At 44.6% G+C, this 144,179-nt stretch overlaps 3 protein-coding genes across 10 annotated transcripts; 2 read left to right on the plus strand and 1 right to left on the minus strand.

Moving 5' to 3' along the window:
* Positions 1-5,685: 5,685 nt before the first annotated feature.
* Positions 5,686-11,160, minus strand: FAM43A (family with sequence similarity 43 member A). Its single transcript, XM_081078626.1, has one exon. It carries the CDS (start codon positions 10,193-10,195, stop codon positions 8,918-8,920), a length of 1,278 nt encoding a protein of 425 aa, XP_080934752.1. The 5' UTR covers positions 10,196-11,160; the 3' UTR covers positions 5,686-8,917.
* Positions 11,161-23,509: 12,349 nt separating this feature from the next.
* Positions 23,510-52,184, plus strand: LSG1 (large 60S subunit nuclear export GTPase 1). 2 transcript variants are annotated; one of them, XM_081074202.1, is made up of 14 exons: positions 23,510-23,673; positions 25,211-25,337; positions 31,037-31,157; positions 31,337-31,423; positions 31,956-32,042; positions 35,060-35,120; positions 35,951-36,127; positions 39,534-39,938; positions 42,666-42,767; positions 42,910-43,053; positions 44,600-44,723; positions 47,257-47,336; positions 48,653-48,826; positions 51,637-52,184. In XM_081074202.1, exons 1-14 carry the CDS (start codon positions 23,575-23,577, stop codon positions 51,814-51,816), a joined length of 1,968 nt encoding a protein of 655 aa, XP_080930328.1. In that variant the 5' UTR covers positions 23,510-23,574; the 3' UTR covers positions 51,817-52,184. The 2 variants fall into 2 exon arrangements, with proteins under 2 accessions (XP_080930328.1, XP_080930329.1); XM_081074203.1 differs by lacking the exon at positions 51,637-52,184 and adding an exon at positions 49,098-49,280.
* A 6,167-nt stretch (positions 52,185-58,351) lies between these two features.
* On the plus strand, positions 58,352-91,958 carry TMEM44 (transmembrane protein 44). Of its 7 annotated transcripts, none has more exons than XM_081074224.1 (11): positions 58,352-58,575; positions 61,069-61,195; positions 62,738-62,831; positions 63,870-64,036; positions 64,250-64,336; positions 68,184-68,354; positions 69,731-69,868; positions 71,085-71,189; positions 76,472-76,630; positions 87,039-87,071; positions 89,994-91,958. In XM_081074224.1, exons 1-11 carry the CDS (start codon positions 58,433-58,435, stop codon positions 90,102-90,104), a joined length of 1,335 nt encoding a protein of 444 aa, XP_080930350.1. In that variant the 5' UTR covers positions 58,352-58,432; the 3' UTR covers positions 90,105-91,958. The 7 variants fall into 7 exon arrangements, with proteins under 7 accessions (XP_080930350.1, XP_080930352.1, XP_080930353.1 ...); XM_081074226.1 differs by having other exon boundaries at positions 58,360-58,533; XM_081074227.1 differs by having other exon boundaries at positions 58,360-58,575; positions 76,476-76,630; positions 89,994-91,945.
* Positions 91,959-144,179: the final 52,221 nt, after the last annotated feature.

Here is a 144,179-nt window from a genome sequence, read left to right on the forward strand (position 1 = left end):
TGTGCGCGCGCACGCGTGCACGCACCTGAGTATAGAACACTAATCACACTACAAATGTTGATCTGGGCTGATAATCAAATGCTGACAAAATGAATCCCATTACAGGGAACAAATGAAAACCCAGCCCAAGAACACAGGTGGCTGCCATGCCCTCCTGTCACTACTGATGGAAAAGACTGGGCTGGAGTTGGAGCCACAATGTACATGTGGATATCTAGAGCTTTAGACAGAAAATTGGCCCGTAATATTTTCATGTAAAGCCTGCCATTTAAATACCTACCTACTGTTTCCTGTACTTAATAAATTACTTCCTCTTTTTTGCCTGTTTTCCTTCCTTGGGCCCTGGAATTTATTTCATGGAAAATATCCCTTCCCATGTACACATTCTCCCTCTGGGGGAGCCCCACTGAGGTTCACTCATTCCAACTGTGTTATTTCAATCTGAATATTCCCGGAGCAACCACTCCTTTCCTGTGCTGTACTTTACAAGGCACTTAGTCACCCAATATTTAGATTTTGAGCCTGAAAACGACCAGAGAGATGGTTTTGTTAGATATTACTATTTCCATTTCACAGAAAGAACTGGTCCCAAAGAAAACTTGCCCAAGGTGAAAGAGCTAATGTACGAGAAAACGAGGCCTGACCCAGGTCTCAAGTCCAGTTCTCTTTCAGCTATAGCTTACAGACTCTCTCACAAGAATATACTGTTCCCGACCCCGCCGTGGCACCCCTAATCCCACATTTGTCAGTTTATATTGGTCATTTGATAAGAGCTGGATCAAAGGAATGGAATGGCGGAGATATAGTGTACGACTAAAACCTGTGTTGACTAGTTATATGAATAGTTACTGCAGATATAAAAGGAAGGGCCCCACATACCTTGCTGCATCTACACATCTCATTTGGACGAGCAGCATGGGTTGGTGCAGGCACAAATAGGAGCACCTAATTATGGGGTGCTCTTATAAAGAGAGGAGCTCCTCTACTGCAAATCAGGTGGTGAGTGGTTTTCCCTGAGAATCAAGGACACTGGGGGCAAGTTGGCGTGCAAAGGCTAAGTAAGACGAGTTCATCTGCAGAGAAAGCCTTGGGGGAGGACGGGCAGCAGCTGTGGGTAAGGAACTGCTGCTGGTTTTGTAGATCTGGAGGTGGTGCCTGGAAACCATTTGCAAGCCCTGAACTGGAACATAGAACTGAGAGTGTGCTGATGCAGGACCCAGTGGCCTTACCCACCTTCCCCTCACCTTGAACTCATGTGACCTTAGAAATATCACTTTCTCTTTCTCTGTGTAAGAGATCAGTTGCAAGAGTGGGACATTTAGGAATATGACTCATGATGCTAAAACATCTGTAATGTTCAAAGAGGTACATCCTGCACCAAAATGTTTCTTCCTATCTATTCTAGCCTCTTCCTATCATGGTGCTTGAAATACCCTTATTATTTGGCCTTTTATATCTCAAAGGCTTTTAATATACAAGAGTCTCCTATTAAACTGTCAATTCCCTGAAAGTTCATTCAGTTAAGAGTTTGGGACATCCATGGTAGGCTGAGAAACAATAACTTGAGGAGGCAAAAGTGTGAATTTGACCACTTGCGGGAAGGAGCCGGGCACTTTGCACACATACAATTGGCTGAGGTCACCAAGGAAGTGCGGCTCCCTGCATTGCTGTTGAGGGTTTGTGAAAGAAGGCAGTGTGCCATCTTGGAAAGAGAGTAAGGGAAAGTAAAAGCCCGAGTTCCGATCTTGGCTCTGCTAGAAGTTTCCTATGACACCTGAATAAACCCTTTCCTTTCTCTGGGCCTGTTTCCTCATCTGTAAAAATAAGGGACTGAACTAGAGAAGTGCTGAGGTTCTGTCTGGCTCTCATGCTCTCAGAGCGAGGAAGGGTAGAAGATCTTGGAGTGAGCTTGGTGACCTCTTGAGTCATTGTTGGCTAATCCTGGAACAGAGGAAAAGGAGAATCCCTGACAGGCAGCTAAGAACAAATTCTCCTAGGAGAAAGATCCAGGACTGGAGTGGCTCCTGGAGCAGGAAGGAGCCTGCTGCAAGGGGAGGTGAGGAAGCATGCCAGGGTATCAACTCCCTCTGAGACCTAGACTTGCTGCAGGTGGATTCTGCTCTATAGTCAGGGAACAAGACACGCTGCTGCCAGGTGCCCTCCTGGCCTTTGATCAGATACTTGGGCTCTGCCAAGTTTCCTTGGATAGTGTCTGCGTTGCTTCCAAACTAACTTATCCCAACCCAAAAGATACAGGAAAAAGGATGTAGGACTTGGAGTCAGGAGACCTGAGTTCAGGCCCCAACTTAGGAAAGTCATTTTATGGACCTTAACCTGAGCTTTACCTGGCCTTTAGTTTCGGTGTCAATCCCTATTTTAAGACCCACCACAGCCTCCAAGTTTTGTAGTGAAAAGGGTAGTGAAAGGGATACCTCAAGGAGCAACTCCTGTTCTGGCTTGGCCAAGGAAACATCACCTCCAAATTAGACTCTGGTGAGGGTCCAGGCCACAGTTGGTCCTAAAGATGTGCTCTGTCCCAAGAGCCCCAGACAGTTTCTAGCCCAGGTCAGAGGTTTCTTCTATTCTGTCCCACTCTGGGATAAAAGAAGGCAGAAACACAGTTGATCTTAACCTTTGCTCCTTCTTCAATTCAAAACACTAGTGCTGAAAAGTCTTGCTATTATCTAATCCAACCCACCCCTTTTACCTTTGAGCTTCCTGAGGCTAAAGACAGGAAGTGACTTCACTGAGTCAATGCAGAAGGAATCCAGGTCACGTCAAGGCCTGGATCCCAGGCTCTTGGGGCAGGCTTTCTGCCTTTATGTGGCTTACAGAGATTTGGGTAATAACCTTGGGGCTGAAATGAGCAGGGATAGGACCCCAATGCCTTTCAATGCTAATTCAAAATAAACAATCCTTCTCCAAACCAGGATTACCCCTCCCTAAGGAAATCAGGGAGCACTCTTGCCAAGCACCATTTTGATGGTCTGAATGACTGTAGAGCTGAGGAGTCAATTGAATCCCAATCTTCTCTGCTTTCTAAACGTATATCCTTCAAACCTTGGCTCCTCCATTTGAGTGATGACCTTGAGGTTTATCAGACCTATTCTCCTAGCCTGAAGTGGAATCACTTCTTTACTTCTTCCTTAGCATTTCCTGAGCCCCTACTAAGTGCCAGGCTTTGTGGTAAGTTTGGTGACTCAGAGATGCCTAACCAGGAGGGTTACAGCCGACCAGGAAGGATACAGATGATTAATTATCATGATGCAAAGGGAAGAGCTCCCCCACCCTAAAGCTAAACCTGATCTTCTAGGGCAAAGTCTTGTTCGACCAGATCTCAGGGGTGGAAGCAAAAGGAGACCAAGTTCCTCTGAGGGCTGCCAGACACCCATAAGGAGCATTCTCCTGGGGAAGACAGATACCTAACCTCTCTACCTCCAGCAGCATGCAGCTAGTACCATGTTTCCCTGAAAATAAGACCTAGCTGAACAATCAGCTCTAATGCATCTTTTAGAGCAAAAATTAATATAAGACCTGGTCTTATATTACATCATATTATGTAAAGACCCGGTATAATATAATATAATATAATAAATATAATATAACAGGGTAGATGCTAATTCACACAGTGCTGGGAGTGGTGTGTTGATGAATGGCATCACAAATATTTATCATCAAGCATCTACCATGTATAAAATGTACAGTACTAAAGGGGGGAAAAAAAGATCTAAATATCTCATTATAAGCCATAAAAACTGGAGGAACGTGAAAAGAGCATGGGTTGATGAGTTTGAAGCCCTGGGTATTGATCCCATCTTGTGTAACCTTGGGCAGGACACATCCCTCCATGCTTCCATTTGTTCATCTCTAAGGAAGGGCAGGGCCAGAGCATGCTCTGGAATTGCAAGAGTGATGCTGCCTGATGGCTTGTGTGCTTGGTTTATTTTTTCCCTGAAGTTTGGGCTTTCTTTTCTTTTAAGTAATGTATGGTCTGAGTTAGGTGTGTGGGAAAGAGAAGTAAAGCCAGGATCAGGTGGGAAGCTGGGTAATAAAAGAAGCCAGAGGCCAATGAGGAAGTGGGATGGGAGAGAGACGACGAGACGATGCAGGAAGAGGCTGTCAGAAAGGCCCCTCTTCATGGAAGTTAAAAACAAGGATGCTTGCTGGTGCCACTGTACAGCCCTACCGTGGGAAAGTAACGAGTGCCAAGCTCCAGGGCCACCTAGTCCTTCAAACCACCAAAATGGTCCTTAGGCAAGACTGCTCAAATTGGGTCATTGCAGAGCTGGTGGTGGAGGTTTGGTCCCAGGCATATTGTGGCCTGTGAACATGAATGAGCCAGCAGGAACAGGAAAGGCCCAAGCTCACAGTAAAGCCAGATCCAGATATGGCCATGTTGCAGAAAAACATGGTGCCAAAGGTACAGCGCATCCTGCTCCTAAGGGCCTCCTGCCCGCCTGGAGCCCTGAACAGCTTCACACATGTCAGACGTGGCTCCTAGCCCCAGCAGTCCACGCACATTTCTAGCTCTGTCATGCGTCTCTTACCAGCAGATGCGCGGGCTACTGATGCATTACCACACAGAGGAAAGAGTTCTGCTTATTAAATGACTAAATCCTGTTAGAAACGAGAGCAACTTGCTCCTAATAGAATTTTTATGTTTCTCGTGATCCTTGGTGACTCCCATGAGGTTTTTTAATCTCCAGTGTGGTGCCAGGGTGGATTCCGCCAGCCAGTTCTCTCTCCTTTCACAAGCAGAACCCTTAAAAGCAACTCTGTCCCTGGGAGGCAATTGTGCTTTCTTAGTATAACGAGCCTTTCTAATTTGTTTAAAATCTACTGTTCTGCAGACTGAAGGGCAGTGAGAGGGAGGTTTTCTTTAAGGAGGAACATGTGTGTGGAGTGGGTGTCCTTTGAAACTATAATAGTTAAGAGGGTACGTAATATTAGTGTTTATTTTATACCGTCCTACTTCCCCCCCCCCCTTTTCCCTCAACACACACAACAAATTGTATAAACGAACATGGGATGTTTGTCCCGAGAAGTTGATGAGTGGATTCATGCTGCCACCCTGCAACAATCTCTCATCACTGGAAATCACTCCGTGTTTTTAAACAGCCAATGCTGCCTTGTTGACCATGGAGGATTACTTAGGCTGAGGAAGAATGTGGAAAGTGTCTCACTGCATTTAAAGTGCCATCAAGTTACGTAAAGGAGAAACACGAGTCTCACCTTGCAAGAAGGAAAAGCTAAATTTGATGAGAAAAACAGACCTCAGGTGCTTTCTGGAACGTATATTTCAGCTAACTACTGAGTTTTGCTTTTGTCACACCACTCTTTTCCCTTTTTCCCTCTGTCAGGAGCAAATAGTTTTCGGTTTTTGTTTTTTTCATTCAAAACATCTCTTCTTACGCTAGTGATATCATCCCTGGAAGACTGAGACGTAAGAAGAGTGAATCATGTATCACCTTCCCATCTCTTCTAGAATTACATTAGCCAGAGCCCTAGGGTGCAGTGGGGATAAAAGCCAAAAAGTAGAGGGGAGGAGGGAAGGGAGGGGAAGGCATCGGGAGGGAAGAAGGAAGCTGGTTCTTTTGCATTCTGCTTATTTTCTTCTTCCTCCTTCCTCAACGCCTAAGTCCCCCTTCCCAATTTATAAATCAGATAACAAGAAAGATCAGACTTTGAAAAGACAGTTGACATATTTATTGATGGTGTTGGTTTAAATGTCATTTGCCTGAACTTTTTGACCAATCATCATCCCCCCATCAGTCACCGATGAAAGCCAACCTTGGCATTCTCACTGGACACATAAATTGGATAAGAATGAAAACATGCAGACCCTGCCCCACCCAAATATTAACCATATGATCTTAACCCTGTTTAATGTTCTCATCTGTTTCTGACAGCAGAGGAACTTGGCGATGTGTGGAAATCATTTAACGTGTGAAATCTAGTCATGCAAGATAGTGATGGCCCACACAGCTGTGTACCGGTCAGGTGAGAACTGGGTAGGAGGCAGGCAACGTGGGTGTCTGGGTAAGATGGGATTTGACTTTCCTCATCTCGCTCTACCTGAAGGTTTTAAAATGTCATTCAGTGATGTGTATCTGAGGTATTCAGGGAAAGGGATAGAAACTCAGCCAAGCCAAAATACGATAGATTCAAAGGCCTGGACCTTGTCCTAATGTCCTTAACAAGTGACTCTGAATGATAACAACATCTCCAAACATCACCAAATATCCCCTAAGGGGAAAACTCACTACCATTTGCAAACAATTGCCTTGTTAGTTGTGTGACATGGCAAGTTATTAACTTTTTGATCTTTCACAAAATTAGCCTACTAATATATTACTCTCAGAGTTTTTGTGATTATTATATGTGCTCAGTGTAGCTTGGCATATTGTCTGGTAAACATTTGGGAATCCTTCGCTGTGATGAGACAAAATGTATTGTTATTTTAGTCACAATCATTATTGTCATGGGTTGAACTGTATCCCTCAAAAATTTGTATTTTGAAGTCCTAACCCCCAGTAACTCAGAATGTAACCTAGGGTCTTTACAGAGGTGATTGAGTTAAAATGAGATTAGGGTGGGCCCAAATTCAGTACGATTGGTCCTTATAAAAGAGGGAAATTTGGAGACATAACACAAACATAGGTTAAATACCACGTAAAGATGAAGGCAGCTATTGGGGAAATGCTTCTCTAAGTCAAAGAACACCAAAGATTGCCCCTCAAACCCACCAGAAACTAGATGGGAAGAATGGAACAAATTCATAGCCCTCTAAAGAAAGCGAACCTGTGGATACCTTGATTTTGGACTTCTAAACTCCCGAATGTTGAGACAATAAATTTCTGCTGTATAAGTTAAAAAAAAAAAAATAGGTGACTGAGTATTTTTAAATGATTTCCCACTCACCCACTCATCCTTTGGTTTGCTTTTCTAAAGATAATTTTATGCCTGAACCACTCCTGTTATTTAGAAGAAAATCTTTCACCCTCCATTCCTTTATGGTTCCAGTGAATTCCAGACCCATTAGGATCTCTGAGTCCAGCTGCTTAGAACATATTTATGATGAAAACAAAGCAAAGTGGCATCAGGACACCAGGGAAGGCCAGGAGTGCAATCCATTTCTGCAACACAGGAAAAGGGGCCCAAAGGGGTAAATGGAACAAATAATTTGCAGAAGGCACAGTTTTGGCAGCATCTTATTACAACTTCCAGCTGATCGGGTGTAGTCAAACTAGAGACATCTGTTTGGAGTTTACAACAGAAACAAACACAGAAAAAGCATGAAAGCTGTCACACACACGCACGCCCGCTCTCCCCAAGCTCTAACAGCTCTTCTCTACCTTGACCAACACACCATTCCCCCACTGAGTCATGCTGGGGAAGGGAAGGAAATCGTTTCCTCCACCCCCTCCCCACCCACCCCACCTGCACCAGGACTCACTCAGATCCTGACTGGAATTTATCACCTTTGTTCTCCTTGATTTTCTTCCCAGTAAAAACAAAGATGGTCCCACTCCTCAGAGAACCCCATGGGAACTTTCTTTAGGTCTCTAGTTAATCTTTAAAGCTCCTGGAGCTGTTTGTAAAAGAAAAGATTATATCATATCCTTACACTTACTTGATCATTAGTATGTAAAACAGAAGGAGGGGGTAAAACCTCAGGTGTCAAAAGTCACTCCTCCCTAAATAACCTCACAGGTCTTGGAGGGAGGAACAGAACTCACCTGGCATCTCCAAGAATTAAAGAGAGCAGAAAAAGCCGCCACTCCCACAACTCAGTGAAGCTGTACTTGAGGAAAAGCCTGGCCCCATCTGCAGCACCCAGAGTGGCAGAGGACTGTAAGGTGGGTTCTCTTCCCCTAATCACCTCTAAGTACCACAAAAGCCAAACCCTGTCCTACCACACCATCCCGTGATGGCCACACCCTCTCCCAACCCCACCGCCAAGCATTCTCAGCAGCAGTTCCAGACAGCTCCCCTGTTCTTTTCAATTTTCCTCTTTATTCTCTCCCCACTGGCATGCAAACAGAACCAGAGCAGTGCTACTCTTCAAAAATAACAAAATGTTTTATACATATTTCTGTATATACAACTGAACAACATTTTACATGTCCCTTTTGCACAGCAAAAGATATAAAACATCCAGCTCTGAGAACACAGTTATGTACAAAAAAAAAAGATGTCAAAAGTACTTCACAACAGTGCAAAAATATTTTACACAGTATCATGGAGTGAGATCTTTTGAGCAGGAAGGTGTGTTTCTAAAGGAAAACTCCTTTTTTAGATGTTAGACGTCTTTAACTGTAAACAAAATGCAACTTTCTTTCATTCCCCACCCCCAAACAATTATTTGAGGAATTTGGCAGAATTTCAAGGGTCTGAGTCTGAGGTAAACAACCCAAGCTCTCGCACCAAAAGACTGGGGGCAAGGAGGCGGCATTAAAGGTTCAAACACGGTGCGAGCAAATTCCTTTTTCTTTTACAAGTCAATGGCAATGCGAGGCTGCTTCCAGTTAGGGAATGGGAGGAGGAAGTTAACCCCTCCTCCTGAGGCCCCAGCCTCCTCACAAACAGGAAACTGGCCTGCAGGCACCTGACGCCTGCGGGACTTCGCTAACTTCAGCTGGCATTTCCCTCACCAGCGACCCCAGAGGACTGCTTCTCTCCTTCCCTGTAGGGCTTCCCCGTCTCGCACATCTCACCACATTTTCACACGCAACCCGAGCTCCACTTAAAACAGAGCCAAATGTGTTGAGGGAGAGGGGCAGGGGTAACTCTGGGCTTCATGCGTGCCATTTCCCCTTTCCTGGGAGCAAGTGGGGGCGGGGTAGGGAGGTTGTCTAGAGGACTGGTGACTGATGGCGGTGGTACTCCACGGCGCGCGCAGTAGGTTGCTGGGAACTCAGCCCGAGTGCTGCTCGTCTGGGCTGATGCGGTCTGCTGGGCCGGCCTGGTTCCCGACGGTGGCAGAGGTGGCGTCCGGGCCACCTCCTTCAATGGAGCTCTCGCTGCCGGTACTCTCGCCAGAGAGAAGGCGGGTCACCCGCAAGTCGGCCTGCAGGCTTCGCACGTCGTTGCCGAAGCTGAGCTCGCCTAAGTCGTTAATAAGCTGCGACAGCTCGGCCTTCACGTCGGAGGTGCTGCCCAGCAGCAACGGCGGCGGCCCAGCCCCGGGACCCAGCGAGACCCCACCGCCCCCCAGCGCCTCCTCGCGGCCACTCTCCAGCGTGTCCAGCAAGTCCCCGCATTCGAAGTGCATGGCCATAACCAGCGCCCGCTGCGCCTCGGCCTCTACCTCTGCCGGGTCCCCCTCCTCCGCACGGTCCTCTTCCTCCTCCAGGCAGCCTTCGGTGTGCTCTTCTTCCTCTTCCTCTTCGTCCTGCAGTTCCTGCTCCTGCTGTTCGCCGACCAGGTCCTCGGTGATGGAACCGAGCTTGGGCGCGCTGCGGCTGCGCTCCACCGGTGGCTTGTAGCAGCAGGGTCCGTGCAGGAGCAGCTTGCGCAGCGGCACTAGAGGTATGGTGTGTGCGCCCACCAGCTCCTGCTGCTGGTGGCGCGCGTCGTCCCGCCGCTTGAGCCGTTTAAATTCCGCCAGCGCGTTGGCCGAAGTCTGGTAGAGCAGCAGGGCCATAGCCTGCGCCTTCTCGGGCTTAGACACCAGCACCGCGTGGCAGCGCAGCATTACCGCCTTGTGCTTGAGCTCGTGCCGGTACACCCAGGCGAAGACCTTGGGCAGCCGCGCATCCGCCACGCAGTAAGTAACGCGGTGCAGCAGGTAGAGGTGGCCTGGGCGGCGCAGCGCGCGCTCCTCCGCGTGTACCATGCGGATGCCCTGCGCACTCACAGTCAGCTTCATCTTGGTGCCCTGACGGCCTGCCTCGCTCTTGCTCCAGATCTTGCCCACCGCTAGGTCGGTGCAGCCGTCGCCGCGCGCCTGGATGGTGGTGGCATTGCCCAGGTAGAGCACGGTGTAAGTGGGGTCCTCGCTGGTGATGTGTAGCTTCTTGCGCTTGGAGCGGAACATGCTTCCCACCCGGCTGAGCGCGCCTTCGGGACACGCCCGCGCCAGCGAGCTGAGCGCCGAGTAGTGCAGGCTTACCGCGTAGCCCTTGGGTTTGGACGCCTGCCTTGGCGGCGCCTCGGCCAGCAGCTCGAACTTGTGCTTCTTCCACGGCAGCATCTCCGGAGGGCGCCCCTGCGCGGCTGGGCGGCGGCGGCGGAGCGCAGGGTGCGAGCCCGCTGAGCCACCCGCCCCGGCCGGGCTCGGCCCCGGCAAGACCAAGACCGAAAAATAAAACTCTGCTGGGAGTGGCCCAGTGGTAGGGGGTGGGGGCGGAAGGCGGGGGGGATAGAGCTCGGGAACCCTGCAGGGGATAAGGATAGAGGTTTTTGTTTTGTTTTTTTTTTTTTTAAGAGAAGAAAATACTCAGCTTCGAGCGTGGAGAAGAAAAAAAATAAAGCTCACACACGATTTACTCCAGCCTGGGCAAGAACGGAGGCAGAGTCTTAGGCAAGTAAAATGCGAGAAAAAACAAACGAGAGTGGACCGGAAAACATCTTTAGGAAAAAAAACAGATGCGAGCCTGCAAATAAATAGAGAGACCCCAAGCAAAAGCAGCTGAGATGATGCTCCAAGGATACGCAGGAACTCCTCCGCGAATGTGAAAAGGAACCCCCTTTCACCCACACACACAATTCCCAGGGCTGGGGCCAGAAACCACGGAAACTCAACAGCGAGTGAGCCCAGGGGCCGGTGCTCCCCACTCCCAAGGGGTGCTAGAGGCAGAGAGAGACCCTCAGCTGGGCTGGTCCCAGAATCAGCTGCTTGCCCCAAGTGCGGTCAGTGGGTCCGGCTGGCCGCCGCGGGCCGCGCGCAGCAGTCCCGCCGTGGCTCACTGCATCTTCGCTCGGGCTGGACGCCGGGGACTGGGGCTCCGCGGGCTCACTGTCCTGGCGGGCTCGGCCGGGGCAGCGCGAGGCTCCAAGGGTGGGGCGCGCGCATGGTCGGTTCCGGGGACTGTCGCTACCTCATTTCTTCCTCCGGGGCTACCCAACTCTGTTCCCGGGCTCCCCTCGGCCCGCCAACCTCCTTTGCAGCGCTCCCCCTCCGGTACTGCGACCGCTGGCCAGCTTGCCAGCCTCACATCCTTGCCGTCCGGGAGGAAGATCTCGGGTAAATATAGGCCGGCGCGAACCATTTGACGCGCGGGGACAGGGGAGGAGCAGAAAAGAGGATCTGTTTCGGTCTCCGACGCCCGGCGGGTTCCTGGTCTCTTAAAGGGACCGGGTTGCAGCCACTGCTCGAGAGAATGGGCAGACCGGTCTAACCCGGCAATTACATCCCAAATTTACCAGCATTTCTTTTATCAACAGATACCGCCAAGACCTGGGGTTACCCCTAAAGAAAAGCAACTAGAATTCTGACACTCCACCCCCAGGCTGAGTTGCTACTCACTGAATAAATATATGTCTCCACCGAAACTTGTGGAGGAGGTGGTGGAAGGTGGGATTTATACTATAATTTACTATGCAAAAAGGTTGGGGGAAAATAGTGGTTCTTTCATTGTGTGACAGCTCTCTGACAATGACTGGGTGCTGGGTTTTTGCTTTTGTTTTTGTGTGTTTCTTTTTCCAGAATTTTATACTATTAAAGAACATAGAACCCGGCAAATACCAAGAATTATTTTTCACTATCTTGGAGCCTTTCTTCACTGGTAAAAATGAGATGAGTGGTAATAAGATGATTAGAGTGAACAATATGCTATATAATCCATAATAAGGTGGTACCTGCCCCTAGCCTTCCGCAGTACCCCCTGCTACTGTCAGGCCTCAGAGTATCTCAGTTTTCTGAGATGTATACAATTTCTGAGTAATGCTTATGTGTAATCAGAACTCAGTTTACTTTGACAGGCCAGTCATTCGGTTTTATTACATAATTAACACATTTTGGATGAGAATTCCTAGTAAAAATTTAAATGATTTGTTTTATTTGAGTGTCAAATAATACCCTACCACCCTCCACTGGGAATGATAATCACATTAATTATTATCTTATGTGCCAACCGGACAGTGTAGCTTTAATCATCTGACCAGCTTGACCTTTGGCTAGTAACTTATTTCTGGGACCTTGAAACAACCTGCTTGCCTCTATAGTCTGCTCAGTCAAAGCAAAAAAAGTTCCTAAATGGAATGTGTGATAAATGCCCAAATAATCCTGTGTCAAATTCCCAAGCTTGTCCCGGAGGAAGACTGTGCGCCTTCCACTCCACGGACCCAGTCCACTGGCGGATTGTGGTTGTCTCTGGCTTCCATGCCAGATTTCATGTAATCCTTCCTGGAAATTCCCTGGCCCTCTTATTTTGCTAACTTTAAACCTTTTTTTAAAACTCTAACCCAATTTTCTCCGTCAGGTACTGAGTTTCAATTTAACTAACTTCTGAGTACCTTTTGGTGCTAGTCCCCGAGCTGGAAGCAGACCCAATTCTTGTCTCCAAGAAGCTCCCAGCCCAATGAAGGATGTGAACTCCACTCAGCTCTGGGTTTGCACTGGAATGTAGGTTTCATGAGAGCACCCTGTATTCCCAAGTCCTGATACAAATAGGCACTGCTTAATTGTTGAATTAATGAATGAGATATGCATATGAATAAGAAGACAGAGTGGGCTAAATGACCCCAAGAAAGACCCAAAGTACCATAAGAAGCTGGAAGAAGAAAAGTTTCATTGTGACTAGGAAAATCAGAGAAGCCTCCACAGAGGTGATGAGGTTTGAAAGATAAACAGGATTTCTCCAAGCAGGGAAGAATTAAATGGCTTTCTGTATATAGAGGACAGAAAAACTACAGAACATAAAAATGCATGCACATGTGCAGATTAGGATGGAGTTTAACGACTGTAACAATGAAAGAAGAAAATTTCCTGATTAAAGAAGTCTCCTGATTATGCTTTTTGGGCCCTCCTGGTCTCTGAGAGAAGAAATGGCTTTTTCATGGCTGACTAGCCTCAGGGTGTCATTAGACCAGAGCTGTATGCCTTACTCCTCAGCTGCCCTGTTAATGGAGGGGTACCAGGCGCAGTGTTGGAATGAGCTAGTTAGAACTATAATAAGCCATTTAAGGTTAATTCTTCTTCGCTTAAATTTCCAGAATGTCATGCAGTGGTAATGAAGCAGACAGTACGTGCTCTAAACAAAAAAATTTCAGTAAAAACACACCAAATTAATCTGTGCTAAGCAACCTTTAACAGGTACATAATCTCAAAGTGTAAACTCTGCGAAAGCATGTTCCAGCAGTAATTTCCAAATTACTTGGAGGTCCAAGGGTCAGAAGGGTTTGGGGAGGAGGAGGTGGGACGAATGGCAGGAGCTAAGGTTGGTCTTAGCGTCTGCAGGGGACATGCAGACCTTGGGCTTCATGCAGTGGCAGGGAAACCAGTGGTGCACATGGGCAGGGAGAAGTGCACTGGCAGGCCAGGCTTTGCAGCAGAAGCCAGTGTCAGTCCCACACACAGGCCCACAGAGCTGCTTCCGCGGACTGATCTCTGCCACATCTGGACTACCTTCTTAATAAGCTTGCTTCCAACCTCGGGAGGACAGAAGGGTTCTAGGCAAATGGGAGTACTTCCGTGTGTGAGTCAGCTCTGTGCCTGTGCTCAGAGACCTAGGAGGAGAATCAGGCTATTTCCTGGCAGACTGGGCCTGGGCCAGTCTCTCGGGCCTGCCTCACCTTTTAGAGAAACTGGCCACCTTCCTGGAAAGCACAAGTCACAACTTCATGTCTTCAGCCGGGAAAGCAGGCATAACCATTTATGATCCCACACTGCAGATCTGAGACACTGGGCAGTTCCAGAGCAGCACCTCAGCAAAGTTGGTCCAGAAAGAGGTTAGACCACTGGAGAGCAGACTGCACTTTTTTTGTTATGACACTGCCCCATCTACTGGTGCCAGGCAGAAGTGCCCCTCGGTGAGATGGTTTCTTTCAGAACCGGATAAGCCAATGGTTGAATCAACACACAGCCATGTCACAGCAGGAAAGCAACCCAGCCTCTAACTTGACCTCCGAGAGTCAGCCTTTTAGTTCACAGAAAGCTTTCAGGCTGGCTTTCTCCCGCTTTATTACTTGCATAATCTCTCTCTCTCTCTCTCTCTCTCTCTCTCTCTCTCTCTCTCTCTCTCTCTCCTCTTCCCCCAACATCCTACTGAAAGAAAGTTGGCTTCAGAGATGTATCTGGAATCTTCGAAGTCATTTAAGAAATATTTGTCGAATCTCCTGAGGGTGTGACGCCATTGCTGGGGACACTGCACTGAAGAAGACAGACAGGTCTTTGCTCTCATGGGAGTTATATCTTGTGAGGAGGCAGATAATAAGAAAACAAACAACAAATAAGGCATCAGATAGCAATAAGTCTCTGAAGAAAGCAGCGATAAGAGCGGAAGGTGGCTGGTTTGAACGGCACAGCCAGGAAAGGCATCTCTGGGCAGAGACCTGAATGGGATGGGGCCAGCCACGCGAAGATATGGGGGGGAACATTCTAGCCTGTGCTGGCCCATGTGGTAGCCACACGAGGCTACTGAGCACTTGAAATGTAGTTGGTCTGAATTGAGATGTGATGCAAGTATGAAATACACACTGGACTTTGAAGACTTAGTAAAAAATAATGATGTAAGCTATCTTCATAATTTTGTAGTAATTGTACATGGAATGAAAATATTTAGTCTGTGTTAAATAGATGTTTAAAATTAATTTTCCCTATTTCTTTATACTTTAATGTGGTACTATAACATTTACAACTATGTATATACATGGGCAGTATTGTGCTAGGCAAATGGTGCAGCTTATGTGAAGGCCTTGAGGTGGGAATGAGCTCAGCAGGTTCAAAAATGAGCTCCAGCTTCAAAAATGCCACTGTGTGATCATAGTCTCTTTCTCTGCCAGCCCTCTTAGTTCCTGACTCCTATAACATGAGTTCTTTAACCTCCTCAAGACTTCCAGGATCTACCGCAGCATTCCTCAGAGGGGACTCATCCACTGGCTCTATCAGAATTCCCTGGGCCAATTTCTGGATTCCACCACTAAGTCAGAATCTCTGCTTAAACTCCTTCGTGACTGAACGAACACATACTAAAGTTTGGGGCGCCTGCCCTAGCCCACTTCATTTCTCCCACTATCAACTCCTTCCTAGCCTCTTCTCCTGCCCCTCCTCCCCATCCAAGACCTTCCGAATGAGCACCGGGTCCACAATTTCTGTACACTACATCCACCCAGCGGAGCCCCGACCCTGGACCACACTGCAGTCCATATGCTCTGCTTGTGGAGCTGGACTGCTGAGTAGAATCCTTCAGACATTCTAGTCGCAACATATTGTGACCTCTCCTATGTTGAGCAGAACAATCCCTCCCCCACCAAACATGTCTCTGTCCTAATCCCAGGAGCCTATGATTATGTTACATTACATGGCAAAGGGAAAGGAAGAGCATAGATGGAATTAAGGTTGCTAACCAACTGACCTTAAAATAGGGAGAGTACCCTCAATTATCCAGATGGGCCCAATCACCAGCCTTCTTCAAAGTGGAAATGGGAACCTCAAAAGCATTATGTAAAAGAAGCCAGATGCCAAAGATCATGTGTTGTAGGAGTCCATTTATATGAACGATCCATAACAGGTGAATCCATAATGACAGAACACAGATTGGCGGTTGCCAGGAGCTGGAACAAAGAAGGAATGGGGAGCAACCACTGAATGAATATGGGGTTGCCTTTTGGAATGAAGAAAATGTTCTGGAACTAGAGGTAGCGGTTGCACAACATTGTGAATGTACTAAATATCACTTAATTGTTCCTTTTAAGATGGTTAATTTTATGCTATATGCAGCTCATGGTGAATTTTTTGAGTGGAAAAAAGGAGGCAGAGAGAGGGTCAGAGTGACACAATATGAGAAGGTCTTAACCCTCCCTTGCTGGTTTTGAAGACGGAGGAAGGGTCTACAAGCTAGAGAATGTGGCAGCTTCTAGAAGCTGGAAAAGGCAAGGACTAATTCTGTCCTAAAGTTTCCAGAATAGAGACCCCATCACACCTGGATTCTAGCCCAATGAGACCAGTGCTGGACTCCTAATCTACAGAATTGTAAATGTCTGTTGATTTAAGCTGAGTTTATGGTAATTTGTTACAGCAGCAATACACCTCCCATCTAGCCATCTTTTCTCTTATCCTGTCTCCAATTCCTTGACCAATCTCCTTAATAAGTACCCTGAATCCTCACCACTTTTTCAAAGCTGCCCACGTGATCAGTGCCAAGCAATGGACCTGGTACCTCCTCAGGAAAACCAAGGCAGCTGGTGCAACGTTAATTGTGCCAACCCCAACTAACCCACTCACTAGGCCACATCCATACCTATTCTTACTTCTCTCCTCCAGATCACAAGTCTCTCTTACTTTGATCTGTCCCCTCAAATCCATCCTCCACACTGTACCAAACTGCAAATTTGACCTTGTACCCCTTTCTGTTATAATTATTCAGTGGCTTTCCACCAACCCCAGGTTACAGGCTCAGCTTCTCAGGAAAACACATATGAATTTTCAGGTCTGTCACCTGTCGACTTCTCCAGCCTCACTGGTCACTTCCCTGGCCTTGTCATTTCTGTTTCATCAATAAATAATGGCCTGTGCTTCTCACCACGCTCGTGAGACTTTCTTGTCTTCCTGCCAGTGCCTATGTGGTTCTGTCTAACTGGAATGACCTCCTCCTGCCACTTCTCCTGACTGACCCTTACTTGTCTTTAAGAAGCCAGCACAGGTGCCATCTCCTCCAGAAAAGTGCTCTGGCCTCCCCAACTCCTCCACACTCCTCTGTGTGATCTACCTCTGTACTTGCCTTATTATAATATTGTTATATTCTCTCCTTCCTGTAACTCTCTCCTTCCTCACTAGACTGTGAGCTCCCTGAGGACAGTGACTGTATTTAATTCCCCTTTTCTGTCCCCTGCTAGCTGCTAGCACAATGTCTGCCAAGTCAGTAGACCATAAATGTTTGCGGAAAGAATAATAACTATGTGTTTATTTTCACAGCAAGCAGACTATCAGAAACACAGACTGTCAGAACTGAAAGAGCCCTTTAAGACAACCTAGTCAACCCTCTACCCATTTTTACAGATGAGGAAACTGAGGCACTGAGAATGCATGTATATGGCCCTATAGTTATGTAGCAGCCAAAGCAATATTAGGACGTATGTGGCCTGAATCTAAATTCCTTCAGCCAAACATAAAGTCAGAGACCTTTAAACATATGTGTAGGATACATGTTCTATACTCTCTCCCCTTCTATGAAGGGCTACATTTGGGGGGCTCATGGGTTCATTGGGTGGACCGGGCAGGAGCAGCCCTCATCCACCAAATATACTTCTCCCTGTGGTGCGACTGAACCTCCACTCACTGAGCCCTTAATCAGAAGTCCCTTTGTTACCGGCTCTCACTGCCACTGAAGAGGCAACTCTCACGGGCTCTCCTTGGTGAGACTTTGGTCTCCCTAGTGGTCAAGATCATGCTCAGGTCCCCGAGAGGCTGGTGGCCCACTGGTTTCCTCTGCTGTGCCCAGTGACCCTTGACCTCTCTGCGGTCACTTCCAAAACAGTGGGAGTTGTAGCAGTTCTTATTTCTCAGGAAATAGTATAAAGAAGTACCAATGAAATTAAGCGTATCTAGTAAATACTTGGAGATTGTCCAATTGAGAGTAGAGAGGCTATTATGCAACCTGTGTCTTAGTTTGTCTTTTGTTTTTTAACTTCTCTCTGGGCATGTGGGCCTGGCACATCTTTAGTTAAGCTATTCAAACAAGCTGGCAAAGTGACAGAAATCCAGTCACAAATATTCCCTGTACTGGCCCCTCCCCACTAGGTGCTGGGGAGATGCACATGGTCTCACCCTTAGGGAGGGTAGAATCCAGTATTCACTGATTCAGAGAGGACTCGAGGTACTTTGGTGTGGTGTAGGCCATGAAACATAGGCGCAGATAAGCCTGACCTGAGATAATGAAGTCTGAGCTTAACACAAAGCACCCTGAGAGCTTAGAGGGAAAAATAACTTCTAGCCAAACAGTAAAGAGATGAGGATTCCCATCAAGGTGGCTTCATGTTTCACTGAAGGATGAGCAATTGCTATGGACAGAGTCAGAAGCAAGAAGTCCAGAGGGAGGAAATGGCTCACAGAGACAATGGCTGGTGCTGAACCTTTTTTTGTTTTTTTAAAATTGGGGAAGGGGAATAGAACTTTATTGGGGAACCATGTGTACTTCCGGGACTTTTTCCAAGTCAAGTTGTTGTCCTTTCAGTCTTAGTTGTGGAGAGCGCAGCTCAGCTCCAGGTCCAGTTGCTGTTGCTAGTTGCAGGGGGCACAGCCCACCGTCCCCTGCAGGAGTCGAACTGGCAACCTTGTGTTTGAGAGGACGCACCTCCAACTAACCGAGCCATCTGGCCACCCTAGTGCTGAACTTTTAAGACTAAAGCAAAAGCAGGGAACTCAAGCATACTGAGTACCGACTGTGTCAGACGCTGTACTAAGTGCTTCAGATCCACCCGGATATTTCATCCTTAAGAATGTTGTGAGGTCCATGGTATTCTCTTAATTTTACAGAGGGAGCAGACTGAGGCTTGGAGGAGTCAAGAATAGGACGCAAGATTGCCAAAGCCTATTCTCTTTGTGTTTGCGTCAGGTCTGGGCCTGACTCGAGGGCCTTGAATGGCAGGCGGAGGAGCCTGGTCCCAGGCTGTGGTGAGTCACTCGGCTTTGCGCAGGGACGTGCCAGCATGAGAGCCAGAGCTTAGACACTCCCCTCTCAACCCTGACTCACTGAGGGTCCCAGAGCAAGATGCTGCCCCCTCTGGGCCCTCACCCACTGTTTGTGAGCTGAGCAAATTACCTTCCGGTTCTAAGATCATAGGAGGCTGTTTGGGTTTCCTAAGACTGCCATACCAAATTACCAGAAACAGGGGAGCTTAAACAAAAAGTTTTTCTCTCACTGTTCTGGGGGCTGGAAGAAAGAAGCATGCTTCCTGGCCTCTTTCTGGCTTCTGGTGGTTGCCTGCAATCCTTGGCATTCCTTGGCTTGTAGACGTATCACTCCAATACCTTCCTCCAACCTCACATGGTGTTTTCTCCTTGTGTCTTCTCTGTTTGTGTCCAAATTTGTATCTTCTTATAAGGACACCTATCATTGCATTAGGGCCCACTCTAATCCAGTATGACCTTATCTTTGGTTGATTATATCTGCAAAGACCCTATTTCCAACTAAGGTCACATTCACAGGTACCTGGGGTAAGGGCTGGAACCTCTCTTTTTGAGAGACACCATTCAACTCAAAACAAAGGTCATGACAAGAAATTGCAGGAATGAGAGAAGACAATTGATAAGGTCACCATGTGGCCCAAGCCCCCAGAAATGTTCTCACCATGATCCTTGCTTGCCATGAAGGCCCTCCATCTGTGTGCTGCTTATTTGGAATGTTTGCCACCTGAACAAGGCCCAGGCAAAAATGCAAAGGTGTGAGAAGGGAGTCAGGAGACGTAAAACCATGAGCCTTGCAAGTGAGTCTTTCTCATCAGCATCCCCAGAAGCAATGACCAGTAAAAAGGGACCAGAGTGGTCTCTCCCTTCTGAAGAAGCAAAGAAGAGCAATCACTGTCCCTGCATGGTTAGTTTTAATACAGAAACCTTGGATCTTAACATTTCCTTTTGGAGTAATAGTATTCATAACTAGTGATGATTGAATTTGCTAGATGGTGGTTCAGTGCCCTCAACCCTCACGTGACAAAAGGGTCAACATGGCGTCTTCTCCCCGCGTTACAGGTGAAGACACCGCCTTGCTACTGCCATCATAGGCATCCTTTCTGAGACCATCATTGTTCCTGTTATTTCAGATTTAGGGTAAGGAGTCTGTTAAGCACCTTACGGGTCATCTGTTCCAACACCCACTTTGATCCTGCTTTAAAACACCCTGACACTTGGTTACTAGCCTTTGTTTGAATATCCCCTGGTGGCAGGGAGCTCGCTACCGTTCAAAGCTCTCCATTCCATTTTGAACCACTCTGACTGTAAGAAGGTTCAAACAAATTGAACTGAAAATTGTGACTCAGTAGTTTCTACCCATTTGTTCTAGCTCTGCTTCCTTGTCTCTACTCAGAACAATCTTCTCTCCCTTCCCTATGACAGTCCTTCACATAAATAGAAATTGGCCGCCACATACCCTGGGAGTCCCCTCTCCTGAGGCTAATTGTACTTTCTTCACCTTTTCCTTCCTATTCCCTCACCATCCAAGTTGGCATGCTAACACTTATTAATATATTTATTAGAGTGACTTAAGGTGAGGGGTCACATTTAAAGACAAAAAGTAAAATCCCAGTGAAGGCTCAGAAGGCTCTCCTGCTGGAGTGGGGTCTAACTGATGGTGTAGCTCATTGCTCTACCACTGACCTTGGATTTAACCTTGGATAAGTCCCTCTGTCAGGCAGGTAACCACTAAAATGTAAGTTCTTGAGGGTGGGGGGCAGGGAGTGTGTCTAACGCTGACGCCCCAGAGCCTAGTGATGAATGAGTGGAGGAATGAATAAGTGAGAGAAATCTGGTGCTTTCTATCTGCAGATTTTAGAATTGGTGATTATCAATTCTACTTCCAGCCTCCTTTATTTTGTCTTACTTTGCTTAACTTTATTTGGTCTCAGTTTTTACAACTAAAAGTTCAGAAAAATAACAGTGCCCTTTCTCTAAAAAAGTAATTGCAAAATCATCTGTGAATAAAGGTCCCTAGATATTCCAAGTATAACTACAAGAGTGGGGGATAATTCACAGGTTCAAACACAGTGTACATAGGATCTTGTAGCCTGTGTAGCTTGTGTCATCACCAAACACAGTGTACATAGGATCTTGTAGCCTGTGTAGCTTGTGTCATCACCAAAGCAAGAGGTTCTTATACTTTTCATTGTACACACAATGACTTGCACAAGCAGGCAATCAATGTTTGATTGAAATGACACAAATTAATGACTTGTAATAACCATAAAGGGCTGCTGAATTTTTGAAATTCACTCATGTATGAGAACCCGCCCATTTTTAATAGGGATAAACAGAGAATGACAGATAATCAAAGGGAGTTTCCCTCCTGATCCAGTGACTCTGCAGAGATTGCCAGATTTCTATTTTCACAACTCTCAGCCTTATGCAAACTGCTTTAATGTTCTTGTGGAAGAAGGTGGTGTAGAGAGTGGCTGAGAGGGAGGGGCATGGCTGCAAACTTGCCTTGGAACAAGGGGTGAAAAGAAAAACCAGAAACCCAAACACTGTCCCTTCTCTCTCTCCAGACAGATGAGCCCAGAGACACAACAGTGTGGAGTTGGAGAGTGGAAAGCAGAAAGCTACTCTAGGTTTGTGCCTGGGTGTGGGTTTCAGAGCTTATAACTACATTTGTTTAGCCACAGTACAAGTATTATGTAATATCATGAATGAGGAGCACTCCCTGTGTTGCCTTTTGGAAGCTGGCTATGTGGGGCTTCCTATCCCCAAATCAATGCAGCCTCCTGCAGGGGTCAGCTGTTTAGAGAACCCTGGCTTCAGTGGGAGGGGTCAGCTATGGGGGGAATTGGGAGGCTCTGACCAATCCTCCAGACACAAGCTTGCCTTGTGGATAACACTTGTGGATAAGTGTTTCCACTGTTGTGCCAAAGTGATGAGGGTGGATTGTGTTGTTTCCTGAAGTGTGTGGGTGGAATGACTTCTGCAGCTGGAAGGCAGGGACCTGGGCTGATTCATCTTTGCAACCCCTTCACTCCCGCAGCAGCCAGCATCTCGCTCCACCCTTCCCCACCACCTTCATCACTGTCCCCTCATTCTCACTTTGTTCCTCTGAATCTGGATCCCATGATCTTGTGTCATCAGCACCCTCAATTCCCTTCCTCCTTGCTCTTCTCAATGAACTAGCATCACAATCCCTCAACATGGATCAATTATACTTCTGGATTCTCATCTGCATCATCCAGCTGTTGGGGAGAAAAATTGTTCAGCTGCGAAAACTGTTATTCCACAAACTAGTAGGCAATGATCTTGCAGCATTATCTCATTTGCTGCCTCAGCAGGACAGGAATTATTATCCCCATTAACCAGAAAAGAAACTGAGGCTGTTAGTTATTTTCAATGGTACATTTGAGGAACATCTTGGGGGAAATATTAAAATTATTTGTGCCTTACTTGTCAGTTAAGAATAGTTGCTGCTATTTTAACCTTATAATTTCAGTGTTTCTTTGACTCCCCACCAACCATGATTAAATTATCACTTTATTTGGTCAAGATTTTTTGAAGAATGACTATAGAAACCCAAAGTGTTTGCTTTTTTAAAATATTTCAGGGTAACAAAAACTAAAAAGAGAAATGGGGGTGAAGCCCCAAGTTCCTGATTGAGTTCTAGGAATGAGATGGCAGGGTTTGTTTGGTTTTTAATGTCATTTCTTATTATTGTCATAAGAATGTAAAATGCATTTAATTTTACTTTATGAGTTAGTTATGTGTTTCACCACCCAGCTCAAAGAGAACGCCAAGAACTGTGTGCTTATTGTCTTCCATGGGCCTTCTCCAGATCTTACTGCTGGAGATTACGTTCATGGGTTTTAAAGATACATTGTTTCTAAGTTGAGAAATGGGAGAAACCATGTTTATTGCATTCGGTTGCTGATCTGTGAGCGCTGCCTTCGCAGAGCCTCACCAAGTGCTACAGAGCTGGTCAGCAATCCCTTGGGTGTTTCCCCACGTTCACTCGCATTCAGCAGTGGCGGGGAGCACAGACACGGGTGGGTGATGCGCTCCCAGCTCTGTGTGCTCCTCACTGACTCTCAGCGAGTCCACGTGTGTGTCTTCACCTGCATCAGCAGGGAGTGGACTCCTCTTGCTGCTCAGAATGTGGCCCACGGACCAGACCAGCAGCGTCAGCACCACCTGAGAGCTCGGCATCCTTCCATTCCGAACTCCCAACCAGGCAAGGTTTTTCTCTCCAGTTCGCAACTCTAAGTTACTTAGTTGATGGGATTGACCGGGAAGGCCGTACCTTGGGACACCGGCGGAAAAAAAGAGCCAGTCGGTAGTAACGACAGCCACCTTGCACGAGAGGCAGAAATACCCCTCCTGCGAATCTCCGCCTTCTCCCGACGGAAACCGTCGGGAGGCGGGGTTAGTACCGCGAATACGCGCGGCCACGTTTTCCAGCTCTTCTCGTTTCTCGCCGGACGCTAAAGACTGACGCACAAATCTGGAAGGTACCATTCTCTGATTCAATCACTCTATCCAAATTTGAGATAGTCTTAGAAATATCTATGGAAAGTGAAGTTACTAGGGAATATTTAGATTTATGTTCTATAATACTTGTAAGCTCGAGATATACAAAGGCAGTTTAGAGCAACTTATTCCTTTTTCCGTTCAACGCGGGCCTCCACTACTTGGGCTCGCTCTTACGCCATTTCCGGGGAGCGAGTGCTAGGATTCCGGAAAACGCGCTCGTTCGGCCCGAAGGGTCGTGTGGCGGCTGTGTCGCCATGGGCCGTAAGAGAGGTCCCGGTGCTGGGTCCCTCGGCCGGGCCCTTATCCGCCATCAGACTCAGCGGAGCCGTAACCACCGTCACACCGACTCCTGGGTAAGCTACACCTTGTCATGTTTTTCAGCCTTTCTGTGTAGTTTTAAGACGAAGTAAGTAGGGTTTTGAAGGATGAGTGTATACGTTTCTGCCAGGCCGTTAGGCAGGTGCTTCTTCTAGGAGGAACTGAGGGCACAGAGGTGGAGGCTTGAAAGGAAGGGGAGTGGGATGATACGGCTGGAGTGAGAGCTTGACATGTCAGGATAATAAGTGTGGTCTTTGCCTTGCAAGCCACGGGAGCGTTTGGAAGTTTCGGAGCAGGAAAAGACACAACAATTACTTCTTTTTGTATTAATTTGGTCAGAGCGTGGACTCTCCTGGAGTGGCTGGTTGCTACTAGAAATGGATGATAACGCTTAATTCCTGCGTCACCCTCCCTGTTCCCTAGAGGTTTTGCCCCAAGATGAACAACCCCCCCCCCCCCGGATTGTGGCGGGCCGGCCTGAGGTTTCCTTGGACCCCTCAGGACGACCGTAGTTTTAGGATCCTTGAAAACTGGACCAAGTGGATTCACTTGTGCTTGTTATTTGAGCATTCATAACCCCAGGTATTGGAGACTAACTTCTCACTAAGACTCTGTGCCCAGGTCACAAAGATGCACCCGGTGCTGACTACCTGGGCCACGGTCACTTCCTTCCATCCACACACAGTGTGCACAGTGTGCACAGTGAGCGACATTGAGGGCTCCTCGGTGTTTATCAGGTCGGTTACTCTGGACAGTAGGTTCCTGATCGTTTTAGTTGACTTTGAAGCAACTTGTTATTAACGTATACTTTAGGAAGTGGGAGGAAGATTAAATGCAAATTCTAAAGAACTGGATTCTAATCGTTACTCTGATTTTTGCTGAATCTGTGGCCTTGGGCACACCACCTGACCTTTTAACCTTCCTTGTTTACATTTACTTGGACTTGTACTGAGCGGGTAGCTAGGATGGTGTTTCGTTTCGCAAACTCTGCTTTGTATCTGGCAAACAGTTAAGTAGGTTGCAACTAGCGGGGGTTTTTAACCCAACGGAATAGGATTCAAAATACTGGCGTGTCTTGTGTAGTAAGGTAACTTTGTTTCAGGACCCTTTTGTTTCCATTTCACTCTACTGAATGGTACACAATTGTATCCCTGTGGATCACAGCACTTGGGTCACTGTCTGAAAGATATTTTAGTGTGGGTCTCCATCAAAAAATTTTGACTAACTGTGGCTGCCAGGACCAGAGTCTGGGTTCGAATTCTACCTCTAACACTTATTAGCTGCAACTATAGGCCATTGATTTTCTCTGTTTAAGCCTGTTTCCTTATCAAGTAAAATAAAGACATTAAAATTTGCTTCAAATTATTTTGAAAATGAAATGAAATAATGAATGGAAAGTGCCTATCGTGAAGTAAGAAAGTGCTCATTTAAGTGTTAACTATTATTGATATTGACTCTGATGGGGTTGATAACATGCTGCAGACCACAGAATAGTTCCTCGGGATTTTAGAGTGTGTTTTGATGTCGAAAGCAGAAGCAAGTGGCTCTATTTTCACCCGGTTTTATTCATAGTTGCACACAAGTGAACTCAATGATGGCTATGATTGGGGTCGTCTTAATCTTCAGTCGGTGACTGAACAAAGCTCCCTTGATGACTTCCTTGCAACTGCAGAACTTGCAGGAACAGAGTTCGCAGCTGGTAAGTTGTTTATTGCTGAGTGCATCTGACACTAGTCATGTTTCTGTCTTTGCTGACTAGATAAATACAAATAAATCTATGTGGGAGTGTTTTGTGGACCCTACTAAACTCATAAGTGAGCTGTCTTTAACCCAAAGGCAAATATCCCTGAAGCATTGTGGGGAGGTCCAGATGAGCTACATAGAATGTGCCATAGTTTTAAAATTCAGCTCCAAAAAGCACTTCAAATTATATATCATCATATCAAATTCAAGAAACTCGGTCTCTCATAGGAAAAAAACCACTCAACGTTATAGTGGACAATACCAGCATTTTTCAGAATGTTTTCTGATACCATTGTTAGAAACAAAGTTCTGGGCTTGCTGCTGTTACTTAGGCAATTTGAATTGTATTTTAAAGCAAGTGTCAACACATTATAGTGAATTTTTCTGTGTGTTAATTTGTTTTAGTCACTGCTCTCCTTTGCTTTTTGGGGCAGGGGAGAGGGGATAAGTTTCTAAGCACTTAGAAAAGTACCTGTCACAGAGATAGCATTATAAACTATTATTTCTGTTTTTCTTTTATTATTATAAGTGTTGTTATGTTAATTAGTAAATTCGTTTATTTGTTCAGAATGCTTTTATTGAGCCCCAGCTACTCTCAGGCATTGTACTGGCTACTGAGAGTGCAATGTTGAATAAGACAAATTTTGTTTCTTTAGAATTTTGTTTTAGGTGCAATGAAAGAAGTCTGTAGCAGACAATGGGGTCACAAAAGATGGAGTTAGTATTTATTTCTATCTGAAGGAAGAGTAGTGTTGGTTAGGGAAAGCTTTATCCTGGGCTGAGTCTCAAAAGATGAGCAGGTGTTAGAAGGATAGGTGAGATGATACAGGCAGGCAGAGGACTCAGACTAAAATGTGAGCAGCAGCCTACATTGTTCAGAAAATAGTTAGAAGTTTGGCCTTGCTCGTCTTTAAAATACATAGGGACAGGGTGGGATGAGCAAACACTGGGGAGGTGGGTAAGGGCCAGATTCTGGAGAGAATAGGGTTTTAAAGGAATCTTTGAGGGGTGTAAGCAAGTATAAAACATGCTTTCATGTTTTATTAAAGATCACTGGTGAATTTTGAGGAAGACCAATCAGGAGACTTGCTTTAGTCCAAGAAGAGAAGCAGGCCAGAACTCAAATAGCAATAGTAGAAAAATGAGGAAAAGAACAGGAAGAGTAGAGACAGGGAGCTAGAATAAATCAGACTTTGTGGAGGGGATGGAGTAAGTGAAGAAGAGTGACGAGTGGTAGAACCGTAATTGGAGTTATGAGAAAAAGGGAGTGGAAAGTAAGGAAATAGAGTTAATGAGAGAGCATTGTTTTCTTTTGAGATATTTGACTAGATATGGCAGGGAAAGAGAGAGGTGCGTGCTTTACTCGTATGTATGTGTGCATGTGTGTGTAAGATCAAGGTTAATATTAACATGTGCATGGGTTATGGGGTGAGAGCCAATAGAGGGAGAAATTGAAGACAGAACATTTGGTTTGGCAGTATATGTTAAAAATTTAAAGTGCATAGCCCGGGGCCTGCCTGGTAGCTCAGGTGGTTGTGAGCGCCGGCCTCCTAACGCCAAGGCCTCCTAACGCCAAGGTCGCGGCGGTTCGATTCCCACATGGGCCAGTGAGCTGCGCCCTCTACAGCTAAGATTGTGAACCACAGCTCTCCCTGGAGCTGGGCCGCTGTGACCAGCCCCAGGTTGGCATGAGCTGCCATGGGCTGCTGTGTGCCGCGGTGGGCTGCTGTGTGCCGCCATGAGCAGCTGGTGGCAAATAAATAAATAAATAAAGTGCATAGCCTATGACCCAGCATTTCTACTTTTTAGTATCTATGCTAGAGCAGTGGTTCTCAAATTTTAGTGAATATCACAATTATCTGGAAAACTTGTTACACAGATTCCTGGGTTCCTTTTCTGGTGATTCAGTAGATGTGGGTTGAGCCTGAGAATTTGTATTTCTAACAAGTTCACAGATGATGCTGTATTTTAACAGTGAACACTTGGAAACAACCTAAATGTTCAATAGGTGGCAGAATGGCTAAATAAACAAGTATAGACATGCTATGAAATACTATTTGTAGTTAAAAAGACATGGTAAATTTCTGGATGCTAATATGAAGAATCTCCAAAATCTATTATCAAATGAAAAGACCAAGTTGCAGTATAGTGCACATAGTATAGTACCATTTGCATTAAAAAAAATAATCTAACCTGAGTACTAGACATATATAAATGCCTACTCATTATGTTGTACACCTGAAACTAATATTATAGTTTGAAGCAATATCATAGAAACTGTAATTGAAAAATAAATTATTCAAAAAAATGTGAGTAATCCCTGTATGTATGTATATATTAGAAAAAAAACTTGGAAAGCTACACATTTAATCAATAACCTCAAGGGAAGGAACTGGATTGCAGGGGTGGGAAGAAGTTTGGGGGGGTTGGTCAGAAAATGTGTGCCTTACTGTATGGTTTAATTTTTTATAAGGAGAGTTTAATGTATTGTGTAATTCTGTAATTAAAAATTAATTTAAAAAACGAAAGAAAATAGAGATTAATGAGGAAATGGATCAAAGTTTGAGTCCCACAGGAGGTGGAAATAGAATGGGCTCAAAAACAAAATTGGAGAGATTAGCTTCATACAAAAGAAGGAGCGCAGCTTCCACTGAAGCTGAAGGAAGGAAGCCGAAGGTGAGTGCACATGTCGAGAAATGTGTATAAGATGAGAAGTTGAGAGGGTGCATATTTGATAGCTTCATTTTTTCTCTTATTAAGGTAGACGGTCATCTTCTGAAAGGACGTGGGCAGAGGAGGATTAGAGAGCTTGAGAGTATTTACAGTTTAGAGAATAGGAGAAATAAACCAAGAACATAGGAGAATGTTCTTCCTTCTATGGGAAGTCCTAAGGACTTAGGTGATGTTGGGTCCATACACTTACAGTGGCAGTGTGATAGTGTGATATGATGAGAAATAGACACACACACACACACACACACACACACACACACACACAGAGGGTGCCACAAAAATGTATACACATTTCAAGAAAGGAAAAAACTATTAAAATCATAATACTCAAGTGCATTCGGATGGCTCAGGTGGTTAGAGCACCAGCTCTCAACAACAAGGTTTCCGGTTCAGTTCCCACATGGGATGGTGAGCTGCGCCCTCTGCAACTAAAGACTGAAAACGGCAACTGGACTTGGAGCTGAGCTGCGCCCTCCACAACTAGATTGAAGGACAACGACTTGGAGCTGATGGGCGCTGGAGAAACACTGTTCCCCAATATTCCCCAATAAAATTTATTTTTTAAAAAAATTATAATACTCATATATATACCATAACAAAAGATGAATGCAAGTCATGTGTATACATTTTTTGGACACCCCCCCCCCACCAGTATATACTTGTATGTGACCTTTGGAATCTCTGGAGTTATGAATGTCTTTTTGTATGCTAATGTGACAATTGGTGACTGGGGACCCCTAGATAACTTCAGGATGAGGGTTGATCTCCATACAGACCTGGGCATAATTAGAGGGTTGGAACTTTCCGCCCACCTCTGGGGAGGGGAGAGGGACTGGAGATGTACTTAATCACTAGTGGCCAGTGATTTGATCAATCATGCCTACCTAATAAAATCTCCATAAACCTTTTGTAATCCATTAGAATTCCTTGTTTCATACCTTCTCTTCATTTTTCTTAATGTAGAGGTGATAGAAGTTTGTCTCAATTCTCTACGACGTGCAGATGTGCAAATAGCACTTGTCTGCTGGACACACAGTGTCAGGGATTCTTACCTGGAGACTACAGGTTTCAGCGGTCTGCGAGCCCCTCGGATTGCATGCACACTTGTGTACATAAGTGCATTTTGGATGGGATGATGGTCCACAGTTTTTAAGTAGGTTCTCATAGGAGTCCCTGACCTAACAAAAAAGTGCAAAATAACAAGAAATTCCACATGTTCACTGGGACCCTCCACTTTTTTAAAGATGGCACAGATGGCACTCATTTCTTATTTTTAGCAAATAAAAGGAAGGTATGACATTGTGACACAATTTTATATATTTATCCCCAGTTTTATAGCTTCATCCCCAGTTCCTGATACAAAAGCTTTTGAAATCCTTGTAATTTCTTGAGTAGTAGGGGCTAGAAGAGAATTTATGCCAATGAGGTAACCAGTGGTTCCCTAGGTTGCCACAGGAACCAACCCTGTGGTTAGAGAGTTGGAATTTTCAGACCACCCTCCAACCTTCCCCCGGTACTGGAGGTTAATTCAATCATCAGTGGCCAGTGATTTGATCAATCATGCCTTCATGTCTGAAGTAGGGCAGTCATGGTACTGTGCCCTCAAACCTACGGACTTTTTATAGCTAGTGTCAGAATAGACTTGAATTGTAGGGACACCCAGTTGGTATTTGGAGAATTGGTGGTTGGTGTGAGAAACACCACGTTTCGTGTCAGAAGTGTTGGTGGCAGACACAGTTCAGAGACAGGCGGCTGCATTACTGTGTGATTTACTCGTAGAAGCACTCACAGCGTCACTGCTGCCGTGAGAACGAGAAGGGATAGTGGGCTTTACGTGAGGTTGGACATTTGGGAGAGGGTACAGTAGAGGAAGGAATTTTGATGTTCAGTCAGACAGTGGTTGAATGTATGTACCATATGGTTTCAGCCAAAGAAGGAAAGAAGTGAAGCTACAAATTGGATGACGGACTGGGGGAAAAGAAAACAATCAAGGGGCTAGAGACGTGCACAGTGGTTGGACATTGGGTGGGAGATCACCATTGGAAGGAGGAATTAATGTGAAAGAATTATTAAATATGGGGCTTGGATGTTTGTTTTGACTGTTGGCTGAGGATGCCGTGTAAGAGAATGGTGGTTGGGTTGGCCGTACTCTAGGTTACTAGACTGTGCAGACCAAGGTCATAGATGGTATTGGGGGGTCTGAAGAGGGTTACGCACAGGCTGCAGTCTTTTCTGAAAGGTCGTTAGGAACATTGGTGAAGATGTCCTGTTATCCTTGAATAGGACCTTCCTTTAGCATTTTGGTAAGAAGCTTAGCTTGCTTTATAGGTTCTTATCTCAGTGGAGTCACCAGCCCAAGGAGACTAGGTGACTATGTGGTGAAATAGAGAAGGGTGAAGCCACTGGGGGAGGGGATGGGGATAGAGCCCTGTAACGGAGGTCTCTAGTTCGTATGTGTATTTCTCATTTATATTATTCCTTTGAATTCTTACATGGCATTAATTGTGGGTGTTCATCATAAATAAATAGTAATAATTCACAAGTTCTAGTAATTCGCAAGTTTTAATAGAAGTGAGTCTCTTCCCTGAATCTTTGCTTTCCCACCCATTCCTATTGTCTTATTCCTTCCCACTCTTACTGCATTTAGCATATGGAGTTTTATAAAATCAGTACTTGAAAAAATAGTTGACCTTTTGAAAGCTTTAGTAAAGATGTTTTCTTTCATTCCTTCCTTTCTTTTTTTTTTTTAATAGAAAACTTCTTTTGGAAATTATGGTTTATCCAAGGCTAGAGGAATCTAAATCAAGAAAGCTTAAATTCTGTTTTAGGTGCTCATATTTTTAGTTTCCAAAATAATGACCAACATTCACTGTCTACATATATTGCCTCTTAAGTAACAGTACTTTTCTTTTCCATAAACAGAGAAGCTTAATATTAAGTTTGTGCTTCCTGAGGCCAGAACTGGACTGCCTTCTTTTGAGGAGAGCCAGAGAATTAAGAAGCTGCATGAAGAAAACAAACAGTTCTTGTGTATACCCAGGAGGTAAGTCAAACAAGAATGGAGCACATTACAAGGCATAACAAGGCCACTGAGTATAACATTTTAAATTTAGTATTCAGTTTTTTCCTGCTGTCTTTTCTCAGTTGCCAATATTACATCCAAATCCTCTGTTTTATTTTGGTAACTGATGTGGAATATTTTTTCCTCTGTTATTGTTTCAGACCAAAGTGGGACAAAAAAACTAGCCCTGAAGAACTCAAACAGGCAGAGAAAGATAACTTTCTAGAATGGAGACGTCAACTTGTCCGGTGAGTGTTAAACTATCTGAAGATGTGCCTTGAAATTCTGAGTCAGGCATGTTGGTGTGCTTGCATTGCTATTTGCATTTTGAAGGCTTGATTCTTATAAAAAAGACATGGTAGATTTCTTCTTTTAAGCACAAATTGGTGTGTGTGCAAACAGCATTTGGGGGGCACACGTGAGTCCTTGCACAAAGATGGTGAGTTGGTAACTCCATTCCATTCCTGGCCTTTTCTCCTTTTCATACCCTTCTGCAGCCATTAGTCACCCTGGAATTGATCACTGCTTCCTAGCATTCTTCTAGGAAGAGATGTCTGAGACAAATGTCGCTTTGATAGATGAACTTCCAGGGCTTAAATAGATTAAGTACAAAACTTGAATTTGATTTTCATATTGACTCAGGAGAAAGTATATAAAAATAATTTGACAGTTAATATTTGTGTGCTTATTTTTTAATGTAATGAGTTTTAGTGTGTGTATTTTACTTGAAATCTTCTGTTATAATATTGCAAAGGTATAAACTGCTCATTTTAAAGCCAGGCTAGAAGAGGAACAAAAGCTGATATTGACTCCATTTGAAAGAAATTTGGACTTTTGGCGCCAGCTTTGGAGGGTGATTGAGAGAAGGTAAATTATCATTTGGGGGCAGAGGCGGAGGGGTTATGATATCATTGTGGTGGCATTATATTAGATTTGGATGTTAATATATGTTTATAGGCCCAGGGATGGGGAAGGAGGACAGGGTAGGATTAACAGCCCTATGAAAAGGGCTGTTGAGAATTATTATAAAAACAAAGTGTGATACTATATTTCTTTTAAAACATAAATATTTTGTTATTAGATGAACACATTGATAAAGTTATAAGAATAATTTATGTGTACAGTAAGATGAGTTCTAAAGCACTTGTAATTATTTCAGCTAATGTAGATTGAATTCCTATTGGTAATATTGAAAATATGGGTGTGAAAAGGGGTAAATATCTGCCTGCAAAGAGTAAATACGTTACGGGGAGGAGGCCAAAAAAAGTGCCAGGCAGCAAGCACACAGATAAATGAAATGCAGTTTTTGCACTCAGGTGACGCAATACCTAGTAAAATACAAAGCAGAGTGTGATTCCTAGTATGTTACAGGTAGGAAGGCATTGAGCCAAGTCATAGAGGAAGGAGCAGTTGATAAGAATTGGGGAAATCAAGGTGCGATTTGTTTTAATTGAAATTTGACAAGAAGAGAAGGATTTTGATAAATTGAGAATGGGAGATTTTCAGTCTTTTTTCGTGTCCTGATTGTTAGAAACTGATGAATCAGCTTTCTTCAATCTCACCTCCTTGGTATAGTGAGAAGGTTTGTGCTTGCCTCAGAGTGTTTGAGGAAACACATTGGCACTTAACAGCCTCCAGAAATGAACCTTATATTTTAAATGATGCTTTTTTTAAGAAGGAACCTTCAGGGTGTATTTTTTTTTTATTTTAAATCCATAAAGTATACCCAGTAAGAACATTAGGAAACAAGATGCTTTGGTTCTCAGGAAACAATATTAGCACGTTTAGCATTGTTACGAAGAAAACAGGACTTGGATTAAACTTGTGAATGGGTGGGGAGTAATTACCTGGCTGAGTGAACAGGTGAGCAGACCCAAGAGCCCGCTTCAGGCTGATTTCAGTCCCATACTTCACCCTTGCCTTAGAGCTAGAGCTGATGCTTCTAATCCTAAGCTTTCTCAGGACTCGTGGGCATAAACAGGCTGGCTTCTTATCGGTTTGGCATTTTAGTTGCTGTTCTATCTATCTCTTTGTCCTAATGAGTTCCAGCCTTTATTTTTGTAGGTTTCAAGAGAGACCAGAGATAACCATATGTGTTCTACCATGTTTAACAGGAAGGCTCTTTATGCCCCTGAATAGCGCTTGGTTTCCCCAGAGTGAGCCTATACTTATTGAAACTTCTAGCTTCAATTGGATTATAGTATTACGTGCTCTGTTACTTTTATTTGGTATTTCTCTTTGTAAGAGAGAACAGGTTTCTAACTCAAGGAATATAGTTTATATTACATGGAAGTGGATCTGAGTTACATAGAAATATCATCAATAAAGTGACTACTGCCACGTCTTTTAACAGGAAATATTTATTAGTGTGTTCTATACAGCATATGTCTCCTTTTTGGCAACAGGCAGCTAAGCCATCTGCCTCTTTAATTTCGAGAGTAGTTATCAGAAAAGATTTGATGTATAACGTGTCACTGGAACCCAGGAAACGGCTGCAGCACTGAGGGCAGAACACTATTCCAGTAAGATAAGGCCCTTCCGTTGTGTTGAGTCACCCTTCCCGGCACACAGTTGGCACTTTGCTCTGCATCCTAATTCAGCACACAAAACAAACTGTCTTAAGTTTGTCTTCTTACTGTTTTATTTTTAAGCTGATTATTCTTTCTGCATGTTTGGTAGGTAGATATAATGTTTGTAGACCTTGTAATTTCAGTTCATTAGGCTTTGTCTGTCTTTTGCAACCATTCCTGCATTTACTGTTCAATCCTCACAGTTTAAAAGCAGTAGCTTTTACCTTAAAGAAGAAAAAACTAGGACCTGCTTAATTTGAGAATTCAAAAAAATTCATCATAAGTTAGCAACTCTGTAACTTCCATTGAATCACACGATTATGCTGCAATTTTGGTCTTCTGAAGGAAATAACACTTTGTCAAAAGCCCTCTCCTAAATGGGAACTGATTTAACACATTCCCTTGGTGTTCAACATAGTTGCTTAAGAGTTACCTCAGAAAAGGATTTGGGGGAGACCATTGTAAGGTGGTAGTACATCTGCAACTTATCCCCCTTGCAGTGGCAGTCACAGCTGTCCCTTAAAGAATGCATCCTTCCCATGCACAGAGGCTGACAGAAGGGAGGGTCCTCTCGGAGAAGTGAAATATGTGTTCTTGCAGTGCGGGGCTGCTGTTGTCCCCACCACATTTTCGAGGGATTTGAGGGGCTTGCTATCAGCTGCAGAAAGTTTTCTTATTGCTACATCTGCTTATAAGTTGGGCCCATTGTCCTTTCTTCAGGATGGCAACTTAAATTGATGTTTTGCTGTTTTGTATTTTTGCCGTTTAAACATATTCTGGAACAGATGAATGATTATTTGCCAGATACATGCTTTCTCTTGTCAGCCCTGGGTTTAAATAAGATACAGGCTTTGATGGGGGCAGCTGTCAGCAGGTGATATATTAGTTTTTTGACGCCTTAACCATGTAGATTAGGTACTGAATATACAGCAGACTTCACCTTGGATTGAAGTATTTGGAATGCTCTTTTATCTTTCCAAGAGAGTTTACTAGAAGATACAGTTAAAGTTTTAGCAGTGAAATATCATCAGAGCCCCTCTACACCATATGAAGAGCGGGAGAATGTTTTGATTAAGAGCATGGCCCCTGGTCCAGACTGCCTGAGTTCATTCTGGCTCCATCGCGTAGTAGCTGGTGACCTTTGACAAGTTACTTAACTGTTCTAAGCTTCAGTTTCCTCATATATAAATGGGATAATTGTACCTTAAAAAGTTAAATATGCAAATGCTTAATGTATACAAAGTGTTTGCTACTCTTATATGGTCAGTGTTTACATTCACTTCACAGTATCAGAATATCACATTTGTTTTGCAGCGATATCGTGGTGCAAATAGTAGATGCTCGAAACCCACTCCTGTTTAGATGTGAGGATTTGGTAAGTACAGTGTGACAAGATGCAAACTGGAAGTCCTTAGCACAGCAGTGGGAGGACAGTGTCACTGTAGGCACACACCTTTGTTATGATTCCCTGTGGTGGTTTACAAATAAACTAAGTTGGTAAACCACAGAGAGTTATAATTAAGGTATAAGGGTCCCAGGAAATAATGTAATACAGGCTTTGAATTAATAAAACGCTGTACACACATGAAGTGTTCCTACTGAGGACCATCGCAGTAATAATACAGATTATTTTTGAATCCACTGGTGAATAACAAAACTCTTAATGGTAAAACTCTTAGGAAGTCAGCTTTTCTATTTCTGGTGTGTTTCCTAATGAAGAGCCAAACCTGGGAATTAATGTCAGTTACTGAGTCTTGGCTTTCTTTTCTACAAAAACAATTTTTACATGAAAAGCTGAGAGTGCTGTTGGCAGACATCACTTGGCTGAACACTCGTCCCTGCTGGCTGACAAATCTACTAGTTATGCGCTTCTTTAGCTTTGTTTAAAAGAAACAATTTAGTAGTATTACAGAGAGGAACTACATTGTTTAAAGAAAAAAGAACCTGTTACACATAAACAGCAGGAAAGCATTTCTTTTTAACCCTTCCAGTTTCTTACGTTAAGTAGTATTATGTGACCTAACTACTTTTCAGAGTTTACTGAGAGGATCAGTAGAATGTACCATAATTTAAGATCTTTAAATTAGGAATGATTTGAAAATGGGGGCAGTAAAAACTTTTGGTCATAGCTGGTGGTCTTCGATATAATTAGCCTAATTTTTACCTGTTTGAAGAGGCCTTCCAAAATATCTTTGTCTTGCCTAGGAATGTTATGTGAAAGAAATAGATGACGAAAAGGAAAACGTTATCCTGATAAATAAGGCAGACTTGTTGACTGCTGAGCAGCGGAGTGCCTGGGCCACATACTTTGAAAAAGAAAATGTGAAGGTTGTTTTCTGGTCAGCTTTGGCCGAAGCCATTCCACTGATTAGTGACTCCAAGGTAACCTTTCAGGTTGGGTTTCAGGAAAGAGGATTTCAGTTTCTAATTAGTGTGCTTTGTTTCTTACTGGAGATGTACGGGAATTCAATTCGGGGGTGTTGTTGTTTCTTTTTTCTCCTAAGTGCTGTGACAGTAGGATGACCTGTAGAAAAGTGAGTCACAAGGTTACTTTCCCTGGTTGTCGAATAGTTTGCTATCCCCTCCACTCTGTGTTACACACTGATATTAGCTATAATTTTTGATGTTTTAAAATGTTAGGATGTTGTATAGCAAATTTTATAATGACCTTGTCATTGCTTTTCAGAGAAGTCAGAACAAAAAGAAATCAAATACAATTGAAAGATGTAGTAACTTCCAGGAATGATTAGAATCTTTTTTTTTACTTTCTTTGTTTTGAAAACAAAGAAATGAACTAATCCTCAATTAAGACCTACCATGTTATTTTCTGTATCTTTTAACCCAAATTTCACAGAAACAGTTTGGGGTTTATTTTCTAAAAAAAAAATATTAATTACTTACTGTGAATAGAAATAAGTAATAGAGTCTTGGAGCTGGGAGAGACTTAAAGAATGTCTTTTTTCTTAACCTCCCCCTTTCCTTTTTTCTCTATCAACCATCTATATTGACTAGTATGTTGAGCTGCATGCTGTGAATACGACACCTACTCTTCGCTGAGCTCACAGGTTCATGAGCTCTTGACTCGGCGAAGTAATTCTTTCCTCCACCTCCCTGGCAAACAGTCCTATAATCTCTGATAACTTTAAGTGAGAGATCAGGCAGCTCATTCCTTTTATCTGTAAACTTAGAAACTTCTTCAGTGAAGCTGAGTCATTCCCTAACCTTCGATCTAAGGACGTTCCCTTTGTTTCCCGAGTTCTCTCTCCTACAGACTGGAGATTTGCCTGTTTTCCTGTTCCTCCCAGACATCATCTAGGGCACTCATTGTCCTGAGTGCCTGTCGCTCTGTGTCAGGATCGCTCTCAAAACCGGTGACACCTAATCGAATGTATTTCTCCAGGTGTGGTTTGCCCAGGGCACATACAGAGGGACTGTTATTTTTTGTGATCAGGATATTTCCAGTAATTCACCCCCTTTCTGAGGAACTGTATCGTGCTCGTGGCTCATTGAACCTGTGAACAACCAAATCATTCAGATAGTTTAAAGAGAAGACATATTAATCAGATCTCGTCCCATCTTTAAATTTGGAAAAAGTTTTTAATTTTGTTTTTACCTCAACTTACGACATTACTCTTCCTTTTAAATATTACATTAGTGATTTGGAGCCAAGGTAGAGTTCATTTTGGATGTGCCATTGCTTTTCTGTCCTAGCTTTGAATCATCTGCATATTTTGTGTTTGCCCATGTATATATGTTCTTTTCAGTCATTGATAACGTTGTTGAATAGATTAGGACCAAGGATAGAGCTCTGTAACCTTCTGTGGACTTAGTAAGCACTCAGTACCCAGTAATTTAATGTGACGAATACAGGTGTGTTTGTAAGGACGCAGCAATAACAATTATTCTGTTATTGGTGTTAATAAAAACTGACCCATAGAGAATTTATTCTCTGCCAGGTACCGCTATTCTAAGCATTTCATATATTCATTTAATGTTCTCAACAATAAGTATAAGTGCTTATTATTTTCAGACTTCATAGTTTGTCCTCTTAACCATCATTTCTGTTGTTTCACATCGTTCCTGAAAGTCCATGTCTTGCTGAAGCTTTTAAATAAATGTTTATCACGGTGTCGCTTAGCCCTGATGCACCAATGCAATAACCCTCTCAAAAACAGAAGAGGGATTGGTTTCTACATCTGTGGGATTCCCCGAACTGTTGACCAAGTAGTAGATTCCAAAGGGAAATAGAATTTGCTGGCATGATCTACTCTCAGGGAACCCTGTCGCCTCCTGTTGCTAACTGTCTTCTTTTCAGGGCTTGGCAGCTAACTTGTGGAATTGTTTACATATCAGATTCTGGGCTGCAGTGTGTGGTTTATGGAGGATATTCTTCCTTCCTTTTTAAAAGTTAGGCCCCATTTAATCCTCCTAGGTCTTCTGAAATCTCTGTTTTTCAGGATTTCCCAAGATAAAATACCAGCTACCGTTGTAATGTCCTATCTGTAATCACACCTGTCATTTGACTATCAAACATGAACTTATTAAAAATAGTTTGATATTCACTGTTTTGTGACTCACCTGTGTGGAGTTTGGTTCTTCCTCTATAGTTGTTTAACTCCTTATTTTAAAAAATAGAACATTTTTTTGAGTTGTACCTCAGTTTTTCTCTTGGTCATCTGTTAAATTGCACTGTGCTCCCCAAAAGATTGACTTTTTCTTTTTATTTTTAATGTAACTACCACAAAGCCCTTTTGCTGTCTTTACCATTTTTCCTGAACCTAAATTGCTTCTAGCTTTAGTATTCCTTACACACATTCATGTTCAGTTTATGTTCTTGTTTTCTGCCTCTTTTTATTTTAAAATGATTAAGAAGAGCACTTAGTGACGTCTTTACATTCATTGCTCATTTATCATAGAAAGTCCTTCCAATTCCATGTTTCTTTTTGAATTGTCAGCATTATCTGGAATTACACCTATTTTCCTGACATCTCTCTGCTAACATTGACGATACCTGTTAAACTGAGTCCCTTATGTCCCCTTCTGTGATGGTGACTCATTCTAACACTGGACCCAAACCAGTTCACCCTTACTTGGTACAAATTAGTGATACTGTAAATTGCCTTATTTCTGCTTTGTTATCAGTAGAAGTGCAGAAGAATTAACATCCATGAGTACTATTTTACATGATTTTATCTTTCTCTCTATAAATAAACTCTTTAATTAGTGAATAATTTCCATATACTGGAGTTGAGTTTTGTGGCTCCTGCATTTACACACAGGGAGCTATTTCCGCAGTACTTTGATTTATTAAAAGCAATTATAAAAGAATAGCAGTTTTCTTAAACATGCAAACCACTGTCTTTTGAAAATGTGAATGTAAAATGAAACTCAGATTACAAATTATGCCCTTCTTGCTTTGTACAGAGAATGTTTTATTTTAATGAGAAGTGCTTTGTTCTATAGCCCGGTGCAAAATAATGTACGGCCAAAGAAGTCAGCTTGACATGGGCTTTCCTAAACCCTTGCTTTCTTTAAAGATTTATCGATTACAAAAGTAATGCATATTATTTGTAGAAAGTTGAAATAATGCAGAAGTGTATAAAGTGAAGGTCCCCCACTCCTCCCCCCTCCCGAGGGCACCGCTGTTGATAGTTTGGTTGTGCCTTTGCGCTGAAAGGTGTACAGTGTCTCCTCCGTGACTTCATATAACCCATCTGAGTGTTTTCACTAGAGCAGAAAGGCAGTGGTTACACACTTTTAAACTTGTGTGGTTTTATTACTTCCTCAGGAACAAGCAAACAGACATGCTGAGGAAGCTGACACAGCTGACTTTGAAAACTCCAGTTGCAGGGAGACTGACAGTGATACTGAACATCTAGCCCGGGATCCTGTCTCCCTCAGTGAAGCTGTCACTAGTGATGAAGGGGACAGTGAGTATGAGGACTGTCAGGAGGAGGAGGAGGAGGACTGGCAGACGTGTTCAGAAGAGGACAGCAACCCTGCCGAAGAGGCCAGTGACCAGGCCTGCAAAGAAAGCTGTGCCATGGATTCTGAGGCCGACAGCAGGAAAACCCTGCAGAAGAGGCAGACGCACAATTTTAGTCATCTGGTATCAAAGCAGGAATTACTAGAGATCTTGAAGCAGCTGCACACTGGGAAGAAGGTGAAAGATCAGCACCTTACTGTTGGACTGGTAAGAAGAAATACGTCATAAAATTGTTACCACGTGAAGGTCTTTATTCCCCACCCTTTGGTAGCTGCACTGGAACCCCAGAGACGTCAGGTTTCTGGCATCATAGGGAGCAGTAATTCCCCTCGTGCTGCCCACTGGCGTTGTGGGAGTAGGCAGTGTGACAGGCAAAGCCCAGCTAGAAGAGTGAACTTTCTCAAGGCTGATATTGGTTACACCCCTGTTCCTATGATCTTCTCGTCTCCTTCCATTTCAGCCCTGCCTGTCGTGTGACTTACTAGGTTGTCTTTAGACTTCTAGTCCAGTGTTCTTACCTTTATGTAAAGTAGGCTTTTTAGGTAAGGGAGGCTTTTGGCATCTTGTGATCCTTGCCAACTTAACACTCTGAATGTTCCAGAAGTATATTAGGGAGAACCCCAGCATCTTCGGGCTGGGTAAGATATTACAAATGCTTGAGTTGCATAAACACTACAAATAAGGGAAGGAGGTCACGTCCCTAACTACAGATACCTGACTCCGAGGTGGCTGTGAAAAGTGCCCAGACCCCAAGGGATGCAGCATGATTCAAGGTGCCACATCTTTAGCTAAGGAAACGTAAAATGTTAGAAAAGGTGTTTATTTTAAAGATCTTCTATCCAGGAGAATAAAACAGTGGAGGAAAGCAAATCATAGCAGGTTTAAAGTCTTCCAGCTCATAAATTACATGCCAAGGACAGCTGATCCCAATTATTTTTGTCCTCCCTCCCCTGCCTCCAAAAAAGGAAAGCTTACTTAAGACATTTTATTTCAATGTATTGGTTAAGAAAGTTGTGTCTGAAGTGAGGCAGACCTAGGTGTCATTCCTAGTTCTGCAATGGGCTACAGTGGGACTAACTTACTTGCTATGAACCTTGGGAAAGTGACGTAATTCCTCAGCTTTTTTTTTTTTTTCAAGATTTTATTGGAGAAGGAGAACAGGACTTTATTGGGGAACAGTGTGTACTTCCAGGCCATTTTTCCAAGTCAAGTTGTTGTCCTTTCAATCTTAGTTGTGGAGGGTGCAGCTCAGCTCCAGGTCCAGTTGCCGTTGCTAGTTGCAGGGGGCGTGGCCCATCATCCCTTGCGGGAGTCGAGGAATTGAACCGGCAACCTTGTGGTTGGGAGTCCACTGGCCCATGTGGGAATCGAACCAGCAGCCTTCGGAGTTAGGAGCATGGAGCTCTAACCACCTGAGCCACTGGGCCGGCCTCCTCTCAGCTTTTAAGGCTTCATTTCTCTCTGTTATTGCTAAAATTTATTATCCACATACCCCGGAAAGTGCAACTTCCCTACACATTAATTTCTTCCTTACATTTATAGAAATGCTAAGCAGCCTCCCTCCCTTTCTGAGTTTCTTATTCTAGAAATCCTGAGCATAGGTTAGTTTCCTTATTCTACAGACATTTATTAATCACCTGTCACATGCCAGGCATCCTGCGGGGCCCTAGCAATGAATCAGTAGACAAGACAGACACAGTCCCACCCTCGTAGATCTTATAATTGCAAGTGTGATGAGAATTAGAGGGAAGTTCACTTCCCTATAGGCGTATATAATGAGGGAACCTGCTGGGAGCTTGCGGGGAGGATGACCGCAACAAAAGTCTCCAACAAATAACATTTAAACATACAATAATATATCATGTTAATCATGCTATAAACAAAACATTAAAAGAATACTGACAAAAAAAAAAAGAATACTGACATTAATAAGCAGTTACATGAAATCTTAAAGAAGGATTTTGACAAGTGACAATGGAGGGGCATTCCAGAGAGACAAAATGTAAATGTTTAAGCAAAGCCCTGGGAATGGAAAAGTGTGTTTGTGGAATGGCAAGTGATGGAATGTGGCTGAAGTTTGCTGAATGGTGAGAGGTAAGACTGGAATGCTGAATGTATGTCCATTATGAGTCTTGTAACAGAGGTGGAAAGTTGGGGATTTTATATTCAGTGCAATAGGTGTTTTATAATCTTCCAGTCACCTTCATAGAGGATTCTTGTAACCATGTAAGAGAGGAAATTGGATTTGGAGGCCTGGGGGAAAGCCTGAGAAAAAGCATGGAGCAAGTATGGTATAATTTGAGCACAAAGTTTGCTTGTCATTTTATTTGAGAACTTTTTGTCTTCCTTTATATAATCCTGCTTGATCTGAGGCAACATGACATTTCAGATTTGTTGAGGGAGAGGCAAAGGTTAAAAAATGGATGTTGTTTCACCCAGAACCCAAGAGTAGTTGAAGAATTTTAGTAGCTTGATAACACATATCAGTTCACTGTTCCTTTTAAAATTTTTTAGCTAGCAAGACAGAAACTTGCTAATGTTATTAAAAATTAACAGTAATTGTATGTTATGATGAGAATATCTATGATACTCAGCTTTACCCACAGTGTGGAAGATGCAGCAGAAACGGTGACATGCCTTTAGATGGGGAAGCAGGGAGAGCTGGGAACCAGGTGGGGAGTTTGACCATAGCAACTGCTCTTAGAGCAATACCTACAAAAATAAAATGTACTTAGCGTGACTGTTCATCCCTGGAAATGAGTCTGACTAACTACACCCACACTACAGGGTGGGAAAATGTCTGACAACAAATAGCAGCTGTTTCAAATTTTCTGAAGCAGCCAGACACTTACACTAATGTTGCCACTATTTATATAATTAGATCTCTGATACATGTTCTGTTAGACTGCTGAGTAATTTCTGAGTCTCTTGTAGGTAGGCTACCCAAATGTTGGCAAGAGTTCAACAATCAACACCATCATGGGCAACAAGAAAGTGTCTGTGTCTGCCACGCCCGGTCACACCAAGCATTTTCAGGTATTTATGTCTGCAGCCTCGGCCTCTGGATTTCCTTCTCAGCCAGTTCCTCACTTTGGGTATTTTTGAAGTTCTTGGCCACTCATGTGCTTCTCTTCTTTCCCTTCCTATGCCCAGCATAAACCTCGTACTTGTCTTTCAGACTCTCTTCGTGGAGCCTGGCCTCTGCTTATGTGACTGCCCAGGCCTGGTGATGCCATCGTTTGTCTCCACCAAGGCCGAGATGACTTGCAATGGAATCCTCCCAATTGACCAGATGAGAGATCACATCCCGCCTGTATCACTGATATCCTTTCTGCTTTGCGAGGATTCTGGTCATTATGGGTAGATTAAGGCTTCAGGTTTGTTTTAGACATGGCCCTGCATTTGATGGATTCAAGGTTGATATCTGAGAATGGAAAATTGAAGATACTTACTAGTGTCTGCCCAGGTTTAGCCAGTGTGATCACGTCAGGACTTCAGAATTCGAAAATGATGTCCTGATTGCAATGGGATAGCCTTGTATAAATGGAGGAGCCCAGGCTGGGATCTCAGCCTCAGATACAAACCTGTTTGAATCCTGACACTACCATTTGACTATTTGAGCGACCTTAGAAACCCTGCTTAACCTTTCAGAGACTTTCCTATAAAATGAGGGTGACAATAGGTACCTCACAGTCGCCTGAGAATTTCATCATTCTGGCTAACATGTATTAAACGCTTGCTCTGTACTTTGCTAAACACTTACCAACTAATGTCTCATTTAATTCTCAAAACCACCCTTGAGGTGGATACAGCTGTTGTTCCCATTTCCTCAACCTTGAGGAAACTAAGGCACATAGAAGTGAAATAATTTTCCTGAGATCTCACAGCTAGTAAGTGCAGACTAGGAACTTTGCTGCCTCTCAGCAGCGTCATGAATTAAGTGAAGTTACTAGGATGTTACCTGGTGTGAAAAACATACTCAAAGATAGATCTGTGAAGAACTGCAGGGTCTAAGATTTAACCCTACTTACAAATGAACACGTTAGTCTGTTACTGTTTCAGGGGTGCTGGAAACCGACACGAGGCGCCATGAAGCTGGCACACTAATTTGCTGGTTTATGAGTAGGGTTAGATCCCAGGCCCTGCTGATTCTTGGCACGGCCCTCACTGACCACGCATAAGGCCTCAGCTTTTTGTTTACCCCACATTGTTTTCTCTTTCTGTAAGGAATAATGAGTAAGAATCCATTTACCAGGACAAGTAAAATATAGTAAAACAGAATACAGTTGTTTAAAAGAACGCATTAAATCTCCGGATAGCAACCTGGATGAATCTCAGAACATTTATTGCAAACTAGGTTAGTTTGGGTTTTGTGGAGGATACAGGTGTGAATCAGACATGGATCCTGCCCTTTCAGGATTCAGTCTGTCGGGGATATGGAGCGTGTACATGAATACCTAGTACAAGATAGAATGTTATAATGGCTTAAGGAAAAAATGTGTGGGTAGTTAGACAAGGGAAGGAAAACAACCTCTTTTAGCATGGTCATAAGGATCAGAAACAGATTCTCTGTGCCTTGGGTCAGAATTAGGATCGTCTTACAAACTGATGTTTATTTAGGTTAAAATGTGTCATCTTTAAGGTGTATTTCAGAGATAATATTTTAAAATAATTCATTTGGAAGCGATCATTGGAGTCTGAGCCTCTGTTTAAGAGAAAAGTCTTTTTAGATGAATGACTACTTCTCTTGGAGAGGTGAAAAGGTTTTGCCATAGAAGTGTTGAAGTACCTTATTCTTACAAGCATGTGTCAGATACCATGGGAAGGAGGGGGTCAGTTCACGGGAATGGATTCCTTGACAAGATTACATTTGCCAGAATATTCCTCGACATGTATTGGAAGCTACCTATGGCATTGACATCATAAAGCCTAGAGAGGATGAAGACCCCAGTAGGCCTCCAACATCAGAAGAACTATTGGCAGCTTACGGATGTGAGTTATGATTTCTTTTAAAACTTGAACAAAAAATAATACATTTAATGACAGAAATATTCCTCTGCAAAGATAACAAATTCAGAATTTTTTGTAAGCACCTGTCGTGTCGTGTTCCAGGGTTGATATTTTTGTTTTCTCTGTTGGCCTTGCCTATGAAGTGGCCTTCAGGTAGCTGATTTGCTGGTGATTTCAGGGTCCAGCAGTAAAGGAGGGAGAGCTGCGCGCTACCTGAGTGATATTTTACTTCAGTGTGTTAAGTGCTTTTTAGAGTTAGAGAAGGAGGTGCTTTATGTTCCTTGCCTGTTCCCCAGGTCTGCCCTTCCTAACCTTCTCGGAAACCAGTCCCTGGGGAGACACGTCTTCCCATGGTCTCCTGGTCTCAGGCCCTTTCCCTGTAGGAGGCCTAGATGTGGGCAGTGGTAAAAGCTCCCCCAGGGAGCACAGGGCCTGGCATCAGCTACCATAGGCTTCTAAAGAAAAAGCCCTTAAGCCATTCACCGCTTTGATGGTACCCAAGTGTAGACGCAGGGGTTCTGATCTGATGCTGTGTTGGCTTTTTCAGAGTCTTCTCCCCAGGAGGGAAGTAAAGGGATGTTGGGAAGAAAATGAGTATGCTTATCACAGCAGGATAAGAGAGTTACGAGGAGAGTATCAGAAGGGAAGGTCCTCAGAGATTTCGACAGAGCTTGGTTAGGGTAGGGACACAAACGTCCTTCCCCTTCCATCAGTCCCTCGTAAGCCTTGCTTGACATTAAAAGGAGTCCACAGCTCTCCCACTTCTATGTTTTACCCCAATTTTACATGGGAGTTATCTTAGCCTATCATTTCTCTATTTGACTGTGATGTACTTACCTTAAATACAAACTTTAAGGTGGTCTGGGGAAACCTGTGTCTACCTAAAGAAATAGCAATGTTAGAAACATTTCTGTGCATGTGTGACTTGCCTTTAAAGGAATTGTCACCAGCGGGGAAGGAGTTCAGTTTATTTGATTATTTACTGGCAGAGAAAGGTGATTTGATACGAACCACACTTAAGTCAGACCTTGAACTTACCTTCGTTGAGAGACTTTAAAGAGGATAAATACTAAGGACTGCTGGTGAGGCTGGTATAGTCACAGAAATCATAGAGCTAGAAGAGACACTCAAGATCACTGCACCCCTCCTCCCTCTTCTTAAAACAAGTAATCTGAAATCAGGGCGTGAAATGACTTGCCCGTGGCGGTGTCTGCCCCCACGTTTCCTAATCCAGACTGCTCTCCAGTGCGCTGGCCTGAAAGGCGGGGAGAGGTGGGCTTTCTCCCAAACTTCCCCTCTGATTTGACTTCCAGATAAAACTGAAAGTAACGCTAGTCTTTCAAGATTTTTCATCTCATTCTGTCTGATAAAATCAGAGTAAGGAAAAGACTGGTTTGTAAAAATGGATGACCACACATGTACAGTTTCTAAGATCACCATCATCCATAAAGAATGCTTTCTAACAGTTCATTTTAAAAGATGTTGCTAAATAATTTTCTATTTAATTTGTATTTCTTTAAATATTAGTGAAACTGAGCATCTGTGCATACGTGTGTTAGTCATTTATATTTCTTCTAGGAATCACCTTTTTCTACACATTGTTTTGTCTTAATTTGTAGGAGGTCTTTGTTACACGTGCCACAAATGTCTTTCCCCATGTTTATGGCTTCTTTAGCCCTATAGAAGTTAACAATTTTAATAGACTTTTTGTTTCCTTTTTGACTTGATTGGGTTTCTTGTTTTACTTGGGAAGGCTTTCTCTATCCCAAAAGGATAAAACTATATTCCTGTAATACCTTTTATTTTTAAAAAAAACTTTAGCTTTTTAATCTGTCTAAATGTACTTTTGTGTATGGTGTAAACTAAGGTTCTAACTATTTTCTTCTAAATTGAAAGAGCCAACACACAGGTAGTATGTGAGGGAGCCGAGTTCTGAACCCAACCTGTCTTCCAAAGACTGGATTCTTACCCACTGTGCTCTGCCATGCCCTTCTAATTGAGTTCTATTAAAGGGATCTTTGTTGTATATTTGGGAAACTGGGAAAAGTATGGAAATACATATATATCTAGATGAAGAAAACTTGCTTTGTTGCTTTTGGTTTTGCTAATAATATTGACAACATAGCATTCTATAAGTAGCCTCCTTGAATAAATGTTTAAAACTGAAATGAAAGAAATGGAGTAGAGAGTAGTTGAATGTGTCTGTCACAACGTGGTGCTGGGATATCAGATGGAACAGTATGGTCTGTTCTCCTGGGTTATCAAATGTTTTTATAATGCTAACCAAAATATTTTCTACATGATAATTGATTTTCTACATGATAATTGGGTTATCAAATGTTTTTATAATGCTAACCAAAATATTTTCTACATGATAATTGATTTTTTTTAAAGACAGAGAGTAAGGCTGCATAGTGTAATAAGGGAAAGGACTAAATTTCCACCACTTAGGTTGTCTTTGTTGTGATGTTCTGTCTTCTAACTCAGATTTTGCAAAATTCATGTCTCCTCACAGGTATGAGAGGATTCATGACGGCACATGGGCAGCCAGACCAGCCTCGATCTGCACGCTACATCCTGAAGGATTATGTCTGTGTAAGTGAACCCTGCTTCTTGTTGCTCTGGAATAAGCAAGGCTCTTCAGGGTCTGTTCTTAGAAAATGGCAACCTGTTAGGTTGTAAGGATGTTTTCTCATTGAGATTGTGTTATAACTGGAGGTGTACTCTTGATCCAGGGGAGTTAGCATCATATAAATGCAAGTGACTGACATAATATGAAAGAGGTGAAGCTCTCCGAACACTTGTCAGTGAAAGGGATAAATTTATGTCTCTGGTTTTTCCATCTCCTGTTGCACAATCTCCCATGTGATACAGCTGTATATGTGCTTTTCTCCCTACACTTATAAAGTAACAATAATAATAGCTAACATTTACTCAGAGCTAACCCTGCTAGGAGTAGTTCTAAATGTTTTACATGTATTGTCTCATTAAAAACACATAACAAGTCTATGAGGTTATTCTCATGTTACAGATGAGGTCATGCGAAGTTTTTGGTTTTCCTCATCAATGGCATAGGAATTAAAAGTATCTATCTCATGAGATTATTATGGAAAATAAATTGGACCAATGTATGTGTGTGGAGATACACACACCACTGAGCTCAGTGCCTGGCATGTAATTAGCCCCCAATAATTTTTATGTATGAAGTTTAATTCTTTCCACAAATCCACAACTAAGCATTACAGGATCCCAGGGATGGCTGGTTTGATGATTTGGCTTTATTCCCTCCTCAATACCACATCTGCGGGGCTCTTAGAGCATAGCAGTCAAAGTGGACAGCCATATTCTCTTGCCTTCAATTCAGAAAGAAAATAGTTAATAGAATATTTATATGGATAAATTATTCACTTACAATTTATAGAACTGTGGAGGATAGGAAGATGAGTTAAAAACAATCACAGTTTTTTTTAAGTGCGTGTTGTGGAAAGAAAACAATCTGCACCCAGAGAACAATTGCAATTAGCCCAGTATCCCCATGAGTTCATTCATAATGTCTGATTATGTCCTGGTTCTGGCTTTGGAAAATAACATAAGTCACATACATGTACTGAAGAATACTTGAGTAGAAATGCAAACGAGGTAAAAAGGAGCACAGGGAAGAAAGATTTGATTCTAGTCTGGGGGCTCCAGGGAGATCGAGGCCTCTGGAAGGCTGAGGAGCATCATCTGTATGTTGGTTAGGACTCTTCAGTGGCAGTTGACCAAAACTCAGCTCAGCTAACTTAAGGGCAAAGCAGAAAGCTCCTTCGGAGTGCGTCTGGTTGGCGATGCCTTGTCTGAGGTCTCTTTCTTTCTGGGGTAACACAGGTGGCACTTCAAATGTACTGTTATTATTCATGCTATCCTTGTAGGGTAAACTTCTGTACTGTCACCCTCCTCCTGGAAGAGATCCCGTGACCTTTCAGTATCAACACCAGCGACTACGAGAGAACAAATGGAATGGTGGTGGAATGAAACTACAGTCAGGTGGAAATAAAAAAGCAAAACAGATTGAAAATGTAGTAGACAAAACTTTTTTCCATCAAGTAAGTTTTAAAGTTGTTCTTAATTTCTCATCGAACACATTTTGTATAACAGCTTTATTGGAATACAATTCACACATAAAATACACCCTTTTAAAATGTATACAATTCAGTAGTTTACATTATACTCACAGAGTTGTGTAACTGCAACCACTATCTAATTTTAGAACATTTTTTTTATCACTCCACAAAAGAACTCCATACCCATTAGCAGTCACTCCCCATTCCCCTCTGCCCAGCCCCTGCCAACCACTTTCTTTTACTTTCTCTACAGCTTTGCCTGTTGAGGACGTTTTCTGTAAGTGGAATCATACACTATGCCTGTCTTTTGTGACTGGCTTCCTTACCTTGGCTTCGTGACTTCAAGGTCCATCCATGTACCGGTGCTTTATTCCTTTCTATTGTCGGACAGTATTTCATTGAGTGGATAGACCACATTTTGTTTATTTTTCAGTTGATGGACATTTAGGTTGTTTCCACTTTTTGTCTACTATGAATAAGGCTGCTGTTTTTGTGAACACACATTTGCAGGTTTTGTGGACATACATTTTTTGTTCTTTTGGGTATATTGGTAGGAGTGGAATTTCTGGGTCATACGGTAACTCCATGTTTAACTTTTTAAAGTGGCTGCACCATTTTACATTCCCACCAGCATGTATGAGGGTTGTAATTTCTCCACATCCTTGCCAATATTTTTGTCTTTTTTATTTTAGCCAATCCTAGCATGTGCGAAGTAGTATCTCCTGATTTTTATTTGTGTTTCCCTGACTTGTGGTATTGAGCACCTTTATATGTGCTCATTGGCACATGCATATTTCTTCTTTGGAGGACTGTCTGTTGTTGAGATGTAAGAGTTTTTTAGATATTCTGGATATGAGCCTTTATCATATTTATGATTTGCAAATATGTTCTCCCATTTTGTGGATTGTTTTTTCTCTGAGCCAACACATATTTAATAACTTTAGTTGTTTACAAAGCTACAATTAAAATTTTTTTTTTCATTTCAGTTACAGTTGACATACAGTATTAGCTTCAGGTGTACAACACAGCGATTAGACATTTCTATACCTTACAATGTGATCACTCCGATACGTGTAATACCCATCTGACACATCACAGATACAATTGCATATAGCATTTTAATGAACAAATTCATGTACAGAAGAGTTAAATCATATAATTGTACTTAATATATTTTTCAAATGATTTTGTGACTATAACCAAAGGAAAGGGGAGTGTAGGGGTAGCCAGAGAATGATTTTCTGTATTTGTGTGGTGCCGTATCTGTGTGCCACACACAGTGAGCTTGGGGAGGTATTGTTATCCACGCAGATACTGTTATCCCCATTTTGCTACTGAGGACATTGAGACTCAGGGAGGCGAAGTGACTTACCTAGGGACATTTGTTTTATCAAAGCAGGGCTGGAACTTAGATTGTCGAATTATTTTCAAGTCTGCCAATATTTAGAAGAAAGTTTACCAATAGGCAGAAAATTACAGGTTCTTTCTTGGGCCTATCATACAGGGCATTTAAGTTGAAGTTTTAAGTGTATATAAAAAGTTTCTAAAGGTCATGTACAAGAAAGCTGAGAACTTATAGTTAATTATAATCTTGTATCTAAGCTTTAGGCTCTAGAGTAATGGTTTACTGTTTTAAGAAGATCATGAGATACTGCTTTATGCTTACAAGTCATATTGGATTTATTTTTCTACTAAGTAAACTTAAAATCAGTTTAGTTGTTTTGTTTTACTTAAATGAAATCACAAGTTTACAAAAAATTTTTTGAGCACTTACTATGTGCCAGCTACTGTTCCAGGACCTGGGATATCAAAATGAGTAAGTAAGACACAATTGTTGCTTTGAGAGTAAAGCACATTCTAGCCAAGGGGAGACAGGCAAGTTAACATGACATGTTAAGTCTGGAACAGAGGTATAAGTGAAGTATGTTGTGAACAGATTGTGGAGCAGTTCATCTTGGGGCTGGAAACATAGTGGGTGAGTGAAAAAGCTAGAGAGACAGTGGTATCCTCAAAGCTGGACTTTGAGGGACAAATAAAAGTGTGCCAGCTGGAAGGAGTGGTGAGCACCAGATTTCCAGGCAGAAGGAGTAGCATGAACAAAGGCATAAAGGTGTGGGTATGTGGGCTTTGTCATTAAAGAGCCCGTGTTGTAGGTGGCCTTGCAACAGAAGCTGAACTTGATTTCCCTGGTCTACAGGGAGCCATCAGAGATTTTGTGAGGACAGGAATAGAGAGAGACATGATTAGAGAACTCGTGTACAAATGTGGACACTGGGTTAGAGGAGTCCTGCAGTGGTCCCGTGACAGCGAATGAACACTAGGGGTAGAGCAGTGGGGATAGAAAGGGAAAGGAAATAGAGGAACAAAATTCTGGAGACTGGAGTCAACAGAACTTAGTGGCTAACCGTGTGTGATTACGAGGAAGGCAGAGTGCTGTCTTGGCAGCTGGGCGGATTCTTCTACCACCCACTGAAATAAAGCATGGAGAGTCAATTTCTAACTAAATTTAGATTGAAGCAGGTTGAATTTCGATATCAAAGTAGAGATTTTCAGAAATTCGCTAGTATTATGAATCTAGTTATAGATAGTATGTGAAGCTATGGAACTAAATAAAGTTGAGGAAAAAGAATGAACTGAAGACAGTGCTGAAAACTTATCATTTAAGTAATTGAGAGAAAAGAGGATCACGGAGAGATAAGTCCACCATCTTGGAGTTCTCCATAAATAATACTGTGCATATCCTCTAAAGGAGACTGCGGAGGCCTCAACTAATATTTTCTCTCATTTGCTAGGAAAATGTAAGAGCTTTGACCAAAGGAGTCCAGGCTGTGATGGGCTACAAACCTGGGAGTGGGCTGGTGACTGCAGCTACTGTTAGCTCTGAGAGTGAGACCGGGAAGCCCTGGAAAAAACATGGCAACAGAAATAAAAAAGAGAAAAGTCGTAGACTCTATAAGCACCTGGATACGTGAACTTGGGCTGCAACAGAAATGGCATCTACATCCGGAGAAGAACAGAAGCTGCTCCTCGCCTGTGGTGCTATAGCACGGACCTGGCCTGTGGACCCGGGGGCTCAGCCACACCTGGCAGTCAGTATCTAACACTGCGGGCTCCTCGGAGCACCAGTTTTGCCTAATCTTGGAGCCCCAGAAACCTCCTCCTGCAGAAGGCTGAATTTAAGAGGAAGGAATGAATGATGTCTGTGCAAACATATACACAAGTGCATTTGTAAGTTGGGAATTTTTTGACAAGATTAGATTGCCACTAACATGTTTTATTGGTTTATGTAGATTGCTATTTGGATGTTCCACGTTCATTAAACAGTTTTAATTTGCAAAAACATGAGTGGGATTTTAGATGGATTCTTTTGAATGCATTCAGATTAGTGATTCTCAACCTCACACACATACCCAACACACTCCTGATAGGGTGGAAGGCGTATCAGATCTTGGAATGGTTCCCTCTGAACCACTGCTGCAGAGGGAAGCATGTGTTTTTCTATAGCTAACCTACAGGGAGTGAGAGCAGGCAGTCTCAATAAAATCCGCTCGTTTTAGGGATCCCTGATGTCCTTAGTACTTACAACCATCAGGAGTAAGAAGGGCAGTTTACCTTTTACAGTCACATTCATCTAATACGTTGATAATACACTATGGCTGTTTCAGCTTCTCACTTTAATCTCCCTTTTTCTCTGAGACTCATTATTCCCTTAACTTGGATCATTACCTTGTTTTGTGTCAGATGTTTTTGTAAATAATGAAAGTTATGGATGCTTTCTCCAGAAAACATGCTCATACACAATTCCGTGACCTACATCAGAAGGTTTACAGACCCACTCAAAGTTCACCCATGAATTCAGAGTTAAGAAGCCTTCAAGTGTCCATAAGTATTTAAGATACATTTGAAAATGTGCTGAATCTGGGTGATAAAAAAAATTACATTTGTCCATTAATTTAATAAATATTTATTGACCACGTACCATGGCAAGAAGGGCAGTGTAGAAAATGCTGGGGACAGCAGGGCCCTGAAGCAGGAAGCAGCACTGCAGGATGGGAGTTAGCCAGAGCCAGTCCCAGGGGCTTTCGAGCCTGTGTAGGGATTCTGGAGGTTTTCTCAAAAGCAGTGGGTAAGCCAAGGAAGGATTGATACAGGAGAGGAATAGGTGTGTTCTAACTCTTCATTTAAGTATCGGATGAACGGTTATTCAGATCAACGCGGAGGTAGACCCAGATAGAGAAAGCAAAGCTGAAGATGTTCTACCATCGTGTTTCTCCGCCTATAACAATCTGCTTCCAATCATTCCTTTTTATCTGAGACTAGAGGCAGTCTAAATAAAAAGTTCCTGACAGGAGAGGAACAAGCATTGGCACACGAAAGCATACTTTGTTCCATTTATTAAACAGGCACAGGCATATGACAGAAACTCATACTGAATGGACAAAGCATGTACTGACTTAGAATAAGTTTGGCTTTATAATAGTGCCATAGCTAAAACATTAAGACTTTTTAGAAAAAAAGTGATCATATATGTTTCCATGCTCTTGGTTATTTTTATAACATACTTATTGAGATAATTCACATTCGTGCAAATTCACTGCAATTCAATGGTTTTTAGTATATTTACAGTTGTGCAACCATCACCACAATCAATGCTACATTATCACCCCAGAAAGAAACCCTGTACCTTTAATAATCAGCCCCCAATCCTCTCATCCCCCCAGCCCTAAGCAACCACTCATCTAATTTACATACAGATTTGCCTATTCTGCACATTTCATATAAATGAAGTCATACACTATGTGACCTTTGGTGACTGGCTTTCACTTAGCCTAATGTCTTCGAGGTTTATCCATGTTGTAGCATCAGTACTTCATTCCTTTTCATTGCTGAATATTCCATTGAATGGATATACCACACCATTTATCAGTTAATAGACATTTAGGTTTCCGCCTTTGGCTATTAGGAATAATGCTGCTATGAACATTTGTGCACAAGTTTTTGTGTGGACATAGGTTTTTCATTCTCCTGGGTATACATCTAGGAGTGGAATTGTTGGGCCATTGGAATTGCTATATATTTATTTAACCTTTGGAGCAGCTGCCAGATTGTTCTCCAAAGTGGCTGCACCGTTTTACATTTCCCACCCAGTGTACAACAGTTCTAATTTCTCCACATCCTTGTCAACACTTGTTACTGTCTTTTTTGTTTTAGCCATCCTAGTGGGTGTGAAGCGGTCGCTCATCATGGTTTTGATTTCCATTCCCTTGATGACCAATGATGTTGAGCATCTTTTCATGTGCTATTGGCCACTTGTATATCTTCAGAGACATGTCTACTCAGGTCCTTTGCCCATTTTTTAATTGGGTTATTTGTCTTTTTATTACTAAGTTTTAACAAAAGTTCTTTATACATTCTAGATAAAAGTCCCTTATTGGATATATAATTTGCACATATTTTTTGCCATTGAATGGATTGTCTTTTCATTTTCTTGGTAACACCTTTGGAAGCACATCTTTAATTTTGATGAAGTCCAAATTTATGTTTTGAATTTGGTTACTTGTGCTATTGGTGTTATATTTAATAAGCTGTTGCCACATCCAAGGTTACTAAGATTTACCCCTAAGATTTACTAAGATTTTCTCCTAAGAGTAGGAGAAAGGAGTAGGTCTTACATTTAGGTCTCTGGTCCATTTTGAGTTAATTTTTGTATGTTATGTATATTATATATAATTTTTGTATATTATATATAATTTTGTATACTATGTGAGGTAGGGGATGGGCAAACTTCATTCCTTTGCTTGTGGCTATCCAATAGTCCCAACGTTTTGTTGAAAAAACTAGTCTTTCCCCATTGAATTGTTTTGGCACCCTTGTCAAACATGGAACATAAATGTTAGGGCTCCTTTCTGGATGTATACCTTTGATATTTAACATTCATGAACGTGGAACAATTGTAAAGAGTATCTGACTCCATTTTCTAGCAAGTATGACTGGTGAGATGTCTGCGGAAATGCCCCATCCAACCCCACGTCCCTTAGCCTACATTGAGCTCCCCTGCTGCGCTGGTGGAGCGTTCCCGTGCAAACTGACAGCTGTCCTGCAAGCGCTGTTTTCTGCTGGCCTGCACCACAGAAGCTGGCTCGGCCTGCACGTGGGGCTGTCTACCAGGGCCAGGTGCTTAACACCCGAGAGCAACCCCCAACTGGTGAGGAGCTGGGCCTGGCTGGTAAGCACCCCAGCTTCCCTGTCACTCAGTGTGTACGTGCTACATGTTCCTCACTAGACCCTAAGTGGCACTGAGCCCTGCGTGCCCAGAGCTAAAACCATCTCATTAACTTCCCCTTCATTGCTTTTCGCCCTTCTCTGTCTCACTTGCTTCACTCCCTCACTTCTGCTTCATGGAATTGCTTCCCAAACAAACCAGCTAAACCTAAGTCCTTCACTTAGAGTCTAAGGAACCCAAACTAGGACACCCTGAAAGGGGAGTTTCTATTTTCACCTTTGCTCCTGCCCAGAATATGTCTTGTTAAGTATCCCTTACAATTTTTTTAAAGTATTCCGACCCTTGTTATAAAGGTTAGTACTTTAGACTTCACAAACTACCATCATCATTAACACTTCATTGTTTTGACATTGTTTCACACCATTTTATTGCAAGGAATATGCCTCCCTTTTAGAGTATAACCTGTTATACATCTGTCATCTGTTTACTTTTCAGGAAATTAGAAGGAAGTGGAGGTTTTTGTCAAGAAGCCAATAGCAACATATGTTTTCTTGTGGATAAAGTGGGAAATTTGGCAGCAAGCCCGATGTCTATTTTGTGCCTCCTTTTTTTCATAGCTTTTCCCTTTCTTCAGTCATTGTGGAGAAGTGAGGAAATTCATTCAAAATTTTCACACTTAATTTCCACTATTTGTTGTCTGTTGTGTTTAATTGGTGAATCCCAATTTCACCTTTTCTGTAGTTTTGAAATTTTTCAAAATAAGCAATTGGGAGTCAGAAGACACTTAAATACAAGGGCTCAGGGCCATTCAGAAGAACAGACAGAAGAATTATACTGGGAGACCAGAAACAAATCGTTACCCCATTTAACAGAAACATAAGTCTCTGATTTTACTCTGCCTTTGCTGGCTTTTGGGAAGTGAGGTTATCCGGCTCCGATATTGGCATATAGGAACTTGGCAGGATGCTTGTTTCTTTCCGAATTGTAAACTGCAGTGAGAACTTACATTTCCATTCAATAATTACTTCAATGCAAATATTCAAGTACTGCATTCTATGTAGTTGGCTCTTTAAAAGATGAGTTGCCTTGCTGTTATATTGGACAGCATTCATTGAGATTTAACTCTTTAAAAATGCAGGGCTGGGCGGGCCACGTGGCTCAGGTGGTTGGAGCTCCGTGCTCCTAAGGTGGAGATTGTGGGTTCGATTCCCACATGGGCCAGTGAGCTGCGCCCTCTACAGCTAAGATTGTGAACAACAGCTCTCCCTGGAGCTGAGCTGCACAGCCAGAGGTTGGCATAAGTTGCCGTGGGCTGCTGAGTGCTGCCACTGGCAACTGTGTGCCAGCGTGGGTGGCTGGCAGCCAGCATGAGTGGCCCGCAGCCAGCAAAGAGGTGCAGTGAGCAGCCAACCGACGACTGGCAACCAACTGCCTCAGCCGGGGGGAGCGCAAGGCTCATAATACCAGCATGGGCCAGGGAGCTGTGTCCTACACAACTAGACTGAGAGACAATGGCTTGAACTTGAGTGGGGTGGGGGGAGAGAAGGTGGAAGAAGGGGGAAAAAAAATTCAGGGCTTTCCTTGATGTAATGTTTCAACATCTGTTAGCTCCATTAGCCCGTGCCTAGCTTCTAAGCATTGTGAAGTAAATGACTTTCAGCAATCAGATGTTATTAATCAGGAACTTGAGGGGGGAAACTTCACAAGATCATAGTGTGTTGATGACAGAGTTTTAGATAGAACCCAGGACCCCAGCAGTCCTACCACCTGCTTCAATCATGACACTCCAACATGTCCACAATGGAATTGATTAAAACTTGGAAGTGCCATTATTTCAAAATGCATGCTCTTAGAATTAATTTTTCTACATTTATAGCAGGTACATCAAACGCATGTGAGCCCTTCCTCCAAATAATGCATTTTACAAGAACATTAGCAGGGGGCAACATATCCTCAGAAGAGAAAGCTGTTGAGCCTCTCTCCCCCAGGTGGCTGGGATTTATGGCCACCAGTGGCTGCCCACTCCTGCTGGACTGCCCAGGTTGCCGCAGCCCTTGCTTCTTGACAATGGCTGTGGGTGCTGTGCCTCTGCCAATAGGAAATGCCTATGAGCCGTGGAGGGAGGACATGTGTTATGACCCTCTTGTTAGTTTTTCTTTTCAGCAAACTCAGGACCTTGGCCAAAAAACATTAGCTTCTGGGTGGGGCAGCTGCCGGGCTCGGGGGAGCCTGGTAAAGGAACTGATTCACTTCCTAGGGACTGATCCTGTGCACAGCCCTGTGGAAGGTGCTGGGAGAATTTGGGAGGCAGGGAGGGAGTTGATTAGAATACATAACCCTAAGTGTTTCCTACAGGGTGAAGTCCCGACCCCTCATGACTGGGCTGCGGGCTGCCTCTCTCACCTCCTGTCCGACCCTCAGTGCAGTACCTCTGCTATTTGCCAGTGTCCACAGGCCATGCCCTTCCTGCCTCCAGAAAGGGAAAACAATGAAACGACACAGTCATGTTCTTTAAGAAACATTATGAAAATCAACAAGGAAATTTAAAAAATTATAATAGTTTGTTTTCAAGAAAAGCAGCCCTGTATACCTGAATTGTGTGGCAGAGTGGCTGGATGGAAAGGGACAGATTGCAAAACTCACCGGGCTCCTTGGCTGCTGGGGTCGCGGTCTAGGATGACTTCCAGAGCCAGGCTTGGCTGACGGAGTGGCGGAGGGTGCCGGTCCAGCTTCAGAACAGAGTGAGAAGAGGTAAGGGGATTGCCTCCCAGCGCGTTTATCTTGTCCTTCGTGGCCTCCTCACACGCCTTTGTATCGTACCCTGTGACCATCAGGACCACGCCCCGCTCACCGCGGGATCCCCGGCGCCCAAGCGCTTCGCCAGACGCAAAGTACGTTAATTGCTTGGCTCAAAAAATGTGGTGGATTGATGGGCGGACAAAGTGCCTTAAAGTGACCCGACAGGTCACTGGATTCCCCTCGGGCCACCGGGCCTGGGGAGGTGGGTGCCGACGACGCGGGCCGGCTGGGGCCGCGCCCCTGCAGCTGTCACGGGGGCGGGGGCCGGGGCTGCAGCCTTTGTGCCCAGGCAGCTCGCGGCTCCCGCCGCTGGGGGGCGGCCTCTCGCCCGCCGACCCCGACAATAGCGCGAGGGGGGGGCAGAGCGCGGTCCCGGAAACTTGAGCCTCGAGTCTCGGCCGCCGCCGCCGGCGCCCAGGCCCGCAGAGCTGGGCGCACCCACTGCCCGCCGCGTCGGGACGCTCCGCGGGGCCGGACCCGGAGAAGGGGGCGCGGGGCGGCAGCGCCCACGGCTTCTGCGGCCGCCACGCGGGGGCTCCGACGCCGGTCGCGGAGGCGAGCCCGCCATGGGGGAGGCGCCCGCCCCCGAGGCGCCGCCCGCGCTGCGGGACTGGGGCTACCTGGACCGCTGCTTCGCCCGCCACCGCGTCTGCGTGTCCTTCGGCCTGTGGGTCTGCGCCGCCTGCTGCTGGATCGCCGCCCACGCGCTGTAACGGGGACCGGGACCTGGCGGCGCCGGGGTGGGGGCGGGTCGCCGCGGGGGGTGCGAACTCCCTCCCCCGCCCGCGGACTCCCCGTGGGAAACCTGGAGGGAAGGGGCAGGAAGGGGCGGTGCAGAAGGCAGCGCAGTGGCAGGCTCGAAACTGACGTTTCGCCGTGGACTGAAGTGGATACTTTTCCCGGATCCCACGCACAGGGAGGCCGGGCCGTGGGCGCCCAGGAGGAGGCTGGGTGGTGCGGTGGACAGGGCCCTGGGTTCTGGTGTCCGCCTGTCCCGTTAGCTCGCGCGGTGAGCTGGGCAAGCTAGAAGCCTCGGCCTCATTTTGCTCACGTAAATGGGATGATAACTCATAGGATGGCAGGGAGGATTAAATGAGTACCGCTAACGGGCTTAAGAAGTGCTCATTGAACATCGTTATTCTTGCTCTAGTTCTGTCACCAACCCTTGGCAGAGGGCAAAGACCTAGGACAAGTCCCACAATGTTTCTGGTCTCTATTTCCCAAGGCCCTCTTAGCTAGGAAATGGGGAAGGGGTGATCTGACTCTGGCCACAGAATTTGCCCTGGGCCTTTCCAGCACCTGGAGCGGTTTCACAGGTGATCACCCTAACCTGGATTCTAAGGGTGAAGTCTGGCTAAAGGTGACCTCCAGGTCTTCAGCCACCCTTTCCCAAGCTTGGAAGGATGCTGCCACCCAAATATTCCCTGGCAGAGGACAAAAGACCAGCCACCCCCAGGAAGGCTGGTGCCAACTCCCCTTAGACACTTGATGGACATTCCCCTGAGGTGTTTGATAGTGTTTCAGAGATTCGGCAGCCTCAGTACCCAGTCCCTGGAATAGGAATAAAGACACTTAGAACGATTACTGTGGGCTTACTGCTGCATTCATTAACTCATTGGCTCCCTGCTACAACTCCAGGAGGTAGGGGCTGTTGTTACCCTATTTAGATCAGGAAATCGAAGTTCTGAGAGGTTAACTAACTTGCCAGAGTGAATGGCACCAAAACCCCAGATCCTATCAGAAAGGGGCAGGTTTGTGAGAATTAAACTAGCCAGACCAGAGGATGGAAAATGAGGCCCTCTACATGCATTATCTCATTTGTTCGTCACAGCTACCCTCTGAGATCTGCATTAGTAGACATTTAACTGACTTGGAACCAAGGTTTGGAGAGGATAAGTAACTCGAGAATGCCCAGCCAGTTAGTCTGGGAGCAGAGTCCTCTTTCTCACCCTGCCTTAGGTGTGGACACACCTGTTGCTTTTAAGGATTTCACCATCCCTGAATCTCATTTGTCCTTGGGGATTGTATCTCCTCCAAGCTGTGTGTAGGCTGGGTTAGGGTCAGCATGGCATCCCTGACCCCAGAGAGATGGGTAATGGCTCAGAGCAACAGGGTACAGAGCTAAGCTTCCACATATGAAGTCAGAAGGCCCACCAGTAACTCCTCTTTCACTGTAAGCCTCCGCTTTCTCCACTTTCAAGTGGGACAGTTGAGATAAATTATCTCTGATCTGGGTCCAACTCAGAGAGTCCCTCATTTAGAACCTTCACTACTTGGCTTTGAATCGGTTTCAGGAGCCCAGGGCCCAAATTAAAGGCTGATGCTTCTACTCTGAGCTTCAGGCTTCCTCTAGCAGGTCAGGGGATGTTTAGGAGAAACCCAGCAGCCTTCCATCCTCATCCGTGATGCCCAAGGGCTGATGCTCAGAACGAAAGGTCCTATCAATGTAGAGTGAGTACTACCCTGTGGGGTAAAGGAAATGAAACCACAGCTGCAACTGTATCTTGGTTTCTCCATAGAAATGTAGCAGGGAAACATCTAGAACAAAGTTCTTCCAAGATCGCTTCTGCCTTTCTGAGCTTGTTCCTGGGTATATGGAGAAGGGCTAGAAGCCAGCAAGCCATGGGGAGCGGGGCACTAGTGGAAGTCAGCCCAAAGTTCCTGGCATCTTCAAGAGTTTTGCTCTCCCTGTCTGTAAAGAACGTGTATCCAAAATGAAATCAACTTTTATATGGGCCAGTAGAAGGCTGGCCACTCCATTACACGGGTGGATTAGAAAGATTTCACTTTAATTTCAAAGAAACCATTTGCCTTTTTAAATTTAGGCAATTAATTCTGCTCTACAGTGAACTGCAGTGATTGGGTTATTTTTATAACCCTCCTGTTTCCTTTCATAAAATAAAACCTGACAGCTAGTTTGTCAGCACTGAAAGATGGTCATGAACTTGAGTGGCCCAGATTTGTAGGAGGAAAGAAATTCCTCTTCATTAGAGAGGCTGGTCTGTTTCCTGCCCCAGGCCGGGAGCCTTTTGAGCCTTTCTTTTCCTGTCTGTAAACTAAGTTCAAAAATACCTGCTGAATACCTGGGGGAGAAAGTGCTTCATCAGGACAGACAGTCACAATTGCCCTTTTCAGACACCTGCTTTGGGAGCCCAAACTCACAGCTCACATGTTCCGTCCACACCCCTTTCTGTCCCCGCAGACTTCTCTATCTGAGATGTGCAAAGAAATCTGGACAGGACCAGTCGGCGCTGTGTGCTGCGTGCTGCCTTCTGACCAGCCTGTGTGACACAGTCGGGGCGGTACTGGCCAGACAGCTTGCCATCCAGGTGCGTCCGTCTTAGTCCCTTCCCATGTAAGGCGCAGGTCGCCTCAGGGCCTGTGCCCTTGCTGGTCTTTCTGCCCCCCTCCAATGTTCTTGCCCTGACAGCTACATGTCTCACTGCTCACGTCCTTCAACTCTGCTCAGAAGCCCCCTTCTCAATAAGGCCTCCCCTGCCCATCTGTTCATCTCCATCGTGGGCTCTTGAGACCACCTCATCCTGCTCTGGTTTTTCCACAGCTTACCCTCTAACGCACCTTCCACTTTGTGTACTGAGTATATGTTTTTTGCTATTGTAGTTAACCCGTACTAGAATGCCAGCTTCACACGGACAAGAATATATATATATATATATATATATATATATTTACCATAGTAAATATGTAGTAAATATATATATATTTACTACTATATTCCCATCCCTTAAAAGAGCAGCTGGCACATATTAGATGCTCAGTAAATAGTGGTTGTTGGTATTAATTGATTTTAGCAGCGGTGTCTGAATCCTTTCCCAGGTGTTGATGAGGGCTTTCGGGTGAGTGAGAAGCAGTTTTAAGTTTTCCCAAAGTCTAGGCCCTCACACAAACCTGTGTAGGAGGGGCCTATCCTTAAACATGTATCCCAAGAAACTCTGTAGGCTCCACTGCAGGGCCACTTCATAGGGGCTGGTCCTGGCCTTGTGCCTACCCAGGCAGACAGGACGGAGTAGGAGCGCAGCCTCGTGGTCGGGACACAGCTTGGGAGAGTTGTAGACCCTGCTTGGAGTAGTCTTGCCTCAGAAAGAGATCACCTCTCATTTTGGGTGCCCATTCTCAATAGCTGATGGAATATAATGAGTCCAATAGTAATAGTTGACATTTGTTAAATACTTAACTGCCTACTTGACACTGAGGGCTTTTCATGTATTAACCCATCTAATCCCCAAGTCATCTTGTGACATGGGTGCTCTCATTATCCCTGTTTTACACATGTGGAAACTGAGGCATAGAGAGGTTAAATAACTTCTCTAAGGCTAGCCTCTACTAAGTAGTAGTGCGAGGATACAAATCCCAGAGCACATGCTCTGAACAGTAATCACACTACCCTACTAGCTCATGCATTTATAAGTGGGTGCATTTTACTTTCTTCTGGGTGCTAGTCTAAGCTTTCTCCATGTATTGGCTCATGTAATCTGCTTAATGGTGAGGGAGACACTGTTATCTGTTTTACAGATGAGGAAACTGAGGCCCAGAGAAGGTCAGTGACTGGGCCAAAGTTACACAGCAGAGATTACACCGTGCAGTGGAGAGAGTGTGAAATAGGAAGTGGAGGGCTGGGTGCCTGTGCTGTCTCTACCAATGGGCAGCTTCATTCCTCGAGATTAGTCATTTAAGCACCCCCATCTCCTCAGCAGTCAAATGGACATGATCTCAACCTTTCTTGGGGTTGGGCGTCATCCCTGGAAGCACTATTATCAGTGGGATACATGTGGTAGAGGACATCCGGGATGACAGGTGCTGTGGTTGCTGAAAAAGGTTTGAACACCAACTCTATTTCCATTTGCTCCCAGGTTTTCACTGGTGCCTACCTAGCAGCTGTTGACTTGGTGAACTTTGTGTTCATTCTCTTCCCGGTCTGTGGCTCCAACTCCAAGTCTAATTCAGGTGAGTGTGTGGCCATCTGTTCCTGTCTTCATTCACCTACTCATTCATTAGCATGCTGAGTGCCCACTCCTGGTATCCCCCGCCCCGGGCTGGGCCCCTGCCTGGCAGAGAATGAACGAGCTCCCTGACATCAGACAGAGGAGGGAGACAGGGCCCTAAACAGTCCTTGGAGCTGCTAGTGAGGAGGGCAACCAGAAGACAGAAGGGGCTGCGGGTGTCAGGAAAGGCTGTGGCATTGGAATTGGGACTGTAGCTTTGGGGATTCCAGGTGAAAAGAACAGCGTGGGCAAAGGTCAAGAAGAGGGATGGTGCCCGGCTTGGCCGCATGATGTCAGTGGGCACGTCTGGGGTGGCCGAACAAAGCCTCACAGCTTCTTGAAATGGATACCAGGAGTGGGCATGGGCAGAGCAGGAAGTGACCGAGATGGGATGAGAAGTCCGTTGTGTGGGACGGGAGCTTTCTTGAGAAGGGGCAGGAATAGGCTTGGACCTTGTCCAAACAGGAAACGCTTGCATCGGTGGGGTAATTAATAGAAGATGCCCTCAGCTGCTCAATGCTACCCCGAGGAGAATTGTTCTTATTAGGATTGTTCGGAGGAGTATGTCTTCTATTTCAAGGAGACTTTCAAAGATGCTGCTCCGTGTCCCGCTCCCGGTTTTGGCACGCTGGCGCAAACATGTTCACTCACTGATACAGTCACCAAGTTTGTGCCGGCCTCTGAGGAGATTGTAGAAACTGCTAGGGCACAGTGGCTGCCCTCAGGGCACAAGACTAGGAGAGGTGATGCTGTGTGCACGGGTACTTATGATAAGGGATAATGGCACCCTGCCTCGAAACACCAAATGCTGTGAGAGGGCTGAGATAGGAGAAGAGCGCCCGTCGTGGCAGAAGTGTGGGTGGCGCAACCACAGGGCCTTGACCGGTGGGGAGGACCTGGTCTGGCACGGGGACTGGGTCGACACCCGTTCTTCCCAGCAGCTACCTATCAAGTTCCTCCAGATCCCAGGAGCTGTGTAGGACTTTGGTGTGTGTTGCAGGTCAGGGCTCCCAGGACAGGAAGAGGAGGCGGCGGCTCAGGGCCAGCATATTTGCCCTGGCCCTGCCCCTGAGCCTGGGCCCGGGCTGGGCTCTCTGGGCTGCTGTCCCGAAGGCTTCAGGCCCCATCCAAGGGCCACAGCGGAGGCTGCTGGGAAGTGTGCTGCAGGTGAGGCTGAGCCAGCTGGGGTTGGGGGTACAACGTGGGGGAGTGCAGGTCCCTTCCCTCCTCACAGTCCCAACAAACACCTCAGGTGTGTGTGGGCGGGGCAGGGTTAGGCCTTGTCTTTGTTGGGAGGAACCTACTAAAAGCAGAAAAGGACTGGTCTGGGATGCATGGTAGTCTCCTTGGGGGTGCTGAGTGTATCACCTGTTCCCACAGGACAATACTGAAATCCTCGGCTACCTGCTGGGTGGCGTCGCGGCCTTTGGCTCCTGGGCTTCCCGGATCCCCCCACTCTCCAGAATCGTGAGGCTGGGTTTGGGGCTGGACTGTGGGGCACTGTGGCAGGTCTTAGGCCGTCTGGGGGCATTGTTGAAGCTCAGAGCGGAGGGGTGGTGTCACCCCATGGCGAGGGCGGGGTGGAGGTGGGGGGCGTGGGCACCTGGCCCAGGGGAAGTGCTAAGGCCTCTTACTGTAGAGTCCACTGCATTCTCTCCATTTTGTGTAGCAAATGAAAAGCAGGCTCTCAGGAAAAAGCCACTGGGGTTGGACCAATAAGGAGCCCATAGGGAATGAGAAGGTTTTAGAGGATAGAATCATGTAGCTGCTGGGGTTCTTTGTATTCGAGAGCATCTTATTGGGAGATACCTTCTGAGCATCTGAGGTGAGGAAAGCCCTACGTTGGCCATTCCCTGGTACGGGGGGAGGTGCGGGGACATAGACATGACTTGAGATGCCGTGCTTACCCTTGGGAAGCTCCCAGGCTCGTGGAAGACACTGGGAAAATAGAGTCAAATATTTGGGGGTTTTGAAGAGGGAGAAAAGGCTCCTACACGATTCAAATGTGTGAAGGTGAAAACTGTTCATGCTGCCTGGCAGGTGGGTGCTGGGGAGGCCTCGGGGTGGCTCTGAAGGGAAGGTGGGATTTGAGGAGGCAGAGATGAGGGAAAGAGGAGAGCACACAGGAAAAGCCACCGAGGCAGGAAAATGCCTGCAGAAGAGTAAGATACCGTGGATGTGTGAAACCTGCTCTTACAGGAGGGTCTTGCTGAAGGCATAATGGCTGCGAATAACTCCAGAAATGTAATGGGCCTATCACTGGGTCTAAAAAAAAATCACTTGCCCAAGAGTATCATTTAATAGGAGTTCCAGGAGAACAGGTTTCGGGAATGGCAGGCGCTCAGTTGATCACGTGTAGGAAACTGCGGCTTATGCTGTTATGGCCAGAAACCTCGTGGGCCATGGGGTCTCATCAACAAAGGTGCAACCTCCATATCAAGGAGGGGAGAGGAGGGAGCACTGCTCTCCATTCAGTGACCCCTGGGACAGGTCTCCAGGTGGCATGGGGGCTGGGAAGCTGGTCACATGAAGGCCTTTGAAGGAACTGCTGCAGTGCCCTGACCACCCATGTTAGTTCCTAGTGCTGCCATCACAAAGTACCATAAACTTTGAACAACAGAAATGTACTGTCTCTAAGTCCTGGAGGCCAGCAGTCTAATATCGAGGCATCAGCAGGGCCACAGTCCCTCTGAAGGTGCTCGGGGAGGATCTGTTCTAGGCCTTCCAGGCCTCTGGTAGTTCCTTGGCAGGTGGCAGCATAGCTCCAGTGTTCACGTGGCATTCTCACGTGAGCGTCCCTGTGTCCATCTTGCCCCTGTTTATAAGGACAGTCATATGGATTAGGGCCCCCCTAATGGCCTCATCTTAGCTATCATCTGCAAAGACCCTACTTCCAAATAAGGTCACATTCACAGGCTCTGGGGTTGGGACTTTAACATCTTTTGGGGGGTCACAGTTCAACCCCTAGCACCACCCCACCTAAAATAGCCCAGGCTAGCCTCATCACTGTCACTCACTCTGCTTCATTTCCTTTATAGCATTTGTCACAACCCGAAATTAGCTCCTGCATTTATTTACCAAGTTGTTATCTTGGCAACAAGATAGAGGAATGTCACCACTGAGAGAGCAGGGGCCTCGTCTGTTTTATTCCCCACTGTATTCCAGGTGCTTGGGGCCTGCCCATGGTAGGTGCCAGCAAACACCTGTTAATGAGTGACTTAAGCTGGCCTGGGCAAAAGGAAGCTCATGGATGCAGGAATCAGAAGGGCTGCCTGGGGGCAGAAAGAGCAGCCTGTTCTCTGCAGTCTCGGAGAATAGAACCAAGACCAAGACTGGGAAGAGGTGCTGGGGCAGGGGGCATTTCCCATTCATGGGTTAGGCACTTTGCACGGTGCATGGCCTGTTGAGAGCAATCAGTATTGTTATTCCTTCCTTAGGAGGTAATGGGCTTCCCAACATCAAAGGCATTCAAGCCTGATGGCCACGTGGCAGGAAGATAAGTGATTGCATTGGGATTCAGTTTGGGGGCTGCCAGGTCTGAGTATCTCTGGTCCCATGAAGAAGAGCCCAGAGCTCAGGTCCCCTTATTAGGGAGAAACCCAGCAGGGTTTGGGCTGTTCTGGGAAGCTGCTTCCAATTTACCCCTGGTGGGGGTGCTGAGGAGTGAGTGGAATGGCTGAGTGGCTTTGGAGGGAGAAGTTTCCGTTCTTCTAGGAGCATGTCCTCACATGGACAATGAAATCCAGACTGACCGTAAGGCGTTGTGCTGACAATAGTGGGAGTCGTCACTGCTGCAAGAGCCATCTGAGGCATCCCAGCCTCCAGCCCCCAGCGGGGATTTGCCAGGCAGCCACCAGGCTAGGTGTCCTCCCAGCTTCTGTCCTCACCTGCTAGACGAGGCCCTCATGTGCTGGAGAAATTCCTGCCACATCGCGAGTCACCATGCCAGTTCCATTCTTCAAGTAGTTACTGAGCACCTCCTGTGCATCCAGCACTGTAGGCAAATAGAGCCCTGTAGGCCCTGGAACTGAGCCTGCAAAGAGACTGAGTTTTGCAGTCAGTGGGCACCGTGAATGTTGGCATGTGAGTGAGCAGGGCGCTCCCCCAGCTTGGGCTGATCGGCAACAGTGCCAAGAGGCAGAAGGGCCTACGTCCTAGCCCAGCTCTGCAAGTCACCTCCCATCTCTGGCCACCAGTGTCCTCTGTGAAATGGGGGCAGGCAGGCTTGAGGACCCTCCCAGGGGCTCCTCACCAGAGCTGTGCTGACTGGGGGAGCCGCTGCCTGGGCTGTGTGAGGTGGGAAGGGGTGCTGTTCCCACCCTCAGCCTCTGGGTCCCCTCCACTGGGTGCTGTCTGTACTGAGGGGATGGTGGGTCGGAAACAGGGAGGCCCAGGAACCAGACTAGAAGAAATGCAGAGGGACATGTAACACTCCTGAGGAATCCTTTCAAGAGTCAAAATAAAAATGAGGAAAATCGGCCCCAACAAGTTTTTAACCTGAATTTTTTCTGTTCCCTAGTCAAGGCCTATATATCTCTAAATATATCATCTAATGAGCAAATTAAGTTATAATATATGTATTCATTTAAATATACTATGTAATTATGTATAATTGGAAATATATAGCATGTGTGTATACATGAGGTATATATATAAAATGACTTTATACCTATAAAGGGTATTTACATATAAACATTGCATGTTTCCTTTTAAAAAATCAATATTTCTATTACTCATTCTCCAAAAATATCCCACTGGTTTCAAAATTTCCAGAATGTTACCTCTAATTTCCCTGACTTCCTGGTCTGGCCTTAGCTCTCCATAATTCAGTCTCCCTCATGTCCTCCCAGCTGACAGCCGCAAGCCCCTGCCCAGTACTGGGTGCCAGGGGTACCAAGATGGGGACCTCGGCCCTGCTCTTAGGAGCCCTCTGTCCTTCGGGCAGACGGATGTGTAAGGAGCTAAGTCATGATCAGGGTGAAAGGTGCTCCAGTACAGGGACGTGTCAGGTGTGATGGGACGCAGGAGAAGGAGTTACTTCGCTCTGCTTAGGGTGGAAGTGGGAACGGATGGTTTCCCAGAGTTGAGTTTAAGCCAGGATTTGAGGGGTGAGTAGCAGTTCACCAGGCAAGGGCAGCAGCTTGAGCAAAAGCCGGAAGCCCAACAGAAGTAGCACCCTTGGGGACTTGTCTTGGGGAGAGAGTTTGCCCTCCCCCCTTGCTCTGCTACCAGGCACTGGGGCTTAGCTCTAAGGGAACTGGGGATTGTGGGTAGCAGTGTTCGTCCCCGCCCCAGCTTTCTCCTCTCTGCCCAGTGCCGTGGTAAGACGTTTTCCTTCATCCACCTGTGGACCCGGCTCCTGTTCGCCCTGGCTGGCCTCCTGTACGCCTCAGCCATCGTGGCCCATGACCGGCGGCCTGACTACCTGCTGCGGGCCACTCCCTGGTTCCTGACCTCCCTCGGCCGTGCTGCGCTGGACCTCGCTGTATCCACCCAGGCCCAGCGGGGCTTGACTGCCTGTTTCTCATCTACTCTCTGCCCCTGCCATGCCCTCTTCCCCTCTTGCTGGATGGAAGTCTCTCCCAGTGGCCAGAAAGGTGGTTTGAAACCTGGGGCAGGCAGACACAATGGCAATGTGCATTTTGTTTTGTTTCCTTTTTTTTTTTTTTTAATGAGAATAATTATCTGTTGGTTGGAGCTCTGTGAGACAGCAAAAGGAGTTGTGAAAGTTCCTGGCCCTGGGATCAGAAGAGCTAGCTTCCAATCTCAGTTCTGCTCCCAGGTGGGGTTGGTTCCTGCCCTTTATGAACCTGTTTTCCTCATCTTTGCCTTGCCTTTCTCACAGGCTGAGAAAGGGCTTTGCAAGCTGACTTGCTGCGCAGGGGTAGTCATTCCCTCTCTTCTCTTTGGTCCTGGAGCCTGGGTTGGGAAAGCAGGGAGGAAAGTGGATAAGGGCTGCCCTTCATCAGTGATTATGAGCACCTTCCTGGTTCCCCAGGGTGTGGCCTGATGTGCTGAGACCCTGGTGACCTTGGCATAAGGACCTCAAGGACAAGCTAAGCTTAGACAGTGATGGGTGGAGATGGTGTGTGTGTGTGTGTGTGTGTGTGTGTGTGTGTGAGAAAAACCTGTGGATTTAGCATAAATAGTTCAGAAACTGATTTTCTCATGTACTGTGTTAGTTTGCTAGGGCTGACATAACAAACTGCCACAAACCTGATGGCTAAACAACAGAAATGTATTCTGTCAACTCTGGAGGCCAGCCGTGCAAAGTCCAGGCCAGGCCACATTGGCTCCAAACGCTCGCCAGGAGAATCTTTCCTTGTCTCTCCAGCTTCTGCTGGCTCCTGGTGTTCCTCGGCTTATGAACATAATTTTAATTTCTGCCTCCAATCTTCACATGGCCTTCTTCCCTTTGTGTACCTTTGTGTATCCTCTCCTCTTATAAGGCCTCCTGTTGTGGGAGTTAGGGTCCACCCCAATCCACTGTGACCTCATCTTCACTAATTTTTTAGTTGTGCATTTTGAGGTTCCAACTGGATATAAATGTGGGGCGGGGAGGTGAGGTGGGGGAACACTGTCAACCCAGTACAGATTGTACCTGTAAGCCAAGCCCTTCCAGGAAGATGTTTTCCAACATGCTTTTGATTAACTCATATTTCCTAAGTGTTCGTTAGAAGCAGGGTCTTGCTGGGTGCTGGACCCTCGTGGGGGAAGCGTAGAGTCATACCTGGCCCTGTCCTCAAATGAGCTCTCCATCCTGGGGAGGGATCGCAGAGGGTGGGGCCTTGGGTCAGAGCCGAAGGCAGCACTGGGCAGCTGAAGCATTCCACTTCCTTGGACCTTAGTTCCAAGTCTCAGATCATCTTCCTTTCCTGGGTGATGAAAAGCAAGATGAGGCGCGCCTTCGGATTTCCTTCAGAAGCCAGAGAGAGCACCGACACCCAAGCCCTTCTGACCTGCGCAGAGAAAGAAGACCACCAGGACGCGAGGAATGAGGCAGGTCTCACTGGCTAGGGAACTGCTAGTCCCACCCCTGTTTGCACTCGGAAGGAGCAGAGGCGGGCTCTCACCAGGGCCAGGCCTGGGGTCCTAGGGTCCCTCTGAACGTGGCCAGCTGGTCACTTTAAAAAAACCACTATTCGTGCCCAACAGTAGGGATGTCCTGAACAAACAAGATCTTCCATTTTCCCAGTTACAACATATACTGTAAAAGTTTTTTGATTACTTAATGAACTTTAATATATTTTAAGCAATGTAGGTCAAATAGTCAAATGTCCACTTATGCTATTTAGGGATTTACATACATATATGCACACATTATATACACATGCAAGAGTGTATGTATATATGTATATACATGTATGTACACATTTTATACATATATATAATATTTAATTTTCGTACTACATAAATTAATATGTAATCTGACTGAGATAATGAAATAGAAGATAGTGGTGGGTATGGCCAAGGTAAAAGGGATTTACATAGGTGCTTGGACCAAAGATCCAGTTCCCATGAAGGTTCCAATGGGAGGTTATTGTCATCCATTCTAAAATTTATTGTGAAATATAACCTAAAAGGGAGCTACAATATTTAAAGAGAGCCCTGTGTGTCTTAGGGTTCTGAAGGGAAGAAGTTGAGACTTTGCAATCGCTTCATCAGTCCTTTAGAGAAATGGTTCTCAAAGTGTGGTCCCTGGACCAGCACCGCCTGGGAGCTTGTTAGGTTTCACCTAGCTCTACCAAATCCTAAACTCAGAGTGTTTTAATAAGTGCACTGGGCACTCCTGACAGTTTGAGAACCACTGCTTTACAAAAGTATTCGTTTAGCACCCGCTGCACTAGTTCCCAAACTTGACCATACTTTACAATTATCTATGGGACTTTTAAACTCTGCAGGTCACATCCATACCAATTAAGTCAGAATATCTGGCAGCGGGAGGAAGGGTGAGAATTAAACATTAGTTATTTTGTTTTTTTAAATTGCCCCGGTGATTCCACTGTGAAGAAAAGTTTAGGAATCGTTGACCCACTGTGATCTCCAAGAGAGAGAGAAGATACATCTTATAGGAAGCAGAAAGTGAGATGCCATAAAATAATAGAAAAAACACTTCAGGGGTTCTTTTGAAGAAAATGGGACCTTGTTTTTAGAAAATGTCTCCTGACTTTAAGAATTCCCCTCCCCTTTCTGTCTCCTTGTCTCTGCTTGAAAGAATTTGGATTGGGTGCCTCTCACCACACTACCGCACTGCAAGTCACCAAGGACAATGGCAGCCATCAGTCGCTACATGGAGCTGACCATTGAGCCAGTGCAGCAGGTGAGTGGCCATGGGCCACAGCCAGGGGTCCAGAGGGTGACAAGTAGTTATAGAAGGCTTCCTGGAAGAGGTGGCCCTTTAGCTGCAGAATGGACAGGAGGAGGCAGAAAAGCATGAAAAAGAGGAAGGAGCTCCAGGGTAGATGAAGGTGAGTTTGGGAGATGAAAGGCTAAAGAAGAGGCAAGGGTGAGATCGTCACACCATGGAAGCTATCATCCTGAGGTGATGGAAGTCTAGGAAGCCTCAGGACTAGAGACTCAGGGTCAGACATGCATTTTAGAGCCATCAGGCAATATTGGAGGGCAGACTAGGGGGAGATGAGATTAGAATTAAGGCAGCCAGTGAGGATCTCTTGTAAGTTCAGGAAAGTGGTGGTATGGACTGAACCAAGGCTGGAGCAAATGGAGAAGCAGAGATGGCGTGGGGAGAGTTGGCAAGTAGAGAGTTGAGGGAAGTGAGGATGTGGGGGTGAGGGAGACCGAGGGCTCCAGATGTCTCCCAGGGCTCTGGCCTGCATGTGGGGTTCCTCAGGAGGAAAAGGATTAGAGAAAAGAAGGAGAGAGATGACAAGTCCTCTCTGTTGTCCCACTGGCCCACTAAGAGTGTTCTTGTCTACCAGGTTGCCGGTGACCTCCAGCTTGCTAAATCCTGGGGTCATTTCTGTCCTAGTTGAGATTTAGCTCACTTGGCCACTAGTGATGTAGGAATATTTCTCTGTGAGTCCCCAAATGCTTGATGTAGGGGATTTTTGAGTGAGTGAGTGCCGGGATTGTGTCTCGTGAGACTGAAGAATGGAAACACGGACCCAGGAGAGGCAAAGAGTTTTAGAAAGAGGATAGTTTATTGAAAGCAAAGGGTCAGAGCTCCCTAGCGGGAGGGAGTACCCAGTGACTGAGGCAAAAGTTCTTACCTTTTATACCTTCCCTTGCCTGCTTGGGGAAGGGGGCTGGAGCCTTCTCATAGAATTCAATCCTCAGGTTTGTCCTGTTTGCCCATCCTGAAGGGATTAACAAAATAACCCATTCCTATCTGCTCCTTTGTCTGGCCAGAAGGGATTTGAGATAATTTATTAACCTCAAGGCACGTTCTCATAGCTCTGTCCTGGAATGAAGGAGACATTCCAAAACCTGGAGTTTGAGGATATGGCTGCTTTTTGTAGACCAGGGACCTGCCTGTCTCCCTAACGATATGCTAACTAACCTGTCTCACAAACTCCTTGTGACTTCTGGGGTCCTCCCTTTCCTGGCTTTGCTGCCACCCTCACAGGTCTTCTTTCCCCGTCACTGTCACTTCTGCTAGCTCCTCCTGGTGAGCTTGACGTTAAGAATGCCAGGGCCCCAAGTGCAGTCCCAACAGGGCCCCCTTCTCTTGGTATCCTCCTCCAGCCCTCTAGTGCCACAGCCGTGCAGACCAGCTCTTGCTGATTTCCCCCGTGCTTGTCTCCGTCCATTTCCTCTCCCTCCACTCCAGTGTTGACTGCTGGCTGCCTACTCAGCGTCACCACATGGCATCTCACTGTTACCGCGTCCAAAACGGAATTCTGGGTTTCCATGCCCAGACCTCTCCCCATCGTCCTCGTCTCAGTAAAGGACACCATTTTCTGTGCACTGGGTCAAACCCAAAGTTCCTCTCTTTCCCTCACTATGCACCCCTGCCCATCTGATCCATTTTCAAGTCTTGTAAATACTGCTTTTTAATTACATACAGTAGCGACAGAATTGGTTTTCCTCTCCACTGCTATTTTTGTCCCATCCTCTCCATCTGCAAGGGTCTCTTACAAATGTAAATTACATCTTGTTTCTCCTTTGTTTAAAACCCTCCTCTGGCTTTCCATTCCAGCAGAATGAAATGGAAACCCCTTCCACAGGCTTGCAAGACCCTGTCAACGCTGAGCTCCCTCCCTGACTGCCTCCTATTCCCTTTCCCTTTTCACTCCTCCCTCCAGGCATAGGATTTCTCTTCCTTCCTCTGCCTAGATGCTCTTCCTTCAGATTTTTTTGTTGTTTCTTTTTTCCAACATAGTTGGCTTTTCTTCAGACTTCAATTAAAATGTCACCTTCTCCAAAGTTCTCCCCCAACCACCCATTCAAAAATAGCCTCCATCTCTGTTGTGTTACTTTACTTTATTACTTTTTAAAATGCTCTGCAAAGCACGTAGCAGGATCTTTTCCTTTTGTTGGTCGTCTGTTTCCTGCTGGGATATAACCTTTGTCTCCTTCCGTTTTGTTTGCCTAGACTCTGGTGTGTCACATCACAGGCTCTCGGTGTAGCTGTGCTGGGAACACAGAGTTCAGTGGGACCACCCCTGCAGGACATACTGATACTCAGAGAGAGTTTGCGCCTGAGACATAAGTTTTATTCTTTGTTGTTCTTCCTTGGAAAGTGGGTGCAGGTAACCTGTATGTGCTGTAAGTGAAGTTCAGGGAGAATGAGAGCATGCTTTCACAATGAAGTGCCCACTTCAGCCATTAAATCCTTCTGATGGGAAGGTGGGTAGGTGATGGGAGGCCCTGAGGAAAGCACGGAACCCTGGCAGCCAAAGCTTTACACAAGACATTTGTAAATCATGGGACTTCTGAAAAATAATAGAGCAAAAGTGGCATTCCCTTTAACCGTTCCAGTACTTGAATCTTGAGTCTGTTCCTGCTGGGGAACAGACTCCACGAGAGGAGGGTGTTCCTCTTTCATTCTCTTCCACTGAGATTTTTTTGAGCAAATGCTTGCCCTCGGCCTCTTCCTTCTGTGCCCAGCAGAGGGCGAGAGGTGTCTTGGAGACAGCTCCCAGGTGGAAGCCTGGAGCCCCACCTTCCAACCGGGGCAGGAAGCCACTTCCCTGGGCTCTAGAGCCTCCATACCCATGATGGTCTATTTATTGAGGGCTAACTATTTGCCAGGCTCTGAGTATATAATAACAGCCAATGCTTCCATGATTTTTATTGTACTGGTCATAGTGCTTAGAGTAGCGGCCCAAGTGTTTTACATAGATTAACTCTTTTAATCCTCCAACCAACGGTTAAGGAACTTGCTCAAGATCACCCAGTTTGTCAGTGGTAGAATCAGGAGTCAGACTTGTCTCTCCCTGAGTCTGTGCCCTTGACCACTATGTACACTGCCTCTTGGCCTAATCACTGACACCAAAGTAAGCACTTGATAAATGGCTTTTTTGAAATTATCATGAACACAAATTTTCACAACAATGGACGAGGTAGATACTATTATTAGGTCGGTGCAAAAGTAACTGCGGTCTAAAAGGTTAAAAAAAAGTTGCAAAAACCTCAATTACTTTTGCACCAACCTAATATTATGTATTAACAATTAATCATTTTATTATTATTTTAAACTGAGGCGCAGAGAAGATTAAGTCACTTGCCCAAGATCCCATAGTTAGAAAATTACAGATACAGGTTTCAAACTAAGCCTGTTTGATTCTGGGACCTGAGCTTTTATAAAGAGAACATACGCTCTGTGCTGCCATATCATGCCAGCTCAGTCAGCAAACGTTTTCTTTTTTTCATGAGAATTTCCCAGTGGGCAGGGTTGTACTGAGATATATGTCATGTGCGTTGATATATGTCCTGATTGGACAGCCACCTGGAAGTGGGCAACAAGTGGTACCACAAGATCCCTCCCGCCCCCACCCCTGAGCATTAGTCCTAAGGAGGGATTTTCCAAGAGGTACAGCCCAGATTCAGGCTGAGCTGAGAGGTCAGGGGCCTTGGGGTCCTGGGGAGCAACAGGTTGGAGTGTGTGAAAACTCAAGTTTATCTGTTCGCTCAGGTGTGGTCAGGCCCTGAGGAATTTGTAGCATCTATCATTGTTGTTGCCTGGGAGCCATGTGCTTCCCCCACCTCCCCCACCCTGCCCAGGGGTGGCCCAGAGATGCTGCCTCTGTCTCCTTTGTAGACTTTCTCTGCCTGTTCAGCCGACTCTCACAGGAAACTATGCATTTACACTGAAGACATGCTCCAGTCACGCTGAAGCCCTGTGTGATTTGGGGTCCAATATGAGTAGCTGTTCCTCTCATGTGTCTGGGTCATTTACACCTGAGTCCTGTGATACCACTTGAAAGGAAGCAAGGCAGGGATTACCACCCCCTTTTATAGATTAAGAAATGAGACTGAGGGAGGATTAATTTCTTGCCACGGTGACATGGTTAGTTGGTGGAAGATACAGGTCCAGAAGGTGGGTTGTTCCCACCGCAGTGTGTCAGTGGAATGACTTGAATCCTGCGTGGCTCTGAAACCCTAGCCCACAGAGTTTCAAGAATCTCTAAGGAAGTACCTCCTCCCTGCTGCCCCCACTCCTGCTGTGAGGCCTATGGGAGGAAGCTCTCTTCCGAGGTAGATACAGATATAGATATAAATAGAAAGATGGTTGATAGATAGACAATTGATAGAATGTAGATAGAAAGATAGATGATTGATAGACGTTTGGTTGATAGAAGTTTGATAGATAGTAGATAGGTAATAGAATATAGATAGAGGATAGACATGATTGGTAGATAATGGATAGAAGGATAGATGATAGAATATAGATAAAAAGATTGATAGATACATAGATAGATGATAGAAAGTTGATAAATGATAGATGGTCGATTGACAGATAATAGATAGAATATAGATAGAAAGATTATGATATATAGATGGGAGATAGATAGACAGATAGATAATCCCCCTTAAACCTTCCCAGCTCACTTTCTGCTGCTGGTGGGTATGAGTCTGTAAAGCATCTGTGGGGTGCATTTTTGGCAACAGCTGTCCAAATTTCAAATGCACAGACCCTCTAACCCCCAAGTTCCACTTCTAGGAATGTATCCTTTAAATCCCCTGACATTTTAGATGTACAATATAATTTACTTTTGCAATCAGTATTGATTGTAAAAGAGACTGGAAATACGCTAAAGATCCATCAGTAGATTGGGAACACCTATACAATGCTACCAAAAAGTCTGATCTAATAGTATCTCTACGACATACTAAGTTTTTAAAACAGCAAGCTGCATGAGAGAGTGTGGAACATGCTACCATTTGTGGAAATATATACATGTATGTGCATATATATGCATTTGATCACGTGTTTCGACTGTCTGGAAGGATACACAGGAAAGTGAGCTCTGGCTGCCTCTGGGAGGACTAGGTGGCTGGTGGAGGAGGGTGGAGGTAGGCGTTGCACTCTACACCCTTTCCTACCTTTTGAATACTGGAGTATGTGCGTGCTTTTACAATTCAAAAGTAAAGAAAAGAAGTCAGCTTCCTGCCCGCCCTTCCCCACACACCTTGCAGGCAGGCTGCAGCGCCACCAGGCTGCCTGGCGACGGACAAACAAACACCGGAGCTGCATCCCTGCAGGAGCCCCCCTTCTACCCTCCCGTTCAGGTCATCCGGGCCCGCGTGTCTTCCAGCAGCTCCTCCGAGGTCCCCTCCATCAACTCCGACCTTGAGGTACACGCGGTTGCTTGCGGAGGGGTGCATGGTTGCCCTCCTTCACCAACCCTTACCAGTGCCTCCTGAGTGCTTGTGCTGCGGTTGTGAAATCCACCCACGCTAACCTCACGCATGCTAAATACGGAATAAGCCTCTGCTGGCTTCTGTGTGAGGAGTTTCCCACACTGTCAGTGCTGAGAAGGGCTTTCCACAGGCAGATGAGTCAGGGAAACATTGCGTAGTGCAGCGTGGTCTCCAAGAATCACTTGCACATTCAAGTCTTAGGCAAATAAATGCACGAATAATAAACTTTGAAAGGGTCTCAGTGTTTCCCAACTCATCTGACCATGGAAGCTTCCCCTCCATCCCAGGAGCAGCAGAATCCTATGGTGCCATCAGGGTTACGGCGGGGAGGGGGCCGGGGGAGGGGGGGGGGAGGGGGCGGTGTCATAGAGGTCTGACAATTAAATTGGCGAACTTGTTGCAACAATGTTGCTAACCTTTTTTGATATCAGAGGGATTATTCATTCTGAATTTGTACCAACTGGACAGTTAACCAAGTTTGCTATGTAAAAGTGCTGAAAAGGCTGCGTGAAAAAGTTAGACAACCTGAACTTTTCGCCAACACTGCATGGCTCCTGCATCAGGGCAGTGCACCAGCTCACACAGCACTGTCTGTGAGGGAGTTTTTAGCCAGTAAACAAATAGCTGTACTGGAACACCCTCCCTACTCACCTGATCTGGCCCCCAATGACTTCTTTCTTTACCTGAAGATAAAGGAAATATTGAAAGGAAGACATTTTGATGACATTCAGGACATCAAGGGTAATATGACAACAGCTCTGATGGCCATTCCAGAAAAAGAGTTCCAAAATTGCTTTGAAGGGTGGACTAGGCACTGGCATCAGTGCATAGCTTCCCAAGGGGAGTACTTCTAAGGTGATGATAGTGATATTCAGCAATGAGGTAGGTAGCACTTTTTCTAGGATGAGTTTGCGAGCTTAATTGTCTGACCTCATACAAGCCTGGCACTTTCACAAACTTTGCCTCATTTTGAATTTTTGGATCCGTAAACAAAACATCACATTTCGGATATTGCACATGGGTGTAACCCTCTCGTCTGAGCTGTCCTGTAACTCTCAGCCCCACACCTGTGGCTTCCAGCCCTATTTATGGGGAAGTTTCCCTTTGTGGAAAAGGAGAACAAGGGCAGTGTAGTGGACAGCTGCTGTCAGCAGGAAGGTGTCAACTGTATTTTGGGGGTGGAAGGACTGTCTTTCATTCTGGATTTGTGTTCTACTATGTTAAAATGCCCTTTTATGAAGTGATGATAGTGGTAGTTGCCATTGAGTTTTTTTGTTTTGGGCTTTATTTGGCAAAATAATCCATTAGTTGTTCTAAGTAAGTCCCCCAAATTTCTTGAACTCATAGTGGACCCTGAAATCCTAAAGACTCAGAGCCATTGATCTGTGGGATAAAGTCCAGATTCCTTAGTGTGAGGTTCCAGACCTTTCGCACCTGCCCCCCAGCTTTGTGCTCCTCCCCTGCCCTCACCTAGATGTCCACGTTGGCCGTGTCTGTGGCATGTTTCCCCATTCCCAGCCTCTGGGCCTTTCTACCTGGGGTTTTCTCTGACCCAATTTCCATGTGTCAGAATCCTACCCAGATGCCACCTGTTATGTGAAACTAACCCACCCTCCGCCCTACACGCACACACATACAAACACACACACGTTGTAAAGTCCTTCCCTTGAGTGCCCAGCGCATATACCTCTCTCACACAACTTCCATTGTTTGCTGTATAGCAGGTGAGCTGTGTGGGCCTGTCTCCCTTGCCAGGCTGTGCAGGAGTTTGTAGGTGGAGGGCCAGGGCCGCCTGCATCTTTTTCTATCCCTCAGCACAGCTGGTCATGGAGAGCTGGGTTTTGAGTGAGGAATTCTGCACCAGAACAAGGACCATTTGGGGTCCGTGTATCCCAGCGTCGTGCAGTGTTGTTTATTTCTTGGATCCAGTCCCCCAAGACACATGGCTTGTCAGCCTGGAGCCAGCAGTCTGGGCAGAGATCTAAAGACTTAACAGGGAAAGAATGAGCCTGACAACAAAGTATGTTCAGTGAGGAGAAGGGACAGTTAAGTCAGCAAGTCAGGGATGGGCTGGGGAAAGCGGGAAGCAGCTTTCACTCTGTGGAAACAAGGGCACATTTGTCGCTCACCCGCAATTAGAGGTAAGGACTGGACAGTGACCTTGAGAAATTCGGACATTTGTCTTTGTGGCTAGTGTGGGTCATTTCTGTTTGGCACTCCTTATTCTTCTCCTACTCTATTATCTCTCTCTTTTTAGACTTTTTTTTTAACTATATAAATCCGAAGGGGACAAGGTCACACTTAAATTAGGCAAATGGAAATGAATGTTTTTGCTCATGTAAGCAATGTATTTAAGAAGTGCAGCTACCCCAACCCACACTCCCATAACCCCCAGCTCAGTCCTCCTGTGTCACTCCCTAAAACATACCTGCATACACTATGAATGACAAAGCTACAGAGTTCTGTAAAGAAACACCTTAGAATTTCACTAGACATATACACTAACAGGTCAAATGTTAGTGCCAATACAAAAGTTTAATATATGAGCAGGACACAGTGAAGCTTTTCTCAGGTTTGTGATCCATTGGGCCACTGGTAATCTACATTTTCTGTTTTTAAAAGTAATACATATTTATTATAGAAAATTTGGAAAATATAAAGAAGGAAATTAAAATTAATCCACAAGCTTGCCAACAAATGGCTGCCACTGGATGGAGGGATTGTGCAGGCCTGATAGCCTGCCCTGTTTTTCAGAGCAATGTTCCTTAAAGATCCTGGTTCCTTTGTGGCTGAATGTGAGCCAGAAGGTGTCTTTGAACAGATGAGTGTAACCCAGTATATGACCTGTCCGTTTCATAGCACACATTTTCTCAGGGTGGAATTTAACAGAAAAGTGCGTGAGGACATGGACTGTCCCAAACCCCTCTCATAGGGTGGAAGGTACTTGGTCAGTTGGTTATGGCCGAGAGTCTGATCTTTGCCTTACTTGTCCAGACCACACTCCTAAGGGACAAACGCATATGGATCAATGCTGGGGCCCCAGGTCGTCACTTCCTCTGGGGTGTAGCTTCTCTTACTCCCAGGATTTCACAATTTAAATATCTCGTGACATTGGGTTGAGACTTTGGGCTCCTTTCCCCTCTCTTGGGATGCCCGCCACCCCCACCTGTCTCCCCTGGGTCTGCTAAGGGGGGTTCGGTGCCCTCAACCACCTCTCCTGGTCTGTGTCTGTTGCCAACCAACCTTGCTTCTGCTTCTGCTTGGCCCCATGGGTCCGTAAGTGAATGCTGTCCAGCCCCCACCGTGGAGGCCTGTGAGCCTGGGGGCCACTGTGTGTCATTAAGATAATGTGTGTCTCTCTTCTGTGGTCCTTCGTGATTTTATAACTCAACTCTCGGATGGTGGTTTTATGTCCATGTCTTTGGGGCACATGCCAACTATTTCAAATACTTCCTGCAGCGCTGGGGAAGGTAGAGAAAAAGAAAAAGAGTGCTGCCTCCACAATACACTATAGCCACAGCACTCTGACTCGCTAAGTGCTTTTAAATCCATTAAGAAGAATAACAGTGCTCACTGCTAGCAGCGACTGTGTACATGTCAGGAACCACACACTGCATAGTCTATTCTTTACAAGCATAATCCTGCCAACAGCCCTGAGAAGGTACCTTTGTTATTCTTGTTTTCCAGAAGAGGGGACTGGGACTCAGTGAATTTAAGTAAATGGTCAACAACAACAACAATGATAGGTGACAGACCTGGAATTGGAAACCAGCTCTGTCCGGCTCTGAAATCCCTGTTGTAACCACTGCTTTAGCAGGAACTGGTACCCAGGGAGGTGTGCAGGACCAGATCTATCAACTATCATTCCCATTTTAGAGATGAGAAAACTGACTCCCCAGGACACTTTCCACTCACCCGTGCTCTGCCTGGGTTTTCTGGGAGTGCCGTCTGTAATAGACAGGATAAAACATTGGGATTTGCAAGTAATTCCAATGATGGCAGAACAGGCAAAGGGGTGAGACAGAGACAGATTTAGTCTGTGGGAGCTCTTATGGAGGGAGAATTTGGATTATTTTCACATTTCCTCAAGTGTCCACTGGCTGGGCTGGTCGGGGCACCAGGTGAATGACCTTGGAGCCTCAATGTGACCCATGACCTTTTAGAGAAGCCATTTGCTTGGGCTGTGCAGATTTCCAGACATCTCCACAAGAGATGGCACACTCCACAGAGACTGTGGATCCACTCATTCATTCGCTCACTCACTTACCCATTTCACACAAGGTAGACCCAGTCCTGGCACCGTCATCCGGAGGGCGTACTGGACAGATGTTGAGTAAGGATGACTGCCCCCATGGTCCAGAGGTGGGGGCCGAGGCCAGACAGAGCAAGGCTTTTGGGCGTAGCCTTCTCACTTTCCTGTTTATGAGTGCAGGGTTGACTTTCCCCCAGCATTGAAACTGTTCCTCTGTCTTTTAAAAGTTTTATTTTTTTTAGCCCCTGGCATGCAAGAAAAGATTAAGTACAGTTTTGTGACAAAAGAGCATTTCGTCATTTTTTTTTCTTCTGTGCTTCCTAGCAATGCCATAGACCTGGCATAAGAAGCTTCGTAGGAATCGTACAAGGAGGACGTTTCTGTCATTGGAACAAAGTCTGCATGTTGGAGAATGACTGTGACTGGAGCTGGTGCAGTTGTGTGTGCGCGCTGTGGGGGGGGGTGTGGGGAGGCAGGAGGGGGAGGGCAGGAGGGGGATGAGCACGGAGCCAAACACCAGATTGCTCTGTCTGATAGAGGGTCAGATCCCAGGCCTGTGTGTCCCGTTAATTCTGTGCCTCAGGCGCTTGACTACTGGGACTGCTTGTTCCCACTCCAAACCCTGCTTCCAGCACCAGCAGATTAGGACACAGTCCCATGGATGTTTGCCATTCTTAAAGCCAAATCATTCTTTTAAGGAATAAATAAATCACTCACACACACACACACACACACACACACACACACACACACACGCAGTGCTCATTTTAAAAGAAAATACATACATTTAAGTAAGAAGAAAGAGGCCAGAATATTCCAGTAGGCACCAAAGGCCAGAAATGAAGTTGAGGATGTGGGTTCACCCTGCCATGAGACAATGAAAGATAATGCATCCTAAAACGTGTGAGGCAGTCAGCGGGTTCCCTGTGGGTGAGGACAGATGCTCCACAGGGCCCCCACAGGGCACCGGCTATGCAGGAGAAAGGACTGACCAGGATTCGGGCAGACACAGGCACTTGTCAGGGTTCCTGCTGCCCTGCACTGCACTTGCACTGGACTTCTTGAGTTTTTGTTTCTCCCTCTGTGAATAGACATCGTGAGACCAGCCCTGCCTGTATTACAGAGGGAATATGAGGATCAAATGTGGGTGCTGCTGGGGTTTTGCAAGACAATCGAAGGCGTGATATGCCGTGCACTGGAATATGGGCTAGAAGTGGACTCCAGTCCTCACTCCGGCACTTTTAGCCTTGGAAACAGGCCATGCCCATTCAGTTCTCCGGACCTGCTCTGAAGGTGGAGGTAGTGAGCTCAGGGAAGATACTGAAGCTCCACCAAGATCAGAATGTAAAGGAGCTTTGATGCAGGAGAGCACTGGTCCCCTAAATGCTCATTCTGAAAGCCCCGTTTTGGACTGGGTGTCTGACTTAGCAATGTGACCCTAAGTGTCAGTGTGTTGTTGAAAGAGGTAGACGGAGGTCAGTCACACTGAGTCAATTCTTAGAAGTAGAAAGGCTTCCATTTAGAAAATGAAAGGATCAACCACCAGCCAAACGCGTTAATGCCCTTCACAGCACCGCAGCTCAGGCCGCTGGGTCTGCCCAGATGCCACTCTCAGAATACCTCCTCTGGCCACCTCAGTGTCTAGAAGCATTTCCAAGTCCATTGCCCCCAATCCAGGGAAGAGCCTTACTACTTCCGCTGGAACCAGAGCAGGCACTCCTGACTGGGCCCCTGCCTCCATCTCTCCTTCCATTTCTGTCCTACCCAGGATCTTCCCAATACTCGATCCCAGCCCCATGGCCTCCCTGCTCTCAAGCCTTCTGCGGCTCTTTACTACTTACAGTTTAAGTCCGAACCCCTTAACCTGACCTCCAGGACACTTAGTGGTCTGGCCCTGGGCCAACTCGCCAGGATTTTCTCAGCACATCCAGGCAGCTTGCCCTTCTCTGGGTTCCTCTGCTTATTTCAGTCTTCTCTTTCTGACCTTCAAAGTCCTGGCGAAATCCTGCTTCCTTCAGGAAGTCTTCCTGGTGTTCCTGGTAAGGTGCTAGATTTAACAGGCAAAAAATACAGGACGTCAATGAAATTTTAATTTCAGATGAACATACCTACACCAAAACATTATTTATCCAAAATTCGGATTTCACTGGGCGTCCTGTGTTTTATCTGGCAACCCTGCTTCTGAATCAAACTTGCCAACTTCTGGCCCTTCCCTAGATCACTTCTTCAGTTCTTTTGAGCAACAAAGTTTCTTCTAAAAAATCAGGAGCATACAATGTTGTATGTCAATTATATCTCAATAAAATAGAAGAAAATGATCTTTAAAAGTCAGGAACAGGAGCCAAGGTGGCCAAGTCCTTTCCTACGAGGTATCTTGGGACTTGGCCTAGAACAGTGCTTGCTCCCAACCCTTGGTGCCCACTGTTTTAACACATATGGCTTCTCCATCTTGGCCCTTTTGTTCCAACCTTGGGATGTCCCTGTAGTGAAACTGTGTGTCATCTTTATAAAGGAAATCACATTGTGGGTCAGAACTTCTCTCTTGCTGATCTGGTACGCGGTGGGCCTTGCATAGAGCACCTCAGCCTGTGACGCCTATTCTCATCTCACATCCTGTTTCTCTCACAGCAGCCCAGGAAGCAAGAGCAGTGCGGGGAACTTGGGCAGTTAGAGAGGAGGAAAAAAGTATGGGAGGTGAAATGGTGCTTGATCCAAAGTGTCAAAGAACTGCTTAATTAGCTAGTGTGTGGATTAAAAAAAGAAAGAAAGAAAGAAAAAGGATGAGATTTTGAAGCATCTGGTAGAATGTTTAAAAGTCTGTAAGGTATCAGGTCAAAAGGAAATCTACTTAATAAAATTAAGAGAGAACTGTAGCTAGTACGTATCCGTCCAGTCTTAATCCTTTATAATCAGAAGGGGAAAAGAAGCTTTATAATCGGTCCTGAGTCCAGCACCATCTCACCTCCTCAATCTTGGGGGAAGTCACTTCTCCCCAAATATAAGAGGTGGGAGTTGGACAAATGGTCAGTGACGGCCCATCCAGCTCCCACAATGCAAAGTGACTGTTTCTTCAATTGCTAAGACACACCTCAAAATCTTCAGGAACAAAGGAAAAGTTACCACATGTCCTGTGGACAGGTTTCAGAAGCATGAAAAAGAGTGCTTTTAGAAATGAGGTCAATGGAAATACTACATGCCGTGGTTCACAAAGGTGATAGAATTGCTGTCCTAAGGACAATTTAAGGATGTATGAAACTATTCATTGCATTTTAAGCAAGAAAAGTCATTTCTACAATTTGATGTGAGTGTGTGTGTGTGTGTGTGTGTGTGTGTTTCAGAGGGCTATTCAATAACTTCATAGAGACTTTTTTGGAGATAGAATTATGGGCCATTTTTATTTTGTTATTTTTTGAAAAAAAACTTCTATACAACAATGAACACATTTTGCTCTAGAAACGGGGAAAAGACTTTAAGATGTGACTTATTTTCACTTTTTTAGAGGGTGGGGAGAGACCTCAATTACAGAGATTTGGTGTAATTGTACTCTTCAGGCACATTATCATCACTCGTTTAAAAAGTAACTTAAAAAAGAAATCTTGACTACGACCTCCGCTAGAGGGCACTCTTAAATTTTCGACTGCCTGTGATGCGTGCCGAAGATTTACAAAGGCAGTTTCAAGGTTTCATTTCAATCCAGTTGGGGGGACTCTTAAGCTTCTTTGTTTGTTTGCTCAGCTTTAAATAAACTTTTTTATTTTGGGATAATTGTAGATTTACAGGAAAATTGCAAAGATAGTACAGAGAGTTCCTGTATACCTTTACCCACCCAGTTTCCCCTAGTGTTAACATCTTGTACAACCATGTTACATTTGTTAACACTAACAAATTAACATTATTTCAGCACTATTAACTAAACTACAGACTTCATTTGGACTTCACGAGTTTTTCCATTAGTGTTCTTATTCTGTTCCAGGATACAATCCCCTTTATCACATGGCATTTAGTAAATTTTTTGTGTGTGTTTTGTTTTTTGTTTTTTGTTGTTGTTTTTTAATAGTTGGACATCATTTATATCCCTCACAAAGTGGTAACACCCCTCCCCCGATCTACTACCCCTCTGACATCGCTTACAGCCTTTACATTTCCACTGTCTCTATTTCTAATGCTGTACTTCACTTCTTATAAATATATATATATATATATATATATATAATTTTAGTTCACGTTCATTACTGTTCAGCTTCAGCTTCAGGTGTACAATGTAGTGGTCAGGCATCTACACCGACCATGAATTGGTCTGCCTAATAAGAAAAGTGTCCATCAGATACACTACAAAATCTTTACAACTTTATTGATTATATTCGTGAAACTGTCTTTCATATCCCCATGGCAATCTTGTGGTTACTGATTGTGCTTTCTAATCCCCTCATCTTCCCCCTTATCCCCACACCCCCCTCCCATCTAGCAACCCTGTTTTTCTTCATCTCTGAGGCTGTTTCTGATTAGTTCGTTCAGTTATTCTTTTCTTTAGATTCCACATATAAGTGAGATCATATAGTATTTGTCTTTCTCCATCTGACTTATTTCACTTAGCATAGTGTTCTCTAGGTCCATCCATACTGTTGCAAATGGTAAGATTTCATTCTTCTTTATGGCTGCTTAATACTCCATGCATTTAGTAAATTTTTTAACAAACAAACAAAACACTCACTGTAATAACAACAGATTGCTATTTCTGTTTTGCGTGAACATCTGTATTTATTTGTAAAAGTTATTTAACTTTTTTAATTCCTATGTTGTCATCAACATTTCTGTCTTGAAGTGTGCATGGAACCATTAATTTTTTAAATTATTTATTTTTTTCAGTTACAGTAGACATTCAATATTATTTCATATGAGTTTCAGTTATACAGCATAGTAGTTGGACTTTTATATAATTTATGAAGTGAGCCCCCTCGATTAGTTTAGTACCCACCCAGCACTGTACATGGTTGTACAAAATTATTGGCTATGTTCTCTATGCTGTACTTTATGTGGAATCATTATTTTCAGTAATTTTGTGTTTTTTCTAATTAATCTTTTTTTTTTCAGTTTATGTTCCCCCAAGCGGGATGTCATTAAAATATGACTGCGATGGAATTATCACTATTTTTTTTAGATATAATAATGGCAATGTGCTTAGGATTTAAGGGAAAAGTCCTTGTCAATGAGGTACATACTGAAGTATTTACAGATGAAATTGTTTACTTTAAAATACTTTAGCAGATAAAAAAAATTGGGGAGCTAGGGAAAATAAAATAGGATGTGTCCATGAATATTCACAAGATTATTCTTTTTTGTGTATGACGGAAAATCTTAAAAAGTTGTTTAAAATGGAAATATAAAATAATTGAACAGTGGAAGCTTGCTTGTAATATGACAATAATGCCGGATGCTGTGGATTGTTCAGATTGGCAGCTATTCGGCTTAATAGACATTCACAGATCCGTTTAACAGACATTTGTAGAATCATAGCTCTATATCAGAAACACTCCCAGGCACTGCACACAGTGCCGGAGGAAAAAGACAGACCGAGAAGCCACCCTTCAAGAATCTGACTCAGACATATTTGAGGCTTGGGGTGGAACCAACCATGCAGTAAAGGCTGATTAAAAATGAATCTTGGCTGGCAGCACATACCCCATATTTTCAAGGTGGGGATTTTATTTGCATCTCTCTCTGCTAGTTTTGTGGTTTTTGAGTTGACTCATCTCAGCCATGTGGTTAATAAATGAAAGATTTATTACTATGACACTTAATAACAATAATTTCTAATAGTAATTTAAAAATCTGTATGGGTTATAATTCTTCCAAAGACCTGCAGCTCTTCATAATTATCACAATTATCCTATGATCATTTAAGTAGATTGTAGCTGCTTAGTCGCTGCTGACTTTCTGCTTGCTGAAGTCAGCTATTCCTTTGCCCTCAGACGCTCAGAGGGCCTGCCTCCTGGCTCACTGAGCAAAACAAGGGCAGGTGCTGAGCTCTGCTCTGCTCTGTGATGGTGGCAAAATCTGTCCAACACTTTTCTATCTCTTTTTATTCTACAGCACAAGTATTGGGAAGCCCTAAACTCGGAGCAGGTATGGACAATTGTGCTCTCTCTCTATTCCAGAAGGGACTTCCTTTGACTTGACTTCAGTTCCTGTTTTTGTTAGCCCCTCCTTGGATGTCTGGGCCCACGCCAAATAGGGGGAAAAAAAGAATGTGAAAATGAGAGGCGAGCCTGAGGATCAGGGGATTTTCCAGGTTCTCTCAGTTCAGAGTGCTTTCCACTTTGCCCAAACCATCTAATAGAGACTCAGAAGATGTGTAACTCAATGAAGAAACGTGGTTTGGGACAGAGGTCTATGAACAAGCAGAATAACTGAGGTTACTAAGGGGAGTGGTGCTGAGAGTGGCTGCAGTAGTTGAGATACACATTCTCCCACATTGTCGTTCTGAGACCTCAGGCAGCTGGCTGCTGTCTCCATGCCACCCTCACCTCCAAGTGATAGCTGAGCGTGTTTTATGACAATCACCTGTGCCTGTCATCTCCCAGGATTATTTCTGATAAGACGGTAGATCATCTTTTGCTCAAATTCTCTTTATGCCTGGACAAATGGTTTTTATTACCTAAAATGAAGTTGTTGTTGTTGTTGTTGTTTTATTGGGGAATATTGGAGAACAGTGTGTTTTTCCAGGACCCATCAGCTCCAAGTCAAGTCGCTGTCCCCCAATCTAGTTGCAGGGGGCACAGCCCACCATCCCATGTGGGAATCTAACCGGCAACCTTGCTATCAAGAGCTCGCGCTCCAACCAACTGAGCCATCCGGCCGCCCCACCGGCAGCTCAGTGGCAGCTCCTTGTCTTCAATCTAGTTGTGGAGGGTGCAGCTCACTGGCCCATGGGGAATCGAACCGGCAACCCTGTTGTTTAGAGCTTGCGCTCTAACCAACTGAGCCATCCAGCCACCACTCAAATGAAGTTTTAAAATACATTATTCTGGGGAATCAGAAGAAAGATTTTAAAATGTTTTTGAATACTTAACCCATTTCAGAGAGTTCACGTGATCAAAGTGGCCGGCTGTTTCTGTTTGCCAGAAGCTGAATTGGTCAGGGGTAGCAAGAATAACCCTGAAGGAGCCATTTCAGGAGCTTGAGCAGTGGTTCTGAAACATCAGGGCAGTTAAGAATCTGCCTAGGAACTCGTTAAAATGCCAAACCTCAGGACCCAACCCACAGATAGGGTCTAGGGTGTGTCGCCAGCATCGGCCTTTTTTCTGATGAGGTTGGTCCCGAGCACACTCAGAGCTGTGATCGAGAATGTGGGCCTCAGCTGGAAAACAGCTCTCATCACAAAGCACACTGTCCATCCTCGGAGAGCAGGCTCCGACTTCCGCCAGTGGGCAACCAGGCCATGGAGGATAAAGGGCCGGGGAGCTCTTTTACGTGGGATCGTTGATAATGTCAGGAAGGGATTTGTTTTGAGGTTTCCCCCCAAATCTGCAACCACAAGTAAATGAGAAGTTAGCACTGGAAGTGGCTGGCACAGCCCTGAACAGGTACAGGGGCTAAGTTGTACCAACCAAGTCAGCTTTGTCCCTGGCCTGCAGGGTTAGTGGGAATGGGGTCTTTTTTAACATGACGCTGTTTTTAATCACTAAGTATTAGAACTCAGTTGAGTTATTATCAGTACATCACTCATTGAATTAGGCTCTTTCTATCTAAAACAAAGTTACGATTTGTGTTTTATAACGGGCGTGGTATGGGCATTCTCTGTCAGCAGCTCAGGGAGCCTTCAACACCTTCTCCCAGACCTCTAAGGACTGGACTGATTGATTTAGCTCAGATTTGAGCATCTGGTGGAGTTTTGTTTCATTTGGTTTGGAGCGCATGTCCATGACTGGCTCTATTCTCTTGCCCAAATAGATTATCTGGCCTGGGCTAACGCAGCTTCTGCCACCTTGCTTGTTCTTTTCTGGGTCTTTTGATACTGTTAAATGTGACCTGTGACTCAGAATTATTAGTCATAGAAACTCAAAAATGAAAGAAATCGTATTATCTAGTTACTGATCCAACATCCCAACTTACATATAGAGAAACCAAGGCCCAGAGAAGAGAAAATAAGTTAGTGGACGAATGACTTGAGTCTAACTCCCCACTTGCCTCCACGGCTGGAATCACTAAGGATTCCCTTTGCTCTGAGCCCATGTACAAAAGTCTCTCTCTCAACCATCGTATTAGAGCCATAGGAGGACTCTGCAAATAGCTTCATCATGCTCTTGTGCCCACCTCTTTTCTTACGCTTTCACTCCTATCCCTGCAAATTTCAATTTCCTGTACTTGTCTGAGTCAGAGCAATGAAGTATTCGCTGGCTGTGACCACCACTCTGAATTAGGTTTTAAGTGATTGTTTTTGACAAGTATGCTGACCTCAAGTTTAGAGGAAACACTGTGAGGAAACAGATGGGCAAGGGCAGACCAGTGCCCTGCTCTTAAGGAGCTCATCATCTGCTTGAGAAGACAAGGCAGAAGCCCAGAGAAAGGTCAGGGCTGTCCAAATGCAGCTGCAAATGACTGTTGCAGGTAATCCAAAGAAAGAAGGGGGTGAGAGCTCAATAGGCATAAGCAGTCAGGTAGGCTTCCTGGAGGAGGAGGTACTTTCCTGGGTCAGAAAGAATGGGTTGTGTTTGCCGGGTTTTTTCCGGGAATGAGTTAGACATGGAGGTGGAAATTCTCAGGATAAAGGGAACATGACTCAGTCTCACTAGAGAAGCACTTGGTGACAACAGGGGAAAAGAGGGTGGGCAGGGAAATGAGGCTGGTATGTTCAGGATGGCTGCCCATTAATTCCTTTATTTAATTGTGTTTGCCCCAGTAGGTCCTAGAAATACTGGCCTGGTTACTTGTTTGTCCTGGTCTATGCCCGGGCCATGAGAACTAGGATTGGAGCTATTGTTGGGGGGCTGTAGGAGATGGAAGCGTCTGTTCCACCAAGGTGCCTTTTGTGTCTTTTCTTCACAGTGGGACCCTGAAGATGTAAACTTTGAAGGGAACAAAGGCAACATGGAGCTGCGTAGATGCCAGCTGCACGGGTCCTTTGTGAATCCAGTGGACTTGACCTCTGAGGAGTAACTTCCTGGAGCCAGCTCAACAGCGCAGAGCCCCAAGTCAAGTGTTTGTCAGGAACCGAGGCAGGATCAACCGGCAGAGACACCCATGGAGGAATTTAAGCTTCTGCCGAGGCTGCCCAAGAACATGAGGAACGAGGAGCTGTCACAGCTTGGCTGGCCTGTGCCATGGCTCAGCATGGAGCTAAGACTGTGAGTCCTCTGGACGGACCTGACATGCCCAGAGTTTGTTCTGAAAATTACAAGTTTATAGAGCACCCTTGCTTTGAAATATAAAACTTCATCTAAAGGACATTGGTCCCTCTTTTCCCTTTCCCTTTCGATTCAGCCATACTCTGAATATCTGCCAAGTGCCAGGAATGAATTCGTCTAACAAATAGTTAATGTGTGTGGTTGGATCTCAGTAGAGCCCCATTCTGTAAGACCTGGCCAAGCCTAGGAGATGAGAGGGGTCAGCCCACATGCTGGGGAGTGGGGGGGACACGATCACAGGTACTGATGGGACCTGGCTCTGGCCCTCTGGTCACCCACTTGAGTTTTCTGCTGGAAGTTAGAGATAGAACTGCTTGGTCAACCAAGTGTTTGTGAGGGTAAGCGAAGTAAATTTCTCTAGGTACCAGGACTTGTTCCAGCTTGGCAAGGTGTATGCTGGGACACGGCTTGCAGGTGAGCGGGACGGTCTGTGTCAGGAGGTAACTGAAAGCATGCAGGAGGTGTTAAATTCAAGCACAGCCATCCCATTTTAGGATTGTTTTGATACTGCGATCACAGATGAGGGGGAGGGTAGAGGGACTGAAGTGAATAAACCCTGAGTGTGGAGCAGAGATAGGTCTGAATCCCAGCACAGCCACAGAAGTCTGCCACAAGAGGAAGTGGGAGAAATGCCAAGAAACAGCCCTGCTCCTGGCTGGCCCCGGCAGCCTGTGTGACTCAGCTGCTGCTGCCTGCTTTCTCCTAAGGGGTAGTGCAAGTCCTGGCAGCATGAAGAAGGGGGTGCCTTAGGGAAACAGGTTGGCTCCACATATCTGCAGAGATCCTAATCTCCTGGGTGATCTCTGAGCTAGAAGTAAACTTCAAGCCACCCTATGTATCCCCTTTATCCAACTGCTTTGGTCCCTGATTGTCTTGTAATGGACTTTGCTAGTCAGTTTTGCGTTGTGATCTTAACCACTGAAGATGTACTTTGAGGGAAGAGGAAGATATGAATTGGCAGGGTGGGTGCAGTGTGTGTGTGTGTGTAGAGAATTCCAGAAGATGAAACTGTACAGAGGCTTGAAAGCAGGGAAGGCAGGAGGCATCCGATGTGACCAGGATAGGTTATGTGCTATCGGGAGTGGATAAAGAGGCCGGAAAGCAAGCTGACTGTGAAGGCTGGGAAGTTGGTACTTAATTCTGTGGCTAATGTAGCCATAGAAGATACCAGAGTAGGAAGGTGGCTGACATGCCTCACGTAGGCCACAGCTAATAGGTGAGTTTTTATCCCTCTGGCCCCAAATTTTCAGGAAGCAGAAATGTACAGTCATTAGATACAGTACAAATATGGGGAACGTGTTTAATCTGAGTGGTAACAGCAGGGCAGGAGGATGGCTCATCTTTAGAAAGGCAGAGGCATGGGAATAGGATGACATCTCTGTAGTTTCCTTTAGCGCATTCCCCTCTTTCAGGGGGAGGCTGGCGCATGCTCCCCGAGGCACCAGAAATTGGCTGGCTCCTCATGGAAATGGCCATTAATCCAAGAACATTAAATGATCTTGTGTGTGGGGGCAGTAGGTATACGAGACATCACTATACCTTCCTCTCAATTTTGCTGTGAATTCAAAACTGCTTTTAAAAAAATAAAGTCTTAAAAAAAGAATCTTGCTTCCAGCAGCACAAACTATTAATATTTGAGCTCCAGATGTTGCCTGTGTCCCTACATCCCATCGTCCCCGCCTCTTCCTTCACAAACCAGTTCCTAGCATTGCGGTCCCAGCTTGTCTCCAAAGCTGAATCCCAAGCCTCTTCATCCAGGGTGAAAACTATTAAACTGGGAATTTTGGAAGCAAAGTTTGGCCTTGTTGTTCAATGAGAATCTGCCTGTGATGCACAAAGCTCTGGAACTCTGGAGCCTTGGTGAAGAGGTACCAACCAAAGGCCTTTCTCCTGGTAGGAGTTTTTTTGCTTCTGCGGCAGACTCATCCCTAGCTGTTAGTCAGGCCAGGAGGATCATGGGAGTTACATGCCCTGAAGACTAACTGAGCAGTGCAAGGCGTTACCCACGCTGGCGAGAGGCTGGGGAACAAATGTGTAATCCTCTTCTGCCCACTCATCTGGAGATAAGAGATGACAAGGTAGTCTTAGTTGTGCTGCCTATTATCTGCATGGCTTGGAGCACGCATGTTACCTAACCTTCGTGAACTCTTGAGGTAGACTGAGAAGAATAACTAGAAAGCTTGTAGTGAAGACTGAGTGAATTAATATCTATGAAATGCGTAACACAATACCTGACTCAAAGTAGACAGAAGCAGGATTAGTTTCCTTCCGCCCTATACTTCCTGGCCACAAACGCACTGGAAGGCAGTAACCAATGAGGCCCACAGTTGGAAAGGACTTCAGTGATTTGAATCCCCTTGACAACAACCCCAACAAATGATTATCCAGGCCCTGTTTAAACTTTTCTAATAAAAAAAGATTGCACTCATTTTAGCTCCCAAAGAAATTTGTGTCATTTAGGGAGAGCTCTCATCACTAAGACTTTCTTAAACTCCTGCCTAGGTGCTAAAGAACCCGTCCTCTTATTTCCTGCCAGTACTTCATTATGATGAATTTTTTACTTTTATTAACTTTATGGGGGTGACATTGCTTAATACAACCATACAGGTTAGATTTATGAGTATCACCTGATGCCCCACTCACATCATGTTGTTACAATGGGGTATGAGTTCCTGTAGGATAAGGAGAGGCCCCGGGCATGAGGCATGGCCAGGCACCAGCTCCCAGGTCTGATTCAGAACGATCCTTGTCAAGGCATTTCCCTTTCTGGGTCAGTTTCCTCATCTGTAAGATGAAAGTTAGGCCAGATTTCTTTTCTCCCTTTTATGAATATACTAGTGAATTTTTGTTTCCCACAGAGTTTTATAAACTCTCAAGAAAAACAAACTCTTAAGCCAAATTTCAGATATACTTTGAAAATAGGTTTTGTTACATAATACTTCTTTCTGTTTGGTTTGATTATCTGTTTAGGACGAAATTTGCCTTTTATGAAGAACTCAGTGCTTGCTATCACATGAAGAGACCACAGCATTTGACATTTACAAATTTTGCCGTTCCTTCCAGTGCTGAAAACCAAAAACTGTAACTCCTTGTTTCCAAACTTGGGGATTCTGGTCACTTCATGCACTTTCTTCATTGAGAGTCTCTATTATTGGCGGTTTATTTTGGTCAAGCCTCATTCTTGCTAAACTATTTCTTAGATTGAAGGACATATAAAAAAAAATGTTCCACAGTGCGAGGAAAAGAATCTGTATCAATCATTAAGGAAAAGAACAGAGATGTCTTGGCCGTGTCTCGAGACTAATTATGCAACCCTTCCAAGGTTCTCTCCACTTCATTTCCTTGAGCATGTCCCTTCTTTATCATTTTTCTCCACATTTTCCAACTATGTGGGCACTGTTCTACTCTCTTAGACTTTACATTGTTTTGGTCTTTCCCCCCTAACGTTCAGGTGTATGTTTTGTCAGAGGAGGCTCTGCCTTGAACGCATCCCACGTTTGGTGTCATGTGGACGAAGATCTCTTCAACGAGTTCACACTCGGCTGTCCGACACTATTCCCAGGGTCATCATCAGGTGAGAGGGACGATCTCAGAGAAGTTCAAGAAATGGTGCTAAGTCAAATGACTTAGAGAACAGCTGATGTGCTTGTTCTTCGCCTTACTCTGAAAGCCCAACGAGGCCCCAGGCATCCAGCACTGCACCTTGGCCCAGACACTTCATGTAACAGCGCAGCCGTTCCCTTGAAGCGCCTTCAGATTAATTTCAGTTCATCTGGCGCTGGGAGAACTCGGCACACTTTGCTGATTGCACTGGAAATTTCCCACCAGCTGCCGGTATTGGCAGCAGAGAACCCGCTTCCATTCTCCTGGGTCCTCAGGCCCTGCAGCCGCGATCGCAGCGGGGCTTAGTCTCGCGCCCCCCTCTCTGCAGCCTCTGTGGGGTTCATCCACAGTCGTCACGGGGTGGGGGGCAGTAAGTGGTCGCCTCAAGCTGCGAGGTCCCGGACCCCACCGTTGGCACCTTCAGAAGTGAATCCTGGCTCCCGAGGCCGACCTTTCCCCGAGAAGCCGCCGAAGCCCAGCGTCTTGCGGCCCCGCGGGACTTCCGCGAAGGGAGGCAATGCGCAGCCGGGCGCGTGCGCACCCCGCCACCCCCACCCTTACACCCACCCCACCCCCCCACCCTTACACCCACCCCACCCCCCCACCCTTACACCCACCCCACCCCCCCACCCTTACACCCACCCCACCCTTACACCCACCCCACCCCCCCACCCTTACACCCACCCCACCCCCCCACCCTTACACCCCCCCCCACCCCTACTCCCACCCCCACCCCCCCACCCCTACCCCCACCCCCCCACCCCCTCACCCCTACACCCCCCACCCCCCCACCCCTACTCCCACCCCCACCCCCCCCACCCCTACCCCCACCCCCACCCCCACCCCCCCGAGGGTTCCGCGAATCAGACTCCCGCGCGGATGCCTTAGGGGCGCGCGGGCCTTGGGAGAACAGCCCGCAGCGTCTTCTAGTGCACGTTTCACACCCCTGCGTTTTAAAGGGATAGTTCCAGGATGAGTTCACCGTTCCTAAGGTACTTGAGGCTGCTCAGCATCCTTCACGGTGCAAATCGTTCTCTTCTTTGTTTTTAAATACGTGACAGACGTTTTTTGAAATAAATGCAGGGCAGGCACGTGGTTTTTAAAAAGAGAATCATCATTGGAGCAAACGGTTTATGAAGACAAGCAACAGTGCCTTGCTGCTCCCCTCTGCCCGGAACAGTCCTGCTTCTCAGGCAACTTTTTTTTTTTTTTGAGGGGACCAGTTGTTTTTTTTTAACGGTTTTGCTTGTTCTGGTAGTTTTCTCTGTTTAGGTTTGATTTCAAACATGCTTTTCAGCTATGAGGTTGTAAGATTATCTTTTTTATTTTTTTTCCTTAGTTGGATTACCTCTAGCTTCCATTAAGTGCAGGCTAATGAGACACAGACCCTAGGACAGGGCCACTGGTGTAGTAGGACCTGTGTAGTAAGAACTATCTTCACATCTTTCAGGTTGCTATGGAATCAGATATGCCACGGCCCCCTTGCCCACGCTGTTATTCCTGAGCTAGAATCCAGTTTCTGAGTTCATTCCTTCCAACTCACAACTGCCTTCAGGGCAGGCTAGCCAGTTCCACTCCTCTGCTCTGGACTTGACCTTGCCCTTCATCCTTTTACCTCTCCTCATGCAGGTGTCTTAGCACTTGGAGCATCTCCAATTCAAGTCTGAGGAGTTTCCCAAAACCACAACTGGAGCAAGGGCCTTCATTCACCGCAGCTGCCACAGTCATTTTCCCAGGGAACTTCCTGGGAAGTTCCACATGTGAAAAGAGACATTCCATAGGGCTTTCCTTCTGACTAGCAATTGAACTTTGCGGAATATGTCTATCCTAAAGCTCTGATATGTGTGATACCTGTTTAAATTTAGGCTCCACCCCTGGTGATTTCCAGATCAGGCCAGGGCCTAGAAATCCTTAACAAACTCTTCAAGTGATTCTGTTACAGATGATCCAAGACCATTCCTCCAGAAACACTACCCTCAGGAAATTAGCTTTTAAGCTAATGCATTTGTATAAAATGTAGTCATAAAACTATCTAGAATCGGGAAAAAAAAGTGATAAAGCTCGAAAACCCCAATATTGGGAAAGATTAAATATTATACAGATGCTCCTTGACTTACCCTGAGGTTATATCCTTATACACCCCACTGTAAGTTGAAAATATAGTAAGTTGAAAATGCTTTAATACATCTAACCTACCAAACATCATAGCTTAGCCTAGCCTACCTTAAATGTCCTCGGGACACTTATATCAGCCTACAGTTGGGCAAAATCATCTGACACAAAGCCGCTTTTATAATAAAGTGTTGACTATCTCCTGTAATTTATTATGTCTATAGCTTTCATACCATGGTAAAATTGAACCACCATGAGTTGAACCATCATGTAAGTCGCGGCCCATCTGTACTTTAATGAAGAAATATTTTTCCATTGATTCTAAAAGATCATAGAACCATAGATTGAAGAACAGAACTGTATTACCTTGAAATAGTTTAGTTCAGTGTGTGAGTGGCTTGCTTTCTCACAACATGAATTCCCAGTTCTAACATGGTAAAAAAAAAAAAATCTACAAAAGAAAATATCAAGTAACAAAGTAGAACACAAGACAGTGTGTGCCACTATTAGCAGTTATTAGTAAACATTATTTACTAATAAGATCAGAAGAGTCTTATAAGTCATTATACATAAGACTTTCTGCTGTAAAGGCATTATGTGAATTTTTGTAGTGGTTTCTTGAAAGTGGAAGTAATTAAATACTTTCCCGAAATTAAAAAATTTTACCCCTGCATTCCCTTTCTTTTAAAGTTTGCAGCATAAACACTTTATTACAAGAGAAACCCCTTGGCTCAAGCAGCTGGTATAGTTCCAGCTTGTTGTCAATCAAGTCCTGCAAGATTAGAGAAAGAGAATGGGAGACCAGATAGAAACTACTCCCAAACCAGGGAAAATAGGCACAAGAGAGCCCCCAGGGAAACATGACAGCCACGTTGCTATTTAAAAGCAGGACAGAAAAAATAAATAAAAATAAAGAGAACAGGAAAATTAAAAGGACAGACTTTTTTTTTGGAATTTTTAGTATGAATACGAAAAGAGGCATATGAAAAGAAAATATATAAGTAACTTTGTTATGGATATGTTCATGAATTTTATACTTTTAAATGGTTTTTGGTACTTTATAAACTTTTTCAATTAGTATGCATTTATTATACAACTAGACAGAACAAACTAAAGAAATTTATAGATACATATATGCTCCCCCAGATAAAATTCATATAAACCTTAAAAAATTCATAAGTAACTGTACTGTGTATTGGTACATGTATTTTTATGTTGCTCTCTGTGTGTATGTAGACATTATATTTCTTTATATATTTCAATTTATAACTTTTCTATAATGAGTATGTACTTCTCTTAAAATTAGATAAAAACAAACTGAAAAAGTGATCCACTATAATAATTGACAGGCAATGACCTCAATAGTTGCTAAAGGCATTGGGTGAAAGATTATTGGGAATAGGATAGTCACACAGTTTCAAAATATCATCCCAAAGATTCTCTTATTAATTATAAACAGAAATACGTTTATTTACAATGATGAAATCTGGACGATATCATTTTAACCAAGGAATCAAATGTACATTACCAAAATGGGATAAATTGAGAATGAGTGCCTCCTGATGTAATATCCTGAGCAGGATAAAACATCAGCTATGAAATATTCTTGCCAAAATGTTTTAATTGAGATCTATTTTTGAAGAAACAATCAGATAAATCCAAATTGTGGGACATTCTGTAAAACAACTACCTTTGATTTTTAAAATGTCATTGTCATGAAAGAAAGAGAAAACAAACTAGCAAACTGTTCTATTAAGTTGGTGCAAAAGTAATTGCGGTTTAAAAGGTTAAAAATAATCGCAAAAACCGCGATTACTTTTGCACCAACCTAATAGTTTAAAGGTGTCTAAAGGGAGGGAGAAGTGGGAAGCTATAAGGGATTATTGGGACAATTAAGGAAACTTGAATTTGTATGGTATAATTAGTTAACATTGTTTCATTTCTTGAGAGTGATAATAGCATTATGGTTGGATAGGAGAATGCCCTATTCTTAGGATATACAAGTGAAACTATTTAGGAGAAAAGCATCATGATTTGGTAACTTTGAAATGGTTCAACGGTGGGGGGGAGGAGGGAGTGTATATTTTTCAGGTATGTATGTATATGGAGAGAAAGAGATTAAACCGATGTGAAAAAATGGGACCAAGTGGTGAACCCAGATGAGTAGTATGAGCCTGCTCATTATATTATTTGTTCAATTTTTCTGTAGGTTTGAAGGTTTTCAGAGAAAAAAGTTGGGGGAGAAAGGCCAGCAGTAAAGACTCAGTCACACTTGCCAAGGAGTACGTGAAATCCAGGGCCTTGCGAAGGAAACAGCTGGATTACTAGGGACTGCTTTTAAAACAGCTTCCCAATGTGGCTGGATTCCGTTAATTGTGGGAGTATGTCAGGCCACAAAGGGTGGACAGATTCCAGTTTGTTTGATACTGAGAAAAAAATAGGCCCTCTATCTTAGACAGCCCTGATAAGGTACCTCCATGGATGTGAGTAATGGCCAGACCAAGAGGATGAACCCGGGCTAAGAAAGCTAGACAATGGAAAGCCTGGAGCACTGTGACAAGGAAATTCTTCCACTGAATTGCCTTTTCCTATTGAGATAAGATAGTACACAACAAAAAGCCAGGCTCAGATGTGCTGTCACCAATCCCAATGGGAGCAGCCAGCACTCAGGCCTGAGCTGTCAGCGCTGGGTAGTCTCTAGAGGGCTTGCTATGGCCGCCACACACGGGGCAAAGTCATTGCCCTCAGACCCAGAAGGCCTGGGGGCAAATCCTGATCCCACCACTCTCCAGCTTAGAGACTGATCCCTTTTTTTGGTGTCACACAAAAATAGTATACTCCTCTCCTGCCCACCTTATGAATGGGCTGCCAAACCTGAAAACAAACTATGAAAGGGTATTTTCAACTCCTAAAGGCCATCAAGATATCAGTTGTTATCATTATTTCCTAGGCATGAAGCACTTCATTTTGTAGTTTGCCTCAGTTTTAGGGCCAATTCCCCTGGATGTCTTTTAGGTCCTGAGTATATTTTTGTGAGGAGGCTGTATGAGTAGAACCCTTTGGACTTCTGAGGAAGCAGGACTGAGCTCCTTGGAGAGGCTCCACTTCTGCCTGAGCAAGCAGAGAGTGGCCGAGGATGTGATATACCTTACCTGGGAAATAGATCCCCACAGGGAAGCGGTGACTCACCCACCTGTGTGAGGGAGTCAGTGTCCTAGCTGAGGGAGCCCAGGCAGTCCTCTGCCTGAGTGCTGCAAGGGACGGGGAGCAGGCCTCATCTCAGTCTGGATGGCAGCCTTCGAGCAGACAGACACTCTGTCCACGCTGTCCTGACAGAGTGGACAGGGAGCAGAGCCTTTGGTCTTCAGGAGGAGAGGACTGAACGAGTGGTCCTCCAGAGAAAGGATTTAACTCGGTGCAGGAGAGAGCTTTCATTTTGCCATGCCCAAGGTGCAGTGCTTGCTGGGAGCTCCCCAGCATGAGACCTGTTTCCACACAGTTCCATCACCCCTCCTCCAAGACATTTTGGGGAAGATGCCCCAGTGACCAGAGAGATGGATCAGATGATATACCAGGACCCTTCCAACCTTAAGAATCTGAGCTAGTTTTTGTCTAGCATTTTGTCTTATAGTAAAATAAGACCGGGTCTTATATTGATTTATGCTCCAAAAGACGCATTAGAGCTGACTGTCCGGCTAGGTCTTATTTTCGGGGAAGCACGGTAGCTCCTTCTGAGCGGTTACTAAGTCCCGGACACCCTGCTGGGCCAGAGCGATGCATAAATAACACCTAGTCCAGCAAATGCGTCTTGGCTGGTGCGGGGAGAGCACAGAGAGGATAGGAGGTGAGCGGTGCTCTCAGGGAAGTGTGTGCAAAGCTGGAGGAATGGAGGCCAGACAGTGGAGGTATTCACCAAAAATGAGGTCTGAGCCTGTCTTTGAAGAACAGACCATGATTTTCTAAGTAAAAAGGGCAAGGAGAGGGCATGAACAAAGTGCATGGGCCCTGTGGACTTGGCATCCCAGCCCCAGCCCTCACCCAGCTCCTTTCCGCTGGTTGGCTCCCACACGCAGCTTCTTTCTAAGCAAGAGGATTTGAAAACTAGAAAAAGTCCCTGGAAGTACTGTTGCCTGCTCATTGCGGGCTGTAAACTATCACTGTGAAATAAAGGTACCAATTCTCAACGCAGGCTGTATAGCAGAATCACCTGTGCTTTGTCTTTGGTTTTGTTTTAATTCAGATTTCCTGGCCTCACCCTTCCTGTGTTCTGATTCACTAAACCTGCGACGGGCCCCTGAAATTGGCATGATCTGCTCTCACAAATTTGAAGGTAGAAGTAGTTACATCGTCTTTGTTTTCCCAGGTCCTCACTAAAGACTGCACATGTTTCATTGCAGGAAGCCCAGTATCCCATAGGTTCCCACCTATCTTCAGTTTTCTGAGAACCCTGAAAGCTTACAAGTTCCAAAAAGTGAAGAAGTTGTGATGCAGTTAGGTGGGATTACTCTGGACTCCATTCCCAGACGGAGAAAACAGACGAGCAGTCTACTACTTATCTTCCTTGTGCCCCATTTTCCTCATCTGTGAAGTGGGAATAAAACCAGCTCTCACGTGTTAAGATAGTGGTGAAGACTTAAAGAGCACCGAGCACACAATATCACATAGTAAATGCTCCGAAAATGATGGCTATTGTTATGGAGGCAGCAAAGCCTGCCTTGTGGTTAGGGGTGTGGGCCCTGGAGCCAGACAGCCTTACTCACAGCCTGACTGTGATTCTATAACCTCGGTGCCTCAGTTTCTTTCTCTGTACAATAGAGGTGATAATGACTCCCACACAGAACTGTTATTAAATGAATGAATAAATGCAAGTCACTTAACATCATGCTGGGCAAACACCAAAGAAATATTAGCCGTTATCATTACTTCTGCTGTGACCTCCCATTGCCTCATGGTGTCACTGTTGGACACTGGTCCTACCCTGTCCTCAGCTGGTGCCCACCAGCTGTTTCTAGCAGCCTTTCAGGCCCAGCTGTAGCCCTTTGAGAAAGGCCTCCCACTGCCCACTTTGCTAACTGTGGCTAAGAATACTCCAGCTGAGTCTCCTAACAGAGTAGTTCACCTACATAGCCTCCGCCCAGGATGGCAGCTGGCCCTGCCATGCTGAGTCAGACGCAGTTCCAGCCCCTGGTTCTAACTGGCGGAACCAGAATCTCCACTCTCCCACCTTCTTCCCCTCAAAGAGCCACTGTACATATGCAGCTTTTCTTGGGCCATCTTGGAGCCTAAATGATGTGAGTACATCCCTTTCTCCAGTGACGGTACTCTTTTAAAGGAAGTTACCAGAATAAGTCCTGGGGTCCCTACCACTTTGTTTAGAGAGAGGGCTCTCTGTCTTCTGTGATGCCAAGCGATTGACCTTCATTAAGGAGATTCCCCAAAAGGTTACCAGGTGCCAACATGTACCCTTCTGGTGGAACCTCTGCCAGTAATTCTAAGGTGATTTTTTTTGCTTCTTAGAAAAGAGGGGGGAAACCCACACATCTAATCTCTGCTTGAAAACCATAATTTTTTTAAAACCCCATATATGATTCTCATATCCAGCCAAGGTAGAGAATCCCTGAAGTAAGAAGACCGAGACCTACTGGTTATTATAACTCACCTGTGCAAGTGGGAGGCTGGGCTTATTCCCTGGAGGCTGCCAGCCCTCAGAACATTTTGATCCTAGAACATTGGAGCTAAATCTGTCTTTAGAGTCAGCTGGCTCAGGTGATTTCCAAACTCAGTGTGCCACAGAATCCTGCGTGGTCTGCTTATCATACAGATTTTTGAGTTTTGCTGATTCAGTAGGTCTGGGGGTGAATGGGTGGATCCCAAACCCTGGTGAGATGTCATGAGAGGGGAGGGTGTTGACAAAGTGGGTGGGGGGCTTCCCACACAGTCATGCCCAAACAGGGAGTTATGAGAGGCAAGGATGGCACCTCAGGTAGGATCAGATGTGAGGGCGTTGTCATCAGAAGCTGGACACAAAATTCAGTGCTCAAAGTTAAATCTCAAATCTCTTGCCAAATAATATATTCCCCTATCTGGCTATTGGGGCATATTTTCAGATGGAAGAAAATGTGTGTCCAAAGCAGGAATTCCAATATCAGAGCTCTCCGTGGGAGCGGAGGTGAACCCCTGGGAATGCAAGCCAGGAAGACAATTGCTGCCAGTGGTCAGCAAGGAAAGTCGTGGGCTCCGATGACCTCATGGCTCTTTTCTGTCGCCGGTGACTGGACACTCCCTTCCCCTCTGCCCACCTCCACCCACAGGCATATCAGACAGATGACCGCATGAGCCCAGGGGAAAAGTGTTCCCCATCGATAACACACATTCTCACGTGCTGCTGCCGCCACCATCCTCATCAGCCCCACATCCAGTGATGTCAGGCTGAGTAAGCCTGAATGAGTTCAGCGGGAGCTCTCTCCCTGGAGACACAGGAATTTTTAAAAGTTGCATAAGGGCAACTGCCTGATCATGCCTCGAATTCTTTGTGTGAAACCTTTAGCTCCGACAGCTGGAGTCACATTCGCCCCTTGCTCACGGCACATGGTTTTGTTTCTCCGAGCAGTGTTCACTGTGAGAGGTAAAAGAATGTTTCCATCGCTCCCCAGGGGAGTCAGCCCAGCAGCCTGTCCAGCCAAAAAGTTGGTAATTGCTGGATCAGTCTAGGCTTAACTGCGACCTCCTCCAGAGAACCCACATCTCAGAAGGACTCTCTCCCACCTTTCTGCATTCTGTCAGTGACCCTAAGGTGTCTCCTTACCTCCAAAGAACTCAGTGATAAAGAACTCAGATCGTGGAGCCGGAGCCTCCTGGGTATCAGATTTCCAACATGTGAGATCAAAATAGTCCTTTCCCCACATTATCATGCTCTCAAACCTCTGACCGCTCCCCAACCTTTCCCTGCCTCCCACTTGGCTAAATATTTGGGAGCTGAAACAATAGCCTTACTGAAGCAGTGGTGGGCAATTACTGGAAAGTCATGTGATTGTTCAAATTGAACCAATTTGTCAAAGACCATTTTCCTTTCACTCATCACCTCCCCCACCCCACGATAAGATAGGGTCCCAAGAGCACAATAATCCTTTCCTGACATACAATGTAGAGACTCCTGAGAAAAGAAACAAAAGTGAGGCTAATTTTGGCTTTTCTGGGACTGAAGAAAAGCAGGCAGGCAGGCCCTGTCCAGCTCGAGGAAGCCAGGGTGGGCCTGGTTTTGTTACTCCAGGGTATCTGCTTAGATCACTAGGGATTTGGAGAACAATACAAGAGAGGAGGGGGAGATGGGAACCAAGTCTTGGCCCTGACTGCAGTGATGTGAGCCTGTCGAGCCTCTCAAAAGTCTCTAAAATGACAGCCCCTGGCTTCAGACTTGATTTTTTTTTAACGGTAAACTCACCACTCCTCCTCAACTAAACGACTAATGAATTAAAATTTGGGATTTTCTCACAGACACAGCAGTGGTCCTCTTCAGGGCTTGGTGAAGCCCCTAAAGTTGTAGGCTTATGTTGGGATGCGTCTGCAATTTTTTCTGGGGCAAGGGTCCTGGGCTTTCCTCTGATTCTCAAAGGGATCTGCTCAAAAAAGGGCACAAAAAAGATGTGCCCCTCTGGGAGTGTCTTCCCCCACCCGCACCCCCATCCCCAGGCATCTCTCCTGTCCTTTATGGAAATACTGCTCAAATTTCAATGTGCATTAGAATGAGCTGGGTATCGTGTTAAAATGATTCAGTATTACTGGCTGGGTTCAAGAATCCGTGTATCTGACAAGCTCGAGGGGGTGTCCAGGTTGCTGGCCCAGGACCACACTTCAGTAGCAAAGCTTAATGACAAACAGTGATTCTCTCACCCCAAGCCTGGATCATGACCACAGCCGCGTGACTGATCTCTAGTCTACCCTCCCTATGGCCACTGGAGTGGCCGAAATGCACAATTCTAATCATGTTTTCCCCCCTCCTTAAAATGTTCTGTGTGCCCCCACCACCAAGTTAAATAAAGACACCTAAGTATCCATTGTATTGCAACTCGAGCAATTAATTCCATTCACATTGGACTGCATAAGAGCAAAGACTGGGGGTGGGGGTCAGACCAGTGTCTGAATTCTGTTCCTGCCATTTATTAGCTTTGTGACCATCTGAACTCCGGTCTCTTCTTATACAGAATGGGACTGAAAACACCTCATGGACTCATCATGAGGAGCCACTGGGATAGTGTACGCAAAGCATTTAGCCTCGTCCCCCGCACGCAGCAAATGCTCACTAACCAGCAGCTGCTGTGACTCTATACCCTACACCAGGGGCGTCCAAACTTTTTTCAACGGTTTTCACCAAGGGCCATATGCGGTAAATACACAAACAGCCGGGCCACTCACTCGAGGTGAAGTACGTATTGCCTCACCTGGTTTGTTTAAGTAAACTAAATATATTTTTGGAATTTGCTGTGGGCCAATTAACAATGGATCGTGGGCCGCAGTTGGCCCGTGGGCCGCAGTTTGGACACCCCGGCCCTAGAATTTCCATTTAGTCACACGTTTCCATGCTTGGATTGATTATTCTTCCAGTTCCCCTTCTCTAACTGCATCAAATGCCACCTCTTCCACAAATCCTTCCTGATCCCCGCCTTCCATCACCATCCAATCTTTCACCTTAATTGTAGCACTATGGGTGATTTCTTTCTATACCCTCCCTGGAGCAATGCCCAGCATGATTTTGGGCACATATTAACACTAGTTACTTGTAAAATTTTATGAAAATGAATTGTGTTCTTAATTCTTTTTGTTGTCATATCTACTCCTTAGCTACAATGAATATATATATGTATTACCCTATAATTGGAGAGGTTTGTTTGGTTATTTCTTTTTTCCCCCCAATTAATTTAATCCTCACTAATATCTATTACTTCTGCCCTGACAAGTTGCAGATCTCAAGAGAGTATGTGATTAGTATGGGTAATTCTTTATGATGGAATCAATTCCACAATAAATACTATGAGCATCTTTCACATACCAGGCACAATAAATGATAGTAGTGAAAGTAATCCCATTGTCTTGGCAACAGCACAGGTGCATGTGGTCTTCCGTATGGAGCCATTGACTCTGGGACAGCTTCTGCTCCCAGGAGAAGAAAGGGCCTGTGCTAAAGCCTCCCTCGGTAAGCCTCATTGTATGTACTCCAGGAACTCATAAATACCAGGAATTCTCCACTGCACACCTAGGCAAGGATCCCTTGAAGCTATTTCCAACTCCAAAGTTGTTCGGGCAGAACATTCCAATTCTCTGAAAAAAATCAATCCTTTTGAGTATTTGTACTCCCATCCAAGCCTCAATTCCCTAATAATAAAGGCCTTCACTCAAGCAGTCTACAGCTTACAAAAACCTTTCATGTACAGTAATGAGATTGATTTTTGTCACAACCCTAAGAGATCGGCAGGGCAGGGTTCTAGAGTCCCATTTTAAAGCTGAAAGAGAATGGCCTTGTTTGCATGGGCTGACGCTGGGCAGGGAGGCAACTGACACACATCCATTTCAGAAGACAAGTGTGCTGAAGTGGAAGCCGATTTTCTTGGTAGACGTGACTTTTTGTGGCTACTTTCCATTAGTGGTCGCTCAGCTTTTAGCAAAGCTGTGTTTAGTTGGGAATTACGGATCCTCTGTCCAGCATGACAGTAGCACCTATGATTAGTGAGCTTGCCAAGGGGAGGGTAACTCAGAAAATAAGTCGGTGTGTGGTCCAACCGCCCTCCCCATGGGGAGATGTCCCTCCACTGCTGCCTTTAGAATGAGGGATGATTTTTATTAAGGAAAACCAAGAGTTTCCATAAATGAGGAGGAGGGATTTCCATAAGCCACTTCTAAATTCTTTTCAAGGATTGGGATTCACAACCTTTGAGGTCCAGTCCTGGCTATGCTGCCAGCTCACAGGGTATTTGGGCCAGGGCCCAGACCTCAGCCTCTCCTTGCTGAGCTGTAAATCATGAAGGGTTAAATGATTTCAGCCTTGAATGCACATTTGAATCGCCTGGAGAGCTTTCTAAAGAAACCCAAACAGGAGCCCCACCCTCAGATACTTGTTCAATTGGTCTGAGTAAGACAGGGGAGTAGTATATTTTACAAGCTCCTTCAGGGGTGGTAGTCTATAGTCAAGGTGGAGAAACAGGATGGGTTCATCTCTGAGCTCTCCTGAAGGGATGGGCCAGAGCTCAGGTGTGCTGGTCCACATTCTATGACGCACCATGTGGCCACTCCATCCTTTAGATGCAAGGCCGTGAAAGACCAGAGCAGACAGCACTGCATAGTAGCCATGGTCCAGTCCCTTATTGTAAAGTGGCAGGCCCGTTCGGGAGTAATGGATTCCAGGCACACAGCAAGGCAGGGCAAGCAGATGTCCAGGCCTTCAGTCCCCAGGCCAGTGGCCTTGTCTTAATGCCACACAGTGCTGGGAGAGGCCAGGGTAACTACGGGAGAGCAAAATAACAGTTTTGCCCAAAGTTCTCCATATAAGGCTTTCACCTAAATGTGCTTTAGAGTTTGGTGAATATCTACTCATTCCTTCTGCACGTAATATCTAGGTGCCCGAGCCCAAGAGAAGCAGGTTATGAATATTCACAGATGAAGAAACTACAGGTAGAAAGGTTGCGACTTGCCCCGGCCACACAGCACAATAATAGCAGGGACTGTGTGTGTCATGGAAACAGAAGCCCTTCTTTTCCTGGAGGAAAATCCCTTCCTTTTCACCGTGACTCAGCTGCTCAGAAGCAGCAGGTCTGAGCCACAGTGAGCTCCACTGAGAAGAGGGGGTACGCCTGTGTGAGGTGTTCCTGCCCTCTCAACATCCCAGCAAGAAGACAGAGCCCGTTCCAGGCAACACTTCTGTAGTGGGGCAGCTCTGCAGCTATGCTTTTGGCACCTCAGTATCTCTCACGTGTTTACCGGGTCCTGTCACCTCTTGTCCCACTGGTTTTTCCTGCCCTTGTGTTCAAGCACAAGCTATCTTGGCTCTCCCCAGCTGTACCATTCTATCCGGAAAGGGAAAATATCAGGAAAGCTCCCAGCTGGGGGTGGAGAAGGTGATGAGAAGGAAAAATGTTAGGCTTGCAGTTGTCCTGTGGGTGAGGAGAACAACTGCAGAGCTGCATTAAACGATAGGGTGTGTGGGGACAGAGAGCAGTTTCCAGGCTCTCAGCCTCACGTGGAGAGGTGCTGGCTCGGATAGAAGATGGCCGTCAGCTGTAGCCAGTTAGCCTATTAGCCACTGATATAACTGCAGTGACTGCGTCGGTTGGTTAGTTGGTTGGCAGGGAAGTGGACTGCGGATTGCGGATCATGAGGATCCTACTTCCTGTGTCTCATCCGGCTGCCAGCGAGACTATAGTGGTATGACTATCTGTGGCTCCGTGGGTGTTCCTTTTTGGCCTCACCATATCCTGCGTTCTTATGTGAGGAGTGGAACCAGAGAGCCCGCCTGACACCCCGCATGACAGGGTGCCACAGTGGAAACTCCTGCTGGCCCCTAGAGAGTGCTGCATGTCACCCACACATGTGTACTCATGGCTTTCTGTTTACAAAGAGAGAAGACTGTTTTCATCCAAATCCATTATGTCATGCCGATTTCTCTTGAGCTTCACTCGGAGGAGAATCCTTTCTGGAGCCTGGTTATTGCTTCACTAGGCCGTCCCTCTTTGCTCTGAATTCATCAGCAGCCACAGAGAATGTGCATCCGGAAACGGGGCACCCCACAGGCATGTAGCAAGTGAAGAGTTTGTCCAAGCAAGCAAAGAAGGCTTTGTGTGGCTTGGTTTTGAAGTCCCCAGGTGATGCTTCCCTCTCAGGGAAACTATATACTCTGCATCCAGGAAGGTTATTTGAGCTGATGAAAACTCTGAGAGACCTATAGACCCCTTGGCTGGAGTAGCCAAGACAGTGAACCACCTCAGTGAGGCTTGGACCTCTGCCAGTTACCTGCCCTTCAGCATCGTCAATACTGCTCCCATCTGGCTTTAATGACCTGTGTCATGCCAAGTGTGGCAGCCAGCCTCCAATGTGAGCCCTAATGACCCTCAGCTCTTGGTTTCACACCTTGTGTAGTCCCCTCGCACAATGAAGAGGGCCAATCCATGTGACCAATAGGATACTGCAGACCTGCTGGTGAGTGACTTCCCAGGCGAGATCATTAACAAAAATTCAGCTTCCACCTTGGGCCCTTGAAGTGCTCACTTAGGGATGCCAGCTGCCATATTTTGAGGACATTCAAGCAACACTGTGGAGAGACCATGTGGGGAGGAACCAATTTCCGGTATGAATTTGTCAGGCACATGAATCAACTATGTATGGGGACAGATCCTCCAGTCTCAATAAAGCCTTCAGAGGATTCTAGCTCCTCAATGTTTGAGTCTTCAGCTGAGGCCTCAGACAGACCTCATGGACATAAGCTCTTTCCTGTCTGAATTCCTGATCCACAAAAATAATGAGGTAATAAGTGGTTATTGTTGTTTTCTACCCCTAAGTTACAGGGGTAATTTGTAACGCAGCTGTAGATGGCCCGCGCCATCTATAGGTGCATACGGATATGAGCCATCACAAAATTGTATCTGCAAAGCCCATCCCACTTTATAAAGCAATAATTCAAAGCTGGATTCTTCTACACCTACCTTCTAAATTGCATTCAGTAGTCTTGAGTACTCGTAACAGATGTGGGTCTTCCACCTGCAAGTACCAAAGAGGGCTCAAATTCACCTTGTTAATGGAGGAGTTCATACAAAGTCCACTAAAGGAGCCCTCACTTGACCAAACAGTCAACACTCCCTGCTCCTCCCACCGAAACTGTCTTAGCTTGTGGGAGTCTGACTTTGGTCTCTATCACTCGTTTGGCGTCATCCTCTCCTCAATCATCAGGTGCCTCCTCATCTCTATTCCAGGAGCCTAAGTTCTAATTCTCCTGTATTTTCTTGATCTACCATTCCTTTGACTTCCCTGATACCAACCTCCCTTTCTTTCTCTTTGGTCCTCCTACTGATTCTTTTATTTTACTGGCAAAACTTCCCCTTCTACCCCCTTTTATCCCCGACTTCTCTGAAAAATCAGCATTTTTGTATTTATGACTAAAGAGAAATAGGCTGTCTTGGGAGAGAATGAACTTCCTGTCCCTGTAGGTGTGTTAGTAAACACAGGGTGACCATCCAGCAGGGCTGGTGTGAGAGAGATTCTAGCCATAGTCCCTGAGGCACTACTCAACAATATAAATCTGTGATTATTTAACGACTTAGGGACCAAGGTAACAGGGTATTTGGAACCAGGACTATTATAATCCCAGAATTCAAACTCATCATAAAGAGTCAAAGATGGACGGGACCTTTGAAATCAACTACATGGTCTCATCCACTCTAACATTTCAACTCTCCCTGTAGAGATAACTTCTATTGTTTTCTCACAACTAGATCTATTTTCCAAGAGCTAGTCCCAAGTTCCCTCCTGGAACCTATACATCTGCCCTTGGATGAATCCCATGCCTCTCAAATTCAGGCTGGCTGAATCAGAGGCCCTCTCTTCTCCTCCAAACCTTCTCATCCTCCTGATCTCCTTATCCCAATTAAGCACACTATCCCCTGTTTGGGTCTCCAAGGCAAAACCTTGGAATTATTCTTGTCTCTTTCCCCTGCCTTCCAAATCTGTATTTTATTAGTTGCCAGGACTTATTTATTCTTTCTTCTTAATGTCCCTCTCATTTTCCCCTTCTGTATTAGTCAAGATTCTCTGGAGAAACAGAACCAAGTGGGAATGGTGGCAGGGATGGAGGTTATGCGTGAGTTTCCACTCACCACTGCTGACCTAGCTACAACCAGTGCTGAGTGCCCAATCTGCCAGCAGCAGAGATAGATACTGAGATCCCTATTTGACTCTGGGATAATCAGCTAGTTACTTAATGGCAAATTGATTACATTCGACCATTTCCATCCTGGAAAGGCCAGCACTTTGTTGTTAGTGGAATAGCCACTTAATCTGCATATGGATTTGCTGTCCCTACACACAATGATTGTGCCAAAACTACCATATGTGGACTTATAGAATACTTTATACACCATCACAGTACCCCACAGAGCACTGCTTCTGATCAAGGAACTCACTTTATAGCCAATGAAGTGCAGCACTGAATGTTCATGAGAATCACTAGTCTTACCATGTTCCCCATTATCCTGAATCAGCTGGCTTGATAGCAGGGTGCAACGGCCTTTTGAAGACTCAGTAATATCTTGTGGGTGTAGGGCAATCTCCTCTAAGATGCTGTGTTTTCTCGAAACCAGTATCCAATATATGGTGCTGTTTCTCCCATAGCTAGCATTCATGGGTTCAGGATCAAGGGGTGGAAATGGAAGTGGCTCCAAACACTTATTACTTGCAGTGATTCCCTAGCCAAATTTCTGCTTTCTTTTCCTGTGACTTTAGGCTAGAAGTCTTAGTCTCCAAGAGAAAAATGCTTCTGCCAGGAGACAATTATTCCTTCAAACTGGACCTTCAGACTGCCACTCAGGCAACTGGGGTTCCACATACCCTTTTATTAACAGACAAAGAAGGGGATAACTGTCCTGGGCAAAGGATGTGGACATTTCTAAATAAATTGGGTACATAAAGGCAGTTCTTGTTATAAAAAGAATAGAAAAAAGAAATAAGCACATATATGGAATGGGTCAATTTCAAAGTTCCAACATAGGTATTTGAGGGATGTGATGGTATTTGAGGGATAGGGTATTTGGGGAAGGCAGAGGGATTTTTTTTTTTTTATGTGTCAAATTGGCTAGACTAAAGTCCCCAGTTATTCAATCAAACATTAATCTAGATGTTGCTGTGAATGTATTTTATAGATATGATTAAAGTCCTTAATCAATTGACTTTAAGTAAGGGAGACTATCCTAGATAACTTATTGTTTCAATCAGTTGAAAGGTCTTAAAAGCAGAGTTGAGGCCTCTCTGAAGAAGAAGAAATCCACCTGAGAGTTCCAGGCTACCTTTCCTATCCGTCTGCCGGATGGATTTCAGACTTACCTAGCCAGCCTCCACAATTGCATAAGCCAATGCCTTGCAATGAATCTCTTAATGTATTAATATTTACCTCCTACTTGCTCTTCTTGAGTTGAATCCTGACTGATAGAGACATTAGAAACCCCTCTCTCCAAAGCCCCTCCCATTTCCCTCCTTCCCATTCAATAGAAAAACCAAAGAATCAGGCAGAACCATGTGGGCATAATTTTCTCAAGTAAATGGAAGAGAACATTGTAATGAAAACCTAGGATGGGGAAGGCAGAGGGATTTCTGTTGCTCTACAAAATGAAAGAGTAAAATTCTGTTGACAAAAGGAATATGAAGTACTTACTTATGTAGACCCATTGAAGGTTAACTAGTCTTTTTTTCTTTCTGTTGTTTTTTAATTGAGATAAAATTGACATATAACTGTGTAAGTTTAAGGTATTGATTTGATACATTTCTATATTGCAACATGATAACCACCATAGTGTTAGCTAATACCTCAATCCTGTCACATGATATTTTTTTGTGGTGAGAACAATGAAAATCTAGTCTCTTAGCAACTTTGAAGTATATAATACAGTATTGTTGATTATAACCACTACTCTGTGCATTAAGTGTCCAGGATGTATTTATCTGCTAGTTGCAAGCTTGTGATCATTGAGGTGCAAGATGTGTTTGATTTTTCTTTCTAACATATTCGGGGGAAAGCAAACTATGCTCTAAAACAAGAGTCCCCTTTATCTTGGATGTCCTTTATTTCCATTGTAGAGTTTCAGAAGCACCTCTTCTCTGTACCCAGTGGCAGAAAGTGGAGAGAGAAGAGTGTTGGTAATTCAGGAAAATAGGATAGGGAGATGCAGGGACACCAGGGAGGTTAAAAAAAAAGAGGAAATATGAGAAGGGAAAGAAGGGCTAATGTTAGGAAAGGAAGGGTCACAGGCAGGGCACTAGGGCTTCAGATGTTCGCTCAGGGCAAAAGGACAAATCTGAGAAAAGGGACTCAATGTCTGACTTCCTACACTCTGACTCTATGGTTCACATTCATCACTGGAGCTTTGAGTAAGGAGCTGTTTACCCCAATTTGGGTTCTAAAGTCTAAAATAGGAAGAGGGAGGGAGGGTCCCTCCTCCAAGATCAGGGTCAGGAATTGGAAAAATCTTTATTGGGTCTGCCAAGTGAGCAGTGAACGGGGACAAAAGGAAAGTGCCTTTTGCATGTCCTTTGCAAAGTGAACCAGAGTGTGGAATACAGGGTAGAAGTTACAGGGTGGCAGATTTCAGTTCTGCCAAGAAATAGCTTGTAATTGTTCTTTCCAACTAAAGGGAAATGGATGGCTTTGGGAGAAGTGAGCATCTTGCACTTGTGGGTATTAGTTGATACATGGTGACCACCTAGTAGGGCTGGTGTAGGAGGGATTCAAAACAGAGAGTTCTGAGCACTATTCAAGAATATAATTCCCTAATTATTGAAAGACTTAGATACTGAGATAACATTAAGAATATTTGGGTGCAGGACTATGAGATACTATATTATAATCTCAGATTTAAAACTCATCATAGGGAGTCAGAGCTAGACTGGATCTTTAAAAACATCATGTCTAACTTTCCTCCTCTCCCCTTTTTATACAAATTTTAAAAGTAAGGCCTAGAGAGATGCGACTAACCCAAAGTCACACAGCTAAAAAGTGGAAGATCTGGGCTTGAACCTGGAACTTGTAGGCATGTTCCATCTCTCAACCTCTTTGCTGGAATCATTATCAAATCTGTGCAGAAATGTCTGGAAACTTACCAGGAAAAGAATAATGGAAACAATTAAACCTTGACAAATGACAGCTTCTTCAGATATCATTTAAACACATAGAAATATAAGGGACTCAACTGCTGATAACATCAAGGAAAAGGAGTCATTTCACATAAATCTCAGAGATGATGTCATCTAAACACACAAGCAGTTAGTGGAAGTTCCAACTCATCATGAAGGAAATGATTCTTATAAATAGTTTTGATCTAGAGATACTGTTTGGCGTCTTCAAATCGTTTGAAGACCTACCAAAGGGGTCACCTGATCCAGGGCACACAAATCCTGTGTGTGTTGGCCACTTAATGCCACTCTCAACCCTGTATTTCCATGGTACACTGTACCAGTCTGCCCATTAAAGTATACCAAATTGAGTGGAACTTTTTTCTTTCAACCTGAAAATAGTTTTCTTCCTAATTATAAAATAAACATGCTTATTGTAAAGTTTCAAATAATACAAAGAAATATAAAACAGATGAGAAATTTCACCACCCAGAGATAATGACTATCATTTAACTTGATGAATGTCATTCAATTATTTCTCTATACATGTATGTTTAAATTAGGACGTCCATATTTTTGTAAAATCAGGACCACATTATAAGAGCAGTTTTGTCACATTCTTCTTTTCACGTAACTATTTGTATAGATCTACATTTAATGGTTGCATGATAAACCTTAATATGCTGTAGTGAGCCAGACCCTGTCTGATGGATTAGCTTTTCCCAGTTTTTTGCTAAATTCGGGGGTTATTTCTTGCTTCAGAGAGAGAGGTCATCTTCATCACCCTTGAAGGGTGAACCATCTCTGGAAACTAAAAGTAACTCACTTCCTCCAAAGTGATGGGGGGGGGGGGTGATGGTAGGGCGAAGGTTCGCTTCAAAGTGAGCAGGTGGGTGAGAGGCATGACAGTCTCCTCCGGGAAAGGGTGTATAAAAGGGACTTTTGGTTTTTTGGAGAAAATATTCCATGGGGAGGTTTTTAAGGAGAGGTCAGTGACGGGAGCCCATCTGACCTTGGCTGACTTCCAGGTCAGCTTGCCAGCCTGGCCCTGCAGTGCCCACAGCAATAGCCAGAATGGAGGACTGACCCAGTTACTGGCCCAGGACCCAGCTCACCCAGGCCACCCAGGGGACTCCACGCCTGGCCCCAACCAGAGACATGGCTACCTAGTTCCTTGTTCACTAAATGAAATGAGAGCTGCATTTACTTCTGTGTTCTGGGTACAGATTGCTTAACCAACTGCTACTCTGTAACCAGTACTTCCCCTCACACGTACAGTAAGAAACAGCACCCTGGATTAATTCGCATGGGTATTATATGAGGGGCCTAGGGCTCTCTAGCATCTACCCACACTCTGCGAACAGCATGGGATACAAAAGTACTGCCACCACCACCTCCAGCTGAAGGGGCGAGGGGACCAGGACGAGGGGAAACGCCAATGCAGTAATGAGCGCCTTCCTAGTATGTCTTTACACATTTATCCAATTTTCTCCTTAATATAAACTCCTGTAAATGGAATTGCTGGGTCTGTGGGGAAAATGCTAAACAAATCTTGCAGGAATGCTGGGTGGCGCCTGGGAAGGACCAGCTGGTCAACTGCTGAGAACATTCACAGGGTAGCAACACATTCTAGAAGTAGCTGCTGTCCAAGGTCTGGTCTTGAAGATTTAGAAATTTGATCCCATCAGGGCCTCAAAGTTAATGGGACTCGGAAAGCTGACTCACTCAGAGGAGACCGGAGGGGATAAAGCAAAATGCCAAATGATTAATTTATAATGAGATGTATAAATGCCAGGTACAGCGGGCATTTGGGTCAGCCTGACCAGCTTGTCCTTTCTCACGGTGGGAAGCCAAATCTCAACGAGAAGGCTAATGGTGGCCCTAGAATAGAGGGAGGAGAGTTAGTTTGGTGACCTGGATGGTGGTCTGATGCATCCACTCCCCACCAGGGTGACAAACACCTCTCAGGTGACATTGGTTGGAAAGGGAAGTCAGGTGAGTTGTAAGGACAGAATCTGTGGCTGTGGTGAAGCCCAAGCCCTTCTCCTCACAGATTTCCTTCTCCTATCTCTCAGTCTCTAGACGCTTCGGGACTCACAGCTTTTCTTGAAGATACAGAGGGTGTAGATAGGTCAAATGACAATATAGGGCCCTATATTTTTTAATAGCCTAATCATATATCACCTTTTTATTTATTTATTCACTTATTCAACTTATCAAATGATGGTTGAGCATGGATCAGGTCCTGGAGAGACAGAAGTAAGTAAAATAAATGAAATTCCTTCTTTCATGGAACTCACATTCTAGTAGGGGATAACAATACTATACATATAATCAAATAAATACACAATAATCAAAACAAATACACCACTAAATAAATAAGGCAATTACTAATTGATGAAGCCTATATGCAAGATATTAGATGGCAATATTTGGTATGGATGAAAATTAAACAGGGTAAGGGGTCAAAGCATGATGGAGTGGAAGTGGGAACCATTGTGATAGGGTGAGCAGGGAAGGTCTTCCTGGTAAGGTGGCATTTGAACAAAGACCAAACTATACAGATATCTGGGAGGGAAAGTATTCCAGGTGAAGGGAACAGCACATGAAAAGGCTATGAGACTAGAACATGCCTAGAACAGCAAAGAGATCAATGTGGCTAGAGCATATAAGCAAGGGGAAGACATGGTAGGAAATGGTGTCAGAGAAGTACTGGAATGGGAGGAACAAATCACGTAGGGCTTTGCAGGACGATGCAGTAAAAATTGGATGTTATTCTGAGTGATATGGGAAGCCACCAAGGGTCAAACGTACCTTTTATAAGCAGTCTGACTGGTGAATGGGAAATAAACTGACTATTCTAATCTATCAAAAATAGAACCACTGAAGATTAGGAAAGGGACCTCGGAGAACTAGCGAGACTCTTGCTACTCAAAGTGTGACGCCTGGACCAGAAGCACTGGCATCACTTTGTTAGGTGGAGCTTGTTAGATGTGAAGAATCTTGTCCCCCACCCCACACCTCCAGAGCCAGAATCTGTGTTTCACAACATCCCCCGGTGATCGATGTCCGCACGGAAGTGCGAGAAGCACTGGTCTCATTATTTTACAAGTGATACAACCAAATGTCAGCCTGCAGAAGTGACTTGCATGTGACCATGGCTGTGTTCACGACAGGGCCACAGCTAGGGCCCAGGTCTCTTGAGTCCAGTGAGCCAGCTTTCATGGCCTCACGTGGTCATGAGGCTAATAGATTACAATATCCATTCACTCGATCCCTCAATAATTCACTCACTCACTAAGGCACCGTCTCATAATCATATACAATTATCTCACAGAAAATTTTTACTGATTAAGAACCCAAAAGCAAGTTGAGAGAAACTGCTGAAAGACTAGGTAGGCCGACCTAAGTGAACCCACCACCTCCACTGATTAAAAAAACAAAACAAAACAACAACAGAAAAAAACTACCATAAGTAATATAGGCCTTTGCTGCAATGTTTTCCCTGACCCATCTCATCATCTGCTGAGATTTGCTGGAAATGCCTAGGATGTTTAGATGTAGTGCCCCCTGAAATCTTTCTTCCTCCAGCAGGGTGGGAAAAAGCACAAATTTCATTGTCTTCTCAGCAGAAAAATCCCCTATGGCCTGAAGAAATTAAAAAAAATAAATAAATCTCTATGTGGGTACCACCCCAGGATCCTGGAGATTAGACATTGAAACCTAGGTCATGTCCCAAAAGGGAAGAGTCAAGATAGGAAGGACTCTATTTTAAGGGATTGATAGGGTGAATGGCTGGAAGTTTCTACAATAGAAAAAAAAGGTGGGGTTATCATGTCTGTCATTGCTATTATTGTTGTTGTTATCAAAAACTTGTAAATAGTGCCCTTAAATTATTGTCCCTTTAGAACAATAAAGGAGATAACCGAGACTTCTGAGTGCATTTGCAAGCCCAAAGGGAATATGGTTGTTCGCCAGCAGCTTTAAGAAAAGTGACCCAGCACCGACTGTTGGAATTGTGGCAATTCCAGGGACAGGGTTAGGTGTGTTGTTTGAGGACTGAAAAGGGTCAGAGGGCCCTTTCAAGAAACGGTTCTTGTAGAGTGGGAGGCGCACATCTAGGGGGAGAAACCCCACTCTCTAGGAGGCTATTTGAGCCATTCAGGAAGTACATGGCAGGAGAGAGGGTGAGGAAAGCAGAGGAGTGGGAGACCCTGTGTAATCAGACTGTCACAACAGAGCAGAAAGGAGGGCTTGAAGATGTCTGTGGGGACAGAGTCCCAGAGAGCAGTTTCCAGGCTCTGGGCCTCGCGTGGGGAGGTGCTGGCTCCGGTGGTGAATGACCATCAACTGTGATTGGTTGGCCATCAGCTGTAACCAGTTAGCCAGTTGGCTGCTGATGTAACTGCAGGACTGCGTTGATTGGTTGGTTGGCAGGCAGAGAAGTGAATGGTGGACTTCAGATGGTGTGGCTACTACTGTGTGTGTCTCACCCGGCCGCCAGCGAGACTATAGCGGTATGACTCCCCTATCTATGGCTCCGTGGGTGTTCCTTTTGGGCCTCACCATGTCCTGCGTTCTTATGTGGGAAGCGGGCCCTGCAAGCCGCCCAGCACAACAAACGGCGCAGCGAGCAGGGTCTCCTGCAGGACAATGTCGCTGAATATTCAAGCCTGAGGGCTTGGAGGAATGTGGGGTTATCTGGAAAGTTATTCAATTTCTGTAATTAATCGGGATTATTAGCACTAGCTGCTGCCCACCCTCCTCTACCCCTCTTCTCAGTGTTCAGCACGATAAATTTCTTATTTATGTCTCACCCATTAAAGTAAGATGTGGATGGTGCTGGTGGGGCAGTGCTCCCACACACATGTAGTAACTTCACCATCTTAGAATCCTTTGCTTCCAACCAGATGGACAGAAAAGAAAGTAAAACTTTGTCTTTACCACCATGAACTGGAAATGACCCATTACTTTCACTTGCTTCTCCTGGGGAGGGTTAGTCACATGGCCCTATCTAGCTTCCGGGTGCTGGGAAACCTAGTTCAGCCGTAGGCCCAAGAAGTGAACCTGCCCACGGGACACAGCCAGCACTCTGCCACAGGGAAGGCCATGCCACCCACACCTGTGTGGGTGCACAGGGAACGGGCCTGCGGGCAGGGAGCTTGTCCTGTTAGGAGTGGTGAGCTGTTGGTGATCCTGAGTACAAAGGAGAGTCCTCGGTGCCTCCTCTCTCCAAATCACATCTTGCTGCACTGTTTGGACTGTCCTTGGTTAGGGTTAGGTTTGGAAGTCATCTGGGGCCATTATGGCTCTGGCAATCTCTCCTTGCAAATGGCAGAGCCCTGTACTTTGCTATTTACTGTGGTCAGGCTGTGCAACCTTTAGTACTCCTTGCAGCACTCCTTGGTGATGAATATTCCAGATCTTTGGATTCTCGCCCTGTTTCTACCAGTACCTCGATCTCAGGGAAGGCGTGTCTTCCTGGGCCTTGGTTTCCCCTGCTGCAAAGGGAGTGGTTGGCCCAGATGGCCTTTAATGTTCTTGCCAGGCCTGAAAATCTATTTCCCCTTAGGGACTAGCTTGAACCAGCCCGTTTCTGCCTCTCCTGAGCCCTTGGAAAGGAATGAGGACTAAAAAACCTGGAGTTACTGCTGTGAGTATTGGAACTACCTGATCCTGCCCAAAATTGCATAAGGAACTCAGGGCCTCCTTCAGCCAGCCAGCTGCTGGCATTCAGTAACTGGCAACTGTCCAAACAAAGCAGGATCTGAATGGGTAGAGGGAGAGTCCCAAGGGCCAGTGCCAGGACCCGAGGTCAGATTTCAAGGCAGCAAAGTGTTCTGCCTGCCAGGACCTCTGTGAGACCCAGGTGTGAGCAAGGCCTAGAGCACCCAGAGACGTGAGACCAAGTACATCCGTCCAGGTCACAGCACAGAGCAGACGCACACTCAGAAGTGATCAGGTGGGGAAGGGAGTAGAATAAGGGACTTAATGGAGGGACTGTTTACAGAGGTGTGGCCAGAGTTCAGGAACCGACACAGAACGGTGAGGCACCCAGGATCTATGGCCAGGCCTAAAGGGCAAGGGGAGAAAACGTGGCTGGAGTCTGTAAAAGCTAGAGTTAGTGAGAAAGTGACCTGTGGGGACAGAGTCCCAGACAGCAGTTTCCAGGCTCTCGGCCTCATGTGGAAAGGTGCTGGCTAGGGTAGTAGATGGTCATCAGCTGTGACTGATTGGCCATCAGCTGTAACCTGTTAGCCATTGGCCACTGATATAACCGCTGTGGCTGAGCTAGCAAGGGCAGATTGCAGCTAGCAAGTGAGTTGGTTTGTTGGTGGAGAAGCGGACAGGCAGATTGTGGATAGTGTGGCTCCTACTTCGTGTATCTCCAACTGAGCCACCAGCGAGACTATAGTAGTATGAACCCCCGATCTATGGCTCCGTGGGTGTTCTTTTTTGGCCTCACCATATCTTGCGTTCTTGTGCGGGGAGCGGGACCAGAGACCCTACATGACAGCGCCTCCCACAGAAGCCAGGGCCCCAGGGGAAGGTCACCTCTGCCACAGCACAGTAAAGCAAGAGCAAGGCAGCCCAGATGGGGTAGGACGGAGAGGGAAATAAATAGGTCATCCTAGAATTTCTCACTAATGCCTCCCATTGGCCAAGAGGAAGTGAAGGAACAGGGAGCCTGGTGTTGCAGAGGGCACAGAGCAGGGCAGGGATGGCTGGCGGAGGCACCAGGTCTCACTCAGTCACCTGCTCTTGCTCTCCATGTCTGTGAGAAGAGTTTGAACGGCTTGAACTGGGTGGTACAGTCCCAATGAAATTCCCAGCCACGTGGGTGGACAGCAATAACAATGAAGATGGTGACATTATCTTGTTTATGTGACCATGTTCTCCTACAATAATATCCAGTTACATCTTTCACAGCATCTGAAGGAGCCAGGTCAAGTTCTCTGCATCTTTCACTTAAGATTTCTTTTCGATAAAGATTTGGACCCTGTTTCACCTTTTACCTGAGTGGTAACACTAGCTGCTCCATCAGTCCTGTGAGAGTTGGAAGAGTGCGATAAATTTAGACCCGAGTTTATTGTGCTGAAGCCAATATTTTAAATACTTGGTTTTTAACATGACCTTGACCTCTATGCCTTGCATAGCCACATATTCCCTATGCTCAGTTTGATCAGCTTCTCAGTCTCTCACCCCATGCTTATATGTATCTCCCGCCCCCTGAAGCTATGAATAGTTGGTGTGTACAGTGAGACTGGGTGTTGGGCTATAATCAGTTCCCACTCCATTAGATACCATCACTGTCAAAACAAAGTCAGCTATGTGAAAACCCTCACCATTCCTCCTGCCTCCTTTTAGAATGCACTGTTCTAAATGCAAGTACAAAGCAGCAATTTATAAGCATGAGTTGGTGCAGAAAACAAGACACAAAACCAAGAAAATGAATGTGACATGGCATAGCATGAATTTCAGAACTGTAAACAGGGAGACAGGGATGGAATCTGAAATAAGATGACATTTTAAGATTAATATACACAAGTTATGAGGGCCAAGAAAGCAGACCTTGGGTATTTCTTTTATTTCTCTACATAGCCAAGTTCACTATAGAATTACAGTCCATAGATTATTTCCCTCTGGCATTTTTAAAAGTCTTTAAATAAACATGCTCGTGCATTTGGCTGTGCTTTTTGGTACTATTGAAAAAGGAAAAAGATATAGAAAGTGTTTTGGTTTCTTTTTTTTTTTTTTTTTTTTACTCTGTAGTATAGTGTACTGGTTTTAAACTGTGGGTCACCACCCATTAATAGGTCATGAAATTAATTTAATGGAATATGGTCAATGTTTCCCCAAAAATGAAATAGAGTTAGAATTGAATATAAGCATCAGGGTATATTACACATAATGAAGTTAAGTATTGGATAACACATGCAGACCAACATGTGTGCTGGGTGTTGAGTAGAATACACTTGGCTGTGGGCCTCAGGTAGTAGAGTTGGCTGGGTGTCAGGGCACTTGTTCCAGCACAGCCATTAATCTTCTAAGTGGCCTCCTCTAGACAGTTGTCCTCTCTGGCCATCATATTTTTATGAGTAAAACGATACATTTGCACTAAATGAACTGTAAGAGCCTTTTAATTCCCCCAAGTAACGTGAATTAATTGAGCACTAGGTGCCCAGCACTGGGGATTTAGGAGCAAACAAACAAAGACCTTGCCTTCACTGAGTTTGTGTTCTGGTGTGTGTGTGTGTGTGTGTGTGTGTGTTTGTGTGTGTGTGTGTGTGTTAGGGGGAAGGTGAGGACAATAAATAAAGAAATGAATAGAGAAAATGTTGAATGGGCATAAGTGCAATGAAGAAAAACAAAGCAGGATAAGGAGACAAGAACACCAAAGGGTGGGAATGTCATTTTAGATGAAGTGGTCAGGGGAAGCGTCTCTAATAAGGAGATATTTTACTAGAGACATTTAAGAAAGAAAGTGAAGGGATGAAGCCACACAGATATCTGGGGGAGGAGTGAACTCTGCTGAGGCTATAAAGTGTTTGTTCAAGGAAGCGGCCAGAGTGGCTGGAGCAGAGTGAGCCAGAGTCAGGGGCAGGAGAACAGAGCAGAGAGAGGGGGAGAGGGACCACTGGAAAAGAAGCCCGGGAGGGTTTTGACCTGATCTGACTCACCTTGTAAGGATCTCTATTGACTGTAGGAGGTTAGTTAGGAGGCTTCTAGAATATTCCACAAGTGAGATAATGATGTCTTGCTCTAGGATCATAAAGAGAGAGGGGGTGAGAGGGATTCTGAATCTATTTTGAAGGTAGAGGAAGCAGGATTTGCTGATGGTTTATCTATGAAATGAAGGAGAAAGGAATGTAAGACGAATTCCAGCTCAGGCAATTGGAAATACGAGAGTTTTAATTTACGGAAATAATGAAGGACATGAAAAAAGAAAAGTCTTTGGGGAAGGGAGGATGTGTGAAATGTGAGGCGGGAGATGCTGATTGAACAGCCACGTGGCTACAGATGTCACGGAACTTGAAAACCTGAATCTGAACAGGCACTGGGAGTCCTGAGCACGTGCCGAGACAGCAGCCTGAGGACTGAGGGATCAGGTGACTGAGGGAGTGGGTAGACAGAGAGATTAGAAGAGGCCCGAGGAAGGATCCCTGGGCCTCTCCACCAGAGGCCTGAAAGATGAGAAAGAACCAGCAAACATGCTTTGACATTTGACTCTGAGACATTTTTCAGAAGAGGTTGCTGAATGAGAAGAGAAAAATCTGAAAAATGTGTTTTGAAAATAATTAGCAGGACTTTCCTACCAATTAGTGCTGAAAGTAGTCCTTCTTGATTACAGTAGTGCCCCCTTGACCTGTGGTTTCACTTTCCATGATTTTAGCTGTCCACTTTCAACCACGCTCCAGAAATAGTCAATTAAAAACTCCGTGAATAAACAATTCATAAGATTTAAATTGCATGCCGTTTTGAGTAGCATGAAATTGTGTGACTGATTACCTTATATCATCGCAAGAAGGGTGAGTACAGTGCAATAAGATATTCCGAGAGAAAAACCATATAACTTTAATTACAGTAGATTATTATAATTGTTCTTTTGTTTTTATTTATTTTTAATCTCTTACTGTGCCTAACTTATAAATTAAACTTTATCATAAGTATGTACGTCTAGGAAAAAACATAGTATATGTAAGGCCGAGTACTATCCATGGCATCAGGCACCCACTAGGGGTCTTGGAATGTATCCCTTGCAAATAAGGGGGGGACTGCTGTACCAGAATGATAGCCTCTTGTACCAAGCTAGGCAGAGGATTGTTGATGAGTTAAATGGAAATGTATTCTGATTGAATTAGGGTTTCTTCCAGTTTCTTGGTGTCGTGAAAACAAAAAGGGGGTCATAAATTAGAACTTATATACTTTCAGCCACAAATTCAGACTGGAGGAAATTGGTCCCCAGGGCTTCCCCAGGCCCTGTGCTCTGCAGGGAGCCTGCAGACTGCATTTCTCCAAGTGAATTTCTGCAGTCTTTGTCATCCTCATTCAAAGTATAATTGCAGTGTCCAGTCCTGAGCTCTGGGGGGAGAGGGTGCACCCAGGGGTTTCTTTTTTCTTTCTGTGAAGGAAACAGAGACCAGCCTTGTGGTGAAGCCCTCAGCACATGCCTTTCCAGTGTTTTCTCAGGCTTCAGGACTAACACTCCAACCAGGGGCAGAAAATTTTTCAAGTTGAAGAGAACTGCATGAAAGCCTTCACTTATTAGAACTTGACTTGTTGGAAGAGGATTCCAGACTGCAATGTTCAGCAAAACGTGTGGTGTTGCTGGGTGTGTCTTTTTGTTCGTGCTGCATTTCAACTGTAATTTATATCAACCATTTGGATGCAGCAATCATTGGAAGGTCATGGTGGCCACAGGGAGATTAGAGGGGAGAACAGCAGACTGCTATGTTAGGAGCAGCCACAAAAGGAACTAGCAATTTTTACACCCCAGAAAAACTTCCTAAACTGCTCCCACCATCGTGATCCTCTGCCGGTTGAGTGCCCTTCCTTCACCTGGCAACTAATTCTCTGATTCTATTGGCACTATTGATTCTCTGACTTCTCTGGGCACCCAAGCTAGGACTCCATGCATTTCAGGAACTGTCCTTGGACCTTTCCCTTCCCTCTCTTCACTGCCCCCACCCCTGCCCTTAGAGTACCAAACTCCTGAAATCTTTACCACTGCCGTACAAGACAGGATGACTAGATTTGGAGGCTTACCACCCAATAGACTCGGTATGGTGAAATATTGTCTGAATCAAGAGTGAAGACCAGTTGAAAGTTCGTCAGCCTTCTGAGATCAGGCACTTAGGCTGAGGGAACGGGCAGGCTGCCCCTTTGTCTCTTCAGCTCTGCTCTCCTAATCACCAGGGTGGAGAGAGGGGCGGGGAAGAGACCAGCACTGGGACCAATGAACAGCCTAATATAATAGTCTGTTTTTGTTCCTGACTATCCTGCTCGGGTTATGTATTATTTTTAAAAGTCCTTCCCTAGTTTCCTGTTGCCTGTAGTGCAGGGTCTAACCTTGGTGGCCTCTCATTGAAAGCCTCACACCATATATACTTTCCACAATAGTAAACCATATCCTCTTCCACATCCCCTGTGTGTGTGCACATGCACACACTTGTTCTGACATCCGATTCACTGTGGCTAGAAGCTCGCTACCCCCAAAGTCTCCCCACATCTCTGGGTCTTTGTCCAGGTCTTTCCCTTGTCCCTTGGTTCTCAACTCCATTTTCCCAAAGCATAAATTATGTTGTTCTTTGAGGTGTCAGAACACTTTATAATATCACTTGCCACTGTCTGCATGGTACTCGAGCTAGCTGTGTGGGCTTCTGTCTCTGTCCTCCCCCTCAATGCCCATGCATACAGGAAGCTGAGCTCTTTAAGGGCAAATTAATTCTGGTGACAGTCACCTGGCAGGGGTTTGAGCACCTTCACAGAATCAAATTAAAGAAGACTGCTAATTCGAAATGGTACCAGGTGAGCAGCTCCCATTGTAATTTCTCCTAATTTCCCATATGAGGGCTCCAAAAAAAATGATGAAATTTTATATCTTCAAAAACAAAGAAAAAAAACCTGGCACATAGCCTGGGCATTGGTCACATCAAATGCCCTCCCACTGTGGTTCCAGAGGGTGGTGGCCAGACACTAAATCAAGGCAGCTACTCAAGCACAGACTTAGAGAGGTGTACCCCCACCCCTCTTTGACTCAACAATTCTCTTGCTAGGAAGTCATCCTAAAGAGTAATCAAGCATGCTGGTAAAGATTTAACCACAGGGAAAAAATAGGAGCAAACTACAGGCCCACCAGAAAGGATAAGCTGAAAAATCGGGGTAAATCTATGTGAGGAGGGTGGACTGTATGTACATCCAATAAAAATTACATTCTAAAGGCCACATTTATGGGCATGGAAAAATGTTCACAGTATATTATTAAATGAAAATAGTTCAGGTTACAAAACAGAGTATGTTATCATCCAATTTTTATAATAAAAAACCTGCCGTAAATATATACAGAGGATAAAACCTGGAAGGGTACATGTCAAAATATTAACAGTGGTTATCTCTGGGTAATGGAAGTATGGCTAATATTAGTGTACTTCTTTCGGCCTATTTGTTTATTTCTACAATGAACAGGTGTTTTTTCATTAATACGCAGAGGGGCACGAAATAGAGAAGCCACAGAGAGCGATGGATAAGAGCATAAGTTCACGAGCAGAAGACCTGAGCTGGATTTCATCTGCCACTTACTTGCTGCGTGATCCTGGAGAAAGTTTCTTAACTGTTTTCTTCTGTAAAATGTGCATAACAATAGTGTCCAAGCCAATTCTATGGAAAAAAGATAGACTTTTAAACACATGGTGCTGGAATAACTGGACATCCACATGCAAAAATGCGAGACACAGACCTAATACCTGTCACAAAAATTAACTCAAGATGGATGAGAGATCTAAATGGAAAACACAAAACTGTAAAATTATTAGAGGATACCGTAGGAGAAAATCTAGATGACTTTGGGCATGACCATAACTTGTTAGCTACAACACCAAAGGCACAATCCATGAAAGATATAAAAGCTGGATTTCATTAAAATTAAAAACTTCTGCTCTGTGAAAGATAATACAATGAGATGACAAGCCACAGACTGAGAGAAAATAATTCCAAAGGACACATTTGATAAAGAACTACTATCCAAAACATAGAAAGGACTTCTAAAACTCAACAATAAGACGTCCAACAACATGAACCTCACTGAATAAGATCTAGAGATGGCAAATAGGCATATGAAAAGATGCCCAGCAAAACATGTTATTAAGGAATTGGAAATTACAGAAACAGTGTGATACCACCACACACCTATTAGAATGGCCAACATCCAAAAGAGTAACGACACCAGGTGCTGGCAAGAATGTGGAGCAATAGGAATTCTTATTCATTGCTGGTGGGAATACAAATTGGAAAAAAACACCTTGGAAGACAGTTTGACAGTTTCTTAGAATACTAAACCCACTCTAACCATATGTTTTAGTTAGCTCAGGCTGCCATAACAAATTACTATTGACTGGGTGGCAATAGAAATTTATTTTCTCACAGTTTTGGAGACTGGAAGTTCCAAGATCAAGGTTCTCGATGATTTGGTTTCTTATTGGGCTCTCTTCCTGGCTCAGAGAGGAAAATCTAGATGACTCTGTCCTCACATGGCCTCTCCACACACACACACACACACACGCAGAGAGAGAGAGAGAGAGAGAGGGAGAGAGAGAGAGAGAAAGAGAGAAAGAGAGAGAGAGAGAGAGAGAGAGGCGCACTACTATAAGTTCTCTTTTAATAAAGACATTAATCCTATTCCATCAGGGCCCCATACTTATAACCTCATTTAATTACTTCCTTAGAGGTCACATCTCCAAATATAGTCATGCTAGGGTATTAGGGCTTTAACATATGAATTTGGAGGGACACAAACATTCAGTCTATAACACCATACCATCCAATAATTGTGCTCCTTGGTATTTACCCAAATGAATCCAAAACTTATGCCCACACAAAAACCCACACACAGATGTTTATAGCAGATTCTTCATAACTGCCCAAACTTGGAAGCAAACAAGATCTCTTTCAGTAGGTGATGGATAAAGAAACTGTGGTACATCCAGACAATGGAATATTATTTAGCGCTGAAAAGAAATGAGCTATCAAGCCATGAAAAGATCTGGGGAAAATCTTAAATACATATTACTAACTGAAAGAAGCCAATTTGAAAAGGCAACATAGGCAACAAAAGGCAACATATGGCCAACTACATGACTTTCTGGAAAGACAAAACTATGGAGACAGTAAAAAGATGAGTGGTGGCCGGGGGTTAAGGGGCAGGAGGCATGAATAGGCAAAGCACAGAAGATTTTTACAGTGAAACTGCTCTGTATATTACTATAATGGTGGATACATGTCATTATACAAGTACATTTGTCCAAACCCGTTGCATGTACAACACCAAGAGTGAACCCTAATGGAAACTATGGGCTTGGCTATGCCAGTGTTAAGTTCATCAGTTGTGACAAGTGGACAACTCTAGTACTGGGTGTCTATAGTGAGGAGGTTGTGAGTGTGTGGAGACAGGGGGTACATGGGTACTCTCTGTACTTTCTGCTCAGTTTTGCTGTGAACCTAAAACCGCTCTAAAAAAATTAAGTTTTACTTTTAAAAATGTCTCTACCTCACTGGGTCACTGTGAAAGTTAAACGACTTTATTCTTGTAGAGCTGTTAGAATAGATTCTGGCAGAGTAAACACTCAATGCATTTTAGCTAAAATTAAGTAAAGTCAGCACATACGCATACAGGAGGAGAGATTGTTTTTAAAACCATGTAAACAAAAAAGATTCCTTATCTGTCTAGAAAAGTCTAAGGGCTCTGTACCTAAAACTCACAGAACCTGGCATATTTTAGATGCTCATAAATGCTATGGGCAGGAGAGCAAGGGATTGATCCCTGATTTATTCATAAACCCGAGAATAAAGGAGACCGCTTAGGGAGAAAGTGTCGAGTGAGAGGAGAATGGGCCCAGGAGCAGGTCTTACTCCCTCTACACTTAATAGTCTGATAGGGAGAACTGAGCAAAGAAGGCTGAGAAGTGGCCAGATAGGAATCAGGAGTGTTTGGTGTCTGAAGACCAAGAAAATAAGAGTGCTTCAGGAAGGAGGAAGGAGCCAACTAACTGCGGTGGCATTCTGCTCAGAGAGAGGTCAAAGTAAAGGAGGTGTGAGAGCGTTCCTCAGGTGACAGAGATCCCAGGTGACCCTAACAAACGCAGCTGTGGTAGAGTGGGAGGGGTGGGGACGGAACGGTGCGGGGAGGGAGAACCAAACTGGAGGCTGCTGAAGAATGACTGAAAAGAGAGGCAATGTATGAAAGGGAGTGTGGCCAACTGTCAAGAACTTTGGGAAGGAAGCAAAAAGATACATTAGCAACCAGAGGGAGGTTTATATATATATACATATATATATATATATATATATATATATATATATGTATATATATATATATATATATATATATATATATATATATATATATATATAGCTTTTTATGACGGGAATGGCCGGAACATGTTTAATTTAAATAGTGATGAGGAAAGAAACATCCTGCATGTCCATAAGGGACATGAAAGAACATAGTTAGGAGGTGGAGGCAATTCCCATCAGAGATTTCTATTTTCTTAAGACAGTAGGGAGCAAGGTCAATTGCTAAGAGAGAAGAGAATCGAAAGAGATGTGAGGATCCAAGCAGAGTGGAGAAGGTTTGAGTTGGTCTCTGTGGAGAGCAAGACGACCATAGACTGAAAAATACTGAGGAATTGTGGGGTCCTTATATGTGCTGCATTTCTTCTGCAAGTTCTTCCTACCTCTCAATCCACAGCGAAGGGTACTGTGACACAGAGAGGGGAGGCAATTTGCCCAAAGTCACACAGCAGGTTAGTGGCAAAGCTTTGGCTGAGGTCAGGTGTTTGGACTTCCAGTTAAGGGCCACTTCCATACACAGCGGCATCATCTTCTTACGTGTTGGCTCTTCACTGTGTGCAGTTACATCAGACTCTTTTCAAAGTATGGGCTCCTGGGTCTTACTGGATGTTCTATTGCTCTCTCATGCCAAGCCTGGCACATAGAAGGGACTGAAGCAATATTTTCTCAATGAATGAACGATTAGAAATCAGGCTGTCCTTTTTCTGTCTCACTCTTTTTTAAAAGGAAGTCTCCCCTTTATATAATTCCTTTCTCACTCCCTCACCTCAATTTCAGAATAAGCCAAAGGTACCGCATATCAATTTAGGGTACCGCATATCAATTCTGACAATAGCTGCTTTCCTACACTGGGGCATGGATAACATATTTATTTATATACACCCCACCTTGTTCTGGAGTGTATCCATTGCTAAAAAAAAAAGTAATAAGTCCTGTGTTCATTATGGGCATAACTGAATTTGGCTATTAGAGATTCCACTAATTAAGTCATGGCATTTCCTCCGGGGCTTGGGAACTCATTTATGTAAATGAATGTAAAATAGATGGCAAATTAGAATTCCCACCCCTAAAACTTGTCACATTATAAAGATAGAATCAGGAAGGAGTAATCATTATTTCTTCGCTCGATGGCTAGCTGCGCTAACGTGATTTTTTGCAGTTACATAGCTGTAACCCTGTACAAATGCCGGGAGAAGGCTCATAACTGCTGTGGTGGGTGGCAGGCCCTTGACTCTGGGCCAGTCAGGTGATGGGATCCGAGAAGCAGAGAGTGTAACGGCCAGAACAAGAACCGTGTGACTGTTAGGAGATCTCTGTTCTAGGCTAGGTTCTGTCACTATCTTTCTAAACTACATCTCTTCTGGCTCTCAGTTTCTCGATGGTCTAGGTAGAAGGAACCATTCTTGCTGCTCTGACACAGCAAGGTCTTTTGGAATCTAAACTATTTCTGGCCATGGACCAGGCCTTACACAGCGTTGCTGTCCCCCGAGTCACGGTAACCAGCGGTTCATCCCCAGGGCAGTGAGCACATATCAGTGAATATAAGGAGCATGGCCTTCCTGGTCAAAGTGCTTCCCTGTGACTTGCAAGGGAGCTGAGTCTGCTCCTTGCTGCGTGGTCTGCTGTCTGAAACTCTGAGTGAAGTAATGTAGGGTAAACTGACTAGTGTGTTGACCTCAGTGGCATTAGCTATTCCCCATCGCTATTTCGCAGCTGAGCAGGACTAGCTCTGAAAGCCATTTCTAAGAAACTGCATGTTTGAATGTATCAGTAGGCTTGGCTAGACCACAAAGTAACTTGACTGGGGAAAAAAAGTCTGCCTGCACTTCTCAGTTTCTGCTTGCATTTCCTGAGTCCCTGAGGCCGTGTTATGAGTGGGAGACTGGCCCAGGCCAGGGTGAATGAAAGCATGAGGAGCTTGCAGGAAGCGGGGTGGTTTCTATTCCCAACTGAGGGGCCCCCAGCCTCTGGACTAACCCTCAGGGTCAGGCCACCAGGTCCTGGGAAGGGAACTATTTCTCCAGAGCAGGAATGGGTGTTCTGTCTGGAACACACGAACATCCAGGTTGCCAGAAAAGTCTGTTAACCTTGTTGTAGGTAGGACTTTGCTAGGCATTGAGAATTTAGAGGTAGATAAAACATGATTCCTGTCCTCAAGGAGTTTGCAAGTGGCTGGTTGTTAAGAAAAGCTCCTTCCAAACCTGGGAAGCTGCAGGGGAGCATCCAAAATCAAGTTGCAGGTACAACTGAGGACCAGGCCCTTAACACACTTGCGCCCCAGCAAGATGCGGTTGTGCCAGGAGGGCCTGGACATCTAGCTGGAGTTTTGCTCCCTCCCTGCACTGTGGACTTTGCTGCAGTAACCACTTTGCTCTTTAATCAGACACAGACTTCTTAGAATGTTAGATAATCATTGTTTCCTTTTGTGCTTGCTATTGACAGCGACTCTGTATACATTCACTAGCATTCTCAGCTCCCACAGAAGGAAGGAAACAATGTCTTTTAGTCGTGTGCCGGCCTATTAAATTAAGGAAGTGTATCACATTTACAGAGAGTACACGCACAGTTAAAAGATAAATAGTAAAACAAACACCTGTTAGCACCAGGGCCTGAAGCCCAGCTATGTGGCCCTTTCCAATCTCTGCTTCCCCTGCCTGCTCCCTCCCCCCAGGTAACCACTGGACTGACCTTTATGGGAATCATTCCAGTTTCCTTTACAGCTTACTCTCCACATCCCTGAACAATCAATCGCTTGGATTTGAATAAAACAGATCTGGCTGTGTAAGGAAAGAACACTATTGCCGATGTGAGATGGGATTTCACAGGAAAACAAGCTGAAGAGAGTCACTGGGGTAGTGTGCTTTCCTGAATTTTCAAAAGCGTCTTCTGAGGAAGTCATAGGGCAAAGTCATAAGTAGAGGCAGATTTAGGATTTGTGGGGCCTGAAGACTGTATAATTTGGAAGACTCTTTAAGAAGATTATAAATTCAAAAGTTCAACTACTGAGTTAGGTACAGGGCCTAGGTAGGGGCATGTATGAACAAGGGACAAGTTTCCTTAGTTTCAGGTAAGTAAGTCTCTAGCCACGAGGGCTCTGCTGGCCTGCGCCACTGGCAGATCTGCAGTCCGGTCAGGATGGGTCAGGCACTGAACACCCTATAGAAATAAAGTCAAAGGGAAAGGGCTGCTTTGCATTTTCTGTTTCTAAGCTCACCATAGCCTATGACCAGCTCTCAAGAGTAGGTCAAAGCAGAGCACTTCAGAAATCGTGGGATTTCCTTCCTTCCTTCCTTCCTTCCTTCCTTCCTTCCTTCCTTCCTTCCTTCCTTCCTTCCTTCTTTCCTTCCTTCCTTCCTTCCTTCTTTCCTTCCTTCTTTCCTTCTTTCCTTCCTTCCTTTCTTCTTTCTTTTCTTTTCTCTAATTATCCTCCTTCTCCTTTTCCTCCTCTTCCTTCTCCATCTTCTTTTTTCTCATTCTCATTCTCATTCTTCTTATTCTTCTTGTGTGTGTGTGAAATGACTATTCTCCATTGATTCTAGCAGTAGGGCATAGAGAGATGAGCAGGAATTTCCTAAATATATGGTCAAGCCATAACAAACACAGATGAACTTGTCTTTAAGTTTAAACGCGAGTATGCTGTCAGTGAGGATTCTGGTGATGACAGTTCTCATTATACCGGTTTCTTTAGTCACCGTTCTCCAACTCAGCCTGGTTAACCTCTATACCTGGTGTATAGCTATTATTCTGGGATTTCCCTTCACCACCTCCTGGGAAATCTTTTTGTGTGTCTCTTATTTTAGATCCTCCTCCTTGATTTACTCTATCTTTGAGTGGAGTACATTCTCTAGTAACTTTATGAGAAAGGATGCATGACAGGTAAAAATTTTTGAAACTTTGAAAAACTTTTTCCCCCACTCTCATACTCAATTGGTAGTAGGGCTGAGTGTAGAATTCTAGATTGCAAATGATGTCCTTCAGAATTTGAAAGGGTTCATTGTATTTTGGCTTCTAGTTTTGTTGATGAGAAGCCAGAAGGCATTCTGATTCCTCAACTTTGTATATGACTCACTTTTTTCCTCTCTGGAAGTGGTAAAATCTCTTGATCCCAAAAATGGTACCAGCCACTTATAGTTTCTTTAATCTGGCACTTCATGCTGTTCTTGAATTTTACCATTTATCATTTTCTTCCTTCTTTTTCTCTTTCTCTCTTTCTGGAAACACTGCTACTCATACTAAATATGTACTAAATATATATTACTAAATATATATATTACTAAATATATATTACTCATATATACTAAAATTAACTTGAAATGGATCATAGTCCTAAATTTAAGAGATAGAAATATAAGATTTCAAGAATAAAGAGACAGAGAAAGAGAGAGAGAGAGAGAGAGAGAGAGAGAGAGAGAGAGAAAATCTTTGTAACCTTGGGTTGGGCATATATTAATATATGTAATAGACCACAAAAACTAGGAAAAAAATAATGAACTGAATGTCATCAAAATTAAAAACTTTTGCTTTTCAAAAGACACTGTTAAGAAAATGAAAAGAAAAGCCACAGACTGGTATAAAATATTGACAAAACGTATCTGTCAAAGGGCTTGTATCTAGAATATATAAATAATCTTTATGGCAGCCAACTAAAAACAACTAATTTTAAAAAAATGGACTAAAGCTTTGAATAGACAACTCACCAAAGAAGACATATAGATGGTGTTTCGTGAAAGGGCTGTGTATGCAAAGTGGCTCACAAATGTGAAAGGAACTGAAAGGCCAAAGAACATGACAGTTAAATCCAGCGTATTGGTTTAAGGTGTTTAGTAAGGAACTTACAGAAAGCAGCCTTGGATGGCAGCAAGACAAACAGATCGTCATGACTTCCACACCCCAGACTCTGTGTTTTATAGCTTAAAGCAGTGAGAATGTGTGGACGATCGAAGGGGTCAGGTGCTGGGAGGCTCTGGTATGAGGGTGCGGTAAGAGAAATATGGAGGGTGCCTCACCCCGGAGAGAGAATTAATGGGAGTCTTGTGATCAGCCCAGAGCTCTGTGTACATATTCCAGATCTCATCTGGAGGAAGGAGAGAGAGTCAAGACTCTGGGTTCACCCAGATATAAAGATGGCGGATTAGCTTTAAAATGGAAACCACTTATGTTCTGTATGGATGGCAAATGAGCACATAAAAAGATGCTCGACATCATTGGTCATTAGGCAAATTAAAAGCACGAGGAGTTACCACTATGCATCCATGAGAGGGGCTGAGTTATAAAAGACTAGCCATGACAAATGCTGGCAAGCATGTGGAGTAACTGGAACTTTCATACATTGCTCATAGGAATGCAAAATTGTCCAGTCACTCTGCAAAACAGTTCAAGAGTTTTTAAAATAATATAAAATGTACATTTATTTACACTATCACCAAGCAACCTCACTCCTAAGTTTGTATCCAACATAAATGAAAACATATGTCCACGTAAAAGAAAATCTCTACACAATCTATAAAAGTGAAAATGGATAAATTGGACTTCCTGAAAATTAAAAACATTTGGTCTGCAAAAGACCCTGTTAAGAGGATGAAAAAACAATCTACTGAGTGGGAGAAAATATTTGCAAACCACGTATCTGACAACTGGTTTCTAAAATATTAAGAATTCTTAAAACTCAACCGTTAAAAAATCCAATTTTAAAATAGGCAAAATATATGAACAGACATCCCAAAGAGAATATACAGATGGTCAATAAGCACATGAAAAGATGTTCCCCCTCAGTGGCCATTAAGAAAATACAAATTAAACCACAATGTGGTACAACTACCCACCTAACAGAGTAGCTAAAATAAAAAATAATGACAACACCAAATGCTTGGAGGGATGCAGAGAAACTGGATCTCATAAATTGTTGGTAAGAATGTTAAATGTATAACCAGCCAGGAAAACAGTTTGGCAGTTTCTTATAAAACTAAACATATAACTACCATATATCCCAGCAATTATTCTCCTGGGCATTTATCTCAGAGAAAAGAAAACTCATGTTCACACCAAAAAACCTATACACAAATATGTATAGCAACTTTATTCATAATAGCCCCAAATTGAAAACAAACCAGATGTCTTTCCACAGGTGAAAGGCTAAAAAACTGTGGTACATTCATACCATGAAACACTACTCATCAAGAAAAAAGAAGTATGGACATACGCAACAACTTAGATAAATCTCCAGGGAATTAGGCTGAGTGAAAAAGTCAATACTCCCCACATTATATGGTGACTGATTCCGTTACTTTACATTCTCGAAAGGACAAAATTGTGGAAATGGAGAAGAGATGAGTGGTTGCCATGGGCCGGGGAGGGGAGCAGAATGTGTGTATAAAAGAGCAACACAGGAGGTCTCTGTGATGAGGGGGCTGTTCTGTGTCTTCACTGTGTCAGTGGCAACACCCTGGTTGTGATACCGGACTGCACTTTTACAAAATGTTACCCTTGGGGGCAATTAGAGAAAGGAATCTCTTTGCATTATTTCTTACAACTGCATGTGAATATACAACGATCTCAAAATAAAAAGTAAGTAAAACTCTACATGAATGTTTATAGTGGATTTATTAATCATCTTCAAAAACTGGAAACAACCCAAATATTCACCAACTGTTAAATAAGTAAATAAATTGTGGTACATCCTGACAATGGAATACTATTTAGCAATAAAAAGAGTGAACTATTAGTAGGCAACAACATAAATAAATCTCGAAAGCATTGCTAAGTAGAAGGAGCCAGACTTAAGACTACATACTACATGATTCCATCTATATGAGATTCTAGTAGAGTAAAAAACCATAGTGATAAAAAACAGATTCGTGATTGCCAGTGGCCAGAGATTGAAGGTATGGAATAACTGCAAAAGATTTCAAGGTGACTGTCTGGGGTGATGGAAATGTTCTATCAATATCATGGTTATCGTGATGGTTATATAATGGTATATAGTTGTTAAAACTCATCTAATTGAGTACTTAATATTGGTGAATTTTATTGTATTTAAATTAGTCCTCAATAAAATCCACCAAAAATGAGGCTAATACACTTAGACTAATTTACAATTTGCTTTTTCCACTTAACTATGTATTGTAGACTTCTATATTCAAGATACACACACACACACACACACACACACACACACACACACACACACACACACAGGGTGCCAAAAAAAGTATACACATTTTAAGAAAGGAAAAACTGTATTAAAATTACATTGATGGTAACCACTTTGAGCACCTCTTGTAATTGCAAAAGTCAAACGTTACTTGTATTCATCCTTTGTCATCGGTATATATTGAGTATTACAATTTTAACACAGTTTTTTCCTTTCTTAACATGTGTATACATTTTTTTGGCACCCTGTGCGTGTGTGTTTGTGTGTGTGTGTGTGTCCTTATGTCCTTTTTAATAGTTGCATAGTATTTCATTGTATGGATGCACCATAATCCCACAACTAATTTAGGTAGTCCCCCTTTGAGCATTTAACCTTCTTCCAATGTTTTTATGTTATAAATAATGTTGTAATGGTCAACTTCATATATTTTTGTATGCTTGAGTAAGTGTTTTTATTGAATGGATTCTTAAAAGTGATATTGCTTGGTCAAAGAGTATATACACTTAAGATTTTAGTAGTAAGCACCAAATTGCCTACAAAATGAGGTTGTGTCAACTTGCGCTCTCACCAGTGGTGGATGAGAGTCTGGTGATTATTGCTAAAGCATTCTTTTAAGGCTTATTTACTTGTTCCTTTTCCAAAGGCTTTCCATCCAGTTGATGTTTTCCTTTTCATAACTCCCGTGGAATTTCTGTAACTCCAAGCTTTGATTGCTGATGCTTTGCTAGGGCTTGTAGAATGACCTAGTTATCTGATGTCCTTTTAATCAACAAGGAGCACGTGAAAGTGGGGAGACAGACGTGAAGAGCAAAGCAATACTGTATAGCATGATGCTTGTATATAAGTACTCGAATCATACATGATGATGATGATGATGATGATGATGAGAGAGATGACGTTAGTGCTGATAATAATAATAATAATAGCTAAAAATTATTGAGCATTGACTACATACTAGAAGTTGTCTAAGAAGTGTGTATGTGTGAGTGTGTGTGTGTGTGTGTGTGTGTGTGTGTGTGTGTGTGAATTCATTTAGTCCTCGCATAACCCTCTACGGTGAACCTATTACTACTGTTCCCATTTTATAAATTCCTTGACTAGACATTGAAGAATGAATAGGAGTTAACCAGGTGAAAAAAGGTCATGGATTAAATGGAATCCCAGGCAGAATGAAAAGTGTGTACAAAGGCACTGAGGCATAAGAAAAGTCCATTCAGGGGTGAATGGACTGTAAATAATTTCAGATGGCTGGCAACCAGAAGGGACTAGGCAACAGGGATAAGAGAAGGTAAAGGGAGCTCATGAATGGGTGGTTGTGGATGTTTCTCATTTCATCTTACTACACACACACACACACACACACACACACACACACACACACACACACACTGCATTTGGCTGCCCCCATCTTACTAACCTGTGGTTTCTAATGGAGTCTAGTGGAAGACTTCTCATTGGGAAGTGAAGCCTAGATTCAGACAAAAGGTTGAGTAAGAGTCAACCAGACAAAGAAGAGGAACTGAGTGTTCAGGCAGAGGAAGCAGCATGAGATGTCATGGCTGCAGTGCTTAAGGAATCGGCTGGTACTGGGGATGGCTGGGTATATGGTGTTAAGGGAGAGGAGCCACAAATGAGGCCACCGAGGGTAGCAGAGGCCAACTCAAGTAGGGTCTGTAGGCCACCTTAAGGAGTTCAAACCTAATGGCGATGACAAAATCAATCAACGACAAAGAAATGATCAAATATTTACTATAGGCAGACCCTGTGCTAGGGGCCAAGGGAGAAACAATGAGATGCAAGCATGATTTCAACCTTCAGGAAGCTCACAGACTAACTGAGAAATTAAAACACGAGCAAATACAATGGAGCTGATCAGTGGTAAAGAGCCGCGTATAATAAGGGATAAGTGTAAAATATTGGTGTTTCTAGGAGGGAAAGACAATTGATTGGGAGATGTGAATAGTCAGAGGGGGTAAAGGAATGGAGCTTTGAAGGATGGGCATGATTTGAGAAAAAGATAGGGAGATAGCTTTCTTGATAGGACATTCCAAACATAAACAAATGGGATGTATCAGACATAATTTGAAAGAGACTCAGTAAGCCAACTTGGCCAAAGTGTGGATACATGCAGGGAATATGGGAGAACTTTAAAAAGGGTGCATAAGGTCAGATTGTGAAGAGTCCTACATGCAAGACTAAGGAATTTGAATTTAAACTTCAGGGGGCAAAGAAAGGCCACTCTGCCTTTTTCAGGATGGAGCAACTTGATTAAGGTAATCTTGTTTGATGATTAATCTGGAACAAAAGAGAGACAGTTTAGAAGGTTAGGGCTTATGTCAAAGTTCTGAACACAGTTGGCTGAAATAAAGAAAAAACAAGATATCAGAGGGAAGGATGAACGTGTCTTGTTATTTATGCCTTTTTGCAGGAAAGTTGCTTTTTCCTTACCGTAACATAATTCCCTTTATCTTCTTGTAGTCTGCCTTAAGAGTCTTGAAGATAGATTTACTTCAAGTTCTGGAAACTGAATCAATGGCATAGTGTCATGTCTTTTGGCGATATGGACTCCAGTTTCTTCATTGGAGTCCATCACTGTATTTCACGCCCATTGTCCCCTCACTGGATTTCCTTTTCCCACAAGATGATCATTACCAAAGCATTCTTGGTACAATAATAAAATACATTAAAATTATTTAAAAGGATGTTTTCTTCTCTTGGGGCATTTTAAATCACAACACTTTTGACATCAAATGTGAGGGTTTTCCCACACCAGTAACCATTTCTCCAACTCTATGGACACCAATTGGGTGTCTTACAACTCAAATCTATTCCAACACTAACTACCTGGAGTTAGCATCAGACTCCACAGGTTTCAGGGCTCAGTCCCACAAGGCTGTTCCACTTCAGATGACGACTGGAAGTATTAGATCCCCAGGGTACCCACACTTTTGTCCAACTTGCCTACAAAGTCAAGGTTCCCACACTCCCCGCTCCCAACCCTCCTGCCCTCTTCAAGTTTGATAATTTGCTGGAACTACTCACAAAATTCAGGAAACACTTTACTTACTATCACTGGTTCATTATAAAGAGTGTGAATGAACAGCCAGATGAAGAGGTACATTGGGTGAGGTCCAGAAGGGTCCTGAGCACAGGAACTTCTGTCCCTGTGGAGCTGCAGTGTGCCACCCTCCCATAGCATGAATGTGTTTGACAACCTGGAAGTTCTCTGAGTCCTAGATTTTTATGGAGGTTTCATTACGTAAGTATTATTGATTACATTGTTGGCCATTGCTGATTAACTCAACCTCCAGCTCCTCTCCCCTCCCCAGGGGGTTAGGAGCAGTGTACTGAAAGTTTCAACTCTCCATTCACAGGGTTGGTTTCTATGGCAACCAGCCCCTATGCAGAAGTTACCTAGGGGGTCCATTAGTCACCTCATTAGCATAAATTCAGGTATGGTTGAAAGGGGCTTACTATGAATAAAAGATACTCCTCTCACTCTAGTCACTCAGGAAATCCCAAGGGTTTTAGAAGCTCTTTTGTCAGGAATCAAGGATGAAGACTAAATATATGTATTTCTTATTATATCATATATCATACCTTTTCCTTATTTGCTGAAAGTAAAGTGTGAGTGCCACCTGTGCCATCTTTTAAAAGTGGAGGGTCCCCAGTGAACATTTAGCATTTGCCATTATTTTGCACTCCTTTGTTAGGTCAGGGACTCACATGAGAACTTACTTAAAAACTGTGGTCCATCATCCCATCCAAAATGCACTTATGTACGCAACTGTGCATGCAATCCGAGGGGCTCGCAGACCGCTGAAACCTGTAGTCTCCGGGTAAGAATCTCTGTCCCCATGTGTTCAGCAGACACGTGTTGTCTGCAGGCCATGGAGAACTGAGACAAAAGTCTATCACTTCTACATTATTAAGGGAAAGGAAGAGAAGATATGAAATAAATTTCAATGAGGAATTCTTACGGATTTTTGAAAGGTTTTAATGGTAAGAATAATAATAAAAAGCTCTGTGTGTATGCATCATAAAATGCTGTATAAATTTGAGGGATTCGATCTCTATTTGTGTATAGAATACGATAGAGAGCTAAAAGCGGAGGAGAATCGCTGGCCCTCCACATTAGTTGGCCTTTGCTGGACAAGCTGTTAAGGCAGTAGGCATTGTTCAAGGTCCTACAATGTGCCAGACATCGTGTTGGCACCTGGGAGGAAGGAGAAAGATCATGAGGACTATAGCCCTGGAGGGAAGTTTATAGCCTAGGGGAGAGGAAGATGGCAGAGGAACAGATGCTTAAATGAGTATATTAAAAAAAACCCACACTAATGAAAAGAATGAATGATGTGTTAAAATAGACTTGTGGAAAAGCTATAGAGAAAGGAGGTGGAACGTTGTGGGGACAGAGCCCCAGAGAGCAGTTCCCAGGCTCTCGATCACACATGGAAAGGTGCTGGCTCAGGTAATAGATGGCCATCAGCTGTTACCAGTTAGCCATTAGCCACGAATATAGCTGCCGTGGCTACGCAAGTGGAGTTGTTGGTTGGCAGAGAAGCGCGGATTGCAGTTAGCAAGTGGGGTTGGGTGGTTGGCAGAGAAGCAGATGGCGGGTTGCAGTTAGCAAGTTGGTTGGTTGGTTGGCAGAGAAGCAGCTGGCAGATTGCGGCTCCTGCTTCCTGTGTCTCCAACCCAGCCGCCAGCAATGTAGTGGTGTGACCCCTCTATCTATGGCTCCATGGGTGTTCCTTTTTGGCCTCACCATATCCTAAGTTCTTATGCGGGGGGCAAGATCAGAGACCCTGCCTGACACATGGTGTAGCGAGCAGGGTGCGACGTTGGCCAGAATCCCCAAAGGAGTAATGGAGCAGTTTATACCTGTGAAAGCTGAAAGCTCAGCTTAGGAAGCATGTGAGGAGTGGTGCCGGGAGCAGGAAACGCAATCTGCCTGGGAGAAACGTGACCCCTCAGCGAATTGGTGTTCCCCTTGAGCTTCCGGATGGCACGCCTTCCTGTTGGCCACGGCAGGTGTCACCTTCCTTTTGGTGGTCTGCTGCTGTTGTGGGCTCCAGGGGTTGTGGACATCGTACACTGAGGCCACCAGCCACTCGGATACCTGGCATGGCAAGCAAGACTCTGGCCAGGTAAGAATGATGTCTGACTCTGGGCAGGAGGACATGTGGTCCCCACACAGTGTGTGGTGCTGGGTGGCTACTGTTCTCCATGGAGGGGTGGGAGGACCTGGATGGTTCTCCAACCAGCATAGGCCGTTGAAAGCGAAGGTCCTTGTGGCCATGTGGGCTGGGAAGTGCTTGCTGGGGTGGCCATGATGTGGGACTTGTGGTCCTAGGAGGAAATGCTTGCTGAGTCCTTGGTGGAAGATGTGGGTGAGGTCGGGGTCGTCCCTCACCCCCAGGTTGGGGAGGACTTGGAGTCCTTGCCCTGTGGAGAGGGCACACATTGTGAGGCCAATGCACAGCCCTGGCGAATGACTGTGGACTATGGGGAAGTGCCTTCCATCCCTGATTTGATGGACCGCTTGACTGTTTTCTTGGGAACGTACCATCATGTAGTGGAACTGATGGATGTTTGTTTCCTGTGTCCTCTCCCGGCCGCCAGCGACACTGTAGTGCAGGAAGACCCCTTGTTGGGGTACAGGCAGATGTTTACTTCCTCTGTGTCGACTGGCCGCCGTCGAGAATATGTAAGCATTTTGGCTGTGCCCAGAGAGACTGGTGGTACCCTACGAAACCCTGGCTGTGCCCAGGAAGTCTGGCTGTGCCCAGAAAGTAGGTGGACATTGAGGGACACCCCCGAGACATTACTTGAACTGGACTGAAACTTCTTCTCATGATCTGTGTTGCTGACACAGGGCCCCTCGTGGAAGACGCTTGTCGTGTAGATTGTGAGGTGAGACCCTGTAGGGGCGGAGTGTGGGGACAGAGCCCCAGAGAGCAGTTTCCGGGCTCTTGGCCTCACGTGGAAAGGTGCTAGCTTGGGTAGTAGATGGCCATCAGCTGTGATCGGGTGCCCATTAGCTGTGGCCAGTTAGCCATTAGTGTGAATATAACTGCCATGGTTACGCAAGTGGGGTTGTTGGTTGGCAAAGAAGCGCAGATTGCAGCTAGTAAGTTGGTTGGTTGATTGGCAGAGAAGCGGACACCAGATTGCGGCTCCTGCTTCCTGTGTTTCCAGCCCAGCCGCCAGTGAGAATATAGTGGTATGACTCCCCTATCTATGGCTCTGTGGGTGTTCCCTTTTGGCCTCACCATGTCCTGCGTTCTTATGTGGGGAGCGGGAGCCAGAGACCCTTCATGACAAACATGAAAGGAGCCCTGAAGAATAAGGCTGTTCAGGCAAAATTTTCTTTTAGTTTTCCCCCCCTTTTAGTGTCAGGAAGAGAGATTCCTGGGTCCTTCTACCCACCCCCTAGAGTCTTAGGCTCTAGTACTAGCTATTCCCAAAAGAGAAAAGGCCAAAGTGCATACAATCTTCTCTCCAGTAATAAATAGAAGTGGCTAACATGTGCCGGGAACTCTGCCAAGTGTTTTCCAACTGTTATCTCTAATTCTGACAACAACAAAATGGTGCTGAACATTATCCCCACTTTATTGAGGAAACTTGCCATGGCCACACAGCTAGAAAGTGGCTAAGTCAGGACTGAAGCTGACTCTATCTTCAAAACCCACTTTCTTTCTTCTGTGCCATATGGCTGCTGTGGGCAGCATGATGTTGTGTGGCAGTACAAGCAAACACACACACACACACACACGCACAGCAGACATTGATTCCTTGGTTAGTGAGCAAATCAAAGAAAAGAACAAAAGAGAAACTTCCCAGTAGGAGCAGCTTCTGGGGAGCCTGTCCCTGCATCCTGCATTTCTCTTCCTTGCTCATGTGATGTCAGCAGTCAGACCCCAGCGTGCAGAGCAACATTCCCCAAACCCAGAAGAAAAGGCCCCCTCTCACCAGAAGCTCAACCTCAAGCTCAGGTGCATTCATTAAGTTCTGACTCAGGAGCAGCTCCCGGGCTTGGTGCTGCACTTCAGCAGCACAGGGGTCCTTTCTGTCAGAAGATGTCTTCTTTATTTTTGTTTAGTTTTTCTGTGGCTTCATTTTTTCCCCCTTTTTTGTTTGTTTGCTTGTTTTCCTATGGAAAATTTCTAACATAAACAAAACTAGAGAGAATGGTATAATGAAACCCCATGATTCTATCACCCAGCTGCAACCATTGGTAACTCATGGCTAACCTTGTTTTATGACTAATCCCTCTCTGGATTATTCTGAAGGAGACCACATCATCATATCATTGTCATCCATAAAGATTTCAGTATAGTAGTTCCCCCTTTATCCTTGGTTTCTATTTCCATGGTTTCAGTTACCCATGGTCAACCACAGTCTGAAAATGAAAATGTTAAATGGAAAATTCCAGAAATAAACAATTCATGAGTTTTCAATTGAGTGCTGTTATGAGTAGTGAGAGGAAATCTATTGCCATCTGACTCCCTCCCACCCAGGATATGAATCATCCCTTTGTCCAGTATCTCCACTCTGTATAGGCTACCCATCTGTTAGTCACTTAGTAGCCCTCTCGGTTATCAGATCAGCTGTCACCGTATCACAGGGCTTGTGTTCAAGTCTGCCTTATTTTACTTACTATGGCCCCAAAGCACAATAGTAGTGATGCTGGCAATTTGGATATGCCAAAGAGAAGCTGTGAAGTGCTTCCTTTAAGTGAAAAGATATTATGTGTGTAAGAAAAATATAGGGCCCAATATTATTCATGGTTTCAGGCTTCCACTAGAGGTCTTGGACGTATCACCCCATGGATAAGGCGGGACTACTGTATGCTTCTTAAATCCCTTCTATTCCATGGATTTCTCCTCCTTATAATTAACTTGTTGAAGAAGCTGGATCATTTATCACATGGAACTTCTCACAGTTTGAATTTTGGTAATTGCACCCAGTGATATCATTTAACACATTCCCCATTCTTTACAACATTTTCTCTAAACTAATACTGGACCTAGAGAAGTTGATCTTATATCGGTTTGCCACTTTGACAAGACTACTTAATGACTGGTATTTCATCAGGAGGCACCTAATATCTGGTAATATCTGACTATTTTTGTCTTTTGATAGTCATTAATAATCAAAGTCCAAATTCATTAATTCACTAGCGATTGCAAAGTGGTGATATTTTAATCCTTCTATTCCTTTTTCATTTAATACCTGGAATATATGAGAAAGGGAAGCTTCCCCTGATCACCTATGTGGTTAACCAAAGAGATATTTATCACTGGGAGGGTAAAATAATGACTTCTTTCTTTTTACCAATTTGCAAAATGCTCTAGTGAATGGATCCCTAGTAACTACTAAAGTTGACCAATAAGATTTGATTTTTTAAAAAAATGTCATGAATTTATCATTTAAAACATATTTGGTGAGTCTCAATCCATGGAATTATATCGTCCCAGGGACGCTCTTCAAGTTGACTCCAGATGTGTCCTACAGAGGAATGTTTGAGATGTTTGAGGCACCTACCTTTTGATGTTACCCTATTGTCCTTAATAAGTTTTTTACTATCTAGTTTGTAATGTGATGTTCCAGGCCCATCTTGAACATTTCCTTCCCAGGACCCCAAATCTGGAATCAGCCATTTTTCCAAGGAGCCCTGGTTCCTTTTAGTGAATGGCGTTTACAGACCATATTCTGGGTGTAAAGAATGCTTGCTTCTGAATTGGTGATGATTTCCAGAAATACTATTCTTTACAAGAAAATATGAGTTCACACTGATATTTCTATTTCAAATTCAGGACTAATGACTTTCTACTTTATTGATCTTACATCCATACTTCCTTTCTCTCATGTCAAGAATCCTACTTTCCAAAACAACCAATGTAATTATTCATTGCTTTATCCCACCATATGTACAAAACAGTCTTAGAATACCAATACCGACACTACCACGGTTCACATTTCATCACTAAAAACAATTTAAGGTTTTTTGTTTGGGTTGGTTTTTAAGGGGTA

This window comes from Rhinolophus hipposideros (assembly GCF_964194185.1).
Source record: "Rhinolophus hipposideros genome assembly, chromosome: 2".
Lineage (NCBI taxonomy): Eukaryota > Metazoa > Chordata > Mammalia > Chiroptera > Rhinolophidae > Rhinolophus > Rhinolophus hipposideros.

Bases quoted from the DNA above. Each gene is read 5' to 3' on its own strand.
- FAM43A (XM_081078626.1), bottom strand. From the start codon at position 10,195: ATGCTGCCGTGGAAGAAGCACAAGTTCGAGCTGCTGGCCGAGGCGCCG.
- LSG1 (XM_081074202.1), top strand. From the start codon at position 23,575: ATGGGCCGTAAGAGAGGTCCCGGTGCTGGGTCCCTCGGCCGGGCCCTT. The intron at 32,043-35,059 runs GTAAATTATCAT...TTTGTTTTGCAG, and splicing joins TGGAGGGTGATTGAGAGAAG to CGATATCGTGGTGCAAATAG. The intron at 48,827-51,636 runs GTAAGTTTTAAA...CTCATTTGCTAG, and splicing joins ACAAAACTTTTTTCCATCAA to GAAAATGTAAGAGCTTTGAC.
- TMEM44 (XM_081074224.1), top strand. From the start codon at position 58,433: ATGGGGGAGGCGCCCGCCCCCGAGGCGCCGCCCGCGCTGCGGGACTGG. The intron at 58,576-61,068 runs GTAACGGGGACC...CTGTCCCCGCAG, and splicing joins TGGATCGCCGCCCACGCGCT to ACTTCTCTATCTGAGATGTG. The intron at 68,355-69,730 runs GTATCCACCCAG...TCCAAGTCTCAG, and splicing joins GTGCTGCGCTGGACCTCGCT to ATCATCTTCCTTTCCTGGGT.